The sequence below is a fragment of the Manis javanica genome, chromosome 4 (assembly GCF_040802235.1).
Source record: "Manis javanica isolate MJ-LG chromosome 4, MJ_LKY, whole genome shotgun sequence".
In the NCBI taxonomy this organism is placed as follows: Eukaryota; Metazoa; Chordata; class Mammalia; order Pholidota; family Manidae; genus Manis; species Manis javanica.
The window spans coordinates 100,348,184-100,489,194 of NC_133159.1; the positions used below are offsets into that span (position 1 = coordinate 100,348,184).

At 47.7% G+C, this 141,011-nt stretch overlaps 4 protein-coding genes and 1 pseudogene across 19 annotated transcripts in view; 2 read left to right on the plus strand and 3 right to left on the minus strand.

Annotated features, from left to right (window-relative positions):
• The first annotated feature begins 3,472 nt into the window (after positions 1-3,472).
• Positions 3,473-17,145, plus strand: PSRC1 (proline and serine rich coiled-coil 1). 8 transcript variants are annotated; one of them, XM_073234449.1, is made up of 9 exons: positions 3,473-5,983; positions 6,658-6,833; positions 11,511-11,568; positions 11,660-11,717; positions 12,154-12,595; positions 12,954-13,068; positions 13,157-13,405; positions 13,734-13,827; positions 14,436-14,611. In XM_073234449.1, exons 3-9 carry the CDS (start codon positions 11,550-11,552, stop codon positions 14,593-14,595), a joined length of 1,137 nt encoding a protein of 378 aa, XP_073090550.1. In that variant the 5' UTR covers positions 3,473-5,983; positions 6,658-6,833; positions 11,511-11,549; the 3' UTR covers positions 14,596-14,611. The 8 variants fall into 8 exon arrangements, with proteins under 8 accessions (XP_073090550.1, XP_036857496.2, XP_073090551.1 ...); XM_037001601.2 differs by lacking the exons at positions 3,473-5,983; positions 6,658-6,833 and adding an exon at positions 10,938-11,076; XM_073234450.1 differs by lacking the exons at positions 3,473-5,983; positions 6,658-6,833; positions 14,436-14,611 and adding an exon at positions 15,117-17,145 and having other exon boundaries at positions 11,433-11,568.
• On the minus strand, positions 13,851-41,711 carry CELSR2 (cadherin EGF LAG seven-pass G-type receptor 2). 4 transcript variants are annotated; one of them, XM_073234445.1, is made up of 34 exons: positions 37,978-41,711; positions 33,007-33,654; positions 30,781-31,003; positions 30,243-30,358; positions 30,036-30,124; positions 29,503-29,660; positions 28,938-29,101; positions 28,654-28,779; positions 28,127-28,293; positions 27,595-27,882; positions 27,337-27,511; positions 26,978-27,119; positions 26,689-26,809; positions 26,078-26,261; positions 25,799-25,900; positions 25,041-25,135; positions 24,605-24,814; positions 23,940-24,123; positions 23,699-23,827; positions 23,432-23,612; positions 23,108-23,275; positions 22,884-23,010; positions 22,572-22,772; positions 22,105-22,279; positions 21,668-21,780; positions 21,439-21,518; positions 21,221-21,347; positions 20,988-21,110; positions 20,258-20,385; positions 19,937-20,025; positions 19,642-19,836; positions 19,330-19,500; positions 18,957-19,191; positions 13,851-13,902 (listed from the first exon to the last, which is right to left on the minus strand). In XM_073234445.1, the coding sequence occupies exons 1-34, from the start codon at positions 41,267-41,269 to the stop codon at positions 13,890-13,892; spliced, it is 8,739 nt and encodes a 2,912-aa protein (XP_073090546.1). In that variant the 5' UTR covers positions 41,270-41,711; the 3' UTR covers positions 13,851-13,889. The 4 variants fall into 4 exon arrangements, with proteins under 4 accessions (XP_073090546.1, XP_036857474.2, XP_036857473.2 ...); XM_037001579.2 differs by lacking the exon at positions 13,851-13,902 and adding an exon at positions 17,029-18,230; XM_037001578.2 differs by lacking the exon at positions 13,851-13,902 and adding an exon at positions 17,029-18,490.
• Positions 41,712-51,720: 10,009 nt separating this feature from the next.
• SARS1 (seryl-tRNA synthetase 1) lies at positions 51,721-70,718 on the minus strand. 5 transcript variants are annotated; one of them, XM_037001581.2, is made up of 12 exons: positions 70,500-70,718; positions 63,480-63,550; positions 60,414-60,494; positions 59,317-59,502; positions 58,208-58,351; positions 57,290-57,445; positions 54,693-54,914; positions 53,983-54,112; positions 53,561-53,718; positions 53,232-53,273; positions 52,724-52,853; positions 51,721-52,144 (listed from the first exon to the last, which is right to left on the minus strand). In XM_037001581.2, exons 1-12 carry the CDS (start codon positions 70,633-70,635, stop codon positions 51,987-51,989), a joined length of 1,614 nt encoding a protein of 537 aa, XP_036857476.1. In that variant the 5' UTR covers positions 70,636-70,718; the 3' UTR covers positions 51,721-51,986. The 5 variants fall into 5 exon arrangements, with proteins under 5 accessions (XP_036857476.1, XP_036857475.1, XP_017513440.1 ...); XM_037001580.2 differs by having other exon boundaries at positions 53,232-53,303; XM_017657951.3 differs by having other exon boundaries at positions 53,232-53,303; positions 59,317-59,475; positions 70,500-70,716.
• LOC118968957 (small ribosomal subunit protein eS1-like) lies at positions 64,360-67,544 on the plus strand (annotated as a pseudogene).
• Positions 70,719-77,367: 6,649 nt separating the features above from the next.
• ELAPOR1 (endosome-lysosome associated apoptosis and autophagy regulator 1) overlaps positions 77,368-141,011 on the minus strand; it is a 76,273-nt gene continuing 12,629 nt past the window's right edge. Inside the window, exons 2-22 of one of the 2 annotated variants that reach the window (XM_017657955.3) lie at positions 110,310-110,430; positions 108,068-108,251; positions 102,545-102,692; positions 102,000-102,080; positions 101,304-101,409; positions 101,027-101,176; positions 93,696-93,784; positions 90,063-90,240; positions 89,247-89,375; positions 88,747-88,837; positions 86,970-87,075; positions 86,568-86,705; positions 85,562-85,825; positions 84,109-84,282; positions 81,968-82,148; positions 81,574-81,670; positions 80,982-81,083; positions 79,696-79,822; positions 79,440-79,618; positions 78,765-78,930; positions 77,368-77,689 (exon numbers count right to left, since the gene is read on the minus strand). In XM_017657955.3, coding sequence (XP_017513444.1) covers positions 77,639-77,689; positions 78,765-78,930; positions 79,440-79,618; positions 79,696-79,822; positions 80,982-81,083; positions 81,574-81,670; positions 81,968-82,148; positions 84,109-84,282; positions 85,562-85,825; positions 86,568-86,705; positions 86,970-87,075; positions 88,747-88,837; positions 89,247-89,375; positions 90,063-90,240; positions 93,696-93,784; positions 101,027-101,176; positions 101,304-101,409; positions 102,000-102,080; positions 102,545-102,692; positions 108,068-108,251; positions 110,310-110,430 — 2,862 coding nt within the window. In that variant the 3' untranslated portion in view covers positions 77,368-77,638. The remainder of the gene's footprint in view (positions 77,690-78,764; positions 78,931-79,439; positions 79,619-79,695; positions 79,823-80,981; positions 81,084-81,573; positions 81,671-81,967; positions 82,149-84,108; positions 84,283-85,561; positions 85,826-86,567; positions 86,706-86,969; positions 87,076-88,746; positions 88,838-89,246; positions 89,376-90,062; positions 90,241-93,695; positions 93,785-101,026; positions 101,177-101,303; positions 101,410-101,999; positions 102,081-102,544; positions 102,693-108,067; positions 108,252-110,309; positions 110,431-141,011) is intronic. The other variant, XM_017657954.3, reaches the window with a different exon arrangement.

Consider the following 141,011-nt stretch of genomic DNA (forward strand, 5'->3'; position numbering starts at 1 on the left):
ATTTCCCATGAGCAAGAATAAGGAAATGGTGTAAACCTCACCAGAATGAAATCAGGGTAGAATTAGGAGGAATTTTCTAATCAAGAGGAGTTGAGATCTTTGGACTTTAAGTAGTCTCCTTTACTGGTTTTTCAGAAAGAATTAGACAGCATTCTGAAAGAAATACAGTACTAAGATACATAGCTCAGAAGCCAGTGGCTCTCAAAGGACTTTCCAAAATGCCTTCTCCCCAAGACTCTGTGAAGGAAGAAAATCAAACTGAGGCTCTCAAACCTGGCCTTTGAAAACCCACAAGCTTTAGGGATCTAGTCTTTTGTTCACGTCCCTCTTGGCATCTGAGGAGGAAACAGACCTTGAGCCTCAGGGAAAGTCATGTTTCTCCAAGGTCGGTACAATTACTCCCTTGTTTTGAATGTGTGAAAAGAGATGCTCCAGATGAACTCTCCTGTTAAAATTCTTAGCAAAAGGTCAGATTGCTACTTGCTCACGCAGACAAGAAGACCTGGGTTGAGCTGGGAAAGAGCTTGCTGCTGCCTGTTCACCGGGGCTGCCAGACAGCCCTCTGCCACCTGGCTCATTTTGTCAGCCACTTTAGCCTCAAGCCCATCTTCTGCCCTCCCACGGGGGTCTGGTTGCAGGCAGAAAACAGAACCCTCGCCCACTAATCCTCAGAGTTGGAGTATTCTAGTAAGGTAAGTTGGCCCCGATCCATTCATCATCTTATCAGGGAATTCCGCTTAAGCAATTTCTGGCACAGGAGCCCTCCAGGGAGGAAGATTGCACCGTCCGGGCTTGTCACCCTTCATCTTCAGCTCCATCCCCTGCAGGGATCCCTTCTGACTCTCGGGGCTGTTCTGCTCATGCTTCTTCTGATTCCCCCATCTCAGCCTGTGTGCCACTTATTTCTTTAATTTTTCTCTTTAGTTCAGGTGAAACAATGCTATATTTTCCAAGGTATTCTAAGAAACAAAACAAACATAAAGTGGGGAAAACACATTCATCAGCATGCACCTATCTATAGAAACCCATTTCCCACCCAAGGTCTAAGCAGCACAGGGCTCAGTTGGCACATCTTCCCGGCATGATGGCCTGGGCTCCTTTCCTCACCTCAGTCTTTCAGTTCTTAAGGGTGTCTCTCTGCTCCCTTTTTTGCCTCCTCCCTGCAAGGATGAGATCACTGTCAGAGCCCTGCCTGTGGCACTGGAAAGAAAGTAAGCAGGCAGACACGCCGTGCTCAGAGGATGCACCCTTCAGATGCCATTCCTGGAGGCTGAGGCCCACACAACCTCTCAGCCAGCCCTGAGAACCTCAGCAGGGCTGTCTCCTTCTCCAAGCCCTTCCCTTCCCGCGTTCTTGCTCTGGGTGCTCATCAAGGTCCTTCCTGACTCCAGTGCTCCGCAGGCAGGGCCGCTTCTCCCCGGCCCTCTCCTCCATAAGCATGAAGGGTCACTTCCTCACCCAACACTAGGGAACCGAGCCCAACAAGATGAGACTTTGACCCTCTTTTTCAATTGCTGCCCTCTTTTGTTCAGAAAACCCTTAAGTCATATCTGCCTGTTCTCAACTGCTTGGTTGCCTGCCAAGATGGCCACAGGAGAGGAACACATCACACAGCCACTTCTGTTTCTCGTGCCCCACCCCCTCCCAAACCGCCAAAGTCGAATGGAGGGTGACCAGAACAGGGCCATCCAGCTGCCCGGCTCCATCACTGTCGCTTTCTTACTGAGGCGGTCAGGTCCTGAGCCACACAGGCAGGAGGGGCTCTCAGGGCACTGTAGGTCCTCGGGTCCCTTGGTTCCTGTTCCGTCAGGGCAGGGGTGAGGTCCATCCTAAGACAGCACAACCCAAATGAACACAGAAGCCACATAGCAAAGAGGGAAAGTAGATAAATCAAATGGACAGCTTGTGCTGAGTACTTGTGCTTATTTCATTTACAAAGGCCTGGTGATCTCCAGATGATAATGTGGGAGTGAAGCTCCTGGTCTCTGAACAGTGGTCTGCAAACTGAGCTGTAGGAGGAATATCTTAGAACTGCTATTTATTTTAAGTTTCACCATTCAAAATTTTGCATTATGTAATGTATATATTTAAACAGTTCAGTTTACAAGTAAACATACATATGCCAGGGTGAATGCTCAGGAATATATTTACAGGGAAATGTATCAAAGCATTATCAAAAGCTCTGGAATCCACTACCCAGCAGCTGTGGGGCTTGCCACAGTGGGGTGGTATCTTTCCAGCTGCTTGGGTGCATTATGGGGGGCGCCCAGGAAGTTGGTGGGAACTCAGGTGCTGTCACGTTCTACTTACGACAACAGCAACAAGGGACAGTCTCTGCCTGAGAAAATGGTGTCGGTCTCAGCCAGGTCCCCAAGGGACCCCTGGTGGGATGTGTGCACTTTCTCAGCCAAGGCAGCCTGAGGCATCCCAGGAGAGAGAGTACACCTGGTCATTCTCCAAACCTTACACGCGGCATTTCCTGAGCATCTCCTGTCTTCATTCTGGAAACAATAAACACAATCTAATCTCTCTTCTCCCTGCAACACGCCTGGGAGATCAAGGGGAAGTGAGTATGGACCTAATCTTTCCCAGATTCTGTTTGTACAAAATGACCCTCCACAGACTGGAAGAGCATGATGCAGGAGCCCATCCGGGTGGCCACGCAGACGAAGCCAGCCGCCAGCACCCTCTGCAATGATGTCCATGCTGTCCTAGTCCAGGGGGTTGACTCTGCCTGCAGAATGGAAAGCTTTCTCCTCGAGTCTGGCCCCTAACTGGGGAGCAGGGCTGACACTTGGAGGTCAGGATGAAAAGTAGCCTGATAAAGGGTGTTGTTATTAAGAACAAATGCAGGAAAGGGGTAATACACAAACCACACAGACTGGACTGCTCTGTGCACAAACAGAAAAAAGAAACTTCAGTTCGTGACAAGTCAGTTGAGAGCTATAAAGTAAAAGAAGTGTCAGGCTTGAACTCCAGGCCCTCTTTCTGCCAAGACTTTCATGCTTTTGAGAGGATCCTTCTGCCAGTGGCTCATCCTAAATCCCACAAGGCGATGGGAGCAATCTTCCCATTCCTAGGAGAGGGCTTAGTTTGCTGGGTGATGCCTGGTCACCTGCCGAGGGAGTGCAGCTGGACGCAGTCTCCACTTGCTCTGAGCCCTGCTCTTCCCACCACGGGAGGCTCACTACCCACCCTGTTCTCTCTCTCTATCACTCTGAATGTTCCAAGATCTGGCTACCTAGGGCCCTGAGGCAGACCTACATCAGAAGGTTGGTGACACTCTGAACCTATTAATCCCATTCCAGGTGGCCATGCCGGTCCCATGCTGGCTCCTGGCTGGGACGAGGCCCGGGTTTTGATTTGGAAGCAGATACCCAGAGTCCTGCCAGCACTGGCCCAGTCGTCCTGGCCTTAAATGGAGGGGGACATGTCACCAGAAGTCTGAGGCTGATAACCCTTCCCTCTGTGCTCCTGAGGGTGGGTTCGCCTTGGGGTGGACATGCCCCCTGTGACAAGGTGAGGCTAAGCCATGCCCTTCAGCATGCCCTGTCAGTAGAGGCCTGGAAGCTCTCAGTTTGGAGGCCTTACGGGAGCTTGGCAGCTATTGTCATTCCCAACTGCCCTGGGTGTCTGTGACCTAAACTCTCAGGGCAGGAGACTCAAAGCCATCCCCCTTTCTCATGATCCTTAGGCTGTTGCTGAAACAGAAGTCCCTGGGAGAGTCCACTGACTTCCAACTCAAGGAATTTGCAGCTGCGAGTCAAGTCACCACAGGACCCTGAGCTGGATCTGATCCCGCCGCAGCAGGGAGGGCCAGCAGGTCTCACAGGGCTGCTCACAGCCTTATTCCCATTTCTCAGGGCAAACCCAGACCTCCAGCCTCCTGGACATGTGACAGCTGCACCTTGGATGCTAGCGAGTGAACGTGTAGAATGGAGAGCGGGACTCCATCCTCTTCCTCTGAGAAGCCTAATATGCTGACCGAAGTCACTTCCAGCTCGGGGTGCAGCTGAGCAGGCTGGAGGCCACTGACACCATTGGCATCCTGGTGATCGATATGGTGGGAACAGGGAGATGGGGTGGTCCGCAGGGGCCCCCTCCCCAGGCTGAAGACGAGCCATCAGTGAGAGTTGGGGAGCTGGGGTGACTGCCCCTAACACAATGCAGAGGCAGTGGTGGGTGGAGGGAGGGGAGCTAAGCAGAAAGGGGAAGGAGAATCCTGATGTGATTCCCAGGCATAGGGGTGTACCATGCCCATCACCATGCATGGCCCTTTTGGAGAGGCCAGGCCCTCTTGGGAGTATCAAGCTGGTGGACGTTCAGGGCTCCAGTGCTGTGCTGGGTGGACATCTCCGCAAGACATGGGCAGTGTGGTGCTCCTAGGCTACACAGTGTGGAAGGCCCACACAAATCTGGGGTGAGGCCCAGCTGGGAGGGAGGAATAGCACGTTCCAGAATGGGGCTCTGTTAGCCCCACATGGAAGCGGGGGTGAGGTGGAGCGAGCTCACAGAACAGGTGTCTCGTGTACAGCAGCTTCTTGGGCCTGGAGCTGTGGTTTCAGATTGTTATCACCCCACCTGCTTCACAGTCTCCGACCTCCTCATCGACAGCTCCTTTGCATTTCAAGTCTGGTGAGAACCACCACGGGCTCAGGGAGACAGCCCCCACCACTGCCCACCTTGCCCACATCCAGAACGCAGGCAAGGCACAGGGACCCTGAGCTGGGAAGAGTTAGGATAAAGTGAAAGAGGGATGGGGGTCTCAAGCACTACAGCCCAGCCCTCCTTGGCCCCCTAGGCTGTTACAAAGCCCAAAGTTCACCCAGCTCTTCTGGGGAGTCGGCACCTCTCCCAGGGTGAGGGGCGGGTTCTGTGGGGGTGACCGTGCCATGCTGCTGCCTTATCCTGCCCTAACCAGAACCTTTGTGCCCATCACATCCTCCTGCACCACAGCTGTCGTGCAGGAACAGCCGGGCACCTGGAGTCCAAGACAGGCTGAAGAGGATGTTTCCAGTTTTCCTTTTAGCGTTTGTTTCGCATGCATGAAGATGTCACTGACCTGCTGGCACAGGGCAGGAGCTTCAAGTTGCCCCTTTGGCTGTGGTAGACGGAGGCCCACTGGTTCTCCTCACTCACCCCTGACACGTCACCTGATCACGGCCGCCCCCGGGCCAGCTGTCTGGTGTTGAGCCCTTGGCACAGCCCTCAGCAAGGCTCTCTGCTTGTTCACAGCCAACTGACTGGGCTCCCTGCCCGGCATAGAGCATGGCTAACCCCCTCATCAGTACCTTCCATGATGAGTCCTGGGGTAGCGTCTCAGAAAGAAAACATCAGTAAGCCCACTCTAGTTACTACTTCCTAACCAGAGGAGACAGGTGAAACTCCCAAACCAACGGTGGGAATGGAATATGAGTGATTCAACAGTGAACATACAAAAAGGAGGAGGTCCTGCTGCCCAGTGCTTAGGATCCCTTTTCAAGGGCAGCTTCAGCAGGGTGGAGCACGTGTTACTACCTTTCTTCCAGTCAGGAGTACTGGATGGACAAGATGAGCTTTCAGGGTCTCTTTTCAACCAAGAGAAGGACCCCAGGAGGCTGTTGAGGATGTGGAAGGGGACCTCTGCCCCCATGTGAGGGATGGGGGGCTTTCCAGAAGCTTTCTTCAAGATCCTTACGCCCCCTGCTCCTCTTGCTCAGTTTTCCCAGGCCTCTTAGGCAAAGAGTCCCAGCGACTGAGCACAGAAAGAACAATTGGTTCTCCCCATGCTTTGTGGCCCCCTCATCTTTATCTTCCAGCCATATCATCTGGCTGAAGAACCAGATGGACATCCAAGGCAACCCCACACACAGAGCCCTGTCTCACCTGGGAATCTGCTCCCTAGAGATCCGCAAGCCTGGTCCCTTTGACGGGGGAGCCCCCCGGGAGGCATTGTTGGGCTGCCAGAGGATATGAAAGACAAGGGCAGAACTTGTGCCTTGAGGTGAGTCATTTCTCTCCACGGCTGGGAGAGTCGGGGGTAGACACAGCCTGGACAAGAAGAGCTCGCTGTGCTTTCCCCTTAAGGCCTTCTCAGCACTGTCATCATCAGGATGTGTTTGAGGAGCCATTTTTGTTATCCACTATCTCATTTCTCTCCATCATAATTCTATACTATGGGAAGAATAGCTAGCTATTTCGATTTTGCAAAGGAGAAATCTGAAGCACAGGGAGGCAATTGGTTAACCTGAGATTTCCAGCGTTGGTTAGTTGAGGTGTTGGCATGAAGATGGAAAGAGCCCAATTCTCCCCGTCCTCACCCAGATTGTTTTTCTTTAAATTATACCATCTGCTGAATCAGTCCAGGAAAGCTTCTGCTGTTCATTGGGGGCTTTTGAACAAACCAGAAGACTTTCCCCTCTGGCTTGTTAAAAGAGAGTATCGCACATCCTCTCTGCCTCTTTTCGAGTATTCATTCATTTATCTATGTCCTGTCACCCTGTGAGATGTCCATCACATTACTGATCTGCTTTGCCATCAGGAAGGATTGGACAGTCATTTCCTTTGCCCCTGCAGGGTCAAGCCAAGCCCAGTCTCTAACCCACAGTGGACACTCTCTAAGTGTACATACTGTGAGTCAGGGATGAGTGGGCTGCCATTCGTGCTGTTCTTCCCTAGGTGCAGACTGCTTGCTAACTGCCACCGTGGACACTCCCAAACCGGAGAAGTATACCCCTTTCCAGTGCTCCAGAAGAAGGGTTCTGAGAGATTTCTGAGATGTTAACATTGAGAAATGTCTGAATTCTTGCAGCTCCTCAGTGAGGCTCCCCAAGGAAATGGCAACTCTGACAAAGGTGAGGAAAGAGGGACAGAGCCTCTGAATGAAATATTTCATATTTATGGCTATTTTCAAGTCTGGGACAGATATGTATTCCTGAGCATTTCAACCATGCTCTCACTGGTGACCACTTTTATTTTAACCACTTTTTTTGGTAAGCTAATACTCTCATCCTCGTGGAGGGAATTGACCATAGATAAAGTCTACATTTGTCCTGAAGACAGGAATTAAACCTTGAAGAAGAGTGATAGCATCAGCCTAATTGTAAAGGGGTTCTGGGGGAGGGGGGACAGTACTGTACGAAAAGGTGGCAGGGGGGCAGTCAGCAGTGGGGGATGGACGAGGGTCATCACCGCCATGACAGCAGCGTGGGAAAGGAGAGGAAGCTGTTCCTGTCAGTCAAGGGTCTCCATCTCAATATCATCAGTGCTGAGAAAAAGATTAGTCTTCTTGGTTTTTACTTTGAATTTTATGGATTCCTTCATTTTAAGGAATTATTATATATCAATAATAATTGAATATGAGGGTATGTGGTCCCAAGCAGCACATTGGCAAAGGGCAACTCTGATCATCATTTAGAATTGGCTAGCTCCTTCAGATGCTAAATCACTCACAGGAGAAAGTGTACAAACTGATAAGTGAGGTGAAGAAGTAGCTCATGAGAGAATTAAAAAGAACTGGTTCCCTGTTTCTCCTCTGACTTGCAGCTCCTGGCTGATGAAAATTGAGCATGAATTCCATTCCAGAAGCCATTTATTTAAGCCTATCATTGATATATAGCAAATGAAAACCCTAAGGGATGCATTAAAAGTGCAGACTTCTCTGGAGATCTCTCTCTGACAGTTGGCTTGCAAAGATAGGTCTCTTGCCACTGCTTAGTGCCCACTCTGTGCTAATGTTTCTGCTCATGTTGTGTTGTGTTGTGTTGGTGTTAGCCTTATTAGTGTTGGTTGCCCTTTGACCTATCTCCCAGCCAGCGCCCAGCAATGAAGCAGGCTAAGTAGATGATTCACAGGACCCAGAGACTGCCTCAGCCACCTGGATGTGCTCAGGCTGTCTGCTGTTATGGCCACATATTACCCTCTTTACTGTGCCCCCAGGAAGCCTGACTATGGCGATAATGTGTTCTTAAGGAGCTCCAGCACAGTATCCAGTGTGGCCTAATCTAGATAAATGTGTGGATCCTTAGTGCATAAGTGTCCATCTGTTTGAGATTTTCTAGATGGGGAAAATTTAGAAAGTTGGAATTCTTTAGCCAGACTGTATGGAATCTGCAGGTCCTCAGACTCCTCTTTCTCTTCCCATATCTACATTGTCTTCTACAGAAGTTTCTAACATACTCCTTTTCTCTAGACAGTCTGTGACAGAGCTGAGTTTAACTTTATACAGTACTGGGTGCTGAAAGAAATACAGGAAATGGCTTGCTCTCTCCTTCTCTGCGTTTTCCAGTGTAAGCTGGAAGGCAGGATGCACATCTGTCACAGAGACAGAGATCACAGACACATAAACACATACATTGCTAACTAAAGACAGAGCACTAGGACCTGAGGGCTGGGAGACACTGAAGCAACTGGAGCCCAGCCTTAGTCAGCCCTGGGGAAATAGCAGAGGGGAGGGGCCCTTGCTGTACATGTTTTTATTCTTATTATAAGATATCGAAGGCATTCAGTGATGGAATCCACAGAGGATAGTGACAATTCCTCCTCTTCTAGGATGGGCGTGGTACTCTTCCCATCAAAGGTTGGAGTCTGTTTCTCCTCTCTTCAAATTTGGGCTGACACTGTGACCTGCTTTGTCCAAAAGAATGTGGTGGAGGTGAGGCTGTGCCAGGTCTGGGCCTAGATCTTGGGAGATCCAGTGGTTACTGCTTTTACTTTTGGAATCAGCTCCCACATATCTCAGGATAGATTATTAAATTATGAGAGGCCACTTGGAGGACCACCAAGCCTCCCACCTGACAGCTAGCACCACCAGCCTACACGTGTGTGCCCCCCTTGAACACTTCTGCCCTAGTCAAGCCCAGTCTACTCCTTGTGGGTAGAGACTGGTTGTCCTTGCATAGCGCTATCCAAGTTCTAAAATTATGAGCAGATTAATGGTTGCTGTTATTTCAAGCCACTAAATGTTTAGGTGGTTTGTTATACAGTAACATATAACTGAGACTGCCTTCTCTGCATCAGACACTGAAGGTCAGGCTTTATCTCCTTTTATCTTCATTTTACAAATGAGGAATTGAAACTTATAAATTTCTCCAAGTCATGCTGGTAAGATTTGAACAAGGCCTGTTTAACTCCATGCCTTCCCTATTTCTTCTCCTCTCTCTCACTCAGTGACTGCCAGGGTAATGGGTCTGGGTTGGAATCAGTTCATATATTCTCAGCATGCATGGTGAAGGAATAAAATATTCACACTGAAGACCACCTCCAGTCACAGTTAATCTTTCTGCATTCAAGGAGAACTGTACTAGAATCCTTAATTTTGTCATTTATGCATTTAGCACTGTGGTGTACCCTCTGAGCTAAGGCCTACGATGTGCCTGGGAGGGGGTGTAGCTTCTTCATTCATTCATATTTATCCAAAATCTTAAACACCTGTATCATTTTGGGGTTGAGCTGAGGGGGACAAATATTTCCCAGATTAGTGGCCTTGTGCTGAGTAAAGAATTCTTGTACCTGAGATCTATATTTTCTGGCTTTGCTGCCATTCTGATGGAGGAAAGAATTGTTCTATAGCTTTTTTTCTAGTACCAGAAACAACTTCCAAAATCTAGCTTTTCAAAATAATTGGGTGATAGAAAATTGGAGATATGTTTCCTTAGGAGAAACTAACTTCCAGGTCGCTAAATCTTCCTCCTCCATTCACCTGAAGGTGGGTGAAGTAGTAAATGCAGGGTCTCCCTAGTCAGGCTGCTCCAAGGGGAAGAAGGCATGCAGTTTATTAGCAACTTCTTACCCTCTGATCTCCACTTTACCACTACCTGCCTGGAGAGAGGGAAGCTACTGGCTCTGGTTTTCCCACCTCCATAGAACTTGAATCCTACAAGCAACTAAAATTCCACCTTTACCAGCAAGCTGTGGAAAAAGAGGCAGTCCTCTTCTCTCAGCTCTTCTTCACATAAGCTTGCAAGTTCTGGGCCTCCTCACCCTTTCCCTTATCACCCACTAAATCCCTCTGCTTCCTGTGGGATTTATTACAGTAACATCTCGCTCCTGCAAACCACCCCATCTCAAATTCACAGCTAACAACTAGGAAGTAAACAAGCCTATAGATGCCCCCAAATAATGGCCATAAACTCTGGAAACTAAAGCTCTTCAGCAATCTCTCAGAGACCTTTTACTGTAAGATTTTAGAACATTTCTAAGAAGCTCTATTAATTGGTGGAGGCATTTTACAAACACAGCTTCTAGTTTAGAGGTAGTTACAAACAACCCTCAATAGCCTGTAAGGCACACAGTATAAAACTTGATATTCATCATCACCCCTCTTAACCATGTAACTGTGATTACAGGTCGCGATCCTCGCTTCAGATAAGCAAGGGGTCAAATATAAGCGTAGAGAGGTCAAATACATTCAAGCCTCTGGAGTTTGTAAACAGAGCCACGGTGGAATTCGAACCCATATCTCCCTGTCCGAAAAACCCCTTGTTTTCTTTACACGTTGGCTGGCTCAGGTTCCAAATTTTCTCGCTTAAAAAACTGATAGGTGTATTTCCTTAGAGAACCTCGATTTACTTAACATATAAATGTAAGGGCGTTTCTGTAATTTGAAAAATCACAACCTAGGAACTCTGGCAAATGCGGCGCGTGCATCTGGAATGAGCCCAAGGAAACCAATTTCCTCAGAGTTTTAGGGCCGATGGCTGCGAGGGACCTTAGGTAACCAAGCCAGTCCCCCCCAGTCGGCGCGAGTGCACAGAAGCCGGGGCCGGCGAACCCCGCCGCGACAAGCACGAGAAGGAGGGGGCGGACGGGGTAGGCAGGGCGCGAAACACACGGGCCTCGGTCCTTTGCAAGGACGGTCTCCCGGGCGTGCGCGCGTGCGTACCTTCCCCGCTTCAGCCCGGATGGAGTCTTTTGGAACAGTTCGCCACCAGCCGACTTCCGGCCGCATGCCCGCCGGAGCCCCGGCCCCTAGGGCTCCGCCAATCATTGCCCGCATGTGGTAGTTGTAGGTGGGGCCTTAGAGATTCGAAAGGAGCCCCGCCCCCTCGGTGCTGATTCCCGGGACTAGCTTAGGGAAGACAGCACCTTCCACGGGAGGTGAGGCATAGTGGGAAGGGAAAACTAAGGGTGGGCTGGAGGTGTGCTGTGGCTGTGGTGCCGTGGGGTATGGAAAGGTGGCTTGGGGAGCGGGAGAAGCCTGTGGCTGTGGTGCCGTGGGTGTATGGAAAGGTGGCTTGGGGAGCGGGAGAAGCCAAAGGATGGCGGCGGGGAGGAAGATGGGGCATTCAGATCGCCCCCAGTGAGGAGAGGCCAGATCGTCAGGCGACGGGAGGGCGGGCTGCGCAGAGGGATGGGTGCAGGGAGCTCTCTGCACCTTCCCGGGAGGTAGCAGGGGTAGTTAAGGTCATTTGCTACTTCTGGGACATTTGCTTTCTCTCCAAAATGACCCCAGACCCCTGGCTTGCACCTTGAGTCCAGCTGGGAGCCTTGGGCAGGATGGAGACTTGAAGAAAGGTATGTTGTCTCTCCAGTAAAGGTCTCAGCTGACTCTTGATCCTGCTGGCTGGAACATGGAAGGTTTGGAGGAAGGTAAGGAAACCCTGGAGGGTAGAATGAGGCGCCCGCGATTGAGAGCTGTGGTAGGGACCTAAGGCTGGCATTCATTCTTTACTCCATACAGATGTAAAGTTCATAGTGGATGAGACTTTGGACTTTGGAGGACTGTCACCATCTGACAGGTACCAGCCTCTTTATGCTACTTACTTTCCTCCAACTGCCTCTTCGTCTCTAACCCTTACGGATGAATTATTGGCCTCTGAGGTTGGGTTATCAAGGTCGGGTGTGCTGGGGCTGCTAGGTGGCTGGATGACTTGGGCCTCTATGACACTACTGGGGAAGGGGAGAAGGGATAAGCTGGAATGGGATTTCAGGGTGTTAAGAAGAGGGGTAAGTGGATTTGCAGCATCTTCATGGCGGCATAATTTCCAATGTCATTAAATGCTAAGGGCCCATCAGGCCTCACAGAACCAGGTGTCTCATCACTCAGAAGCCGTATCTGACAGCCAGCATGTGCACCAGGACTTGGGGGTTGTCCCTGGCTCTGCTGTGAGGGGTTTTGCCAGTTTCCTACTCTCTTTCATGTGGGCATGGTGCCTGGTTTGGTTTCTGTCTCAGTCATGAGGAGGAAGACATGGCAGTGTTGATGACTCCAGAGAAACCCATCCGAAGAGGCCTCTCCCACCGAAGTGACCCAAATGCAGTGGCCCCCGCCCCACAGGGTCTGAAGCTCAGCTTAGGCCCTCTCAGCCCAGAGAAGCTGGAGGAGATCCTTGACGAGGCCAACCGGCTGGCAGCTCACCTGGAGCGCTGTGCCCTGCAGGAGCGGGGGAGCGCAGGTGAGGGCTCCGGGCCTCGCAAGGTGAAGCCCAGCCCCCGGCGGGAGACCTTTGTGCTGAAGGACAGTCCTGTCCGAGACTTGCTGCCTACTGTGAGCTCTTTGGCATGGAGCACGCCCTCCCCAAGCAGCCTGACACCTCGGCTCCGGAGCAGTAATAGGAAGGGGTCAGTCAAGGCTCTCCGGGCAGCAGGTGGAAAGAGGCCCTCCGGCATGAAGAGGGTGAGTTTAGGGTTCAGGGTTGGATGTGCGCCCCAGACACAGTGCCTGCCTCTGTTGGTACAGGCACAGTGTGGTTTCCTCATTGGTAAAATGAGGATAGCAGAATTCTACCTCAGAACTGTTAGAATTGAATGAGACACCGTAAGCAAAGCACTCAGCACAGTGTCTGTGCACAGCTCTATAACGTCTATAGTAAGCTCTCAGTAAATGGTATTGGTGGTGGTGGTGGTGATGTCGGCAGCTACCTTCTGCCCTTCCTTTCTGGGACCCAGGCAGCTCTACAACTCCATCCCTGAACCAGGCAGCAGAACAGATTCTTTTCCCATTTTAGTCCTTTTTCTCTCTCTTCTTGTTTCAGGAGTCACCCACTTGCAATCTGTTCCCCACATCCAAAAGCCCAGCATCTACTCCTCTCGCCCGATCAACTCCTCCAATCCGGGGCAAAGCTGGGCCCTATGGGAGAGCACCAGCAAGTGAGAAGGCCTGGCAGCCAAGCTGGGGTGACTGGGAACAGGGAAGGTGTGGTGCTCACCCTAAAATTCCTTTCCCCCTCTCCACCAGGCCCACTTAACCCTGTCAGACCAGTCTCGGTCCCACAGCCTCCTACCAGCAGCTCTCAGCACCTGTCTCGAACACCGGGAGCAGCTGCTAAGCCTTCCAGTCGACTCCCTGTTCCCTCAGCCATCCCAAGACCTGCCAGCCGAATGCCACTCACCAGCCGGAGTGTACCACCCAGCAAAGGTGCTCCACCTCCAGATTCTCTGTCAACCCGGAAAGGACTTCCAAGACCAAGTGCTGCAGGGCACAGAGGTGAGGAAGAACGGATATAAGGGAAAGAAGTAAGGGGGGGAATACCTACCCTTGCCCAACTTGACCACACCCTCCCAGAGCTGCTAACAGTGACCACTTTCTCCATCTTCCTTACCAATGGACTTGGAGATGGGGAGACTGAGTTAAGGACGGGGGGGTGGGTCTGGGCAAAGAGTTTGAGGCTTGGTTTTCAAATACCTTATTTTTTTGGCCTTAGGTGAGAGGAAAGGCACTAATCCCAAACTCACTCCACCTCTTTGGGTATTTCTTTTTGAGACGGTCACTTGAACTTTCTGCTAACTCATATCTTTTGTTAACCCCTATCAAGTTCCTGTTTCCCAGCGACCAAATCTCCCAGTTGCTGGTGCTGCTCGCAGCAATCTGCAGGCCCCCAGGAAAGTTGCAGTCCCAGGACCTACCAGGTAAAACTGGTTGAGACGTCTCTCTCCCCCCTGTCATCTGTGCTTCCAAGCTTTTATGTACATCAGCCCTGAATCCTGTGTGGCAAGATAGGGATGAGAAAGGGGAGCTTGGTGGGGCAGAGAGTCCCATTTCTTCCTACTCTGAGAAACTTGAATTCAGTTGGGTGACAAATGGGTTTGAGGAAGGGCAGTTTAAAGCAGTTTCACCTTCTGTCTCTTTAGGTAAAGAGATCAGGACAGCAAACAAAAATTCAGTAGCAAACCACTACAGTCGCTGCCTGGACTCACCTTTACTTGGCCTCCCAAAGCCTCTCATTGGCCCAGGAACAGGAGGAAGAGAAGCCACTTGAGTAGAGACCATGAGAGCTGGGGTGGATTAGGACTGAGCTGGAGGAGAATTGAACTCTTTGGGTTGAAAGATAATTAGGAAAAAGAAGTCACCTCCCAGCAGTGAAACTGAACAGAAATGAGAGATGCAGGAGAGAGGTTTGTCCTCATCCAGCCTCACTTTCACGTTCAGCCCCAGAGTTTGATCTTCTTCCCAGGCATTGGTTCACTGGACGTGTACATGTGAATGACCTCTGTAGCTAAACTCCCTGCTTCCCTAGGAGCCGTTCTTCCAAACCACATCCTCTACTGGACTCAGCTTATTTAGAGAGACAGATGCAGACACCTGGTCTTCAGAACTTGTTTCCTGTGAATTCTGTGACTCACAACAGGCCAGTTTATGATAAGCTTACTCCATTAGTCTGTGTTTTTCTAAAATAAAATGAATATATTTTTATATTCTCTCTGTATGTGAAAGTAAATGCCACTTCCAATTTCTCATAAATTTGGAGTACTCTTTTGTGTAATTACAGTGAGGGAGCCAGGATTGGCTTCCCGACAAGGGGCCTGAATATGCCCTAATCTATGAGATTACAGCAAATCGGGTTGTCACTAATCCTGTTGTTCACATTATGTGGTAACAGGCTGCCCTTTCCCAGGATTCGTATGTTACTAGTAGGTCCAGATCAAGTTAAGTATAGCTTAATTCATAGTATGTGAGTCTGTCAAGCCAGGGTCTTGGTAAAATTGTTACTTATATCCTCAACCTGGGTGTACTTCCTGGCAAGAGAACAGAGCCTCCAAGGAACTCCTCAGCATCTTGTCTGCTGTACTTGTGGGCTGAGGGAGCCCTTTGGGGACCACCCTGGAATTTAGTATCACTGATTACCTGATGCAGAAGATAGTGGTCACATTCTACCTTACATCACTAGAACTGTTGGTGTTCTGTTCTCACCTCCTAGGCTTCAAGGCTGGCACCAAGACTTACAAACCTGTGTGATGCCTAGTGCTGTGATTTTATGTGGCAGAGACTTTTATTCATTTGTTGAAAGAATATTTGAGTGCAAAGAGGTGGGTGTTTGTTTATGAATGACAAAGACTCATTTAGCAGATTTAAATAAGGGTCTCCTTTTCTCATGGCCTTTGACTCCTGTAATCAGAACCAATTCAATTCCTTGTGAGTTTTGAGAGAACTTCCCTCCTTGAAGGCCTGGGCAGGACTTAAGGAAGCCAGCAGAAAACTTGTCAAAGGAGTGGGTACCAGTTGGTGCCCCTTCCCGCATGCTTACGTGCCCAGAAGCCCCCTAGTAAAGCACCTTCCCCTGCTCCAGCGTCCAGAGCCCTCCACTACTTTCTTTTCCTTTTTATGGCTGATCTTAAGGTTCATTTAACACATTCCGCTATATCACAGTGACAGCTGCCCAGATAGTCACCTATCCCCTGAGCCTCTCAGAGCAACTCCTACAGCCTCTAGGATTCCAAGAATTGACCTGGAGATTGAGGGGATGTGGAGACAAATACTATTTAGCTCTGGAGAAATTCTGCAGAAGCAAGAAAATCTCAGGTGCTTTCCAGCCCTGGTGGCTAGTGAGCAGGGCCTGTTGGTGATGACTTGCTCTGGCAGAAGCACTGGAAGGTGTGGAGTGCAGGCGCGCACGTAGGTGTGGCCAGCAGGTGGCATGTTTGTGTGGCCTGGGAGGCAATGTAAGATGCAGACCCATTGCTGTTGCCATCTGGTGGCTGGAGAGGACAAGACATTCTTCTCACTCTTGGTCAGCCTTGAGTTTTGGTCTCCTCCACCCCTGGCCCAAACCCACTTAAGCAACATTCAGTAGGCAGTGCCAGCTAGGGAGGAGGCCTACTTGCCACAGCTGCCTTTCTTGTTCAACTACCTGCTTCCTTCCCTTTTAGTCTGGCTTTCTATTTTTTCTCTTTCTTTCTGCACTCTACTTCCACCCCCACCCAGTAGTGACAACAAAGAAAGCCAACATTTATTGGCCTCTTACTATGCACTGTCAACTGTTTAAGCACTTTACATGTGTTAACTCATTTAATTCTCATAAAAGCTCTATTAGACAGATGTTATTATCCTCATTTTGCAGGCAGAGAAACTAAGGCTGGGAGAGATTAAGTCACTCAGTCTGGTTCCAGGGTTTGTGTTCTTAATCACTACCCTCTCTTGCCCCCATGTTGACTCCCTATCTAATTTGTTGAATAGACCTTCAAAAACACAAAACTTGGGAATGGAAGTAATGCTGTAGAACACATAGTTGGCTAGAGTATGGAGTAGCTGCTTCATTTCCAATGGGAAAAAAAAACCAAAGTGGCCCAGAGAAGTAGAGTTAAGAGGTGCCTAGTCATGAAGCACCTTTAAATTCCCACTAACCTCTCAACTCAGCCCACCCCACCTCCTGAATTCTGCCCCCAGGACTCAACAGGGCTTGAAACCTGCCTGTTCTGTGCAGCCTCTCCAGCCGTACAAGTCCCTCCTGGCCTGGTGAAAAGGATACTTTCCTGCCATCTGCCACGTCTTCCTTGGGAATGCCAGGACCTGAGCACTTGTGCTGATGAGGCCTTCTGGGGACTTCTGCTGGAGTGTCAGTAGAGGGACTAGCTCATCAGCCACTTAGTATCTGAGTCCCCTGACCTCCTGGCCCTTCCAGGGCCCTACCTACTCTTGTTTTCCAGGGACCAGGTCCTTCCCTCCCTCTGAAAGGACAGGGCACCACACAGAAGCACATTATTGACAGTGCTCAGCCCGCACAGAACTAGTTTATTCAGTAGTATGGGGAAATGAAAAAACAAACACAAAACCCTACCATATTTACAGTAACAATCAACCTGTACAATGTGATGGTTAGTATCAAGTTAGCATCCAGCATCTTTGTATTTTTTTAAGTCAAGTCATCAGTAGTAAAAACCAGTTAAATTTTTAACCCTTTGCAGGAATTGCTGAGGGGAGGTATCAGGGAGAGAACTGACAGCAGAAAAGTCAAAGACCAGCCTTACAAATGAGAAACAGGGACATTTTTTTCCACCCATAGCCTTTTTCTGGCTACCTGCTCCAGAGGATACGCAATGACAAGTCTGGAATACATGCTTGCGTAAATGGTGACTCAAATGAATAGCAGTCGGCAAAATTGAGGGTGGGGGTAGGGGGAGGCGGGGAGATGGCAGCTTGGAGCAAGGGGAAAGGCCTCAGGCCCCCACACCAGGACTGCTGGGCACTCACCCAATTTGTCATGGCCACATCAGACCCCTTGGGACCAGACTCGAACCCATCCCAACGCAAAAAGCAAATAAATAAAAAATATATATTAACTCTCTCTTCACAGGGAGCTGGGTATGTAGGGGAGGGGGAAAAAGAGGAATGGGACCTGGTCCTTGGAAGAGGAGAGCCAATTTCCACAAGGGGTTAAAAATAGAACATGTCTCAGAGGCCACAGCAGGTCAGGCAGAGTGGGGTTGTCTGACCTTGGGTGGGCAAGCAGACCCCGGAACCCAGACTGACACCTGTGCCTGGGACAGCCCGAGGGCAGCGGGCCAGCACTGTGCTCACCTTCCCACCCCACCCAGGCCACGGCAAAGAAGCGCAACTGAACACATGACTGGCCTTCCCCAGTGGGGGTCAGGCAGGAAAATGAAGCACTTTTGGGTCAGCAAACTGAGCAAATGCCTGGGCTGCAGCACATGGCTGGAGTCCAGGGAAAGGAGAGGGGCTGGGGTGGCCCGGCCGTCACCCCGGGGCACGGGTTCCCCTCAAAATGTGTTCATGCAGCATTTGGGGGGCCGGGGCGCTGAGTCCTTCTGCCCCCTCGCCAGAAAGGGCTTTTTCAGTTCCTGGGAGGGTCGGCACAGGCTGGCCGAGGAGGGCCCTGGCCCCGGCTCCCTTGCCGCATGGAGGCCCGCCCAGCTGCAGCCTGCAGGGCCCGACGCCCCGGGTGCGTGTGGCTTCGTCCTTTGCTTTTGGTGATGGCAAGTGAGGGGCAGGCCCCCCAAAAGTCCCTCTCCTCCCAGAGGCACAGCAGATGGGAAACTGAGGAGAGGCTGGGAAGCATCCTGGGAGGTCCTATCCTCTTTGGGAAGGGAAAGGGGAGTCAGTTTCCAGCATATAAAAAAAATGAATCCCTGAAGTCATGAAGAGTGGAGATCCTTTTTAAAATTCATTTTTCCTCTTTTCTGAAAACTTTGTCTTGGAGATGTTGGCCCCAGGGGTCCAAAGTACAGTGGGGGGATGGCGGGGGGGAGGGAGTTGGCACTAGGTGGCCTTGGGAGGGGAGGGTGGGGTGGGGCCCTTCCAAGCAAGGCCCAGGCTCCTCAGATGGATGTTTCGTCGCTGCGGCAGGCAGGCGGTGGGGAGCAGGGGCAGGATAAAGCACAAGACAGGAGTGGGGTCATAAGTGCAGCAGGGGAAGATAAGGGAGCCTCAGGGTGTAGGACACCGGCCCAAGATTAATGCAGGAAGTTAAAGAAGAGAAATCTGGAGAAGCAGGAAAGGAAAGTGACAGAAAAGCCAGACAGAAGATTAGTTGGAGCAGAGAAGATGGTGAGAAGCTTTCACCAGAAGAAGAAAACAGAAAAGCATCCCCAGCCCCAACCCTCCCTCTCTTTGCCTGATGCTAGGCGGGGCTGACGCAATAGGGCACCATGGTTTGCAGGCTGTCACAATAAGGGAACTGGGCCACCCTCAGCCCCTTTGTCCACTGGATGCCAACCTGCACAGCCTGGGAGGCCCGGAGGTGGCTCAGCCCGACCAGGGCCTCCGGGGCCGCACCCTGTCCCGCCCTCCTGGCCACACTCACTCGGAGCCTGATGAGTCCTCATCCACTGTGCCTGCCTTGATGCTCATGGCGATGGGCATGACCCCATTCAGTTGCTCCTGGAGACTCTGCCGCAGTGGAGGGCGGGGAGGGGGCATGCCCCGGCTGCCCTCGCTGACTGAGGAGCCCCGAGAAGACCCGGTGCCCTGCTCCAGGGGTAGTCGCAGCAGGCTGCTCTTCTCACTGACGGTGGGCAGACACTTCTTCTTGAGGATGCCTGTGGCAGGGAGGGCAGGGAGCATGAGCAACAGGCAACAGCAGCATGGCACTGCCCCAGACGGCTCCACTAGCTGCAGGGAAATGTGAGGCGTGAGGTGGTTGGCAGGGAGCAGAACAGCGGGCAGAGTCCACTCACTTTTGTGGGGTTGGGCGGAGGGGCCGGGAAGGGGCCCCAAGGACCCCTCCCGAGGCAGGGCATCTCCATTCTCCCACAGCCGCTCTTCAGAGGCCCCATTGCCACCACTCTCCTTTGCTGTGGTCCCAAAGTCTCCTGGCCAGGGGGCCTTCCCGGGCCCTGGGGCCCCATCTGGCGGACAAAGGAAACAGGTGAAGCCCAGAAAAGACGGACAGCTAGGAGTCAACCCTAGTCTTGCTTCTCAGGAATGCCAGGCCCTTTGCCCTCCCATTGTCCCCCGAAGGAAAGGCCATAGCCCTGGCGCTGGCCCACCCTTGGGGGTACTGTGCAGGGGCAATCTCTCGGTGCCAGGTCCCAGCAGGCTGTCCCAGGCCAGCTCTCCAGGAAATGCAGCTGCCACCTCCTCCTCCTCTTCCTCCTCTTCACTGTCTGATGAGTGAGTAGAGGCATAGGAGCCGCTTCGGTCATCTTCCAGGGACAGGTCACTGTCAGAGTCTGTGTCAGGGTCTGGAAGGTGGAGGAGAGATCACTGCTGGCCCACCTGCCTCCACCCAGCCCCAGCAAAACCAGGCACCTGCCCCCACCCGCACCAGGCATCTGCCCTCACCATGTTGCTGGTCTTGACCTTCCAGGAATAGGCTGCCTGGGTCACCAAGGCCAGGGGGTCCTTGGCCAGGGTTCATTGTAGACTCCTCCCTAAGACAAGACCACGCTGGAGGGGTCAGCCTGGCCCTTTCCCAGCATCCCATTCTCTTTTCTCTCCCGGGTTGCCCACTTTGTACCCTGTGTCTGTCCTGCTTCTAATTCAAGCTGCTATCCGTGCAGCCATGGTGTGTGCTACTCACCTCCCAGCACTGACTGGCCTGGCTTCTGGCATGCACAGTGCTCTCCCCTCCCCACCCCCAGCCCTCCTATGGCCAGGGCTCACCTGAGCAAGAAGGGGATGTAGCTGGGCTGACTCTTGCCTGAGCGGCTGGCGCTGTGCAGAGAACCAGCTGAATCTCCATAGGGCTGATACAGCCGCCCATCTGCGTAGGGGCTGGGGCAGTTGTAGGACTAGGCAGGGAAAAGGAGACAGGTAAGCAGGGAGCAGGCTGCAGTGGCTGCAGGCTGCAGTGGAATTGCTGAAGGGACTTGCCCTAAGTTCTACCTTCCACATGCCCAGGTCTGGGAGAGAGAGGCCCTGCATCTCTGCTGCCCCCATATCAGGGCCTGGTAGTGGCTGTAGCTCTGCCATAGCTGTGCCAGCCCTGTGTAGCCCAAGCACCCTGGACTCGGCTGTACAAGGGCTTGCTAAAGAAGATGGCTCCAGGAACTATCTCCTGTGTGGCCTGGGAGACATCGAAAATTTACCAAGAATCGAGAGATTCTCAGGCGTTGGGCATTCATGACCTGGTTATGTGTCTTGACCACTTCGTCATCCTATTCTTTCAAGCTCCGCTCCCACCTCTCCCAAGTTGAAGTAGTCCTCTCCACCCACCATGACTCCCTCCCTCCAGGCCACATACTCCGTTTCACCACCCCTTCCTCCTTTCAGGAAAGGATGTAAGGATGGAGAAAAAGTGGAGCCAAAAGCACAGAGAATCAGCTCCTTGGGCCTCCTGCCTCCTCCTCCCCTGCCAAGGCCCCTCCACCTCCCTGACTCCTGGACCCCTCACCGAGGTCAGGGTGGACTTGGTGGTCAGAGCAGGGTCAGGACTGGGCTTGCGGCTGCAGGCAAACTTGAGTGCTTTCCGGACCTCCTTGCTAAGCACCACGTAGGAGAGGAAGATGAAGGGGCCCTGGCAGGCAAGAGGCAGTAACTGTCTAAGTGCTTATTCAGGCACCCTAGAGCCAAGCTTCCACTTCTTTCTCCACAAGGTTCCCACAAGGCACGGGCCTGGCCAGGTACCTGGATACAATTGCAGGCAGCAAAGAGGTAGTGGAAGAGGAGGGTGTCACTGTTGACAGAGAGCAGAGCCAGCAGCCACGTGGCACTCAGAAGCAAGAGGACCGCAAAGGAGGGCCGCAGGCCTGAGCTGGGGAGAAGGGCAGGCCTTGAGTCTGGCCATGAGGCCTCCCACACTGTGATGCCTGTCCCTTGTCCGAGCACCCATGCCCCATACTCACACAGGGCCTTTCTTCTCAAAGCCCTGCCTCTGGGCAGCACAGGAGGCCCGGGCTGCCAGGATGTACAGGAAGACACTCATCTAGCAGGAGAGGGGAGGTGTGAGGGGATCATAGGGAACAGACAGCTTCCACCCAGCCCCTTAGTGGTTCAGAAGCTTTAGCCACCCCTAAAGGGGATGGTGGGGACACACTCAGCCTGCTCACCCCCAGCCCAATTTCAAGCACTTACCGAGACAGCGAAGGCCACAGGGCCAGCAAAACTCCAGATGAGTGTATCATAGATGGAGAGCCAGCAAAAGTCGGGGTTCCCATAGCCCTCAGGGTCCAGGCCCACAGCTAGACCTGGGAGTACAGTGACAGCAGCAGGGGGAGGGATGACAGTGGCTTGGGGATCAGGCAGGTGGTCAAGTGTGCTTGCAGGGCCAGGTGCAGAGGAAGGGTTCTGCCCACAGCCTGTCCCTGCCCACCTCTCTAAGATGAGGAACCCAGCCCTGGGCAGGGGCTTGGGCTGGGTTAAATCAGAGGGATACTTTTGGAGAACTTGGCCTGGGACACAGAGACATGGGGACTTTGGGCCTGGGATGTGAGTAGGGAGAATATGGTGTGAAAGTGGACCAAGGGCCTAGGAACATAGAACCTCAAGGACCGGGGTGGGGTGGGGGATACCTGTGATGAAGGCGGGCACGCCCCAGCCCAGCATGTAGTAGAAGCGCATGGGGCCAGCATTGACATCTCGCACCTCCGTGAGCGCCCGGTACAGGTGCAAGGCCTCCAACAGAGCCCAGGAAAATGTGCAGAGGTACAGGAAGTGCAGCAGGATGGCGATGACCGTGCAAGCAAACTGAAGGCCCAGGCCACGCTAGGTCAGAGCCCAGGGCCCGCCCAGAGCATGGGCTCCTCTTGTCAGGCAGAGGGGTGGGGCTGGGGGTTGGGAGGTGCTTCAGGGGAAGTCTGGGCCACAGAATGGTGCTTCCAGTGTGCTAGGGAGGTGTGGAGCAGCTAGAGAGGAGGAAGCTGTGGGCCAGGCACTGGGCTGGGCTCTTTCTCAGTTACTGCCACAGGGGACAGGGGTGCCTGGGAGGATTTATAAGGGAGCTAGAGGGAAGGTTTTTGAGTGAGGAGGAACATCTTACAGGGAGGTCGGCCTGGTTGATTCCCAGGAGGAAGACCACCTGAGCCAGGCCCAGGGCTGCAGTCAGGTTCCGTCGGATACCATGCTGGTTGGAGTGCAGGGCACGCAGGATAGCGAGGAAGAGGAAAGTGAGCAGCAGGGCAGCCAAGGTGACCCCTAGGGCCACGTATGTCAGTGTCTTCAGTGGTAGAATCTCCCCATTCTGCAGGTGAGTGGCAGGGAGCCAGGGAATTAGGAAGGGCAGGGCCTGAGCACCCAGCCCAGTGCCCTGGGCTCCCCCACCAGCCCAGCGGCTGCCTCTTATAGGTCCAACCTCCCGGCGGGACACGTCCATGAGCACAGCGAAGCTCGTCATGTGGTTGCACTGGCAGCTGACATGGCTCTCGTTGCGGAAGACAACTTCACAGCCTCGGGCAGACCAGCCACCAGTGCCGCTGACCCTGTATGAGGGAGGCAGGTCAGGAGACAAAGTCGGTAGGGCGTCCAGGGGCCTGGGCTCCCCACCCAAAGCTTGAGGGTAGGGCAATTCAGGCTCACAGGATTGAATGGTTCCAAAAGACACAGATGGGTTTGGTCCGCTCCTCTGTCTCCAGCAGCCGGAACTGCACTGTGACTGGCTTGTCCAAGGCCCGGGGCGGAAGCTCCTCATCATCATGGACACTGATGCTCACCACTGGTGTGTTGATGACAGGGCGTTTGGGAACTCTGACAGGGGCAGGCAGGTACACAGTCACCATGGAGTTGTGTCTGGCAGTCCCCCTTCATCACTCTGAGATGCTCCCAATCCCTGCCCTTCTGTGCCTCAGCGCTCACCCACCCACCCTGCACCCTCACCCACCCCCTGCCTCCCCAGCCACTCACCTCAGGCTGCGCTTGTCTGGGTCATAGTTATGGGGCAGCAGCCCAGCCAGCGTGCGGTAGATGATGACACTGGCCACAGCCTCACCCTGGCTCAGCTCTGGGTGCCTCCGCTGCCGCCGCGCCAGCTCCTCTGGCTCCTGGGCCTCTCCAGGGCCAGCGGGCCTGACCACGGGGGATGTTTCTGGGATGGAGACACTATCCATTCAGATGGGGACTTCACAGAAGCTGCAGCTAGGCCCTTGCCCCACCCCCTAGTCCCCCACTGACCTCTGAAAACAGAGTCAGGAAGAATGACTGTGGTCTCAAGATCGGGGGGCCGCTCCCCACGCAGTGCCTCGTAATGGGGCAGCTTGGCCCCAGCGAAGTTCCCCTTGTCCAAGCGAACTACAGAGATGACTAGGGAGAGGGTCACAGGTCAGCTGCCGGGTGGGGTGGGCAGCCCCCCGGCACAGGCACCCTTGCTGGGACCCTCCACAAAGCCGTCTGCGGCCCGGGGCACCAGGCTCACCAATGTTGGGTGTGACGATGGTGAAGGGGCTCAGGTAGGTGTGCCGCATATTCTGAGCCAGGGCGCTGGCGTAGGCCTCGTAGTGCTGCAGCAGCCAGGCGGTACCACCCTCCGTCTGCTGGATCAGCTCCCAGTGCCGCTTGTTGGCCGCGTCCAAGAGGGCGCTGCCCACCCGCAGCAGATTCTGGGGGCAGGCACAGGTGTGGGCTGTGCCTGCAGACCCACACCTTCTCATCCTGCCAGCCTCAGCCCCTCCCCCAGCTGCCTCCACCACACCGCTCCCTCTAATCCTTCCTGCTCACTGAGAGCTTCCCAGGCCCTGTGCCTGGACCCACACAGGTGTACCAGATCCTGACTCCTCCTTGCCCTGGCACAGTGGGAGGGCAGCACCTCTCATCTCTGCACCCAGGAGCCTGACCAGAACAGGCCCCAATACAAACAGGATTGTCTACGGGCACTTTGCTTTGAAAAGGGTTGGGAAAGGGTGCTCTGACTTTCTCAAGAGCTGGGCCATGGGTCAGGGGATCTCATGGAGGCCTCATGCCAGCTGGGAGCTCCCTAAAGGCAAGCATAGGGAGTGCCACTAGGCCCCTACGTTGCCAGGAGTAGGCTCACTCACCGTGATCCCCACCTAATCAGCCAGCCCTGCCCCTTCCAAGCCCCACCTCAGTGAAGTGCACATCCTGTGTGGCAGACAGCCCAAAGCCCCGCTGGGCGCTCTCATGGGCCAGCAGTCTCGTTGCCAGCTGGTAGGCCACCTTGACGTCACTGCCAAAGTAGCCAGCTGTGTGCTGTGTGGCATTGCGCAGAAGCAGGGCCAGCCGCTGGGAACGCCCCGAGTCTAGGCCTGACTCATTCCGCTGTAGCCGTTCAGCCTAGGACAAAGCCAGACACAACAGTGACATGGGGGCAGGGCATGAGGTGCCCAACGGACAGAACTGAAACTCTGGAGTAAATGGACCTTAGGAAAGGCAAGAAATAGCAGCTCCAGGAACAGGGACAGGGACCAGAAGGCAGGGGCTAGAATTCGAGTCCCTTTTCTCAAAACTGGGGAGAGGGTGTGGGCAAGTGAGGTTGGGCAAGGGGAGGAGGTTCACTTACAAAACCTTTCAGCTCTGAGAAGGTGACTGATGTGCAGTTGAAGAGGCTGGGGGGGAGCCACCCTCTGTGCTCGTCACAGTGGCGCACAGCAGTCCCTGAGGGGAGGCAGCCAAGAGGGCAGACCTCAGGGAGAGGCTCAGGAGGCTGCTGAGACCTAGCTGAGGGCCAGGACCTCACAGGCCAGAAGACAAGCAAACAAGGGCCCTGCCCTCCTGGAGCCCACGTGAAACAGGAGGACAGGTATGGAGAACACTAGAGCCCAAACCTCTGTGAGATGCCCCCAAACAAGGGCCACAGGAGCACAAGGTATGGGGCTGCCTGGAGGCCCTGACATCACTGCCCTCTCCAGGCACCCTTGTGCTCTCTGCCACTCTCTGCTTAGGAACTGTGCTCATTGTCCTTCCCAGGACCAGTGCCATCCCCCACCCCAGGGTTGCACCCCCTGGGAAAATACTTGCCATGCCCTTCTCCCCAGACTGCCTTCCTAGTAGTGTAACTCTAGTTCCAGGTGGTGAGCTGAGCATGGGATCCCTGGGTGATTAAGTTTGAATCTCTAGTACTCAGCCCTGTGCTGGGCACCCTGCACGCTTTTCAGCACCTCGGTTAAGAGTGTGAGGTGTAGATGCCTTTCATCTGGGCAACCTTGAGAGCAGAGAACAGTGAGCCAAGGAAGGAGGGACATGGAGTCTCCAGAACTGCATAAAGTGGGGTCTCAACCAGGGGCTTTCCGCCCACACCCCACTGATGATGGCACCTACCAAAGGAGCCTTTGGGGCAAGGAGCAGCAGCAGGCAGCCCAAAGCGGGTTCGGGGCCACCAGATCCCAGCCTCGATGGCCCGGGGGCAGCTGTCGTAATTCACTGCAGGGAAGCACAGAGTCACCCAGGAGCAGCTGTCCACCCACAGCAATGTCCAGGGTCCCCAGCGCTCCCTCAGCAACCTCAGGCCTGCAGCAGGCCCTGTTCCTGGCCTCCCAGGAACACTGAGAGCAGCACACAGAGGGCAAGGCCCCGCCCATCATAGGAGCCCCACCTCACCTTCACAGCCATTGGTGGTGACCTCGGCAAAAGGGTTGTCACAGCGGTCGCACTGGCGCCCAATGACACCTGGCTTACATGGACACTGGCCATCCTCAGGGTCACAGACTCGGGACAAAGAGCCTGTAGGGTAGCAGTCACACAGGAGGCAGGTAGGGCTGCCAGGGGGCCGGTAGTGGTTCTCCTGGGAGGGAGAGGGGAGGGCAGGGGTCACTGGTTCAAGTTCTCTGCCCTGAACGCTCATGGATCTTTTCAGCGAGGGTCCCTGGGAGAGAGGCTCCCTGACTTCAGGTGTCCCCAAGAGTGCTATTTAAAATATGTAACAACTGGTCACGATTTGGAGTCTAACCCATCAGTGAGATGCCAGCTGCTCAGAATAGGCTGCAAACAAACATACAGCTGGCCCAGAGCTCACTGGTTCAATATCGGGCCTGGGTCTCCCCACATCCCAGTACAGGAGAACAAACAGCCGGGTGCCGGCCCTGTCAGAACAAAGGTGCGCAGCTGGCAGCATTCTGCAGGAAGGCTTTCTCCGCTGCCTCCTGAGGACCCAGGAGGTGCAGAGCAGAGACCAAGGACGCTGCTGTGGAGGCTGAGGTTGGGGCTATTACCTTGCAGTGGCACTCGCCACTTGTCTTGTTGCAGTCTGGGTCAAAGCCTTTGATGACATCACAGTTGCACGGGCCACATGTGGGGTGTCCCCACCAGCCTCGGGGACAAGGCTGGTCAATCCTAGAGAGAAGGACCCAGGCAGCCGTGAGCTCCCTCTGACACTCCCATGTGGGATAGCCATTGTGGCCCTTCTCACCCTGGCTGCAACTCAGCCAAGTGTTCTGAGGGCCATGCTAGAAATAGGCAGTGGCCACTTGGACCTGCTGCTACATGCCCTGGTCCACTCACCTGGTCTCACAGTATGGCCCAAGGTAATTTTGGAGGCACTCGCAGATGTAGCCGTAGGAGGCACTGAGCTTTCGGGAACACACGGACTGATGCTCACATGGGTTCAGATCACACACATTAGTACAGTTGTCACCATAGTAACCTGGGATCAGACGGATGGGAGAGGCTCAATCCCCACCCTCCCCTGCACATTCTTCAAACCTGCATTCGCCCAGCTCCTTCCACTCTTGAGCTACAGCTTTGTAGTGCAGGAGACAAGGCTCAGAGAGGTGACGTGACTGGCCCCAAGTCACATAGCAGAGCCAGATGGGCCCTGGGCACCCGCGGACCTAGCGCATTGCCCTGGACTCCTGGCATACCTGGGTCACAGCGGCAGGAATAGCTGTCCCAGTCATCGCTGCAGTAGCTGTTGGCAGGACATGGGTTTGAGTCACAGGGGTCAGGCAGGCTACAGCCTGGCTCCACGTTGATGCTTTCCCCACGGCTGGCATCCAGACTGCTAACACCCTCAGGTGTCTCGCTTACCCGCACACCCTGGGAAGGACGAGGGCAGTGCTGACCCTCCATGAAGCGGGCCTCCAAGGGGTGGGGACGGGAAGGCAAGGGAGGATGCTCACCTGCAAACAGCCCCGGAAGCCTCGGGCCACACCACTGGCTGGCCCAGGTACTCCCCCCACCGTGATGTTGCTCAGATGCAGTCCATGCAGTCGGGGGCCTAGGTTGCCCTCTGCCTGCTGCTGCCCATAGTCAAAGGACAGGATGGCATGGCCGGGGCCCCCTCTGGCTCCCAGTGCCAGCTGTGCATGGTGCCAGTCACCATCATTGGCCCGGCCTGACTCTAGCCGGAGAGATGAGGCCTGGAGCCCTGTGCCCTCCACGCTTAGAACCACATGGCCCCCTTGCAGCTGGCACAGAGAGGAGAGAAAAGAGGGTCAGACAACTGCCCTAATCAGCTCTTCTTCCAGCCCTCTGGACCACCAAACCCATCCTGTGGCCCAGCTGACACCAGAGAAAAGGTATTTCCATTGGTCCCAATAGATGGCAGTAGTGATCCATCAAACAAATCCAGCTACTTCCCCATTCACCCAAAAGAAAAGACCCTGTGCTGCCCGCCAGGGCCCTCCTCCGAGCAACCCGTCCCTGAATCACCTGCAGGGTGATGGTACTGCGCCCTCTGGTGATGGCCTGCAGCAGGACGCCATCGGCCTGGCGGGAGCGGAACATCAGGCTGAGGTGCCAGGGCTGGGAGATGGGCAGTGAGAGGCCGTGCCAGGCCACAAGGCTGCTGCCCAGGAAGCGCTGTGGGTTGGCCATTTCTGGGGAGGCAGATAAAGGCAGTCTCTGAGGGGTGGGCCAGCTGGGTGCCCCAGGAACATGGTGCTCAGAGTGGCGGCTCCATGCAAGGCAGGGCACTGTCCTTCCTGGGCCCACTCCCCTTGCCAGCCCCTCCTTCTAGAGCACTTACCTGCGCTAGGCCCACCCCACACTGTGCCCAGGCCTGCCTCTGTCTGGGCCCTTTGTCTCCGGTGTTACCCTCTCAGGGCTCTGCCCAGACATGCTTTTCCACCCACAGCCCAGCTTGCCTGGGCCATGCCCAGTGCCTGTCCCAACCCCACCAGTGTTCCCAGCACAGCTGACAGCTCCCAGGCGCTGGCCTCTGATGGCTGCCCTCCTACCCTGGGCACAGCTCTTGCCCCCGAAGCCTAGAGGGCACTCGCAACTGAAGGCGTCCCACTGGTTCACACATGTGCCCCCATTGTGGCAAGTGTTGCTGTCACACACATTCTTCTTGGCAGAGCAGCCTAGAACAGAGGGGAAAGGGCTCAGGCAGGGGCTCCAAGCATAAAGCATGGAGCTGGAGGGGGTTTTGAGAACCCCACATGTAAGTCTCCCCACCCCAGGCCCAAAACCCGTCTGCACACCGGGTTCCCGGCCCTGCCCACACTGCAGGCTTCCATACCAGGCACAGTGCCATTGTTGGCAATGAAGTCGGCCATGTCCACGTGCTGGCTGTCCACCTGCAGGTTCCTCATGCAGCCCACGAAGTGCCTCGTTTGGATGGGGAAGCTCTCGGGCAGGTCAGGTACCCCACCCAGCAGCAGGGGCCCTGTCAGATCCAGAGACCTGGGGGAGCAAAGATGAGGGCCACGTGAGGCCGTGCAGGGCCGCTTCTGGCTCTTCCTTCCGCCCTAGCCCTGCCAGGCTAGGGGGGAAGGGCCGAGGCAGGAGTCCAAGGGGCCCTGCAGAGCAGCCCCAGGGAATGGGGAGGCACCCCAACTGGGAGCTGCTCTCATCTCTTCCCCACCCCATCCCAGATGCCCCACAAGGCCCTGCTGTAATCCCCTGATCTTGCCCACTCCCACCTCTCACCCCAGCCCCCACAGAGGGCCAAGCAGGTGCTAAGGGAAGCAAGGTGAGGAAAGTCTCCTGTCTGGATTGGCTGCCATTTCAGGAACCCCTGAGCTCACCCTTATCCCTGCCTGACCCTGCACCTCATCTCATCTCCAGGCCCCTCCCCTGCTCACTTCTTGCTGCCACCCTGGGTGCCCTGGGCAGCACAGGAGTAGTTGCCCAGCACAGCTCCAAAGCGCAGGGCCACCCCTGTGTCACAGCCATCCACCGTCACCACGGCCACCTTCTGCTCGGATGGGCCCTGCGGGAGCCCTGTCTGGCCCAACAGTGGCTGCGGACAGGGAAGGGCAGAGAAGAGAAACAGTGGGTAAGGAGTCCACCAGGTTCATGGCCAGGCACGAAGACACTGGCAAACACTGACACCCCTTGGAGTACACACACACACACACACGTGTACACATGTACACACACGTGTGCTCACATGACTCTTTCCATGTCCCTTTGAGGCTGTGCCTGCCTAATGGAACGGGGAGCATCGAGCATTACCCAGGGGAAGGGGGTGCCCCAGTAAGATACAAAGTACCTACCCTCCTCCCTCTCAACCACAAGAGTCATGATCAGCCCCCTTGGCTGCAGCGCCACCTAGCTCTGTGTGGGCTCCTGAGCCAAGCGCAGAACCCTCCAACCTTGACCCCCCCACACCCACCTTGTTGTAGTACTTCAGCTGCACTGTGTGCCACTGGCCGTCACTGACCCCTCCGGGCACAAATGGGGACACAGTGGTGGTCGACTCCCCTGGGGAAAGGACCCAGGTGAGCTGCGACACCAGGGGAGGACTGGGAATGGGGAGGGTGTGCCCTGGCGTCGGGGGTCCAGAGAGACACGGGGCCTTTGGGAGCTGGGCAAGGGTCACCTGCAGAGAAGGTGAGCTGGATCTGCTCCTGGATCACCTCAAGGGCCACAAAGTCATGCTTCTCGTTGAAGCGCCCGTTGTATAGCAGCAGCCCATCACGCGCCTTGGTGGCAAACCTGAGCAGGAGTTGGGAGCAGGGCTAGGGAATGGGGCACCCATCTAGATGCCAGAACCCTAGCTGCCTAGCTAATCCCTGATCCTACTTGGGACCCTCTGGAAAGCTGACACCTGGGCTCAGGCTCTGGGCTGTGGAGCTAGAATGTAGAAGATAAACCCAAACTAGAACTAGCAACAGAACCCTGGCATCCTGGCTCCCCACCCTCAAGGGTGAGGGCGGGAAGTATGATAACTGGACCCTGAGGGTGAGGACTGTCTGCTGGCAAAGTGCACAGGCAACTCCAAGTTCAGACCTGGCTCTGCCCACACCTGCTCTCCACACTTTTGCTGCCTGGCTCTCACCTTGTCTGTAGAACAGGGGTTGGGGGGGCACCCCTGGATCCCAGCACATTCCCTCATCCCCCAGCACCCAGCCACTCACGAGAGGGCCAGGGTGAAGTGGAAGCGCTGGCGCAGACCACGGAAGGTGATGAAGGAGCGGGCGGGGAAGCTGCGCGTGGTCACCCGGCAGTAGGGCTTCTCAAAGTCTCCAGATGGGCAGTCGCACTTGAAGCCACCCACCAGCAGGTTGACACAGGTGCCCCCATTCTTGCAGACACCTGGGGTGCAGCGGCCTGAGCGGGCACTCACCTCACAGTGCTCACCTGGGCCAGAGGAGAGACAGGGTGAGTACCACATGCCTCAGGAGGAGGAGGAGGAGAACTGGGACTCCTCCCCACCCAGTGACAGCTCTCCCATGACACTCCCAAACTTTCCCAGGCATCTCCACTTCCTCTCATGTGTCCATAGTTCTGAGAATTCCGGGTGCTATGCCTGGGCCCATGGTGACACTGTCACAATCCCATACACTGCTCCTTGCAAGGTCCTTGAAGCTCCCAGTGCCTTCCATACCCCAGCTTGGGCCTCTAGAGCACAGGCCTGCTGGGGTCCCTTGTCTTGAGGCCCAGGTCCTAGTACGGGGATGTTCTGGCCCCTCAGAGGTGAATGTGCATGGAGTGAAGGGCCTGCAGGACAGCACGAGAGCTGGTGTGCCAAACTCCCTTACCCCCCACCTTCCACTGGGGCTTTTGTCCCTGTCAGGCACCAAGATCAGTTTCCCTCCCTGGGAACAAGACCAGGCTTCCACTTGGATTTGTCCAAGTTATGGGGATTTGGATGGAGGAAGCTAGGGACTCCCCAGGATAGGGCAAGGAACTCCCACGCTGGGCTCTGGGATCCAGGCGGAGGACCTCTGTGCACTTGGGAGATGCTGACAGGTCAGGGAACTGATTCCTAGGAGCAGACTGGGATTCAGTGGAGGAGCTGAAAATTCCAACATTAGATGGGAAAAATCCACGCCTTTCTCTCCCTCCCCATTCCCAGATTCTAGAGATAGGTTCTCAGCTCCTGTGCTTAGTGACTGGCTCTTGTTTCCATGGAAACTGTTGTTCGCCTACTCTAAGCGCCCCTTCCCCATCCTCCTGGACAAAGACTCCTCTCCCCTCCCCCAAGCCCTGTCCTCCCCTCTATCCCCACCCACAGCAGCAGCTGAGAGGAGTCAAGTCTGGAAAGTTCTGGGCAGGAAGATGCAGCAGAGTGGGCAGTGGGACCTGCCTGCTACTGCTGGCAGAGCTGGTGGGGGGCACAGCTCCGGAGGAAAGGGAGGGGGATTAGGGCATCTGGGCTAAGGGGAAGGGATGTCCTAAGGAGAAGCTTGGGCCTGCAGGGAGGGCTCAAAAGCACAAAGCAGAAGCAGTGCGCGTCCCAGGGAGAGGCTTGGGGACAGGATGTGTAAGACCACATGTCACAGGCCAACAGGGAGGCCTCCTGATCACAAGTGACCCTCTTTTACCAGCACCTGGGCAGGACTGGGGCTAGAAGCCTCTTCAGTAGCTGCCCATCTGCCCTCCAGCCTCCTTGCTTGAGACTGACAAGGCCCACCTGCTCTCGCCAGCACACAGCAAGCCTGCTTGCCATCACCCACTTCTGCTCCACCCACTCTGGCCTCACAGCTACAGAACAGGTGCAATGATCTAAAACACCCCTACCCCACCACCAAACCCCTCCGGTTTCCCCAGCTCTACTGCGCCTGCCCCTCAACGCCTGAGAAGGTAAGCACTTGCTGCGGCTCAGAAAGGGAGTCACTCGGCTGTGCAGGGAGATCAGGTTCCAGGCCCAGCCTCACCAGTAGTCAAGAGGTAGGAGGAGAGTTGGAGCAAGTCACCTGATCTCAGCATTTCCTTAAATCACCGCCGCCGACACTGCAGGCTAGCTCTCCACAGGTACTGAATTAATTAAATTCACCCTCACAACAATCCTGTTAGTAGATCCATTATCCCCACTTTAAAATACTGAGGAACAGAGAGATTAAGTCATTTGTCCAAGGTCACACATCTACCAGGGGCAGAGCTAGTATATAAACCCACGCAGACTGGTTAAAGAGCTAGTGCTAACCTCGCCCGCAACACCTGGTGTGGGAGAGTGGGAAGTAGTGGAGAAGAAGGGCTCCCCTCTCTGCCCTCTTCAATAGGTTGTTGTAAAATGAGCCAGTGGGATTTGTGGATGAGAAGCAGGGCGGAGGCAGCCCCAGTCCTTGGGCTGATTTGTACCTGCACCATAGCGTTAGCTCTCCAGGGCCGCCCCCACGGGCCCCCCTCCCTTGGCACACCTGTGTAGCCATCGCGGCAGAGGCAGGTGTAGCCGCCTTCGCGGCTGCGGCAGCGGCCATGGGGGCTGCAAGGCCTCGAGTAGCAGAGGTCCACCTCAGTCTCGCAGTAGTCGCCGGTGAAGCCCGGCGGGCAGCGGCACCGCAGCCCCCCGACTGGGTGGATGGGCCGGAAGAGCACCGAGGAGGAGGCGATGAAGGGCGCGGAGGAGTCGAAGCGCAGCACCGACACGCAGCGCATGTAGTTCTCGCAGGGCTCGCGCAGGCAGATGTTGTCGTCAAAGGGCAGCACGCGCTGCGCCGAGATAGCCGTCAGCAGGCTGCGGTTGAGGTACAGGCGCTCCTGCAGGTCCTCGGAGGGCAGGAAGGGCGGCCCACCCCCGGGCCCCGGCGGCTGGCCCACTGACAGGCTCACGTTGAGGATGTGGCCACCCGGCGCATCGGTGTCGCGCTGCACGTTGAAGACCACCACGTGGTTAGGGGGTGTGGCCAGCGTGGCCGCCACCGCCTGAATGAAGAGACCCAGCAGGGGCGACAAGAAGCGCTCAGGGGACATGTCCTCCAGGCGCAGCGTGATGCTGTGCGTGAGCATCTCGTCAGTGATGATGATGACACGCAATGCACACTGGGCAGTCACGCTGTGCACACCGTCTGCAGAGAGATGACATTGGTCAGGACCTGGCCTGGGGCTGGGAAGAGCAGGGAGGGGTGCCAAGCTGTAGACCTGGCCTTGAGCAGGTGTGCCAGGAGCAGTGAGTGAGTGTGGCTGCAATCCAGCCAGCATAGTTCTGCATGGCTCAGTTGCCTAGAAGGGATTTTTTCTAACTGGCATAAGGTGCCCAACACAGTATGTGTGTGCCTCCTGTGAGCAAGTCCCTCCATGAGGGATCAGCCTCCACAAGCACTTACGGGGATGGGATTTTCAGAAATTCTCTTTGCATACTTACCCCAAACCCTCTGTTGTGAAGCATGGCATATTTTTTAACGTTTGTGTACCTTCCTTGCCGGAGCCATGAGTTCTGCCCCTTATATCAGATTAAGGGCTTCTGAGCCCAAGAACCCTATTTTGCCTTTCTCTTTCCTTCTACAGAGCCCAGAGCACCAAGAGAAACCTACAAAAATTATCCTTCTGCCCCCTCAGCCTCTATGTCTCAACACTCCCATAACCCTGACCCTGGCTATGCTCCCTCCTCCCTTACCACAGCATAGAGTGGGGGGGTGAACTGGGTCAGTGGGGCACCCAGTCACCCTCCCACTGAGCCCCTTGGCTGCCTGGGCTCAAGCCTGCTATCTCCATGGCAACACCCCACACAAAGCATTTCTTCCCGCCCAACTCTCTGAGCTGCTGAGGGTAGCCTGGGGGGCCCCACCCCAGGAAATCCAGCTGAGCCACCATACCAGAGGCAGTACCACCCATGGCCCTGATGTGTGGGCATCTTGGGGGCAGAGATGAAGGGCCTGGACAGCTTCCAACCTGAGACTTTAGACAGAGTCCCGCTGACCTCTCCTCTGGCCACAGGGCCTCTGACTGCTTATCACCCACTTGGCTCACCACATTACAGCCGAATGCCTGCCACACACTCACTAATAAATAGTTAGATCGTAACGCACTCAGTGTCTCAGTTCACCCCACACCCTAAGCCCATTAATACCATACACATCTGAATGCATACACACCAGCAATGGGTTTTATTTAGCTCAAAATTGAAAGCTGGATGCCAAGGGGAGGGGAAAATGGCTTGAAGGGCTATAGGGATATATATTTTTTTAATTTACCACAATGTTCTACACATAGTAGGTGTTCAATAAATATTAAGATATTGATGAGAATATACTCAGTTTCCAGAGCAAAAAAAAGGTCTTTAAAACACATCAGGAGGGGCTCTGTGTAGATACTGAAAAGGACACTGGCAGGAATGGGGCAGGAGCTGGTGTTTCTGGGGTGGGGTGGGAGTAGGAAGGGAATAGTCTATGCTTCTATGTCATACCTACTTGAAGTGGCTGACTACACCAGGTGACTCAGTTGAGCCTGGGAAGGGTAAAAGCAAACACCCGTCTCAGCCATGTCCTCGGCCCGCCACCCACCTGCCCTCCAGCCTCCTTGCTTGAGACTGCCAGGGCCCGCCTGTTCCCGCCAGCACATGGCAAGTCTGCTTGCCATCACCCACTTCTGCTCTGCCCACTCTGGCTTCACAGCTACCAAACAGCCTGTTCCTTCCCACCTGGCCTATCCAGATACCAGCCCACAGTCCTCTAGTTTTCTAACCTGCCCTAAACTCACCTACTCCAGGAAGCCTGCCCAGATTTATGGCCTCAGGCTTTACTTTCCTCCCTCTTTCAGAGCTCCCTGGACTCGGGTATGGAGCTGGCACAGGCCTCTGGCTTCTCTGGGGCCTCTGCCCGATGATTCCTTAGTGGGACAGGGTGCAGCCCAAGAATCCACACAGAGTGCTCCTAAGTGATTAGAGAGGGGAGGCAGCAACCAAGGCCAACAAGCTAGAGAAACCTCACCACAACTCAGCCCTGGAACACACCCTTCTCCCCGGTTTCCTGTCCACCACCATCCCAGGCCCCACCTGTGCTCCTCACCCAATGTGTCTCTGTTGCTTCCCATCTGGTCCGCCATCTGTGGCCACCTGTCCCCTCTGCTATTGTCTCCCATCCCAGCAGTCAACCTACTGCTGTCCCCTTCCTCTTTGTTCCTCTTCCCTGCCTTGACCTGGGTCACCCCTAAGGCACAAAGGCAGCAGTGAGTACAGGAGTCATAATTGGACTCCACACCTCATTTCCCCTGGCAGATATGCCAGTGGAGACTGTAGACCTGCAGGGGGTCTGCTAGTCTAGGGACTGACCAGATCATGGACAGGAGCTCCTGTGTGTCCTAGCAGAGTAAGACAGGGGCAGGGAGAATTTAGGCTTCAGGAGAGCCATCCAGCCCAAGCTGGGGCAGCTGCAGGCACAGGGAACAAGAGGCAGGGAAGTCAGAGAGGCATATTATAGTACATAGGATATATTATGTTAAATAGTACATTAATGATTAAGGAAGACAAAAGCCCAGGAAAAGAACCAGCAATGGAGAAAGGGGGAAAGGAGGAGAGAGCCACCCAGGGGATGGGGAGAGAGCAATGGACTGGGGCAGTGCAGAAGAGCCACCACAGGCAGGGGCGGGAAAGAAAGAAGAGCCAAAGAACAAGAGAAGGAAAACAAAGGGGGGCGGTGGGAGTCAATTTCCCCTAACCCCAGCCTCCCTGAACTTTGGGTTGCCATGGTGACTGCCTCCAAGGGTCAGGGCTGAGGGAACAGGGTAGGGATAGGGCTGGAGGGCCAGCCAAGGCCTTTCCCTGTATCCCAGCAGAGCCAAAGTCTGGGGCTCTGCTCTGGTAAGAGCCTGAGAGCTGGGTAGAGTCGCTTCAGTCCCCAATCCTCAGGGTCCTGTCACTCTCACCTAGGGCAGGCTTGGGGAGGACAGAGGGAGAAGCCCCTTCTTCCTACACCTCCCACTGCCTTGCTTCTCTTAGCAGAGGATATGGGCTATAGGAACTCCAGCTTCTCACTATCTCCTCCCAGAGGAGAAACAGAAGCTTCAAGGACACAGAGCCTTGTCCATGACCTCTGAAAGCTCACACACCCTGGCTCCCATGGCCACCTGAGGAGTGGGGCAGGGGAGGTGGCTGTCCAAGGACCATGAGCACAAAGGGGGCCGAAGCCACCGCATGCATGTCACCCTGCTCCAGGCCTAGACTCCCTGGAGTGGCCATGGAGGACTGCCAGGCTCGTCTCCTCCTCCCCTCCCTGGTGTGTCTGGAGTTGGGGGTGCCCTGGCCCATCCATCCCCAGGGTGCTGCTAACAAGGGCCCTCATGAGCATCCTGGTTGTTCACAGGCTTAGGGAAGGGACTCAGAAACCTAGAGCCAGCCCTCTCCTTGCTGATGCACTCATTCCCCACAGCTGACAGAAAAGACAGACTGGCACCCCCACCACACTCTCCTCCCCCAGCCCTTCTGTCCAGGTAGTCTGCAGGCTGAGCGCTTGGCCAAGCAGCAGGAATGCCCAGCCTGGGTCCTGGCCAGGCTCCCATGCCCCAAGACTCCGTTCTCTCCTCATGAGATCAGGGGGCTCTGCCCTCAAAGGCTACCAGTGGACTGGCCCATCCTGGTCTCCACACCCCATTCCCTGAGACCAGGCTGGTCACAGCCAGCAGGGAAAGCCTAGAGTCCTAAGAACAGCCCATTGGGTAGCAAAGGGGCCCAGGAAGCCTCAGCCTGCCCCTGGCTTCACTGCAGCCCTTCCCCCAAGCTGGACCCCGAATCATGGCCTCTGACAGTGGGGTCTGTTTGGACAGCGACAATGAGCCCTGCCCTCACTTCCTGCGAGAGCTTTGAAGGGGGAGCCAGGCCAGCCTCTTTCTGCCTGGAGGGAAAAGAATGCACTAGACAAAGTCCCCCTCAGCCTGGTCTACGGCTCAGCCTGGAGCCAGAGGGGCCAGAAGAGGCCCAACTGCAGTGTCCTGACCCTGTGGTGGCAACCCTGTGCCCCCAAAGCCCTCAATTCTGTCAGAAGGCTGTATGAGATCACAGGAATCTCCTGCCGGGCGTGAAGGGGTGCTGAGGGGGCTGGCTCGCCTCTCCCAGCCACTGTCCTCTCCACCCCTCCCCCAGCTCTCTTGGTCCCCCAGTCTTCCACATGCCTTTTTTCACAATTCTTGGCAGCCACAGCCAGGGCAGCCTCACAGTACTTCCCCCACCGCGTCACAGGCTGGCAGGCAGGGGGCAGCCAACCGAAGCAGCCCAGCCCAGCCTGGGGTGGCAGGCGGGGCCTGCACCAGCTGCCAGGATTCCAAGGGCTCCTTCCCAAGCTGCTTCTCACCCCTCAACCTCAGCACCAGGCACCAGGCAGAGAGGCAGTCAGTGGTTCCTCCTTAGAAGGCTGCCCAGGCTCTCCCCCAAAGGCCACCTCCACCTCAGTGTCGCTTACCTGACACCAGTACACTCATGATGGCCTCCAGAGGCCGGTTGTTGTTCAGTGCCCGGCTCAGCCGCAGCTCACCCGTGGAGGCATTGAGCAGGACCACACTGAGTTCATTTCCCCGCTCAAAGCTGTAGGTCAAGCTGTCTGAGATGTCAGGGTCATGGGCAGGCACACGGCCAATGGCGCCCCCAGGGAAGCTGCTGGAGCGGTTGGTGACATAGTTGTTGAAGAGGATCTCAAAATTGCCCAGCACTGGGGGGTTGTCATTGCGGTCGAGCAGGCGGACATGGACTGTGGCCCGGCTCACCAGTGGAGCCGATGTGGCCTGGATGACCAGGATGTATTCAGGCCGGTCCTCATAATCCAAGTCCACCAGAGCAGTCAGCTCCCCAGAGAAGATGTCCAGCTGGAAGACCTCAGGGATGTTGCCTTCAACGATCTGGTACATGATCTGGGCATTGGTGCCTTCATCAGGGTCTGTGGCTGTGACGCGGGCCACAGCCAGCCCAATGGGGCTGTTCTCTTCCACAAACACATCAAACTCGTCCTGCTCAAAAACAGGTGGATTGTCATTCACATCCAACACAGTGACTGTCACTTCCATGGGTGTGCGGGCTGGAGGCATCCCTTTGTCCACTGCATATGCCTGCAAGATGTACTGGGCCGCATTCTCACGATCCAGCCTCCGCAGTGTTCGCACAATGCCTGATGTGGACTCTATGATGAAGTCTCCATCTCCATCATTGCCCCCTTGAAAGGTGTAAAAGACCCTGCCATTTAGGCCAGAGTCACGGTCAGTGGCTGATATCTGCAGGACACTGGTGAAGGGTGGCACATCCTCATAGACACTGCCCTGGTAGGAGGCCCGCAGGAACTGAGGGGCATTATCATTCACATCATTCACCAGGATCTCCAAGTAGGTGGTGTCAGACTTCTGGGGAATGCCATTGTCACGGGCAGTGATGGCCAGGGTGTAGGACACTTGGTCCTCATAGTCCAGCTCAGCCTGGGTGGTGACAGCCCCGGTATCTGCATCAATTCGGAACTGGGGGATGCTGTCCTCCATAAAGTAGGTGATGCGGGCATTCTCACCTGTGTCCTCATCTGTGGCACTGATCAGCACCACTGTGGTGCCTGCTGGCCGGTCCTCATTAACATTCACTGTATAATGGGAGCTCTGAAAGACGGGACGATGAGTGTTGGCATCAGTGACATTCACCACCACCTGTGCTGTGTCCTGCCGCGTGCCGTCAGAGGCAGTGACGGCCAGTACATACTGCCGCTCAAGTTTGTAGTCCAATGGCAAGGCGAGGGACACCAGCCCCCCCCCACTCTGGCTGGTGATGGAGAAGCGATTCCGGGTGTTACCACTGGTGATCTGGTAGGTGATGACGCTGTGGGCATCACGATCCACAGCTGACACTGTCACCACGCTGGTACCCACAGCTGCGTCCTCATTGAGCCTCACCGTATACTCTGGTTGGGTAAAGGTTGGGTTGTTGTCATTGACATCCAGGATGGTCACACTGACACTGGCTGAGGCAGTGAGCACTGGGGTGCCATGGTCTCGGGCTTCAACCCCAAAACTGTAGAAATCAACCTCCTCTCGGTCCAGCTCAGCAGCCACGGAAATCCAGCCTGTGCCATTGTTGATGGTGAAGGGGAAGTCATGCCCAACCCCAGCAAGGCGGTATTCTAGGCGGGCATTGTCACCAGCATCAGCATCGATGGCCTGGACGTGGAGAACCAAGTATCCTAAAGGGACACTCTCCAGGACGGTAGCCTGGAAGGGAGTGCTGACAAAGATGGGGGCATTGTCATTGATATCCAGGACTTGCACTGTCACCAGGCCTGAGACATTGGAGAGTGGGGGGCGGCCACCATCCTGGGCCCGAACTCGGAGGGTATACTCCTTGGTCGTCTCATAGTCAAGAGGGCTTACCACATCCAGAGCCCCTGTCTGGGCATCCAGGTAAAACTGTCCCCGAGCATTGCCACTCATTATGCTGTAATGCACCAGGGCATTGCTGCCCTTGTCTCGATCTGAGGCTGTGACCCGGAGTACTGAGGCCCCTGGGGTCACATCCTCCTGGACCTGCACCACATAGCGCTTCTCGCTGAACTGAGGGGCATTGTCATTATCATCCTCCACTGACAGGAAGACAGCGGCTGTGGCACTCCGAGGACTGGGGTCCCGACCCTGGTCACTTGCCTCCACTGTCAACTGGTAGGATTCCACCTCTTCCCGATCCACAGGGCCACGGGTTCGGATCACCCCAGAGCGTGGGTCAATCTCAAAGACTTCAGAGGGGCTGCCCCCCAGCCCCTCCAGCAGGCGATACAGAATATTGGCATTGGGAGGGGCGTCACCATCTGTGGCTCTGACAGTGAGCACCTCATAGCCAACCTCCAGGTTCTCCCTGAGGCTCTCCTTATACTCCTGCTGCTCAAAAACAGGGTCATGATCATTGGTGTCAGTCACCAAGATGGTGAGCGTGGCCAGGGCACTGCGTCGGGGCATGCCATGATCCTGTGCTGTGACCCTGAAGACATGGGTGCTCTTGGTCTCACGATCCAGCTCCTCAGCGGTGGTTACAGCACCAGTGGTTGGGTCCAGGGAGAAGAAATGGTTGGAGCGGCTGTCAAAGAGGGCATCCATGGTGTACTCAAGGCGACCCGCCTCACCCGCATCTGGGTCGATGGCCCGCAAGGATGCCACAGGGGTACCTGCTGGCTGGTTCTCAGGCACTGTGGCCTGGTAGCTGGGGGGCTGGAACTGGGGGGCTGTATTCACATTCCTCTTCCGACGCCCACCCAGGGTCTCTCCTGCTGACCTTTCCCCTGCCCTGGGCCCCAGGGTCTGCACCAGCTTGCAGGACTGGCATCTCAGTTGTGGGGCCTTTAAGCATGGGTATTCGTGGGGCAAGGTGAGCTTGCCCTGTGGGGAAAGGTGGCCTCCAATGCCCAAGAGGCGACAGCTCCAGGGACAGCCTTCAGGGGCTGGTGGCAGGGGGATGTGGGCCCCTGGTTCCGGACACCAGACCCTCAGACCATCGTGGTGCGGCACTAGGTGGCCAGTCAGCTCGGTGCCCGCATCCCTGCAGCGGCTGGTGTACAGCCAGAGGTTTGACGCTGAGGCTGGGCAGAGCCAGCCCACGGGGGCGCAGGCGCCCGAGGAGCCGCGTCCCCCGGGGCCCAGGGAACGGCAAGGCCCCACTTGGTTTGCCAGTAACGGCGGTAGGAGCTGCAGTATCAGCAGCGGCGTTGCAAAGGCGGCGCGGGCTGCGCGTATCCGCATCGCTCCTGCTCCTGGCCGGCCGGGTCAGCGGCGGTGGCGGCTCCTCCTCCGGCTTCTGCCCACGCCGCCGCGCCTCATGCCGGGCCGGGGCGCCGGGCCCCGGGGGCCACCCGTGCACCCCGCGGGGCCTGCGCCCGACGACGCGTCCGGGCTCGCACTGCTGCCCGATCCAGGCCCGCGCCCGGGTCGCCGCGAGCACCGCGCCCTGGGGCCGCGCCTCCACTTACGCGCCCGGCTCTCGCCACCTGCGCCCGCGCACCCCTGGCCCTGCCGGCCCCCAAAGCCCCTGGGTGTCCCCCTCAGCCCCTGCGGGATCGCCCACCTGCGCCTCCGGAGCCGCACACCCGGCCCCTGGCCCGGCCCCAGCCTCCCCCAATGGCCCTGTGCCCCGTGTCCCCACCGCGGCTGCTGCGGTCTCCGCGGCCCCGGGCCCAGCCACACACTCCCTGGTCTCCCGGGCGGGCGGGCGAGCTCTGCAGAGCGGCGGCGGCTGAGGCTCATTACCATAGACCTGCTCGCGCCGCCGCCGTCTTAAAGCGGCGACGCCAGCGGTACCGAGGGAGGCGGGCCCCACCCAGCGCCCTGCCCCGCACCGCTGTTCTGGGATTCTCCCTGGCGCGCCTTCCCATCCCAGGCCCTCCCCAGGACTGCTCCTGGGCGGGTGCCAGATCCCTACCATATCCGAGAGGGGAATTAGCAGTTACAAGTCAGACACCGAATGTTAATAACGGTGACAGTACCCTATGTATGCTTAGAGGTTTTCAAAACATTTTGAAGCCAAGGGCTCATCTCACACACAACCTATGAAGGCTAGGAGAGTCACTGATGCGGGCCCTCATTGCTGTCCCCTCCCTTAGTTCCTGGGTCAGACTGCAGTGCTAACAGGACGCTGCTCAGCAGTATAAAGTATCTTTCATATCCCAGAGAGACATGGCACAGTGAGGTCCTCAGTCCCCATCCCCACCCCTCAGAGAGGTGGTAGTCCAACCAGGATGCCCCTTGGGGGCCAGCTGCTGGGCAGAATGACCCCAGCTTCATCTAACTCACCGCTTGGGCTTTTTAGGGGGAGGTAAGCTTAGACTGTCAGAGCAGAAGCCAGCTGGTATAAACATGTTAATATTACCAGGTTCTGAGGCCCAGAGAGGGCAAAACTTGTACATGGTCACAAGGCTGGTTAGGGGTGGAGCCCAGCTTTTACACCTGCTTCTGGAGTCCTAGACTGGTGGCTTTCACTGACAGATGGTACCGCCTGTCTGGAGAGAGAACCTCTTGCCCCCTCCCTCCTTCCCCATCAACATCCAGCCAGCGGGCCCTCCTTCCACCCACAGCTCTGTGATCAGCGAACAGCTCTGCACAGTGCACAGGGCTCCTAAGCCTCTTCACAGTGTTGGCCGCCAGACTTGACCTTCCACTTGCAAGGGGTGTGCAAGATGCCAGGATTCCTGGGAGTGGCCCACAGGCATGGAAGCTGGGCCGTGAAGCAGAGCCAGGCGGGGAGGTGGAGGGTGATCCGGAGGAAGCTGCCTTCTCTCATACTCCAACCAGAGGCCACCATCCAGGTACTGCAGGGCCAGCTGGGAGTGCAGTGAGGGGCCTGGTCAGGTGGTATAAGGGCTGGCCTGGGGAGGAAGCCAGGGCTTCAGTCCCAGCCCTACCACCCTCCAGCTGGGTGACCTTGGTCAAATTCCTGTGCCTCAATTTCTCTTCTGTAAAATGAGAGGACTGAATAAGGTGCATGGTTTTCAAAAGTTGATTTAGCAGTAGAATTCTTTTTTCAAATGAAATCTGAAGTAGAAGCCCAAAACATAAAGCAGATACAAGTAGTGCTACTGGGTTGAAGATGGGGATCATCATCTGCACTGCTCTCCCAACCAAGAAACCCCTGGACCTCCCTGGGGAGCTGGAGGGTCTGGAGGAACCCGTTTGAAAAGCACCGAACAAAAATCTCCCTTCCAACACTGCACAGCAGTGTCACTCTCAGCAGGTCACAGCAGAGGGCCTGTGAATATCCTCTGAGGGGCCCCAGGCCCAGGGAACTTCTGTGTGGCCACACAGTGATGTCAAGGATTATTAATCAGCTTTTCTCTTTCTTCCCAGGAGAAAGGAAAGATGAGCCTTGGGGACACCACCAGGGATTAGGGTTAGACTACATTCCTGGCAATGGTGATGGACAGGATGGGGGAAGGAAGTAGGCAGAGGACCCATGGCTCAAGGGAATGCCCTCCCCTTGACTGAAGATGAGCTTTCTTACTCTGGACAAGGTCAAGGGCTACTCCAGAGACAGAGGGGTGGCTGAAGCAGCCTCCACATGGCTCTGTCTCCCTGGACTTCCTTTGACTCTGGTTTGGGAGGATCTAGGGCTGCGTGGGCATTTTGCTTTTCACCTAATAGCCATGTGGCATGGAAAATGCTTGGAAATTATACCATCTGTTAATTATCCTTTGAATCAGAGTTGGGTAATGAGACTCTCATTTCTGTTGAAGGCCCAATTGAACACATGGTGAAACTGCAGTTCTCCATTCACGTCTCTCTTCGTACTAAAATAAGCTTTCTGGGTGGGAGAGCTGTGGCCTTGGTTCTGGAGCCTGGCACCGAGACTGGAGTTGCCAGGGAAGGCCTGGGCATAGGAAGTGCCCCTCCAGGTGAGTTTCTGCCCAAGGGTAGACAGGTTGGGGGATGTAAGGAACCCCTCCCTGCCTCTCCACGCACCTTTGGAAAATAGTCCTTAATCCTCCCCCCCCCCCCCCACAGGGGCACAGGACAGAGCTGCCTACCTGGTCCACGTCACCTCTTCAGCTATTTCTACCTCCCAAAAGCAAGAAGGAAACTTCCAAGTCTTCTGTGCATCACAGGAGTCCCAGACAAGGGCTTGCCCTGGTAGTGTCCTCCTTGACCCCCAGGGGAAGGGCTGTCTACTTCACTGTAAGGAACCTTTAGACCTCCCTCTTACTGGAAGAAAATCAATGTGCAGCAAGATCTAGGCATCTGTCCAAAGGGAAAACCTCCCGGCCAAGCCTCCTACCTTCAGTGGAGGCTCAGGGAGGAAAGTGACCAGCTGGGATGGCCCTGGGCCTCCCTCTCAGCTCTAAGGGGTCTTTCTCACCCATGCACACTTGCAGAAGGCATGGTCCCAGCTCTAAACAGAACAGGATAGAATGGGTGATGTGCTCCAGGAGTAAATAAGACAGAAAAAGCTAAAGGAAGAGGAGAGAGCAGTGAGGGTTAAGGAAATCCCACAGGGCCTGCTGAAGGAAGTGGGACTTGGGTTGCTTCTTCAAGAATCAGGAGAAGCATTCCTAGCAAAAGGAAGGAACTCATCAGCAAATTCATTTAACCTAGTTAAGGGGCTTCTCCAAGGTTACACAACTAGTAAATGGCAGACCTGGATGTGAACCCAGGCAATCTGGCTCAAGATTCCATGTTCTTAAGCATTAAGCTATGAATGAATGAGATATGAGTGTTACCCTAGCTAACGCCAAGACTGGGGTGGGTGTTTTGTGGCCTAGCACACTGAAAGACAGACGGGGCACACTGGGAAGAACCAGGTGACCCCTGTCATGGGCAAATCCTGATGGGCTGAAATCTGTACCAATGGCCTGCTTGGAAGGAGGGGCATGGGGGGAGGCTGCAGGCAGGAAGGTCATGGTGACCTTCGGTGGGTGCACAGGACGGTTTCTCTGGCATGAGAAAGAGGTAGGGAGATCCTGATTTCCATGCAGCCTTATCCTGTTTCTGGGCTCAGCGTTGTTTCATAAAGGGCACAGATACAGATAGGGGGAGAGGGGAGAGGCTGGCCATGGGGAGGTCCAGACACTGCCGTCCTGGGACTGTGGGGTGGGTTGGGATGGAAGAGACCAGGAGGCAGCAGTCCAGGGAGGGACAGGACCTGCTTGTGCTCCTGTCCACACTTGCCTCACATGCCTGGTTTGCTTTTGCTTCACAGCTGGAGGGTTGGCACTGTTATTTCTCAGCCCCCTACTCCATGCAGACATAGAGGGGTTACTCAGAGTTGTGTGGATTTTTCCTATAGTTACTGCACCTTCAAACCAGTCTTCACTCAGCAGTCCAAGTCATCTCTTTTTTAGATTAATAATAATTATTTTTAGATATAAAGGGAACTCTCCCAATTCTTTATTTTGAAAAATGTTAAGCACTAAGAAAAATTGCCACAATGGTACAATGCATCCCCAGATACCCTCCACCTAATGGCCTTATATTTTTCAATAATAATTGTGATGACTGTTGACACTGTTTTCTGTCATGATTTTTGGAGAACAAAATGAGAGTGAGACGCAGACATCCCGGCACCTCATGCCCGTGCCCCTCAGTCTGCATCTCCCGAGTTAAGAGCCTTTCCCACATTCCCACAGGACCACTGCCACCCGCAGAACACGAACACTGACTCCTGGGAGCATCTGATATCCAGTCTGCAAATTCCATATTGCCCCTCAAAGGTCTTTGATAGCTGCTACTTTCAAACTAGAAGTTCATGCATTACATTTGGTTATAGGTTGTGTTAGGTTTCTTTCTTTCTTCCTTCCTTTCTTGTGATATTGACTGTTTGAAGAGCCCAGGCCAATTTTCTTGAGGGATGTGCCACATTCTGGATTTACCTGATTAAAGGACCCCTCATGGTGTCCTTCACAGAGTAATATTACAAAGCCTCAATCTGAGAATGTTGCTCCCTTCCTGAAAACCTTGCACGAGCTTTTCAGCTGTGACTTGACTAAAAGCCAACGTCCTCATGTTGGTCCACAAAGCTGTGTGTGCAGGGCCCTGGCTTCTTACTCCTCTGCTTCACTCAGTTCTGGGCACCTTGGCTTCCTTCCTGCTCTTGAATATGGCAGTCTTAAACGTTCCCCTCCATCATGGCCCTTATTGCAACTTGTAATTACAACTGACCCTTGAACAACACAGGAGTTAAAGGTGCCATGCCCTCACCCTGCTGTGCAGTTGAAAATCCGTGTATAGCTTTTGACTCCCCAGGAACTTAACCACTAATAGCCTACTATTGACCGAAGCCTTACCAATAATATAAACAGTTGATTAACACATATTTTGCATGATATATGTAGTATATACTGTATTCTTATAATAAAGTAAGCTAGAGAAAAGAAAATGCTTTTTCAAACTGTTCCAAAAAATTTTTCTAATATATTTATTGAAAAAAATCTAAGTGGACCCATGCAGTTCAAGCTCATTTTGTTCAAGGGTCAACTGTACATAAAATATTTGTTTATTTACTTGGTTAACATCTGCGCCAGCAGTAAGGCCCAGGAGTAGGGAGAACATGTGTCTTGAACACCTAGCACCTAGTATGGTACATGACACATACTGGCCCTTTGTAAATATTGGCTCAATGAATGAATGGATGGACAGATAGATGGATGGCATAGAGGAGTGACCAGGTGTCCCTCCTAGAGCCAGCATCTGGGAGGCCAGCTGAGTCTCTAGGCTCCTCTGTAGGCAGCCCTAAACCCATTCACTTTATCCACAAAATTGCACTCCTAATGCAGCCAGGAGTTATAGGCCTGATTTCCCAGCCATGTTTGATAGACTTTCTTTGAGGCTCATTAAAAGATGGTTTTGGATGCCTTAACCCAATGATAGGTTCTAGTCACAGGGCTAGTACTGTTTGCTCAGGGTGGCTCAATAGACCCAGCATTCCATACTGATGTACATAGTCAGTCTAAGATCCAGCTGAGATCATTTTGGGCTCCTAAACACAGAGGGGAAGAGATGGAGACTGGGGTAGGCTGTGAGCAGCAAATCCACAGCAACATATGCAATAACTGAATTGTTGCATATCAGAACAGACACGGAGAGAGAGAGAGCCCTGTCTGGATGCCCTAGCCATGCTTCAGACACCAGCCAGGGTGGGAGAGGTACACAGACGAAAGGACTACAGCTCTGGCTTCAAGGAGGAGTTAGGGAAGGCTTTGTAAAGGAGGCGGCATCTGAACCACCTTGAAGCAGAAGGAGGAATTCCCCAGCGGAAGCCGGGGCAGAGGAAACAACCGAAAAACCAAACCGGGAGGATGTGCTGCAAGGCCAGAGCTCGAGGAGGCAGGTAGTCGGGCAGGGCTGGAGCTCAAAGCTCCTGGAGCGGTGGACAAGAAGAGCAGAAAAGCCTGCCAGTCTGAACTGTGGCCACCTTTTGACTAATCTGGACTCTGGCTGAGCAGTGTGGACTTTTTTGGAGAAGCTGAGGGAGCCATATGAAGCATTTCGACAGGGAGAGGCCTGATGGTGGCTGTAACATACACAGATTCCTCCACATGGTGAGCAGTCCCACTGGAGGAAGAGCAGGGGTCCCACAGACCAGCAAGATCCAGGAGGAGGAGGACCTGTGCTCCAGCTGAGGGGGCAGATCCGAGTGATGAAGGGAATCAGTGGAAATGGAACTGTGTGAGGCTGGTTGTTGGGGATGAGGAGGGGGCCGTCCAGGGCGACTCCGGGTGCCTGACTGTCCAGAGAGGGGTGTGGATAGAGGATCAGATAGGGAGTTAGACTTACGGCTTTGAGATCTTGGTGGAGATGTTCAGTGCATTTGTTGCGGGCAGGGAAGGCTGGAACTGCAAATGCATGATGAGACACCTTGGGTTGGGGATGCAGAGGTAGCAGAGCACATAGAGAAAGAGCAGGGAGAGGCCAGAACCCCAGGGAACCCGCGTTTAGGGACAGGCACTATTTCCTTATCCCACCAGCTTCTAGTCTAGCTTCAACTCAGCATTCCCCTTACTCGGCTCTCCAGCTATTCAGGCCTCGTTCCTGCTCCTTCGTGCTGTTCCCTCTAGAACATTCCACCTTCGCTCCAGGTGGGTGGGGGCAGGAGGGCCCGGAGTGTCGAGGAGGTAGCGGAGCCTCCCAGTATCCACTGTTCATTAATCTTTGAGGGAAAGGAGCCAGACAGATGATAATTAGACAGCAGAGGCAGGACGCAGGAAGGCTGTTTGAGATGGGGACAGTAGGCAGGGTGGTTACTGAGGGGACTGGGGGGAGGCAGAGGGAGAGGGAGCTCCGGGAGAGGGCTGGCTGAGGACAGGGCTCGCGGGATGGCGCTGGGACCTAGGGTACAAGTAAACAAGGGCTGATTTGTGGAGAAAGTAGAGAAAAAATAATTTTTTTTCTCCCGGAGACAAGATGGAAGGAGAAAAGGATGAAAGCTATTCTAAATGGGAGTTTAATTCTTCCCTTTCTTCAGGGTTTAAAAAACAAGTCTCCCTCAAGGGTCACACTATCTTATCAGCAATTTACACCTCAATGAAAATAATTTTCCAGACCATTTCTGACAGCAGGTTTGTGTAGGGGGAGGGAAGTCCAACTCCTAAGGAGAAATCCCACTGCTCTACAAAATGCAGGGTTTGTTTGCCAACCAATTAGAGCAAGCAGAGAGAGGAACTTCCCTTTCCCTTCCAGAAAAGGGGGCTTTCTCCGAATCGGAGATGGCTGGGGCTCCTCATCACTACCCCGCAGGCCCAGGGACCTAGAGGTTGAGAACTGGCAAGGCAGGCGTCCCGGGCTCCTTTCTCTCAGGCGGGTCGTTGGGGTGCTGCCTGGTGCTGGGTTTCAGGGACCAGAACTTGCCCGCAGTCCTCCTCACCCCCACCCCCACCGTGGGGGTGCTCTTAAACGGGCAATGTCAGAGGTGTCCGCTCCACCAGGCTCACTGCCCATTGGATACGCAGGGTTGCACCTTTTGTATCTGGGCGGAGCTTTTGGGGAACCCCATGCTGGGACGTGACTGGGGGAGTGGGGCAGGCCCCTCACCCTGGCACAGGCTTTGACATGCAGCATCTCTGGGGGCCCATCCCTGCTCTGCCTGTCAGACTCATCCTGGGAGTGCAGCCAGAGCTGCCCCCAGGCCTCCAGTGGGAGGTACTGGAAGGCCGGATGCGGGGAGGTATTCTCAGGACCACCGGTAAACCAGAAAAGCTTCAGGGCAGGAATAGCTGGACGCTCACAGGCAGTGTCAGTTCCCAGGAATAGTTCCACTGCTGGTGGTGGTTAGGCTCCTCAGTGGCCAGGAGCTCAGAGTCCTCGTTCTCACGCTGGGTTCCCATGCACTCGCGTAAGTCTTTGGGATTTCTCTGGCAGTCTCCCTTCTAGTCGTCCCTATCTCTTGGTAGAGTGGCCTGTTGCCTCAAGCACCGAGCCCTGCATCTTGGGCTCTGAATTCCCGGGTGTGGGAACCAAAGGCTGGTGAGGGACCCAGGGCTCTGACTCACACTACTGGGCTTGTGGGGGTTGTTTGCTGAGGTAACCTGGGTAGCTGAGGTTGGAGATGGGGCAGGTCAAGGTGCCAGGGATGAGGGCATTAGCCATGGGTTGCGGAGGCAACTGCTAGGGTGGAGTCAAGGTTATCTGGGCCCATTCCCAAGTGCTTCTAGGCCAGTGGCCCATCTTAAAAGAGGCTTGCATCAGCCCCATCCCACTGCTGCCGGAAGGGAAGGAGTCTGGTTTTCAACTCACTCGGGAGGAAGGTAAGCCACACCTTTCCCAGTAACTGAGTTCTCTGAGAGAAGGGACTGTGTTCCATCCTGTGACCCCTGCTCCTAGAGGTGCCAGCACAGGGCACTCAGTAAGCATGTGTGCCTATGTGCGCCCACCTGCAGGGAAGGCCCTCAGCCACAAGGCCATCCTTTCCTTAACAGCTGTTTTTCTCCTCTGGCTTCAGGACGAAGGTGCTATAGACTTTCTGCTAAGACTAGTTGGTGCACACAGCAACTATTTTATGGGCCTCACTCACTCCTTTTCACCAGGCAGGCTCCCAGGCCAGTCCACACAATGACTCAGCCACAGGGCAGGAAAGGAAAGTGGGGGGCTGGGCTGCAAGCAGCACAGGGCTGTCTCTACATAAAGCTGCAGGGAGGACAGGCTCCGGGTGCAACCAGCTCCAGAAGACTGGTCAGGTGAGAAGTCAGCTGGCAGTGTGGAGGGGCTGGGTGAGAGGTGTAGCCAGGAACCAGGCCTGGCCCCCAGGGGCTTAAAGCCCCAGTTCTGCCCTCCTACAGTGCTTTTAGGGCCATGGAGTAGTAAAGCAGTGCCTCCTGGTGGAAGGGCACAAGCACTAGAAGCCTAAGGGTAGAAGTAGGGAGCTGACAAGGTAGCTGTCCTGACCTCTAAGGCTAGATGGGGCTGTTCAGAGCCATTTCAGTTTCCAGCCAAGCCCAAAGGGCTGGCTATTCAAATGTGGAAGAGGTGTGTGTGGTGGTGACCAAAACCAGCCTCTTGCTGTGTAAACTGACTTTCTTCAAACCAAACAGTTGAGGCTATAGGAATGTGAGTTCCTGGTTGTTCTGAGTAAACGGGAACAGCCTGCTCTTTTGTCCTCTTGTTCCAGCTTTGTTATTCCACAGCAGAAGGCAGCTTCAGTAGAGGCAGACTGGTTGAGACTGCCTGAGGCAAGAGGGCCTTTTAGATCCCCTAATTCTGACAAGGTTTCCAGTAGCAGGATGAACAGGACCAGTCCCAAGTCCAGTGGAAAACCAAGCACCTGGCCTCTTTCTTGGGAGTCAGACCTCAGCAGACTCTGGGAAGTTGCTGCTGAGGTACTGAGGAAGCTGAGATGACGTAAGTCTCCTAAGTGACAGGCCAGGTCAGGGTCCTGCTCTCACCCTTCCAAAGAAACACAACATCAAGCAATGCCGAGGAGCCAGGCCTCCTGGCTGCCACCTGGCCATGTTCTCACCATCCATAGCCACTTGTACTTGGTCTTTCATATGATGGAAGAAGTATAATCAGGTCCCCACTCTCCCATCTGGGACTGTCATAAAGATGAAAGAGATCATCTACAGGAAGTATTATAGGCTCCTAAGGGAGAAGAACGAAGTGAACATGAGGTGTTATTAAAGCAGAGTTTTTAGATTGCAGATGAAAGGCAGCAGGTAAATAAAGACCCTAAACATCAGAGAAAGGGTGAACTGGCTACTAGGGCAACAGTGGGAGCTTCAGAAAAGGGATGAAAACATTCTTCCTCACTACCTCTCTGCCTTGCTGGCTGCATCAATCCCTTGGATGGCTGCGATGCGGCTGGTCTCCCATTTGGGATGACTGAGGACAAAAGCAGCTGTTAACAAGGCCTGTGCTCTTGACTCTGGGGGCTTTTTGGATTGAATATAGCCGCATCTACCCTGAGGTCTCACAGCCTCCCTCTATCCATGGAGCCCTCTCAAGGGAACAGAAGTGCTATGAGGCTTCCTCTATCAAAAGGCTTGCTCTCTCAGCTAGCCCTACCTAACTACTTTTAGGTAAAAGCAAATTTACAAAGGAGGACCCTGGCTCTGCAAGCCTGTGTGTCTATGACTCAAAGTTTTCACCTTCCCTCTGAGCCTTTACTGAATCTACCCCTGCCTTCACCTACCTTAAAGATTCTCTGACTTGCTAAAGGGAACAGTCTTATTTAGAAGGAAAAGTAGAAGTGAGTATGTTCCAGAGAGAACTGTCAGAGACAGGGTTCAAACCCCAGGCAGAAGACTGAGGTCTTAGCCTCCCCCAGGGATGCTTTATTACATGGTTTCATCAGTCATCAGCGATTGGATCCTATGCCCATGTGAGAGACAGGAACATCACATTGTACGTGGCAGATGGTTCCCCTCGCAGCAATGCAGTCAGATGGGGTGGGTGATGAATGGGTGCTTGGCTTCCCTGCCCTGGGCAGGACCTAAGATCCCAGCTGACAGAAACGACAGCCTGGTGAGCCAGGAGGAAGGAATGTTCAGGAATCGGTGACCTCCATGTTCTGTAGCCGACTCTCCAGGGCAACATCTCCTGCTGCCCCTTTCTTTTTGCTGCCCTCATGCTGCTTCTTCTGCTTCTTTGATGGCTCCTGGTCAATGGGTGCAGGCTTCACAAAGGGGATCAGTTCTTGGAGATCTGGAAGGGAAGAGCCAGGCAAGTGACCTACCAAGCCAGGTATAGTTTAAGTATTTTACACATGTTAACTAACTTAATCCTCACAGAAAGCCCTATGAAGTAGGTGGTATCATCCTCTTTTCACAGGGGAGGAACTGAGCACAGAGAGGTTAAGCAACTTGTTCAAGATTACACAGCTCCTAAGTGGTGGAGTTGGCATTTGGACTCAGGTAGTCTGATGCTAGAGTCTGGGCTCACAGCCACTCCACCATGTGCTTCTCAGGCTCTCTGCCAGGAGTTGAAACCCAAGGACCTCTGGGTAAGAATTGTAAATAACAGCAATTCCTTTGGGGCACCCACAATGGGAACTGGTTCCGTTTATTCTTTTCTTCCCTAGTCTGAACTTTACATGCACTTAAATAGATTATCATACCTGTACGGGCTACTTTCTCAAACTTGCCCCCTCCAACGCCCCACACTAGAGGACAGGCAGAGTTTTGGAGAGTCTAAACAAGAAAACCTGGTACATTCTGAAAGGGGCTTGCTAGTCAAAAGGATGTGAAGACAGGGAAGAGCGGGAAGATGGGCTGGGAGTCTTACCAGGCGGCATGAACTCTTTCAATTTCTCAGGTACCATAATGCCCTCCTCCGTCTGGTGGTTTTCCAAGATGGCGCAGATGGTGCGAGTAGTGGCACACATTGTTGCATTGAGCATATGGACAAACTCCACCTGGGAAGATTGGTCCCCAGAGAAGGCAGTTAAGCTCAACCCTCAGCCAGTCTCATTGATGTCCAGAAACCACCCACTCAGCCAGACCCCCCAGTTTGCTACCATGCAAATCACAATCATGGGTTCTATCCACTATCACTTATTCTGAACTTGAATTATTTGGTATTTATTTGCTATCAGGTAACTCCAGGAAGATTCCTCATGTCTCCATAAGTGAGATAAGTGGTAGGTTCCAGTATTTAGAGGAGAGTTGGGCCCTTTGAGGGAAGGGAAAAACTACCATGGTAGCCTCTTCTTTTAACCCCCTTCTAAGTGCCTGACTTGGGAAAAATTAGGGCCTGAAAATTGGGTTTGAAGAGATAAGTTTACAACCCAGACCTTCTTGGGTGAGAAGTGGGAAGACACTGCCTCCAACTTGTTCTGTGTAGACAAATGGGGATTATTCCTCATCTGGAGTTACAGAAAACAAAGCCAAAAAGAGAAAAGCTAGAATTACCTTGTAGAATAGAGCTAGATTCAGGTTTCTAGATTGAAAGGACTCAGTTCTGATTAGATAGAGGTCATTTTCAGATTCCTTTTTTGGTTTAGACTGAAAAGCTCAGATTTTCCCATCATGCTGGAAAATAATGTACTCTGAGGACTGAGAAATAAGGCAGATCTACTTTGCATTGAAAGTTCTGCTTCCCACCTCCCCAGGGGCCATCTACCTTGTCCATCATCTTCTTGGTCTGCCCGTATCGAATCCGGAGCCGGCGAGCCTGGTAGTCCGTGCAGTTAGAACAGGAGACTAACTCACGGAAGGCTCCAGAGCCGGGAAACCAGGCCTCCAGGTCAAGCTTCTTACTGGCAGCATGATTCAAAGAACCTGCAAGGAAAAACCCCTGGAATTCATGAAGGAGGGATGGTATTTCAGAAGGCTAAACTTTAGTGGACCCGAAGAATTTAATTCACATCCTATCTCTAGAAGTGAAATCACTCCTAGATATTCTTATCACCAAACATTCCCAAGTGACAAGGGTGTGATATTTTAATTAATGTGGACAATGAATTGGACTGTGAGCTATTTCTTTGTGTGGAAGCTCCTTTCATGAAGGTAGTGTTTGTGGAATGTAGGAAAGGCGGCCGATACCTGAGACAATATTCACAATGTGGTAAGGGATCTCCAAAGACTGGTAGAACTCCTCTGCGGTGGTGATCATCTCTTCAAACATCTCCCATGAACTGTTGTCATGTGGTGATGAGTAGACAAACTGTTCAATCTGCAAAGAGGGACCCAAGGAGACAGTGACCATGGGACAGGGTGAATAAACTAAAGCACTGAAGTGAAGACCAATCCTTGCAGTGAAGACCTATTCCTACACCACCAGGAGTGAGGCAGGGCTGAGGCCTGGCAAGAGATCAGCGCTGATCTGGACTGCAATGGCAGCAAGAAATGTGAGGCAGAAATCTGTCCGCATATGCACCAGGTAGAGTCCAAAGTATTCTACATGCACTAGTGAGTTTCATCCTCACAGAAGGCCTAATGAGGTAGGTGGTATCATTATCCTCTTTTTACAGCAGAGGAACTGAGCGCAGAGGTTAAGCAATTTGTCCAAGCTTACACAGCTCCTAAGTGGTGGAGGTGGCATCTGGACTCAGGCTGCCTGGTTCCAGAGTCTGGGCTCACAGACACTCCACCATGTGCTTCTCAGGCTCTTCCCCAGAAACACAGATGGAGGTGACAAGAGGAAAGATGGGCCAGGGTGGGCCTGAGCTACACCAATTCTGTCTCTCCTCTACCCACCCTGGAGAAATGGATAGAAGGGTCCTATTCCTTACCCTGACTCACCACCTACTCACCTTCTCAAACTGATGGACTCGAAAGATGCCACGGGTGTCACGGCCATGGGAGCCCACCTCTTGGCGAAAGCAGGTGGAGAGGCCGGCGTATTTGATAGGCAAATCCTCTGGCCGTAGCCACTCGTCCCGGTGTAGAGCAGCAATGGGCTGCTCTGAGGTGGCAATCAGGTATTTTTCATCATAGGAATTGTCATCAGACTTTTCGCTGCCTTTGCCAATCACCTGGAGGAGGAGGAGGGGCCTTTACTAGATAAGAGTAAAGGAGGAGGCCCTCAGCTAGTACTACAGGGCAGATTCAAGTGACAGGACAGGAGAAATTTTCTTTAATCCCTTCCTAGGAGTTGACAAGGGGATGCTAAAAAGACAAGAGAGGGAATGGGTCAGTCCAAAATGGGGCTCCCTATAGAGATCAAAGAAATGCAAACAGAAAGATAAAATATTCTGGTAATGTTTTTTACTTACCTAATAATAAACATTCATAAAGTATGTATAATGGCAGGGATGCAATAAAACCTGAACTGGTAGCAATATAAATTAATCGACTCAACAAATGTTTGTGAGGCATTTACTAAGTGCCAAGTCCTTTTCACCAACGCGAGACAAAAGGAGACACAGTCTCTCTGCTTTCTTGGTGCTCACGCGTTAGTCTAGGGTTGTGATCCTTAAAGAACCACTCTGGTGTTCATCTGAAGAAAGAAATACAAAAGCAGAAAAGGTATAGGCAGGATGAAGTTCATTGTAAGATTACTTACTGACAGCAAAAAAGGAAGCCCTCTAAATACTCAACGGTTAGAACTGGCTACCCTACATCTGGGCCATGTACTATCATATAACCACTAAGAAATGGTGGTAATGAAGACCATGTAGTAACACTGGGAAATGCTTTTGATATGCTAAGTAAAAAGGCAATCTATATACATTGTGGTTAGAAGTGTAAGCAAACGATGTATATATGAAAAAAGTTGCCAAAACAATATTAAAAATGACAATTGTATTAAGTCATGGGAAAAAAGATGATTTCTCCCTGCCATATAATTATAAATTTTCTGTCATATGGTACTTTAATTTTTTAAAAAGTTGGGGGAAGAAGCTATACCAGTGTTTGGGGACCTGGAAAACTACCTTGTTAATGACAGTGGGAACTGAGCTCCTTGTGGGCTATTCATATACAACTCAGAAAAACTATAGAGCTGTGCACTCCAATACAATATAGCCACTAGCCATGTAATGACTACTTAAATTAAATTAAAATTTAGTTCTTTGGTGTGCACAAGCCATATTTCAAGTGTTTAACAGCCACATATGACTGGTGCCTACCATACTGGATGGAACACATACAGAACATTTCTATAACTGCAGAAACATTTATTGGACAGTGCTGCTCCAGAGAATTAATAAACTTAGGTTATTAGGCAAGAAGTGTCAGCCAAAATTCCTTACTTTTGAGCACTCTGATGCTACCTGCCTATGGTTCCAAGAAGCATTTAGGTAAGAGATGGAGAAAGCGGGAAACCCCGGGAGCACCTGCTACCTAGGATGTCTCATAATCCTCTGCATAAGCTTCTCCCAGGTGTTACCTGCAGGGCATCCTTCTCAGATTCTGTTAGTGATTATTCAAACTTGGGGCTGAGATGAGAAAAAAAGAGGTAAGATAAAACAGGTTTCAGATGATACATGAACAGAGTCCTCTCCTCTTTAGGAGAGAGAAAGGAAGAGAGAGAGAGAATCAAGGTTATACTAACATTAGCTCAGGGTTTAGAGATATTGTTGTTTCCCTCTGCGCCTTGAATGAAAACATAACTTTGAACTCATCAAAAGGACCCAGTGGGAAGAAGGTTCCAATTATTGAACTCATTTATCTACATAAGATAAATCACATGGTCCCAGGAGCTGTTGTTTTAACTCCTCCCCTATATGGGTCTTAAAAGTTAATAACCAGTAAGAACAAACTTGTTCCTTTCTGACAGAACAGTCCTGATGGGGAGGGATAAGTGAGAAGTGGACTCTGCTGTGATGGGCAGAGACACTCTAGAAACTCTTTGAGTGCTGGGTACAGACTGGGTGCTTCAGATGGTGTTACAGCCAGCTGATCAGAATGACCTTGTGAACCTCAATTTGAATCCCATGGCTCTTCCTGAGATGATCACTGTTGAGAAAAGAGCCACAAACTGGAAGCCACATCCACCCTGAGGAAGCATGGAAGTGTGCCCTACAGAAGCTTCCAGTCTAAGGTCAGGAGCAGCAGGATGTCATCACATCTATAATTTCCTTTTGCCCAAGCACTCAGTAAATGTGCTTCTTTCTAAGCTTGTGGTGTTAAAGTATGCTCAATTCAGACACATCCTATGGATTATGTGGGAAAGATAAAGGAGCCTCCAGGTCTGTACTCTATGTCTGCACATGTGGTTATTTAAATTTAAATTAATAGAAATTTTACTTCCTCAGTTATACTAGACACATTTTAAGTGCTCAACAGCCAAGATACAGAACACTTCCACAATTGCAGGAAGTTTTACTGGATAGCACTGATTTGTATCTTTGAAGTTAAACTTTGTGATTTAGGAAATTACTGTGCTACACTGCCCCAGGCTACTCACCTTATAAAGTTCTTCATCAAACTGGCTGAGCTGGGCCACTTCCTGCATGACCTCCTTCCTCATGAAAAAGGGAGTGTAAATGGGGGTATAGCCCCGACTTCCCAAGGTGCGAAGGGCATACTGGATGAGCGCCTGCTCCAGGAATACCAGGACCCCCTAGAGGAGCAGAGATGCAACACTGTGATTGGGCTCTGTTACCATCACGGCCAGCTGCTGGAATTTACTCAGGCAACTGGGGGCACAAAGGAGGCCAGCAAAGACTGTGAACCCTAACACTGACTCAGGAGGTTCTTTCTTAACACCAATGCTCAGCATATTATCTTGGCACTCTGTAAAGAGAATTCTCTTTAAGATACCGAAGCAAGAGAAAAGGATTTTTCACCCAGGGTATATAGGAGAGTTTTCCTGTACTAATTCTTAAAACACTGGACTCATTTGTATGTGTACAGCATACCTATATATATGTACATATGTATACTATTTCCAAGATTACTTTACCAGGCCCTTCTGGAAGCCTTCCCTGAATTTATCTGCCCTCTGCCCCAGCTACTCTTGCCAACCATTCTCATAGCACTCTCGGCCCACTCACACCACAACACTTATCACAGTGGGTTCCGACTCTGTTACTTGTCCGACCGTTCAATTACACCAAGCTGCTTAAAGGCAGAGACTGTTCAGATTCAGTCAGCAAAACATATATACATTATGGAGGATTACTTGGTGGCTTTTGTTCTAGGGACTCCTGATGAGCAATCTCCTGCTTTAGAAAGAGAATTGCATCTAATTGCCATTAAGTCTGCAGTAGAAAGGCAAGTTCAAGTGGTGGATTTGTGGGCCTCTTAAGTAGGTTATATTTTCTGCACATATTTTTTTAGTTGCTTTTTTATAATCCCATCCCCACTGATTCCTGTTTCTTACCTTGAGGAAGTACCCTCGACTCCCAGCCACCACGGCCCCCTTTTCGCCTTCAAAGCCATCTACCATCACCACCAGGTCCACATGAGAGTACTTCTTCCTGACTGTACAATCACCCCAAATCCTCTCTACTTTGTTGTCTGCATCCTAAGGAGGCAAGACCAGAAGAGAAAGATGTACGATCTCTGAATTTTACAACGTCTATCATTCTAAATCCTATTCTAGAGCTTTGTGAAGCCATTGCTTAAGTCAAACACCAGGTTTTTATCACTGTGTATAGAGATTACAGAGAAGGGAATTTGCTAGAGGATTTGTGCTCATTAGAGAAATAATAATTTACAAATTCCCACAGGTGATTCTAGCCATGGAACTGAAATCAGAATTTTCTAAAAAACCTGCCATAATCATTTGTTTTACCCTTTTAAATGACTCCTTGAAAATCCTACACAAGGACCACCCTCCCCGGGACAATCAACATCTCCTGGGGTGCAGAGGAGAATGTAATTTTTTTTTCCCAGGCTCTCATTGGTGGTGGTGGGGGGCGGTGCACAGGAGGGAGGGTTCAGGGCCCTGACCTCCTGAGTCTGTCACCCCAGCCTACAGTGAGTTTAACGTTGTTCACCAGGGCATGAATGAGAGAGGCACAGATGGGCCCAGCCATGGCTGGGGTGTCAAGGAACAAAGGCTGGGCTCTGAGGCAGCTTTGTGCAGGGGAAGCTCCCACTCAGCAGGGAACTTTTATCATGCAGATTTCCCTTCAACCTGCAGCTTCTCCACAGGGTGTGGGTGAGGGGGAAGGTTGATTTAGCAGACCCCTCCCACAAGACTGCTGCTACCCTGGGCAACAGGCAGTGGAGGACAGCAGCCCAATTTAGAAGAGATTTCTGTGCCAGTCGTCTCCTCCTACCTGCTGTCTCCGGTACTTCCCAATCAGGCAAAGATCTGACTCTTTAAATTCTCAACTGATGGACACAGCGAATATACAAAGAGCCTACTTCTGCCACAAGACCTATTCCTCAGAGAGTTCCAGTGTTCCACTGCCCTCTTCCCACCCTGACCCTTTGCAACCAGGAGCCAAGCCTGGTGGCCACCTGCCATGCACCAGCGCCTACCTCATCATTACTGATGGGCACAGAGGGGTGCAGAAGGTTCCCTATCTCTCGGAGGTGCTCAAACCGCTCTGCTTCCAGCTTTACCCGCTCGGCATCACACTTTAGGATGGCTTCATCGATGAGGAGTCGGACTTTTTTGATTTGTGAGACTTTCAGGTTCTGCAGATGAACAGGCCAGGCCCACACCTGGGTCACAGCGAGTTCAGGACAGCGAGTTCTCTTCCTCTAACCCTGTGAGAACATCTTAAAAACTGACAATGAAGGCTTTCAAAGAACTGAGATGGCTTTCACACAGGGATATATATAGACTTGCCCTTCAAATCTATTGGTATTTTCTTTTGGAGTACCTAAGACAGAGATGGACCAATTCTGGCCGCTCTTCTCTTCCTATATGTGTATCTCAGGAGCTTTAATACTGTAACTCTGAGAGAGCTCTTTCCCTTAACTGGCACTTTTTTATCTTCCTGATTAAACCAATTTTGCTCTCTGTTATATGCTACATTTAACTGTTCTCTAGGAAGATTGTAAGTTTATTAGGAGCAAGAGACCTTGTCTTAAGCTTTTTTTGTATTCCTTATTGCAGGTGTTTCAAACTATACTCTGATTTCCTGGGGGAACCCTCAGCAGTCAGGGGTGGACAGGCATAGTACCCCAAACCTCCAGGCATAGCAACTTTGCTTTTTTTTGCATTTATGCTCTTGCTATGCTTTTGTGTTTATGGGTTTTAAGAAAGGGTTTGGCGACTAAAAAATTTGAAAACTACTGGTCTATGCCCATTGTAGTGAATATTTACTGAATTTCAGTAAATTGAAAAATTCCTTGACTTTGTGAAAATGGAGTTCTCAACAACATAGTTCAGTTCCTTCTTTCTCTTCTTCCTACCCGTGACTTTTCCACTCCATCTGTCTCTCTCTCTCTGCTGTCTAATAACTACTCAAGTACAGAGTATAACAAGAGTGGATGGGGACATTTCCCAGCTGCAGATATTTAAGGATGTCACAACGCTGCGTGGAGCAGAGAATCAACACTTGCTTGTCTAGGAATCAAATTAAGATAAAAGAGCTGAAGCCCCAACCCAGAAAAGGACAATAACTTACAGCTAAAGTGTTTATAGTGAGGTCATCAAGATTTAATACATCCTCTGGAATGGACTCATCATTCCCCACTGGCTCTTTTTTCTGCAGGAAAAAAACACACACCAGTAAAGAAAATTTCTGACATAGTTTTATAAGTGAGTGCACACCAAATTAATGTATCATAAACTAATCACAGAACTTTCTACATAACTGTCTCTAAAAGATGTAACACATGGGAGAAAAACTAAAAAATTGCAAGTGAGAAGTCAAAGTTTCAAGCCCCTGTCCCACTGCTTTCTAGTTTTTTGATCCCAGGCAGATCATTAACCCATCAGGACCACAGGGCTGACATCATCCAGAACTTGAAAAGAAGAATGTCTTCCCTGGAGGCAGAATAATTCTGGGCACCTAGAATGTGTGAAAATGCTCAGGCCTGCTCAGGAGCCAGTGCTGGGCAGAAGCCTATGTGTGAATTTGTGACTTCCCACCTACCTGCTAGAACAATCCAGCACTGAGCACACAGGTCAAGGGGAAAAAATGGATGGGATGAGAGAATATTAGGGAGCAGAGAAAACAAACTTTTTTAGGACAAAAGTCTCAAAATCTGGAACTAAGTTTAGATCAATCAATGCAACTTGGCAAAATGGCAGGGGTGTACCCAGGCCTAATTTTTTTCTCCTTCATTTTCTCTCCTCACTCTTCTATATCATATTCTGCCAAATCAACATTGCTCATCTTTGCCCAGAGCCATAGGGAAGATAATTTTAAAAGTCATATTCCTCCTAAGTTAAAAGGAGTTAAAAAAAATTATCAAAGGCCATTATAACAAGATATATACAAGACATATAAGACCCCAGCAAAACTCATACAAAAATAAGTTGAGAAGATTCAGGCTCTGCTTTACAAGTATAAATAAAATGTGTAGAAATGGGCAATATCCTAAAGATCTTTTAAAAGTCTACACTTATAACAACAGGCCATTATGTTTATACAAGCTCCCAGCCCACATCATCATGAGAAAGGGCTAAATCTTCCTCTAAGGGTAAAGTATAGACATCGGTTAGGCTCTCTACAGTCTCAAACACCAAAGTGAGAAGTCAGGAGTCTAACTATAACCCAACTCACACCCTTTAGTGACTCAAGCACAACCATCTTTAGAAGCTGAACAAGTCTGAAAACATTAGAATGTGTCTTGATAAGAACAAGGATATACTACAGAGATAGAAAAAAAAAAGCCTAAATCTCAAGATTCATTCGGGAGACAAGATAGCTGGGGCCCCCTTCCTATCTGATAATCCCCCAGGGCAGCAAATTCAAATTCTGAGTTCAAGTTCTGGCTCTGCAGCTAACTTACAGCATCATTTTAGTCAAGCCCCTTAATTTCCTAAGCATATTCCTTTACCCTTTTAAAAGGGCTGACAGACTACTATCTACACTCCAGGTTTGCAACAAAAACAAAATGAGATGTGTAAGAAAGGCTTCTGAATACTTTCAAGTGCTGAACAGATGAAAGCCCAGCCACTTCATTACAATGGACAGCAAGAGAGGACACTCCTCACAGGGCTGGCAGTACAGGGCTCTGCGAAGGCTGCTGCAGAGGAACACTTGCTCCCATCTTTTTGCTATGAAAAACACTTGGCTGGCACTGTCTGTATATATGCCCCAAAGAACACACAAGTAGAAGTATACATGGGAATTACCTAATTATGGGGCCTCTGACACACAAATGATTACAAATGAGTCCATAGGAAGAAAGCCATATGGTTATCAATATCAATTTCTACAGTAAGTCACAAGCTAAAAGTGTTAACAAAATACTACTAAAGAGAAGGATACAGTTAATGATGAAGTTTAAGGTGCTGGAATCTCAAGGGAATCTTTTTGTTAGGCTCTTTACTGACTCAGGTTCCAAAATCTTGTATTTTTTTGGTTTAGTTTACAGGTTTACGATTTAAAAATGAGATAGACTGTAGGGTGGATTTAATATATATTTTTTAAAAGTGATTAAGGGGCCAAAAGGGTATTTTTGAAGCAAGAGTAAAAACATGAACTATTCTGGATATCAAAGCAAGGCCCAGCTGAAACTTAATATTCTTCAAGCATAGGAGCAATTTTTTGGATGAAGGCCAGTAACGACTTGCCATCTGTTGTTAACTTGCAATTGCTGAGTAGCTATGATGTTCTAAGCATTGTGCCAAGTTCTCTACTTTAAAAAAAATTAATCTCACAATTCTGTTGTATAGGTGACCATCATAGGACTATTTTGTTCTACAAATGACCATTCTGGTCATTTCACAGACCAGAAAACTGAAACTCAAAGGTTAACCTGATAGCCAACAGGGCCAGCACGACGACACTAGGACAAAGAATCTGAAATCTGCCATACCAAAGCTTTTCTGCCACTGTAGGTTGAGCTCAAGAAAAAACTGGGAAAGATTACTGGTGGAATTTATATTATTATTATTATAAGAACAGAATAGACAATGAATGACTAGTGTGGCAAGAATCTTACGACAGACTGAATGTCTGTCTTTCCCCAAAATCTGTATTTTGAAGCCCTCACCCCCGTTGTGATGGTACTTGCAGGTGGGGCCTTTCAGAGTGGGTTAGGTCATGCAGGCAGAGTCCTCATCAATGGGAGAAGCGCCCTTATGAAAGACCCAGGAGAGCTCCCTTGTCCCTCTGCCATGTGAGGATACAAGGAGAAGACGGCTGTCTATGCACCAGGAAGTGGGCCCTCACCAAACACAGACTCTGATGGCACCCTGACCTTGGACTTTCCAGCCTCCAGAACCATGAGAAATAAATTCCTCTCATCATATAAGGCACCCAGTCTATGGTACATGGTTAGAGCAGCCTGAAAGGACTAAGGCATATATGAAGACATATGATAGGCTCACCAATCCCTGAAAGTGCCTCTTAGTCCCTGTTTCCCCCTCCTTCATTTCTTCTTACAGTAATTTCCCTCTTTGGTAAGAAATTCAGTATCCCAGAGAATTGGACACTAAGTTAGGAATTATGTATTAACTAAGAATAAAATTAAATACCTCTGTTCAAGCTCTTAAGGCTGTTACTCAGTTCTCTTACCTTCATTTTCTCTCCAATTGTCTTGCTGCATAGGTTCTTCAGCTTGTTCAAGTTGTCTGCCCGAAATCTGCCTGAAGAATAAGGAACCCAAGAATATACCAAATATGAGCACCTGGGTATACCCCTCTCCTAATCACGGCTCCTTAGGACTGATCTCAGTCCAAGGGTAAAATGCTGGCAGCTAAAGGATGTGCTTCGTGAATTTTATAGCTTCAGAGCCCCAAATTTATGGCATACAATAGTGACTATAATAGGTTTCCCCAGTATTTGGTGATAAGGAAAAGAGACTGAAATTTAACAGTAGCATAAACTGCATTGTGCCACTGTAGAGTGAGACATCTGAGAAAGCTGGGAAAATACTCAAGTTAACTATAACCTGCTCAATTATCTTAAAATTCATTTACAGAAACTATTGAATTATCTTAAAATTCATTCATAGAAGCTATGTGGTATGTACCAGAATCTAGAAAGAGGGCAGTCATGTTTCTGTTTCCATGAACCTGGTTGCTACATCCCTATGCTAGGAATGGTTAACGTTATTGCCTTTGCTCTTACACAGTGCTCATCTGGCAGTCTTGAAAATAATTTAGTTTCTTAAACTTCTGTTTCTTTTGGGGAAGACAGTGCACTAATCGGCCTACATAGGTATTCTGGTCTAAATTAACATAATGATACGGTTCATCAGTCTAACTGGATTAGCGCAAGCTGGACCTCTTGAATCTAAGCTTTTAGGAGCCATATAGTAAAAATCAAGCTTTTGACAGATGATGACTAGAAATGAGATAGCACCTAGACAAAGCTATTTTTTAGCATTTTGCTAAACTTTAACTTAACTAAATTTAAACTAAACTTAAGCACAATGATACATTTATTTTCCCATTCATTTATTCCTATTGATTGCAGAGATGGAGAGCAGATTAGTGGGTGCCAGCGGGTAGAGAAGAGAAGGGAAAGGGACTAGACTACCAAGGGATCACTGTGGTGGTGAAATAGCTCTGTACCTTGAGGGTGGCAAGGGTTACATGAATACACACACACACACACACACACAGAGTGCAGATAAAACTGATAAAATCTAAACAAGGTTTGTGGATTGTAGCAATGCCAATTTCTTGGTTCTGATATTGCACCAGTAATGTTGAACTGTTATCGTTGGGTAAGATTGAGTGAAGGGTACAACTACTCCTTGTACTATTTTTGCAACTTTCTGTATATTTGTAGCTATTTTGAAATAGAAAGTTTTCAAGAAATTTTATTTAGTTCCTCCTGTTTGCAAGGCCCTGTGCTAAGTGTTGGGAATATAAAAGAAAATACCATGCTAGATGCTAGGACACAAAAGAAGATAAGACAGTTAAAAAACAATATATGCCGAATGCTTCAGTCAATGAATACAGCATATCCCCTCACTATCTTTAATTTTTCTCAGCATTATTATGTAGTTTCCAGTATGGGGATTTTGAACATCATGTATTATATATATTCTAGGTATTAGATGCTTTTTGTTACTTATATACAGAAATATCATTGATTCTGCATGTTACACACAGCGATCTTGCTAAACTTACTTAATTTTAATAGTTCAGATTCTGCATATACAATTATCTGCAAATAGTGACAGTACTTGCTTCAATCTTTTTTTTATTATTGAGGTATAATTAACATATCCCCCACAGTGTTTTTCACAATGTGAAGCCTTACTAAAAAAAAATCACATTATATTGTCTTCAGATGTACAAAATAATGATTTGATATTTGTATGTATAGTGAAATGATCACCACAGTAAGTCTGTGGTTACCGTTCATTACCATACTCTGCTTCAATCTTTTAATTCTATTTCTTGCCTTATATCATACTGTCTAGAACCTCTAGCATGATGTGGATCAGAAGTGGTGAAAGACATCCTAGTCTTGTTCCCAACCTCAGGGGGAAGGCATTCATTACTTCATCATTAAGAATAATGTTAGCTATGGGTTTTTTTAAATAAATAGTGATGATCAGATTAAGGAAGTTCCCTTCTATTTTATTCTATTTCATCATGAACAATTGGGTTTCCACATGAGAAAAAAAAGAACTTGGATCCCTTTCTCATATTACATACCACAATCAATGTGAGATGAATTATCTACCTAAATGTGAAAGGTAATGTAAGAAAACTTCTAGAAAAAAACTAGAGAATCTCTTCAGGACTTTGGAATATTAAAAGATCTCCCAAACAGAACACAGGAAGCACAAATCACAAAGAAAAGATCAATAAACTAGATTCATTAAAATGAAGAACTTCTGTTCCTTCAAAGACTGAAAGAGTGAAGAGGCAAGTCACCAGCTGGGAGAAAATACCTGCAATTTATGTACCTGACAAGAGCTTGTGTTCAGAATGGATAAAGAATTCCTACATATGAATAAGAAGAAGGCAATAATAAAAAAAACTGGTCAACAGGCTTGAATAGACACATCTCAAAACAGGCTAGCCAAACGCTAACAAACATATGAAAAGATGCTCAAAATCTTTAGTCATCAGGAAAATGGAAATTAAAACCACAATGACATACCACTGTATATCCACCAGAATGGCTAAAATTAAAAGGACTGCCAATATCAAGGACAAAGATTTAGAGCAACTGGAATTCTTGTATTGCCAGTGGGAGTATCAATTGCTACAGCCACTTTGGAAAACTGGTCCTATCTACTAAATCTAAACATTTTCTTACCCTATGACCCAGCCATTTCACTCCTGATAGACCCAACAGAAATGGTGCTTATAGCTACCAAAAGACACACACACATGTAACAATGTTCATGGCAACTTGTTCATAAACCCAACTGGTAACAATCCAAATATCCAGCAATAGAAATGATTGGCAGATTTACATAATGGGGTACTAGACAGCAAGGAAAAAAAGAGCCAAGATAGAAGTTCCTTACAGATGTAATTTTAAGAGAAGAAAGCCACATACAAAAGTACATACTATACAAGTCCATTTACCTGAAGTTCAAAATCAGGCCAAAGTAATTTATGGTGATAGAAGGTAGAATACTGTTATTTTTGGAGGGGGAAAGTGACTGGGAAGGGGTATGAAAGAGCCAGCTGGCGTACTGCAAATGTCATAGATCTTGATCTGGGTGGTGGTTACGGGGGTGTGTAGATTTGTAAAATTCATCAAACTGCACATTAAGATTTGTGCACTTTACTGAATACAGTAAAAAATAAGTTTTAAAATGTTGTATACAAAAATGGCCTTTTGGCTTTCTGAGCAGCACCATGACAGTCAGTAAGAACAAGTGCCTTATGAAAAATGGCAAAAAGGGAGCCAAGAAGAAAGTGATTGATCCATATTCTAAGCAAGACTGGTATGATGTGAAAGCATCAGCCATGTTCAATACAATATTAGAAAAACACTAGTTACAAGAAATTCAAGGAATCAAAATTGCATTTGATGGCCTCAAGCGTTGTCTTTTTGAAGTGAGTCTTGCTGATCTGCAGAATGATGAAGTTGCCATTAGAAAATTCAAGCTAATTACTGAGGATTTTCAGGGTAAAAACTGCCTAATTTCCATGGCATAGACCTGACCCATGACAAAATGTGCTCCATGGTCAGAAAATGGCAGACCGTGATTGAAGCTTATGTTGATGTCAAGACTACTAATGATTATTTGCTTCATCTATTCTATGTTGGTTTTACTAAAAACTATAGTGATTGAATCCGAAGACCTCTCATGCTCAGCATCAACAGGTCCACCAAATCCAGAAGATGACGGAAATCATGGCCCAAGAAGTACAGACAAATGACTTGAAAGAAGTGGTCAATAAACTGATTCCAGACAGCGTGGAAGAAGACACAGAAAAGGCTTGCCAAGTTATTTATCTGCTCCATGTTAAAAAAGTAAAAAAGTCTTTGTTAAAAAAGTAAAAATGGGGAAGAAGCCCAAGTTTGAGCTGGGAAAACTCATGGAGCTTCATGGTGAAGGCAGTAGGTCTGGAAAAGCTACTGGGGATGAGACAGGTGCTAAAGCTGAACAAGCTGATGGATATGAGCCACCACTCCAAGAATCTGTTTAAAATTCAGGCTTTAATGGTGTGAAATTAAAAAAATGTATTTGTAAAAAAAAAAAGTATGAATGCCACAACAGAAATATATGAGATAATTTATGGAGAGCGCTCAACAGATGAGGTAGTGCTACGGCTGCGGAGCTGGTTTAGCAAAGGGGGCTGGTGGGAGTGGGAACAGCACCCTGATAAGGAATATTTCAAGAGGCAACAGTCATGGACATGTGCAAGTGTATACAAGCAATGTAACAAGCGTAGAATAAAGAGTGAAAGGTATATGTGGGAGAGTGGTAGAAGACGAGGCAAGGAAAGCATGTGGGACTTTACAAAGTGTGCTAAGAAATTTGGATTTTCATGCTTTCAGGCTACACTGTCTGATTTGGTAGCCATTAGCCTCATGTGGCTTTTGAGCAGTTGAAACATGGTGAACCCAAATCAAGATGTCCTGTAAGTATAAAATACACACTGGATTTCAAAGACTTGAAAAAAAGAAAAATAATGTAAAATATACATGTTGAAAATAAAATCTTTGGATATTCTGGGTGAAATAAAATATCTTACTAAAATTAATTTCCTCTCTTTCTTTCCTTTTTAAAGTGGCTACCACAAAATTGACAGTTTCATATGGGCTCACATTGTATTTCTCTCAGTTAAAGCAGGAACGTCACTGCAAGACAAGCCTGAAGTAAAATGATGAGATCTGCATTCCAAAAAGAGCACACATCCTGGGTGTGGCCCAGGACTAGGTGAGATTGGGATGAAATTGAAAGCCTTTAGAAAGTATCCCAATGATAAAGGCCTGGTTTAGGCGTCTGCAGTAAAGGTTAAGAGAAAATAACTTCTACTGATAGTAAAAAGAAATCTCATTCAGGATGGCACTTCTGGGGAGAGGACAGAATTCCTATCATTAGCAGCAGATTTCACGATGTGTGGAAATCTAGTGATTTTGGAAGTAGTTGAGACAAATTTTTATGATATGCCCAAGTGTATTCTTATTACTCTGATTTTAAAAAAAGAAATCTTTTCTTGGAGTTATAAGAGTTGTGGTAAACTCCAATGTGGTGCTATGACTCCAAGTTATATCTGACTCCTGTGTTCCATGTAGAGCCCTGGTGGCACCGTGGAAGTCTACAGGCAGACAGATAGGTATAGGTGTAATGGGAGGCCTTGTGGAACCTGCTCCTCAGTTAGGGAACATATCTAAGCTCATAGTAAAGCTCTGGGTTACAAATTCTAGTTGCAGCCAATGACAGAAGAACCCTAACCTCTGATCTGAGGTTCAGATGTAAAAGAACCCTGATACAAGATCTGTCAAGGTCCATCTTGGACAACCAATGACTTGGTAAAAATCATTAAGTCATTTTGGTTGCAAAGAGAATATTCATAGGGATGTCAGGTAGAAGAGAATCAAATCAATAGATGTGTTGAAAACAAACTATACAAAACTGCTTTTCATACAGAAGGGCAAACTGCCTTGAACACAGAAGATATTCATGAATTCAACAAAGCTTTGTCAAGCCCTTACCAAGGACAAGGTGCAGTGCTAGGTACTGGGGTTACATGTATACATGTGTATATGTATATAGTGTACATATATGTATGCTCTGGCTACTGGGTCATGTAGACAAATAAAACACAACCTTGTCCCTGAAGAAATCATCCCCTCACCATATATCCACTCATCAAGTAAGGGACAGAACTTCCTGTGGATGTGTACATTATACACAAGAGACTAGCTAACACATTCAAAGTCATTTGGCAGCTGGAGATTGGCTAGACTGATACAAAAATCTTCTGATACAAAAAAAAAATCTTGTGATACTTCTGACTTCTGTTCAGGAAAACCGTGTCCAGTCTAGTTTTTTCTTTCCATTTAATTCAATTCCATTGCAATTCAAAACTTCAGAATGAGAATCAGATTGTAGGATCTCACAAACTATCACATTAGAGTGACTGAGACTATAGAATCAGCAGACAACCTGAAACAAATATCCTCTTGATATCTAATACCCCTATAAATTTAGGAAAATAAAAATTTTCTAATAGAAATCCACCAGTTTTGGACAGCGACTGCTATTGCAGTGTGCTGTCATACACCTGGCTCTTGGCTGGTTGCAGGCTTATTGCATCAGACAAAATGAATCACGTGTGTTTGACAGCATCCTGCCAGCCAGTGACTACTACAGTTAATCGAGGCAGAGGTTGATAGGCAGAAGGTTCTACAGTTTTATTTAGCTTTATGAAAGATGCCAAGGTCAGTTCCAAGTTTAGCCCAACTCCTCCAGTGTCTTTTCCGGAAAGCTTCCACAAATCACAATTAAACAAGCCTCAATAATTACAAGTTTTTTTCTTGCCTGACCGCACCCCTGTTCCCCTGTCTCTTTTACCAGATAAGCCTTTTCTTCTTAAGGGTACGCCCGCAGGTCGGGGGGTGGCCTTCCCCAAAGCTCTGGGGCCACTGTTTTTAGCCAGGAGCGGCCTCCAAGTCCCAAAATGCTTCCAATACGGGTGGAGTGAATCTACTGCAATGCAGATTGACTCGGTCTCCGGCTTGAGCCTTTGATCCTATCAAAATAGAGGGAGACCCCTCTGGCTTTGCTGAGGATGAGAAAAAGACTGGAGGCGACCAAAGATAAGCGTTGAGAAAGGGAAATCCCCCCCCCAAACCTCCTGCTACGGCATTCCTCCGGCTACCCTTGAGGTAGGCTTGACAGCTCATGGTGCGCATGCGCCATGCCGAAGGGCGTGCGCGCCGCTCGGGCGGAGGGAAAAAGCAGGACGGTTCCGGCTCGCAGGGTGTTCGGGAAGACAGAGCGGGCCTGAGACACCGCAACCGGGAGGGAGAGGGGGCGCTCTGACTGGCGGGGGGAGCTCTGACGATGGGTGGGAGCTGTGGCGTGAGAAGCAGTAACGCTATCTGAGAGGTGAAGTTGGGATTAAGACCGAGGGATATCCCGCGCGTCCGAGTACTTACATCGTCGCCACTCGCCATCTGTCTTCACCAGCTGATCCACTAGTCCCGGATCCTTAAAGCGCTTCTTCTGCGTCTCTCGAATGAGGGCTGGATCCCCTCCTTTATCCACACGAAACAAATCCAGATCCAGCACCATCTTTCCTTCTCCCAGGCCAAGACCAAATGGAAGTGAGGACCTTAACCACAGCAGCCTGTGACCGACGCACTGCGCCTGCGCTACGCCCTGACCCGCCTTCCTCGCGCAGGCGCAGCCCGAGCGCGCAAGCGCCCCCTCTCGGCTGGAAGCAGCTGTGCTGGAGGCGGGGCCGCGGGGAGGAGAGTGGAGTGGGTAGGCGTGGGCTTCTCAGCCTGGGTCCAGGTCTGGCCCTCTTGGCCGACATTGTTCCCCTTTTGTGCTGTTTCCCCAACTCTGACCTCCTTCTGTAGGGGCTCCGATTGCCCCATAAAAATGAGTGTCTAGGTTTCCGCCGTATGTCAAAGGGCATATTTCAAGTTAGGTGAGGCCTGCCAATATGATGCCCACCAGCTTGGAAGCTGGCACCTCCAAAAGATGCTAGTTTCCATCTTACAAGCATGGATCCTAAGACTGGATCCTCTCCCTGACCCTCCGCTCTCTTCTGCATCTTGAGACAAGAATATGGCTACACAATGTAGCCCCCTGGGTTACCTCCACTGAAGATTCCTGCTCTCCTTAGAGCTGGGATATGGTGAGGATTCTCATAGAGCTAGGGTTGATGTGAGGAGACTCTCCCAAGGGGAAAATAGCAGATCTGAAGGCAGTACAAGGTATTGAGGTCTTGTCTTAGGTCTATTTGAAACTCCTTGAACAAATATTTCATCAGATTTTCATTTTATAACGTTCAGGCTTTTACAGAGAAATATTCTGGCTGCTGATTGGAGCCAAAATTATCAAAGAATCTCCCTGAAAACAAGTATTATTTGGAACATTTGGGAATAGGCATTCTGTTCCCCTCATCCTTCCACCTTACAGAGCCTTTGGGACCCCACTCCCAGTGCCCCAAAGGTAGCTGTCCAAGACCTCGGTCTTATGCCACTTGCATGGGCTTCTATGATGAAAATATGACATTGCTGTCCTTACTCCTTAAAAAGCCTCTGCCGAACCAACTCTCAGTTGTAGGACAGGTTTAATGACTTGTGAAGCTGACAAATAGAGATCCAGAGGGAGGCTTAGAAAAGGGGGTTGTCTGGGTTTGCTGCACTAAGTTCAGCTTGCCTAGGATGCTGAATTTAAAATCATTAGAGAGGAAGTGTAGGGAGCTGCAGTCTCTAAAGGAAACATGTAAGAAGACTATATTCAAAGCTTTGGGTTCCCTGAAACTTTCTGAGGGCAAGGTCTGTGATGGGTGCTGACTGCTTTCATGTCAGTGTACTACCTGCTACAGATGGGTGCTCCTGTGGCTGCACTGGAGCCCAGGCCTAGGGGAGGAAGGCCACTAGGCCAATCATTTAAGGAGGTCGCCAGTATGATTAGAAGGAAGACCTTAAAATTCAGGCCTCTCCAAATTTCCTTAGGAATTTCCACCATTAGTCTTATCATAGATTAGGAACATCTTCCTTTAAAATGCTTGTGTTATTTAATAAGTATAACAAATTAACATAATAGCCTACTTCATTCATTAGCTTAGAATCATAAGATTTTTAGAGCTGGAGATGAATCTTAGCTACCTGCTAGCCTAATAATTCCTAATCTTCTCATCCCTGTCCTCTGTGTACTGGAATATTTTTGTCTAACAAACATGATTTTTTTAAAACTTCACTTTCCCTTCTTATTAATCAGATATTTATGGCTGCCAATTAGAATTTATGATCAGCAGGAAATAACTAGCATTACTACACTGAGTAACTCCTACCAGAAGTTAATGCAAATCAATATAATACTTAAGTTATGGAGTGATGGTATGAAGCCATATAACTTTTGGATGTGTGATTTCTGTTAGCTTTTAATACTGAGAATAGTTTTGCATGCTGCGTATGAGGACTCAGGGGCTCAAGAACCCCCAACTGAAAAAGCAGCTAGGCCAGCCCCTTTATCTTCTGTATGAGAAAATGGAGGCCCAGGGAAGTTAAGCAATGGAGCAGAAACCTGAATACTGGTTAGAATCTAAGAGAGTCTGATGTTTGCGCATGTCACTTTGTTAGCATTCCTTAGCAAAAAATAGGACCTTAAGGACTCGACTAGAAAATATGGCTTTTTCTTATAGCAGAGACCATTTTTTTGCATCTTTATTTCCAAGGGAGCCAGCACACTTGACAGGTGCTTATTACATCCCCATTGGGTGAGGGAGTTGCTGGGAGTAGGCTGAGGGCTTAGAAGCTTGTTGCAGGTTCAGGGAGCAGAGCCCTAGATGAGATACTGCCTTGGGGTCCTGGGCACCTAGTGTGCAGCCAGAGGAAATGAGTTCCTGCAGGGAGGGAGCAAGAGGGCAGGGCATCCAGCCGGAGATGCCTTCCTGTTTTTGCCACTGCAGAGCTGGCTTATGTGGGAGGGCTCCCCTGGGCCTTGTTTTAGTGCTTCCTTGTTTTGGATTTGGTCTAGGATTTCTCTGTTTGTCAAGCAAGCCCTGTCCTCTCACTCCCTTGCTAGAAGCCTTAAGTGGATACTACAGTCCTCAGGAAAATGTCCAAACACAGCTTTCAAAGCCCTCCATGACCTGCCTCCTACCAGTGTCTCTAACATGTCCCCTTCTAGGCATTCTCCCTTCACATTCCCCACACGCAGCTACTTGTGGCCTTTCTTGTCTCTGAGCCTTTATACAAGCTTCTACCTGGAACTCTCTTTCCCGCCTCTGTTCCTCCAAACTGGCTCGTTTTCCTTCCTCCAGGAAGCCTTCTTTGATACCTCCTCTTCACCGCTTCCTCCAGATTGGTTCAGCACCCTGCTACATTTATCATCAGTAATAGCATTTATCACCCCAACCTCCAACTTGAGGCTCCTCATTCCCTTCTATCAAAAAGGCACAGTAACAAAAGAAGTCAACTTTGCTCTACTTGAGCAACCAAGGAGTAACCATTTAAAAATAGTATGGGGTGGGCTGGGTTGGGGGGTGTTAGAATTAGAATGGGATGCCAGTTCTCCTACCACACTGTATTATAAGGGGGACTATATTTATTTTATGTGGGATTGTTAACTTCACCACTAAAATGGAATTAGTTAATGTTCTAAATTCTCCTTGAAACAACTCTTCATTATCCATTAAGTTTTATATATGCAACCCTACATCAGCTTCTCTGTCTCAATAGACATTGTTGCTCTAATTAAGGCCTAAGGTTTAGACCCGACCATTAGTATCTTTTTGCCTGGTGACCTGACACCGTGTGTTTCACTTCATTTTCAGTGATTGGAAAACCCTTAAAATCATTCATACATTTCCTTCCACAGTTTCAAGCTTAGTCATGGCTGTTGCTCATTTGATGTGTTGGGACACAGCACAGTTTAAGGCTGAATTCATGTAAGTTAACTGTGGTACTCCCATGTAATCGTTTCTTCTATTGTATCCCCAGTGGGCAAGCCAGGGAAAGTTTTACTGTGGGATGACTTTGAAAGATGGGTGAGGGTGTGTCAGGTGAAAGGAAGGGGATGGGCAAAGGCAGAGGCCTATGCCCAGGCAGGGAGGTGTGAAAGAGTTTAGGATTGAGGGGCAGTCAAAAGTTCAGAGTGGTTAGAGCTCTAGGCAATGCGGGGAGAGCTGGGCAAGGCAGGCTGTTAGGGATCTGTTGCCGCATTACTAAATCTGTTGGAGATGCAGTTTCTCCATCTATTATAATGGGGCGTAGTACCTGCCTCTAATCTGGACTTCATAAGCAGGGGGGATATTTAAAATATTTAACCACAATTACAACCCAGGTACCACCAGGCTGAACAGATGTGGCTCATAATGACCAGTTGAGGGAATCTTTCCTTTGGAGGTTAAGTGCCCTAAGCTAAAGTGAAGGCAAGTACTAAAGCAGGAAATTCCAGCTACCCTGGAAATGACAGGCCCTGACGCCTCTAGGATTTTACCCACATCTAGTCTGTGACAATGCACCTCATATCTGAAGAAGCTAATTTTACTTGTCTTTGTAGGTACATTGTTATGTGACTGGCCTTGATGCCCCCAAGAGAAGAGTGAACTGGAAGGGAAAGGAGCTGCATGCTAAGTGTTTTATGTGTTCTCTTTGACTCCTCACTCAATATCCTAGGCAAGGCAACATTAGATACATTTTATTACTGTGGAAACAGGCTCTCCTTGTTGGCTGATTCCTCAACAGGTGGTGAGAGGCTAGCCTAAGTCCATTTTGCTCCAAAGTTCGGTGTTTTCTCTGCCACTCTGAGATTCCAGAATCCTGCTCATCTTCAGTTTAAGCTTAAAGGACACTTGCCGTTTCTCACTCTCCCATCCATCCACCCAACCCATGTTCAAGAAAAACAACTTGAAAGGTATGCTTTTATTTCACATACAAAACATGTGATGTGGAATACCCAACCCTTAACAAACTACAAACTCTTAGAATACAGAATAAAAAGGAAAACCAGCCAATCTTGAGACAAAAATTTGGTTTCACAAAGCTGAAAAATCTGTTACAAAGCCTCTGTTATATAAATATAGTCAGTCTTATCTTTAGTGTAGAATCAGACAATTAAAAAAGAAAAAAAAGAAAAGAAGTTTGTTGGCATAACAAATGCCCTGGTCCTTGAATACACCACAATCTTCATTTGTATTCCCAGCCAAATATGAGTGACGCCTGTATGATGAGAGTCACTAGGACTCTAGGCAACCAAATGGAATTTAAATGTTATCTCCTAAGCCCACACTCCCTCCCCCAGTAGTATGCATAAACCATGATAGCCTTAGTTTAAGAGCGAATATATTTTTCCATAAAAAACTAACATGTGTCTACTCTAAAACTGATTATGGTGATGAATTCACAATTCTGTGAACATACTAAAATCCACTGAATTGCACATTTTAGATGAGTGAATTCTGTGGTATGTGAACTCTACCTCAATAGAACTGTTGAAAAATATATAATATGTGTATAAGTTGCTAGGGGAGCAACAGGTGGCCCTAATAGCATAACTCAGGAGTTCCTGGTAGGACACAGGGATGATCCATACCCATCAGTGCACTAAGGGTATAGTAAAAAGGGGATCCTTAAGGTATTATGACTAAACCAGGGGAGTTTGCAGGTGCTCTAGGGACACTCAAGATGTCCAAACAAAGAAGGTAATGGGGTATGTACCTTTTCCAACTGCTTCTAGAGTAGTCTAAGAACCTTCTGTGGCCTTTGTCACAGAAGGTCATTCAGTGGGAAGGCAAGTACCCAGAATACTGTTGAGGCCACAGAAAACTTCAGACTGGAGCTCAGGAGCTAGGTCTCTGCCCCTGTTTGGAAAAATCCCAGCATGGCCACAACCTGGTCCTGAGAGCCTGACTTCCCAAGAGGAGGATACCCAACGGAAATATTTATTCTAGATTTACTGAGCCAAAGGGCCTGCCTGCCTTCAGTTATGTTGTTGATGACTGGAAGTCACAGCAGGGCCCTGTTTTATAAGATCACTGCCAGGGCAGCAATGGTCAATCAGATCCACTGACCATTTTGTGACAGACAAATCACTTAGAAATGCCATCTCCATTCTATACCTACTGTCTAGTCACCAAATGGCCACTAGAGAAAGGAAACAGGCATAAACTGTGGGCAACTGGGCCCTTGACTGAGGGATGGTCATGCTAGCCTGATAGTGAAGGAGGGAGAATTGCCAGTGGTTGAAAGAAGGGGATTTAAAAGCTTGCTCTGGTTTTGCCATTCTGGTTACTTGAAGTTCATCAGTTATACCTGATGTAAAACTGGAGGAAAGAGGACACTAACTTTACTTACCTTTCAAAGGGATGCTGGCAGAAAGTCTTTTTAGTGGTTTAGCACACAAAGGAAATGTGAATTGGAAGAAGGAAGGATAAGGGCTTCAAAGTGCAAAGTGTCCCACCCTGCTGAACATCTTGTTCAACTCCACTAGACTTTCTTCCTTGAAGATTGATCTGGTTCTGCTGCTGGGGTGTGGGCTGTGAATCAATTCCTTTTTTGGCCAGCCTAGGAGGTGTTTATTTTGTGACTGAGCAGGTGAGCTAAGCTTAGAAGCAGACATCACAGCCCTCAGGTCCATCCCCTTGTATGGCCCCCTGAAAACCTTGGTCTCTGTGTTCATTCAAAATAAGATACCTCTGTTCCCTGATGTGATTCAAGACCACAACTGGGGCACCCAAAGACAAGGAATTTTGATTTGATGTCTCTCTGGGTAAAAGCAGGTAGAAAATAAAGCTAGAATAACAGGTTTGGACTTTTTCTGGTTCCCTTCCGTGTCATAGGGAGATGGTGGGGGGTTAAAGAAATGGCTAGAATAGATCCACCAGGCCTTTGGGCATGTTTTCAACGAACTTTTTCCTTTGGCTCCAGTAAGAACATTTATCACTCAAGAAAAAGGAATGAAACACTTAGTTTAAAAACACAAAACTCCTAACCAAACTTTCCTTACTGCCTTTTTTGTGCTTAGGAAGCCTTTTCTTCCCTAGGCCTTGCTCACCTCACCCTCAGCCTACCATCACACTCAGTTTGAACTGGTTCTGCAGGCCACCCCGAAGGTGGCCCGTCACCTTCCTCACGCAGCCTCTCTCCTAAAGCGCTCATGAGCTGAGGGCATTTGATCAGGAAAACTCCCAGCCCCTTCTGCCCTTGAATAAGAGGACAGAGGAAGCACTTCCTATACTGAAGAAGAGAGAAATGTTTTCATTTCAGAGCTATAAGAGTTATGAACAGGTGAAGCTATGGCTCTCGTAGCTGGACCATTTTGGGAAACAAGATACAAGAAAGGAAGTAATATACAAAGTGTGGGTGTATTTGGCAGGTTTGGGACAAACAGAAAGAAAGGTTTGGGTAATCTATAAAAAAACAAAGTTCTGAAATTCAAACTTCTGATAAGGCCACAATGAAGAGGTTTTTCCAGCAGTGGGTGTTGCAGGAAGCTGGCACCCAAATTGCCACAGTCTTGCAAGGTGATGTGCCTGGGCGAGGCTGCAGGTGAGGCAGGCAGGCCCTCTCACAGGTCCATGTCTGGGCCTCCCGAGGATGTCTTCAGGGGCACTGAGTCAAATCCATCTGGAGTCCTCTGAAAGAGAGATGGTGACAGGAGCTGGCTGCTGTACAGGGCCAAGTTTGGGGAGCAAAGGAGAGAAATGGAACATAGGTGACAGAAGGAACCCTATGGCACGCCTGTTTCAGTGGCTTTGCGGAAACAGACATAAGATACCCTCTATTCTTCTTGCTCCTTTCAGTCACTTAGAGGATATGAAAAAATCTTTAAAATCCCCTGTACTGCATCTTTGCAGAATTCTAGAAGTTCCAGAAAGACTAAAGGGTCCCAGGGTGAATTATTCTTCCACTGGTAAAAAAAAAAGAATTTCTATAGAGGCCAAGGGAGTCACCCTAGTAGGCCAGCACAAAGGGAGTAAGATTCAGCAGTCTAAACACCTACCCACCTTCCTTTCCTCTCGCCATCCCTCCAGCCCTCTCCTCTCCTCTTGCCGGCCTCCCTACCCTCACCTGTTCTGTAAACTGGTTCCAGGTGGCATTGAGGTGTGGGTGCTGGCGGAATGGGGCTCGAAGGAGTTGCTTGGATGCTCTCTGCTGGTCCCATGCCCAGTGACAGTGTTGTCTGTATTGCATTTATGAGCTTCAAATGCTCACCCACCCACACAAAGTCAACTCTCCCAGATCGGAATTGCTCAGCAGTGAACAGCCTAGACTTAGCTATGACTCAGACCTCAAAGGACAGGGCCCAGACGTTGGGGGACAGCACCCTCCACTGGTCAGAGGAGAGCTTCGCTTCTATCGGAAGTTGATCATAGAGATCGCTTCTTCCTCCTCCCTCCTCCAAAAAGAAGGGAAATGATTCTTACAATGCAGATGATTCAATACTCCTGGAAGTTAAAAGGCCCAAACAGTCCATCAACTGGGGTGCATGTTGGGAGAGAAGGGGCCTGGTCAAGAGCAGCCTTAGGCGGCAACAGAAAGAGTTTGGTGTGGAAATACGGATGGCAGAAGCCAGGGTTTTCAGGATGGTGGGGACAGTATAGTCTGGAGGGTGGGGACAGTAGTGGCAGAGTAGTGGTTCCTCAGCACATGTCACTGAATAGCTGAAGTGACCAGTGTCTTAAGGCTAGTGTCTTCTCCAGCTCTCCAGGCCGACCTCAGTGCATTGACCAGGCTCCCTACCTTGGAGGTAAATGATTTGATCTTCCAAAAGAGTGACTTCTTGCTGGTAAAGATGAGGTCATCCTCCACGTCCTCGCCTTCCATGATGGCACAGCTGTCGGCTGCTGGCAGGTCACAGTCTTTGAGGGTAGCGTTCATCACCAGCTTGGAGTACTTGTACTCCAGTCTATCGGACAGAAGGATGGGAAAGACAAGACACCAAGAAGTGGAACATCGGAGAAAGGAGGGAGAGAGGTTGGGCTCTAAGCAGATATTCCCATTCCATGAGTAAGTAAACTGAAGCATGGCAAAATGGTGTTAGGGCGGGGCACATGGCTAAAGACTCTTGGCTCCCAGTTCAGGGGTCTTTTTCCCTTAAGACTGGCTGTTTCTGTGTTCTCTCAAATCTTAATAGAAATATTGGAACCATGAAGTTATTATTTTTAATATTAATAATAGCAAACTAAGCATACTCTTTGCTTAACGTTTGAGGATCTAACAGCCATCTATAGGCTACTCCATGGCACCATTCCTGTTCAGGAGTGAGGATAGCCAAGGTTCAACAGTCACTGGCCAGAGTTACAGGGTCTGTAGCCCGAGGCAGAGAAAAGCCCCACAAATTCATAGTCTCAGATGTTCTCCTGGCTCAACGATACACCCCTGTCCATCCCCAAACTCCAATACCCCATCATGTACTTTTGATTTTTTTTCCAAAAGTAACAGGTCAAAACAGTGAGCAGGATGGCAGTACAGGTGCCTGCAGAGATGCCCACTTTCAGCCAGAAATCTATTGTTTTGCAGATGGTGACTTTCTGCTCAGGCAGGGAGATGCCACCTGTGCATAGCTTTGGTTCTCGCCACACGTAAGTAGTCTTCTGTTGGAGAGAAAAACAAGGAATTCAGATGTCACATTCCCTTCTCTCCTGATAAGTCTCCAGGCAGAGAAACCTACCTGGATCCCAGCCACACAGCTGCTGACGATAGTGTGGTAGTCAGCAGCAGAGCAGAGTGGGCAAGCAGCCATGCTCTCCCACAGGAAGTGGAAGTTACAGCCGTCACAGGTCCCATCAGAGCACGTGCTGGCAAAGCAGAAAGGAGACTTGAATGCTCACTCGCTGGACGGTGTGGAAGACCTGGTTAGAGTCCTGTCATCTCATAGCTTGCCTGATCCATCCTCTCCTTGCCAAACCATTAGCCCCACTGGGATCCTTCCAATTAGTCCTTAACACAGGTTTTTGCTCTCAGATTTTCCTAATAAGAGGTCTTCCTGGCCTCCACGGGGCTCTCCACCCTCTGCCTGTTTGCTTCTGCTGACATCGGATGAGAGCTAATGGATGGTGTCTGAGCTCCAGCACCACGGCCCAGCCAACCTCTCAGAAACTCCCGTTCTCCCCATGGACATACTACATTTTGCAAAAATTGCTTTGTTGCAGCTTCCTGGGGTTGAGGTTCAGGAATGGACTTGAGGTCATGAAAAATCTGTTATGTACCTCACTCTGATGTTTACAACAAGAACAGTGATCTTACTTTTGACACCACTGCTGGGTCAAACTAGCGTGTCTTGCTGCCCATCTCCCTGATGAGTTGTTTAGGAGCAGCATTTCCCAAACCATTTTCCTCAAGACACTAGTGCCCCTCAAGATGTTAACTGGTGTTATGTGAACAAAAAAGGAGGTGGTGGGGAGAGGTACTGTAATCAAATTAGTTTGGGGAATTCTTGAGTTAGTGCACTCAGCTATTAAACTCAGAAAGTGGGTCTTTTAGTTGTGGAGAGATTACCAGGATTCCTTAAACCTTTACTCACCCTAATAATAGCAAGTACATGCCAGACACCATAAAAAGTCGTCAAGTCTCATTGTCTCATTTAATCCTCACAACAACCCTGAGAGAATGGATTTTTATCCTCATTTTATAGATAAGGGAAAAGAGGCCTAGAGAAGGTAAGAAATGTATCTATGATAACACAGCTACAAAGTGGAGGAGGTAAATCAAATCTGGCTCTGAGCCCTGCTATTAGCCACTTTGCTGTGCAGCTGTCCCCATAATGGTTTGGGAATGTGAGGGTAGCTTGACGCTTCCTTCTGCCCCATTCTGGACATCTGAAAGTTGAGGGTTTGAAGCCGAGGCTGGGTCCCCAAGAGCCCATTGACAGATCTCAGACTGTTTTCCCTGTTTCTCTTTTTCAGTAATCTTTGGCTCTTGGAATGAGTCCAGGAAGACTTTGTTACATCCCTTTACCTTGGCAGTGACAGACTTCCAGGGGCAGGTTTCAGTGGACTGCATCTGACCCGAATGGTGGTTGATCTTCCAGAACTACAGGACTGGGTCACATCACTGGACCTGCAGGGAAAGCCAGCCCCATGGGGGAATGAGTTGCACATCTGTTCCAAAGGAGCGTCACTCAGTCAAGTCGACATGGAACAGTTTCCTTGCTGGGAATGTCAGGGTCTGTGCTAGCTAGCCTAACACCCAGAAAGGGACAGGCCTTGGTTTATCCCCAGAGAGCGGGGATCAGGAGACCTCATCAAGGGGAATGAGCACTGGTCTAGGAAAGGTTTGCTTATGCATAACACTGGAATCTCCTCTGATGGAAAGGAAGTCAGCCACAGATCATCTCATATTTTGCCTGCTGTCAGCACAGACCTGCCCCAGGAATACCCAAGAAGCTAGGTTTAGGGAACTCCCAGCCTTTAGCTATCATTGTTGGGTGGATATGCTAGACCTGGGACATGTTCTGGCTTGATAAGTAGTAGGTGGCTGGAGAGAGGGATGCACCAGAAATTGTGGAGGGGCCCGAGGTTTCACGTGCATTAGCCTGGCTTATCTTCACCTATAAAAGAAGATCACGTCCGGTATTCCCAAAGACTCCGGGTGGAAAAGTTCAGCGGGGGAGGTGATTCCATCCAGAGTTATATCTGTTGTCACCCCTGCCAAATTAGAGCTCCTAATTAGTCCTCACTAGCAGCATTAGCTGGCAACCACTTTAATTCTTTCAGGACCCATCCACACACAACCTTCCTTCCTCTCCTCACACCCCTGCGTGGCTCATGAAAGGGTGAACCAAAGGTTTGTCAGAGGCCCTGGGGCACCTGGCACCCCAGGACAGAACAGAAAACAAAAGTCAGGAGGTTGGGTTCCTCTTTGGGGCCTTTTACCCTGAGCCTGGCAGTCTCATTCTCTCCTACACATGTACGTGCTCTAACAGGCTGGAGCAGCTTACTCACCAAGAAGTCGATCAGCCAGGCTGACAGGCTGCGAGGACACTGCGGCCTTGTAGCCTGTCACCTCTGGGGGGATGATGACCGCCTGGCAGACGTAGGCTGTGATGGATTTGGAGAAACCTGACTCACCCTCAGGGATCCGGAGGTCAGTGACATTGTCAGTACACACGGACATCTTCTTACCCTTGGTTGGGGATGTGGGGAGGGACAAGTGGGAAGCAGTGACTGGTCACAGAACTCCCAAAAGGGAGAAGGAAACAGTTTTCTCACATCTAAAATTTCAGCCTTCCAATGGTGTATTGCAGTGGAATGACTCATCCCAGACCTAATTAAAAGACAGATATATATTTTTTAAGCTAAAAATGGGGCCTAGGTGTCCTATTCCTGGGACTCTGGTCCAGCGGTCCCCAGTCTTTTTGTTTCCTTGGAGTCACATGGACGCCCCCACGAGCCGTGCTGTGATGGTGGTGACTGATTTGGAGATCTACTCTACCAGCACCCCACTGTAGGGTCTGCCTTATCCTACTCGGTCTTCTAGCCAGATACTGAAACATACAACTGATCCCATGGAATTTTCTGACTGTCTAGCCTGGCTCACATTCCCTCTCTGTGTCTCCCTTTGTGCTATGATTCCACCGTGCTTATCCTGGAAGCACTTTCCACACAGAATGCCAGGAGTTAAAACAGTCCCCATAACTAGTAGCTTCCCTACCTTGACGTAGAACATCTTAGCAACAATTGGAATGTGATCCATTAAAAAAATGCATCTAGAAAAGAAAGTTTTCTTCTTCTCCAGTCTTAAATGACCCTTGCTGTATTAAACTCTGGAAAACAGTAGGAACTGAGACTTTTTCCTGGAGATTGTGTAAGAGAGGAAATATTGTTCCTTCAAAGATGTTATCTTTATGGAATATCAATATATAACTTGCTTGCTTATAAAAACCATTTGTTCAATATTGTAAAGTCAAGTGGACTAAGCATGTAGGATGTAAGATTTTCAATATTGTACATTTTATTACAAATGGAGCTGTGTAAATTGCTAAATCTGGCATCTCTTAGTTTATTTTCTAGATCATAAAAAATAAGAACATGAAACAGAAAGAAACCTTTACATTATGATAAAACAAAGAGTTATTTTCTCTTTGAGCTGACAGTCTATAGTGTGACAATACATAGTAAGCATTTCTGAAAAGAATAAAGGAGCAAAGAAAAAAAAAGACATAATCTCTCTCCCAACCCACTGAATGAAAGTTTTACTACATGGGTCTTGCTTTAATCAGTCTCAATTCCTGGGTTATTAACTGTCACTTCTGAAGCTTCATTTTAACTTCTTCAAAGATGGCAACTATAGCTCTAATCTTTCAGAGATTAGTTTCTTCCTTTTTAAAAGTAAGGTATAATTGACATATACCATTGATCAGTTTATTTCTTGCCATGTACTTTATATAAGCACACATCAACTTTTCTGCCTGCTATAGGAGATGGACAGAGCTGTGTGGTGTAAAGGCCTTCCTACCACACAGAGTCATAGATTAAATGCTCAGGATCCTCTTTATCTTGTGACATTTGAAACCAACTTTCCAACTGCTTGTTTGTAATTTAGTCCATGCTACAGTGGTGTGATTACCCTTTACATTTCTGCCTTTGAATTTTGGATCGAAAATATTTGCAGCAGAATGAAGGGCTGAAGGTAACATTCTTTCCTTATCTTAGAAAACCTTTCACATTACTTTCTTACGTACTGTCAGCAAAGATACTTGTAGATGAACTAACAACAATTTTATCCAGCCTCTAGAAAACAAATGACAAAGTGCCATGATTAGTGAAGACTGCTTTTTAAAGGGGGAAAAAATCTTCCTCCTGCACAGTCTTTATATACTTATTTTGAAGGAATAAAGCTCAGGTAGGAGTAAGTGAATACCCTATTTTTAACACTTTTTTCCTAAATAAATATAAACCAAATGATTTTATTTTAGAGGAAAAAGCCCTCAGGGAGAATAATAATCATTTTAAAACCTTCGAATCGCCTCAATCCCCAGCTGCCTGAAGGTTTTCTAGCTTTTCTCCTTCATCTCTATCTCTCTCTGGCCTCTGATCTCCTGGTGTCCCCTTCCAGTGTCACGCTGTTAGCATTTGCACATTACCTGGTTTCCACAGAGACTGAGGATAAAGTGATGGAAATATTTCAGGCCTTTGGAAGTGAAGCTTGGCCCTCCAGCCAGAGAGACGGTGTTTTCCAAGGCCAAGAAGTTGTAGTCTGACGTCCTGCCGGGAGTGCTGATGGAGAAGGTACAGTCGTTGTAGCACAGGGAGTGGATCTGAGGGGAAAGAGTCCGTCAGGCCCACTGCTGGGTTGGGGCCGTGGGGAGACCAGCAGAGGGTGGCATTTATTCTGCCCAGCTGGACTAGCCCACTGGGTCAAAGAGGAGGGGATGGGTAGTGGGCATTAAAAGAAGGGCCACAGGGGCTGGTGGCATTTATGTACATCTCACTGTTCAGTCATTAGCACACATATGATGTACAAACCCAAACCTATTATTTCACAGTAAGCAGTTCAGTCAGTGCGATAGCCTTGCCCTGTTTTTAGATTACAGAACTCTCTCAAGATGCAAGATAGCTTTTCTCTTTTTTCAAGCAGAAGAGAATGAGGTGATACCTGAAAGGAGGATGGCAGAAGAGAAACCACAAGTCTTGCCCCTTCCCCTCCAATTTAAAACTCACTGAACCCTGTTTCCTCTTTCCTAGGTGCTCACTAGGAAATGGGACTGCAAAAGGGGCTTTATTTCCCATAACCCCCTTTCTTGCTCCATTTTAGGGTCCCTATTCAGCAGCAGCCTGACACAACTGTCATCCCCTCCCATAGCAGCAGAGGGAGCCCCAGGGGAGGAAGCTTGTGGCCAAAGTCCAGGGAGCACAAAAGAGGTTGCCGGGGCTCTGTGGAATTGTTGCACTTACTGCAAAGCTAACCTGAACAACGTTTGCAGACTGTGTACGGTATATGTCCATGTGGTTGTGATCAGTAAAATACAAGTTCACTCAAGAGCATTAATGAATACCTAAGAGCTGTTAGTCATAGTACTTCCTTAGATTCAGAAAGTATGCAACAGGGGCTGGGGGCAAGAACAGTTTTTCCACTTTAGAAGAATCCACTGGGATAAAAGACAGTGATGTCAATTAACTGTATGTCCCAGCAAAGGTAGGCTGCCTTCCCAAAGAAGTGGGGGCAAATTCCCATGATAATAGCCTGGACTGAAGTAGGCTGGATTTGAGCCACAGGTCCTACTGTTCCCTCCCTTGAGTCTCTGCACAGATGTCAAATAACCCTCTGGACCAGATGGTCACTGATTGCCCTTACCCATCTTGAAGATGAGACTTGTCCGTGACTGAAGCCTAGACCCTGAAAAGCAATTGCTATAGCTAAGAAGTTGCCATCCACGGCCACAGCCTGGATAAGTGTCCTCCAGGACTCCAACCTGGGAGTAAGCCATAAGCAGTGCATGGGTATCAGCTCTGCAAGAACCCCACCCAGGGCCTGGAATCCTTGTAGGTGCTCCATGCAGAAGGCCAAGCTTAGGATGCACAACCCGCCTCTGGCACCTTGTTGCTCTTGGTCCCTGGACCGCAGGGCATGCAGGCCTGGATGCCATAAGGCTGATGGGCTTTCAGGATTGTGTTAGGGGGGCAGGAGTGACAGGCCCCTGAATCCCGATCAATGTAGTAGCCAGCAGGACAGGAGGTGCAGGAGGAGCCCATGTCAGAGGCTTCCAGGGCACAGGGACGGCAGAAGGAGGCCACCCCGTCCATGACATTGGTAACATTAATGGAGTAGATCTTGGCGACATCATTGGTGTACTTTCTGCCCTGAAAACCAAGAAACAAGACAAAAGAGGGCAGATGCCTTGGACGCCGGCAGCAATTGAGTTATCTGGAAATGGTAAATTACTGCTTAATCTTTTTTATCCTCTAATAGTTGAGAAAACCTTAGAATTATCCTATTCTTTTTACTCACTTAACAGTAGGTTTTTATGTATATGTTGTGTTATTTTAAAACAAGACTGATCCATTTTAAGTGATGCATAAAAAATACCAAGTGCCATGCGGGAAGTATGGCCTTTTCCTTGTGAAAGGAAAAAAAAATGTGTTTGTAGAATATCTGCTGCACTGGAGATACTCCAGATGTTAACAGGGCTATCACTGGGCAGTAGTAGGATTTGGGTGATGTTATTTCTTTTTGCGTATTTCTGTCTTCTGAGTATTCTGCAAGGAATCTTCATTACTTTTAGAAAATTAAACTGGAGTTGTTATTGTTAAAAACAACAACAGGGCTGAACAAGGGCAGCACACATGTCCTCGGGGCAGGGGCCGCTGATGCTGAGGAGGGCAGGTAATTTAAGGAGCTTACAGTGTCAGCTTTTCTGGAAGTCATGCAGGCAAGGCTAGATGCTTCTCAGGGGGCTGAAACAGGCCTGACTCCATAAGGGTCACTTCCGTTCTAACCCGTAGATTCTGAACCTCACACTCCTACTTAGGCTAATGCTAGGATCCTTCCAGGGTTCAGAAGTCTCTTCTGGAAGCCAGGGGTCTGAGAAGGGGAGGAGCTTACTGTGTCATGAAAAGTGGTCCTCTGGAAGGCCCAGGTGAAGCTCATGGTGGCGTTCTCCTCAATGATGTAGGTATAGGACTGTTTGCCTTTGGTACCTTTCCATGTCTCCACGGGTGTGTTGGTTCTAGAATTCACACCCTGAATCCAAGACAGACAAGTGAAGAAGGCAAGGTGGGCTGGATGGCTGGTACTGAGAGGGGAGAGGGTGCCATCCCAAGGGCCGTCACAGTCAGGCCTGTGTTAAACTGTGAAGTCCCTGATGGACATTCTGGGCCCTTTCTCTGTGAAATCACTACAAGCAGAGGCATCAGTTATGTTGATTGTTGCACCAGTGGGGCAGAGGGGGCAACCCTCCCAATAGTCCCTGGAGGCCCCACAGTGGGCAGGGAAAGGAAAACATACCACCATGAAGTAGAGCTCGCAATTCACAGAGCAGATGGTCTCAAACACAAATGTGACCCTGGCCACCTCTTTATTCTCTGTGTCTGCCGTCACTGACTGTGGAGATCTGTGGGCGTAGAAATTCCAGTCAGTCCCAGAGGCCAGGCAGTGCCTACTGAAGAGCCCAAACAGCAGTGAAGGGTCTTCAGGAGGACAGGACTGAGTTCTGAGTATGTGGGGAAGAGCATGGACCGAGTCCACTTCTGCTGCCGTAGCTATGTGACCATGACCTAGCCAGACTGTAGTTTCCTCTTCTGTAAGGTGGGGGTGGCAATGTCCTTCTCATTTACCTGCCATCATCGTGGTGAGAGCCAAAGGCCTAACTGATGTGAAAGTGCTTTGGGAAATGCTATGTGGCCTCACTAGCAGAGTGTGGTCCCCAGACCTGCAGCACTGCCATTGCCCAGGGCCCAGTGGACACACAGGACCTCTGGCCCCTCCCCAGACCCACTGAGTCAGAATCTGCAGGTCAGTGTGATGCCCAAGTGATGCAGATGCACATTCAAGTTTGAGAAGCACCACTTTCTTAAGATGTTAAATACCTACATCCACTCAGCAGCTCACTCTGGTGTAGTGAGCGCTTTACCTGGGTGGAATGAACAGATATGTCAATTTGTAATCCTTTAGCAAAGTTCTCAAGTTGGTCCTTCTTTTAGGAAGGAGAGAGACATGCCAAAAGGGGCAGGGATGGGTAGGGGCTGGGGAAGTGGGTGGGTGGGGTTAGGAAGCACTTTACTACTGGCCATCAGATTTGCAAATTGAAAAGTACTTTTGGGAATGTTACCCTAAAAGGTGTGCTCAGCTTGCGAACTTGGGATGTAGCTGCTCAGCTTCGAGTGATGTAAGGAAAACTACTACCTTTTGGGCAAGTACAGTGGAGGAGTGCTGGCCTGGGATGGAAAGGAGGTACTTGATGGAGGGAATGTTGAAGCCACAGCACCACTAGGGAAGGGCATCAGCGCGCTCCTTTCTAAAGTGCACGTGGGCAAAAGAGTTCACTTGGGCTTTGAAAACCCTTTATGGCTTTTCTTTTGGCTTTGGCCATTTGCTTGAATTCTGAGGACCTGTGGTTTTCAGCTCCTATCTACACAGCTGTGCTAAACAATGGGTGGAAGAATCATCTCAACCTGAGTTAGTCCAAAATCAGTCAATTCCCCTTGTTTTACAGATGAAGAGGATGACACCGATAGGGACATGGTGACTTTGCCAAGTTCAGAAACCCAGTGAGTAGCAAAGTTCAAGTGCCCTGTCTTCCAGTCTGGTGCTCTTCCCACCGTACCACATTGCCTGTGGTATTTTTTTTAATGGCAAATGACTTGCTTATTGTCCTAGATCTTCTTGGGATATGGGGATAAACATGACAATAAGAACAATACCTCCCAGTTTTCTTGCCCCAAAATAAGAGGAACTGTCTATGGGTACTTCTGGTCCTGTTTTTTTAAATTTTTCTCTTTTTTTTAACCCCATCTGCTATTGTAAGGAGAAAGATTTTGAGTAGCGTATGGCCAGTTGATGGGAGAAGCTAGAATGGGACAAGAGAGAAGTAGGCACATCAGCAGGGGCAGCAGCGAAGTACCTGCATCAGCATTCAGGTGAACCTCACAGCCCATTAGTGCCTCTCCTGCGCTCTGAACTGACATGCCGGATGCTGGAAGCCCTCTTGTCTACATTCCAAGCTACGTGGAATTTGAATGTGGCCAAGGTGGTGTGCGTTTCCCTTTAGCTTTGTATTGCTCACCTAAATCCTGGTACGACCAGAGTGAGAATCATGAAGTCACTGTCTGAGGCTCCAACAGCTGTATAAATGTTATCACCAGCCACCTCCCAGCCTGCAACAGGAGAGGGGAGAGTTAATGCTCCAGTGATCTTGGGTGCAGGGCAAATATGCACCCAGATGACACTGGGAGAGAGAGAGAGAGAGAACACTGTCCTTTTAGGCATCCAGAATTAACACTGAACACAAACCATATTATTATCCTGCTATTTTGGTGAGAGACTCTGTGACTCTCAGAGTTAGCCCTTTGGAGCATGTGCACATTGTTTCTAGTTCTGTTTCTGTCCCTAAAAGGAAGGTTTGGTGGAATGAATGTCCAAGAAGAGTGGAACTGTCAAAGGAATATGTAGCATGATTGGCTCACTTTTCTCCAGACAACATTACTATTAAGAACTGCGAAGTTGGAAGAGCCCCTGGGGGAGCGCAGGGACCTGACAGCTCATGGTAAGGTGAAAGGCAATTACCTGTCATGCCCTTGTACTCAAAGTTGATCCCACTGAGAACGGTTGTTTCCATGTTTGCAGGCAATGTGTTCCACCATTTGTACTCGAATCCCACAGCAGGTTCAGTCCCAGCTAGGCAGTGGCTACAGTCTGGGGAAGCAAGGTCCAAGCATTCAGTGGGAAGGCTGCAGCCACCTGACCAGAGCTGCTGTCACACAGACCAGTGGGCAGCCAAACAAGGGTGGTGCTGAGCACCACTGCACCGTTATATCAACTGACTCACAAACATTCTGACAATGCAGTCAACAAAGTCACGATGTAGTAAACACTGACCCTTCATTCCAATATTCCAGTCATCCTACTTGCCCACCAAATTTTTCATTTCAAAACTTAAATGTATCTTCTATTCTGATACAGATAGTTGGTATTATTTGTCACATTATATCAGGAAATCTATTCACAATAGGTACACAGATCCCCCCAAGTCCTTTTTGCTGCATGGCATACAGGTTCTCATTGCATCAAGCTGGTCACCCCAGCTCCCCAAACTTTCTAGTAGCATCCCTGCCACATGCTGGAGGAAGCTTCCACTGTAAGGATTGGGTACCTTTGGGCCTCAATCCTGTTCATGGTTGGGATGAGGAGGAAGGCAGGACTCTGACCTACAGACAGGATCCACCCTGACTCTTCTCCTGAACTTAGTCCTCAGAGGTAGCCTGGCTCTTCCTGCCTCCCTTGGAAGGACAGAGTCCATACAGATGGCCCCTCTGAGCAGCTGCATGGCCTGCCCCGGCGGGAATGGATGTGATGCAGAGGATAGGGCAATAATGGGGTTACCAGAGCCGTTGGAGTATGAACCATAAGGGCAGGGCTCGCAGGTGCTGCTGTTGGTTTTGAAGAAGCCTGGGTTGCAGGGTGGACAGCGGGTCTTCACACCAGAGGCGGGCAGCTTCACTGCCCCCTCGAGGTCCTCGCCACAGATTTTCGGCTGGGCCCACTTGTACATGAGCTGCGTCTGCAGAAATGGGTAAAGAATGGCTCCACCTGTTTGGGACTTAGCACATCTTTAGTAATTTATCTTGAGGATGGAGGTGGGATGTTCCTGGGCTATAATGAAAAGCCCACCAGGGTTTTGATCACCAGTGTATCCCAAGCACCTAACCCAGCACCATGGTTGGTCAGGATAACTATCTGCTGAATGAATGTTTGACTGGATCAAGAGGGAGATACCTAATGAAGACTTGTGTGACAGAGGGAAAGGGGGGAGCAGTTGTCTCTACAGAAAGCTCTAATTCTGATGTAGAATCTTACTACTACCAAAGCCAGAGAAACAGCAGCTGGCAAAAGTCCCAGAACACACAAAAAGGCATGGAATAGAGGTGGCTCACATAACCCTTGGGGAAAGATAGCGTGGCTGAGGTGTCCCAGTCTGTCTTCCAAGTGTTTCCTTTGCTTTTTTATTTATTCAGTAGCCATTTATAGAAAACCTAATGCAACTGTGTGCCAGACCTGGTGACTCAGAGATGGGTGAGGCATGTCCCCTGTCCTCAAGGAGCTTACCACCTAGCAAGGGCAACAATCACATAACAGTCAGCTGTGTGGGGTTCGGACAGGGTGTTCTCTGGGACATCAAGGCAAGAGGAGCAACACTGGTCAAAGAGTACAAGGTCCCAGTTATAAGACCAATAAGTTCTGGGGATCTAAGGTACAGCATGGTGATTATGGTTAATAATACTGTATTATATACTTGAGAGTTGCCAAGAGAGTAGCTTTTAAACATTCTTACCACAGAAAAGAAATGGTAATTATGTGACATGATGGAGGTATATGCTAACAGTATGGTGGTCATTATTTTGCAATATATAAGTATATCAAATCAACATGCAGTATACCTTAAACTTACACAGAAGTTGTATGCTGATTACATCTCAATAAACCTAGGTGAAAAAAAGGGACGAGGAATGGTCAGCCATCAATTAGTGGATGAGAGAAATACTGTGTCTGTCACTCACTAGGACAGTCCCTACTTTTTTGATGGAGGCATTGAATATGGAAGAGGAGATGACCTGCAGGAGGCCCCTGGCTGGGCAGCTCCAAGCTTCCTGGGTGGCCCTGGGGTCAAGTCAGAGACAAAAGGTGCTCTTGTGGATAGCACTGAAGTGCTGATGAGAATGGTCTGTGCTGTATTCCATATGTGTGAAAAGGTGGGTGAATAAGGCATCTGTCCATTTTATTCAGGATAAGAAATGACAAGGCCTGGAAAGAGGCCTTTTTGCGTTCATTGATGGTGAGCCCTGGGGCTCCTCCTCCCTGTGCTCAACTCAGTCTTCCTCCCTGTGAAGAGTAGCCAGGGGCCAGAGCCCCAAGCTTGTGCTCTAATCTTATCCCACTTGGCCTGTCTCCTGAGTCTCATGGAGAGAAGGTTCTAGGGGGAAGGGAGACTGACTTGGGCCATGTCTTGGAGCACATTCAGAAACCCTGGTGGATTAACCATCTGGCCCCTTAGAAAGCAGTGAAGCACAGCAAAGATCACAGGAGCAATAATAAGAGTTGGTTGGAGGTGTGTCCCTTGGTTTGAAAATATGGTTTAGAAGACAGTGAATCATGAGACTGAACAGAACCAGTGCAGGCATGAGGCATAAAGCAAGAGACTTCTGTAAAGTGTTCCTGATGAATGCATATTCATGGACACTGCTTCAGGGCCCCTCTCCTGAGCTGTGGCTGGGCTGCAAGCAGAGCACTGGCTCTGGCCCAACCTAGCATCTAAAGGCCCCATGGTGGTCAGGTGAGGGCAGACACCCAGGCTCACAGGCAGCAGAGCACACTACAGATCTAGAAGGCCTTGGCCCGAGCCTGGAGGAAAGAGAATGCAGAAGGAAGCAAAGACAGCCACATACAACCACATGTTTTGCCTATGGGGAGAAGTAGCGCAGGACTAATTGTTTCACGTAAAATATTAGAGAGTCAACTGAGGCCAAGAAAATGAAAATAATTTTTACAAGGTCATACAGAACAGGAGGCATTACAGAGCTGAGTCTAAGGCTCAACGGACAAGCTCTGTAGCCGTTCTTTCATGGCTGCTAGAGAAGCAGATGATGCTCCAAACACGAGGGCAGGGTGGGGTGCAGAGTAAGAGATGACTCTGAAAAAATGATCACTGTTAAGGACCAGACTTTATCCCAAGCTTAACTGGCAAAAGGAAAATTCATCCAGTTGCTCAGCCAGCAGATATGTGTGCATCCTAATAGCCAAGCATATGCTCTGTGCTGAATGCAGATTTCCAGACTCCTAATTCTATTTTCTTGAGAGGATCTAGTTTACGACACAGACAGCTCCTCCAGAATGTCCAGTCTAAGACAGATCTCACCGCTTGTGCCCCTGAGCCATCCCTGCTCACTTACTGCTGTTCCTCGAACTCACCAGGCTCATGCCTGCCTCCTCTACACCTGCTGCGCCCTCTGCCCAGAAAGCCCTCCGGCTCACCCTTATCTCAGAGAGGTCATACCAACCTTCTCTAAAATAGCATCTCCACCCAAAGTCATTCTCTATCTCTTAATCCTCTTTTATTTTTCCCTTCGTACCACTTATTACCATCTGATAGCATCCACATCCATTTGTTGTTTATCTGTTGTCTCCTTCTCCGCTTGCTCTGAGAGTTAAGCCCCGTAGGAGTAGCCGTCCCCTCGGTTTGGTTCACTGCTGAACCCTAGTGCCTAGCACAGTGACTGACTGTTGAAATGAACAAACGACCTCCTCCGAGAGGCCTTCCCAGTCCCCCAGTCCTGGCCACTCCTCTTCCTGGTCCCCCAGAGCCTTGCACAGCCTTCTTGTTGCCTTGGCAGGCTTCTCCTTCTCTCTCCACCGTCCCTCCCAGGACCGTGGGCTCCCTGAGGGCAGGAGCCTGTCAGTCACCTCTGAAACCCAGTGGAGCTGTGGCCCTGCAAGGCAGTGAACATGCACAAAGCACCTGCTGTCTGGCTGCCAGTGCAAAGTACAAAGGCAGCTCTTCCTGAGGCAGAAAGCCCTGGGGGCCAAGGTACCCAGCAGGGGCTGAACAAGCCATTCTCCAGTGAGTCAGGAAGGAGGAATCAATTCCCTTTGCCAACCCACAAAAGCCACGCTGAGGGGACAAGTCTGATGAGTTCCATGAAGAAACAGTGTGCATGGACAGGCAGTCTTTGCCCAGAGGAGCTAAGCAAATGGAAGAAACCAAACAACAGAAAATGAGATGGCTTTCTGACACCGAGTATATGTGAATACGTAGTGGAACAAGTGAGGCAAAAGCAGTTTCTGGCCTGAAAAGGAATGAGGCCATCTTGTTTTGCCTCCCACTAGCATCGGGGTCACTGCAGAGGTCTGGGGGTTTTCTCTGGTGCCAGCTACACTGGCCACTAGAACTCTAAATGTGGTAAAGCAAGGAGCAGGCAAAGGAAATAACCAGGGCAAAGGGGCCCCGAGACGGCCACGCACCTCTCCATTGGCATCACAAGCTGTGTGGGTGTAAAAGTAATCTTTGTCCGTGCAGGCTGGGCGCACTTTGCAGGAGGACGATCCTTCTTCTAAATTGCAAAAGTAAGCACAAATATTTGAAGTGACATAATACAGCAGAGCTCTTGACCCTGCGAGAGCTCAAAACTCTGTGAGCCCCAGGACCCTGGGGTACAGCACAACACGGATATTGTGTAAGTAGAAAATCCGCAAAGCCACCCTTCCCCTTGCTTCAGCGGCATCATTTCCAGTCCCTACAGCCCTGCTCAGGGACCCACTTTGACCCTCTCCCTGGTGCTGAGGAGGAACCAGGGGCCTGCACTGTGGAGCAGGGCGTGGAGACCTCCTGGAGCACCAGCAAGGAGGGCGCGAAGCTGGGTGGAGCATCCTGCAGGCTCACCGCCACCAATACAATAGTAGTACTATTCCAATACAAGTTCCCTGAAAGCTGCCAGTCTTCAGGTGCCTCAGAACCCTGACTATGCGCGTGTTTTTTCCACTCCTGAAGGGCTGAAGCAAAACATATGACAGCTTAGGGCAGTGCCTTCGTCCTCCTATTCCAATTCTTTCTCTGAAATTCCTCTTAATGTGTGCTTAGGATGCAGGTCTTCCCCCTTTGATTTCCCTGTCTGTGCAGTCACCCTACACGAACGAGGTGACCTTTCCCCCAACTCCCCTTAAGACATGAAGTTCCTTCCACCCTCTCCAGCCCCAAGCATCCCTGTTCTATCTGTAACCCTTGGCCTGTACTTAAGGAAAAAGGTTATAACTATCATTTTATTTATTCTGCTCTCTGTATGTTCTCCTTCCATCTGTTAGCTCTGCTTTAACCCTATGAAACCCTGGCTAGCAATAACTATTTCAATGAATCCCTCTTTAAAGCTATGGATTTCACCTTTTTTGAATTACAAACCCTTTTGAGAATTTGAAAAAAAGACCTGTTTCTTCTACCCAGAAAAAAATACATAATCCATGCAAATAAATTTTTCTCAATTTCCAGGTAATTTACTTTTTGAGAATAATACCCACTACTTTATAGATTTCCAGTATATACGACTACTAGTACTGTCACCATGATTTTTTATATGACCGCTGTGATAATGGTGAGACCGCCCCTCTCTCTATATTGCCTGACAGGCAGTGCGGTGGAATGGAATGAGATTTTAAGTTATGCAGAACTGGGTTTGGCTCCCTTTTAATTATTTAGTAGCTGTGCCACTTTGGGCAAGTTACTTAACCTCTCTGAGCCTTAGTGCTTTCGTCTATAGAGCAGGAATAATATCTATCTTACAGAAGCCAGCACATACCTGGCTCATTGTAAGTAAGGACTCACTAAATGCTAGTAACTGTTACCTGGGTTTGTAAACATTATTTTTATTTGGTAACTATCACAGTATTTTCAATAAGGATTAAAAGTCTCTCTTCCAGTTAAGGCTTACTTCTCAACTGATCCCCTCTTCTTCCCAAGGCACCAAATAAGTTCCTAGATCAAAGAATCTCCTAATTTCAGCCTTGTTAGCCTGCACTGGGGAGTTCCCTCAACTACACACCTCTTCTGTCCCCATCTTATTAGCCTGAGCAAGAGGGAACCAGTGGCTGAGAAACATCTGGGGTCTTTTCAGCTCATTTATTTGGTTAACAAGCAGGCCTAATTCAGCATAGAGGGATTCAGGGACTCATGCTTCTGGTAGACTTGGACAGGAGAAGTTTGTGGGGAGATGCTGAAAACATACCAATTCCCAGAACCTTGCATATTGTGTCTAGCAAATTGCAAGTTACATTAGAAAGTGTGTTTTGCATAAATACCTTTTCTGCTTAGCAGATATTTGCTCAGCCTGACCCCCTAGCTCCAGGTTCCAAGAAAAATGGTCAGGCTGTTTACACATTGACAACTGTTAAGATGGTTTCAATAAATGATTAACTTCCATACTTATACCTCACTTTCCTAGCTCAGGTTTCATCAAGGTGTTTGAGTTGGGTACGAGTCAAGTTTGAAAGGTCTGCCTAGTTGTTTGGTGAGGGAGTGAAAAGTGAGTCCTGGTGAATCGGCCCTGGGCAAAACTGTAGGAAGATAAAGTTTATCTTGGGGGCTGCATCTCCCCTTTCTTTCCCTTCCTCCTCCTTTCCCCACCTCCAGGAGTACAGTGTTCTCTCATTCTGATCCATTTTACCAAAGGAAACATTTCCCCTGAGTATTTAAGCACTTGATAAACCCAAGGCCAAGGTCAGATACCACCTCAGACACTGGGCCAATCCCTTAACCCTTTGAGCTGCTCTTTATTCATTTGCAAACAGAGAAATCACTCCTGCACTGTGCTATGAGTATATATGGGGTAATGTTTTGTACATTGTTAAGTCCTAGACAAATTACTTCTTATTGTTACCAATGTTCGGAGTATTTTCATATTGAAGACTACTGCTGGGCCAGGCCTCACTGTAAATGAATTAATAAGATTTGTGCTTAACATGTCAGGCACTATTATAAATCCTTTACCTGTATTTATCAGTTGATGCACACAATAACACTATGAGGTTGATATGATTATCACCATTCCCATTTTATAGATGAGGAAACTGAGGCGCAGACAAGTGACTTGTCCAAGGCGGCCTAGGTAGTAAGTGGAGCAAGGATTTGAACCATAGTAATTTAGTTCTGGAGCCCATGCACTTAAACCCTATGCTATTCTGTTAGGAAATGAATCCCTAATATTAAATGCAACATGAAGGAATTAATCCTCATGATCAAATTTCAGGAATCAGTAAGAAAGATGCTTTTAGCCAAGCCTTTTGTCCTTAACATCTCCACCCCCTTTAGCTCTGCCTTAGTCTAGATCCTGGGCACCAGCAATGGTGCCTGTTGGGAAATCTTCCAACTGTGGCCTCTGCCTTCAGCCATTCCTTTCCTTATCTTCAAATGGTAGCCAGAGTGGCCTTTCAAAAGCAGAAGCCAAATCATATCCCTTCCCAGATTAAAATTCTTTAATGGCCTCCACTGTTGATAGAAGAAAATCCCAATTTGTTTATATTATACTCTAGCCAATTAGGTTTGCAGTAGCATTATGTTTAAAAAATGTACATGCCTTAATTAAATACTTCCTTGCTAAGAAATGCTGTCACCAGAGTTCTCAGCAAGTTGTGATCTTTTTGCTGGTGGAGGGTCTGACCTCAGTGCTGATGACTGCTGACTGATCAGGGTGCTGGTTACTTAAGGGTGGGGTGGATGTGACAATTTCTTAAAATAAGACAACAGTGGAGTTTGGGGCATCGTTCAACTCTTCCTTTCATAAATGACTTATTTCTCCACAGCATATGATGCTGTTTGATAGCGTTTTACCCACAGTAGAACTTTTTCCAAAATTGGGAGTCAGTCCTCTTAAACTCTGCATGCTGCCTCATCAACTAAGTGTGTGTAATATTCTAAGTCCTTTGTTGTCATTTCAACAATCTTCACAGCATCTTTACTAGCAGTAGACTCCATCTCAAGAAACCACTTTCTTTGTACATCCCATAAGAAGCAACTCCTCATGCATTCAAGTTTTATCATGAGATTTCAGCAATTCAGTAGTATCTTTAGACTCTACTTCTAATTCTCCTACTATTTCTCCACATCTGCAGTTACTTCCTCCAGTGAAATTGTGAACCCCTCAAAGTCATCCATGAGGGCTGAAATCAACTTCTTCCAAGCTCCTGTTAATGTTGATATTTCAGTCTCTTCCCATGAATCACAAATATTCTTAATGGCATCTAGAACAGTGGATCCTTTCCAGAAGGTTCTCAGTTGACTGCCCAGCTTTGTCAGTGGAATCACTATGGCAACTACAGCCTTAGAAAACATATTTAATAAGAAGATTGAAAGTTGAAATTACTCCTTGATACATTGGCTACAGAATGGATGTTGTGTTAGCAGGCATGAAAACATAATCTCATCAGAGCTTCTCATCAGAGCATAATCCACCAGAGCTCTTGGGTGACCAGGTACATTGTCAGTGAGCAGTAATCTTTTGAAAGGAATCATTTTTTTCTGAGCAGTAGCTCTCAACAGTAGGCTTCAAATATTCAGTAAACCATGTTGTAAACAGATGTGTTGTCATCCAGGCTTTGTTGTTCCATTTATAAAGCAAAGGCAGAGCGGATTTAACATAATTCTTAAGGGCCCTGGGATTTTCAGTGTAGTGAATGAGCATTGGCTTCAACTTTAAGTCATCAGCTGCACAGCCCCTAACAAGACAGTCAGCCTGTTATTTGAAACTTTATAGCCAGGCATTGACTTCTCTCTAGCTATGAAAATCCTAGACGGCATCTTTTTCCAAGATAAGGCTATTGAAAATCTGTTCTTTAGTGTAGCCACCTTCATTATGTTAGCTAGATCTTCTGGATAAGGTGCAGCTTCTGCATCAGCACTCACTGCTCCACTTTGCACTTTTCTGTTATGGAGACGGCTTCTTTCCATAAACCTCATGAACCAACCTCTGCTAACTTCAAACTTTTCTTCTGCAGCTGCTCACCTCTCTCAGCCTTCAGAGAATTGAAGAGAGTTAGGGTCCTGCTCTGGATTAGGCTTTGGTTTAAGGGAATGTTGTGACTGGTGTGATCTTCTACCAAGGCCACTAAAACTTTCTCCATATCACCAATAAGGCTGTTTCACTTCCTTATCATTCATGTGTTCACTGGAGTAGCACTTTTAATTCCCCTTCAGAACTTCTTTCCATTCACAGCTTGGCTCTCATTGGTACAAGAAGCCCAGATTTCAGCCTGTCTCAGCTTTCAACTTGCCTTCCTCACTAAACTTGATCATTTCTAGCTTTTGATTTAAAGTGAGAGACATGCCACCCTTTCTTTTACTTGAATGCCTAGAGGCCATTGTAGGGTTATTAGTAGCCTGATTTTAATATTGTTGTGTCTCAGGGAAAACAGGGAGGCCGGAGGAGAGGGAGATGGGAACAGCTGCTCGATGGAACAGTCAGAGCACACACAGCATTTATTCACTGATTAAGGTCATCGTTTTATACGGGTTCAGTTTGCAACACCCAAGAACAATTCCAACAGCAACATCAAAAATTACTGATCACTGATCATCATAACAAATACAGTAATAATGAAAAATTTGAAATATTGCCATATTTACCAAAATGTGACATGGAGACATAAAGTGAGCAAATGCTGTTGGAAAACTAGCACAGATACACTTGCTCAATGCAGGATTGCCAATAAAACAAGAAGCGTAATAAAACAAGATATGCCTGTACTTCTTCCAGAACATCCTGCCCTCATCAAATTGCCAACTCATCTCTCAACATTCAGCTCATCTTTCAAGACCACAGCTAGTGAAGCCTTTCCTCCCTCCCCAGAGAGGGCTGACCACTGCCCTTTTGTGCCTCTACTGCACCCTACACTCAGTGCTCCTATCCCAGTGCCTACTGAACCATGGAGTTACTCCACTTAGGGGTTTCTATAACCTCCTTCCCACTTTTTGACATAAGCTGGAGGGCAAGGCACCAACCCTAACCCTAGCATCAAGCCCAAGCCCTGCAACTATCAGGCACTCAGAATTTATGGGTAAATGGATGCCTAAATGGCCACAGGGTCTTCTGTGCCTTCATGCACAATCATGGGCTCTGATCAGACTCTGAATTTTCCCAGCATCGCACTGACTCTGTATTCTGGAAGAGTCAAGTTACAAAGAAATGTGACTCTCTTTGTACCCCAAGCTGGTGAGCTGGTCAACAAACTGACCATGTTCTTTGTAGTAAAAACTCACTTTCCAATCAAAGGGGTAGATTGAGAAATTGGTGGCAAAAGGAGAACAGACTCCAAGAATTCAGACTCCCAACCTAACACAATCATAACAGCAATCTGGATAAAAATCACCTTCTATAGAACTGGGCAAAACACTCCAAGGCAGTTTTTTTGAAACCACCTTGCCTTTCAAACCCTTGTACCACTGCTGGGCTGGAAAGGGAGCGAGAGACTAAGACTGACAAAGGCTGCCATTGTTAGAGCAGGGAAGTAGAAAAAGAAATTCAAGTGGAAAAACAGGAATTTAGACTTATAGATAAAAACTTCCCTTAAAATCTAAACATTCCTGTTCTTGCTGAAAACTATACTCTTTTGGCAAGATCTGTGGAGATAAACAGGACTTTTGTTTTAGGAACAGTGTAAAAAATAAGCCTTTCACAAGGTCAATGGCTGGTCTTGACTGAGCAAACACATGCTGTAACACCTGTGTGAGGGGTGGGTGTGTCTGTGTAAGGACACCAGGATCTGCTTGAATGCCTGGAGGTGGGTTTATATATGATTCTGTGTAAGAAAGGAAAAATTGAATAGTTATGAGTGTTTGCAAGGGAAGAGAAGGGACTCTTTCTCTCTCTCTACTTGTTTACTTAGAACCTGTCTTGGAGATTGGCCCCTGTGCCAACCACTGAACTGCCTGAGCAGAGAGCCCTCTGGAGGTGCTGCCCATCTTACATCAGAGGCTGCTCCCAAGACTCCCTCACATAACCAAGTCCTGTTTCTTAAGTTGGAATGCTTTAGGAAAGCTACTCAGGTCTGTAAGCTGAAATAGGCTGCTTCCCACTGTCCTCTTATTTTCCCTTAGAACAGTGTTTTTTAACGTGTTTTCCAAGGAACCCTGGGTTTCCTGAAAAAGGCTGCTTTGCATTCAATGGATGCTCAGGCTGGTAAAATATTGTAACTTCCATCTTTAACCCTTGCTCTCAAAATGTTTTGCTCATCAGTACAGCCGTATGGCTCTTCTAAATTAACTTTGATGATAATGGTTAAGTATAAATGTCTTATCTACTGCATGTGTTATTTATAAGTATAATCTTATATAAGGTTTCATTTTTTTAAATTTTCACTTAGGAAGAAAACCAGATTGCTACGCCTTTCCCTAGCTTTCTTCATCCCTCTAATGGGCTGATTTTTCTTTTTTGCCACAGCACCCTGACTTTACTTCCTAACAGACTATATAACTTATTACATATTTGTTAACTGCCATTATAGTTTATTGTCTGTCTTCCCCACAGCAGAATGTAGATTCCATGAAGACAGGGAGCTTTGCCTATTTTGCTTGCTGATGTGTTCCAAGCACCTAGAATAGGGCCTGGCAGACAGCAGAGGCTCAATAAATACATATTGAGTGATGCCATTTTTGTTCCCAGAGTGACTGATGGAGTGTGAACTGGCAGAGCTCTTCCAGTGTCCAGAAAGTAAGGGACCAGGAATTATCAGCTTAGCCAGAGGATGGCTCTACTTCCTGTTCCTCCCTGTGTTTGCTGGTGCCCCCACCGGCCTCCTGCCCTCAGAAACATCACCTGAGTATTTGTCAGGGTCACACTGGTGGCAAGAAGTTTCTCCCTTATTGGAGTAAGAGTTGGCTGGGCAGAGTTTGCAGAAAGAGGAGCCCTGATTGGCTGCGTATGTCCCCGGCTTGCAGGGGAAGCATTCTGAAGTGTAGGCCACCCCTATGGAGGAAGAACAATCAGGAAAAGCAAGGATTAGCCCTAGAGACTGGGCAGCCTGGGGACTGACCCTCACCCTTCCCACAGAATCACCAGGCCAGAAAGTCAGCCCCAGTCCCTCTCTCAGTACCTGTTATGGCGATGTTTCTCACTAGCACAGGCTTGGAAACTTTGGACCACACTGAGAAGGCTGTGGTTCTCCAGTAGAGGACATTGTTGCCTCGGCTGAGCTCGACCTAAAAGCCACAAGCAGGAGGCGTTAGTTCAGGTGCAGAGACAGATGTCCCTAAGGCACCGGGTCAGCCTCTGACTGGAACCCTTCCTCTTACAGCCTGCATGGCGGTGCCTATTCTGATCCTCTTCCTCAGCTTGCTCTGCTTTGTCCCTCCTCCCATCTTGGCCTAGCTCCTCCCCTTCTAAGTCTCCTCCCACTACCCTCCTCTTCTCCCTTAATCACATGTGCCATGGGCATCTTGAAAGTGAAGCCAATGAAGGGACCTGAGGGTACTGGCAACAGGTGACTGGGACTCTCTCATTCTTCTCTGGTTCTATTTATCCATGCCCCATTCCCAGATGACCTGGCCTTGAAAGCTGGAAAGCTGCTAGCCCTGGGGTCAAAGCCATAGTGGGAGGAAGTCAGCCCCCGCCCATATACTGTCAACTCAAGAGCAGAGAAACTGTAGCATCTTCATCATGTCAGACCCCTGCCTTTTAGGGACAGAGCCCAGACTGCAGGGAAACACTCTGTGGAGGAAAGGCCCTTGGGCCCTTTTCTGAGATTTCTAGAAAAGGTTAGTATCTCCAGGAAAGCTGGTATGGTACTCACACTGTGGAGTTCCCATCCTTTCTCCGTGGTTTTCATCCACCTGGAGTCATCTGCATTCGGCTGGCACTGATCATTCTGAACCTGAGGCAGCAGGAGTTTGGGATCGGAGTCTCAGCTTTCTAGGAAAGTGGCTTCCTCAGCCCACCCAGCACCAGCCCTCCAGCAGACCCCTCTCATGGGAGGAGAGTCGTCCATTTCCTTTAGGGACTGAGCTCAGAACGCACAGGCCTTGAAGTGGGAGCTGGTTATACACACAGAACTTCAGGGAACTCATACCAAAGAAATAACCTGTAACTCAGAAGCCATTATGTGCTGCCTTCCTGTGTGAGCAGGGTGGAAACACCTAGGGCCTCCGGACTGCTCTCTGCCTCAGCGTACCTTGACTTCTGCCTCTCTAGCCTCTTGAAGCCTCAGCCCATTTTGCCCACAGTTTTCACCTCGGGGAATCAACTGTGGCAATTTCCTAAGCAGGACTGTGCTTGTGATGCCTGTAACTGACCTGAGCCTTAAAGAATCCTTACCTCCCACCCTCCCCCTTGGCTTACAAAAAACTCAAAGATGATGCTGGGGTCCGGGTAGTAGTATTCAAAGTTAACAGTCCCCGACTGCTTCAGGTTGACAGCATACATCAGCGTGGCAGTGCATTCATCCGTGTTGGAGGAGATGTAGTCGCCCAGGGGCTCCCATTTGGACCTGCGAGGGGAACGAGAGCCAAGTTCAGTGGCAGGGGCCCAGCCCACCAGGCTTTGTGCGATGTGGAGGTCTCAAGTTCTGCAAGGTCTCTGAGAACTTCCAGCCTTGTGATTCATACGTGGAAGCTTAAATATGACAACGCTCCGTGAAGAAGGATCTCTAGATCAAAGAGCCTGGGGGGACAGCCGACAAGAGGAAGCTGGTAAGTGTGCCCCTCATTATGCAGAACTACCCAGAAGACAGATGGCAGGTGAGGTGAGGGGGAGGATAACATTTATTGGTTGCTTACTATCTCCCAGGTATTGACTTAGATGTTTTATACTCATTTCTTTTCATCAGTAAGAGGAAGTGCTACCCTTTCCCATTTAATGGATGAGGAAACTGAGGCTTGGCGAGTTCCTTGCCCAGTATCCCACAGCCAGCAAGTGCCAGGGTTGAGATTCAAACCCAGGTCTGCCTAACTCCAAAGCTGTCAAAGAAAGTCAGCATATACAGCTATTCTTTCTTTCTTTCTTTTTTCTTTTTTTAAATTTTATTTTGGTATCATTAATCTACAATTACATGAAGAACATTATGCTTACTAGGCTACCCCCTTCACCAAGTCCCCCCCACATACCCCTTCACAGTCACTGTCCATCAGCGTAGTAAGATGTACAGCTATTCTTTAGAACTCAGAAGCCCATCCATCTAGTCTGCCTGTTTTTCTGGCAATATTCACTTTTAGATGCTACATGTACCTGGTTTTTGTGGGAACGGAGAAGGCCAGAGAACCTCACAGACAATCAGTCTAGTCATGTTGACTTTATTTTCTAAATATCTCTCAGCTCTGTCCGCCCTGCACCAAGAACTCTCTTTTATCGCTCCCCAGCACTATGCCCACAGCGCTGGACCAGCCTCCCTGCATCCAGGCCCTCTTCCTCCAACCCCTTCTCCACTCGGTGGCTGGAGAGACCCTTCAGAACAAAACCTGAGCAGGCCACTTCCCGGCCTCAGGCCCTGTGGCTGCCTGTGGCCCTGAGGGTAGGGCACAAATCCTCACCCACTCTCTGTGCCCCAGCATGCAGAATTTCAATCCTCTGCCCAACCTTGTCTCCCCCTGGGTCTTTCCAGGGCTGTTCTCTCTTCCTGGAACAAACTTCCTCCTCCCTCCCTTGGCTTAGCTCCTGTTGTCACCTGCTCTGAGAAGTCCTTCTGGACTGTTACCTGCCTCTGTGACAGCATGCCCTGGTTCCCACCATTTCCCTTCTCATAACCACATTTCTCTTCTATTCCACTTCAAGATATTACGAAATATTCAAGACTTACTACCTTGCTTAAGAAATCCAGTACAGCAGAAGCCTTGGTTTCCCTTAGCCAATCTCCACCCCTCCTATCACATATTCCAAACAACCTAAGATGAGCTCGTCCAAGACACCCCAGCTAACCTAATAATATTGATTTCTCCTGTTAAAAAAGGTATCACTTAGTGCTGATATGCTTGACAGCCCAGTAACCACTTTTCTGAATTTGGTGCTTAACATCCCATGTAGTTTTCTTTTCTTTACTCATTATGCATGTATCCCTAAACAATATGCTGCAGCCTAGTGCTTTGCATGTTTTTAAAACTTATATAAATGGTATCATACTTATGAAACTTGGGCTTTTTTTCTTGTTTGCTTCAATATCATTGTGGGAGTCATCCATACTCATACATGAAGCTCTTCTTTCATTTTTCTGCTATATAATATTGTCCTGTATGGTTCTACCACGTTTCTGTATGTGTTACTTGTTAGGGGGCATTTAGATTGTTTCCAGTTTTCTGCTCCTGTACATGCTCTGTTCAGAACATTCCTGTTCCTGTCTTCTTATTCACATGTCTGAGTGGAATGCCTGGAAGTGGAATTGCTGGGTTAGAGGGCATGGGAACCTCCCATTTTACCAGCTAGTGCCACATTGTTCTCAAGAGTGGCTGTTATCTATTTACACCCACCAGCAGTGTATGAGAGTTCCTATTGCTCCATATCCTTCCCTAGTTTCGAGTGGTCAGACTTTAAAATCATTGCCAGTACAGTATGGTAAGAGGTAATGTCTTGTTGGACTTTAAATCTTATTTTCTTGATTATTAGTGAAGTTGAGCATCTTTTCTTAGTGTATTTGCAATTTAAGTTTCCTCTTCTGATCATACCTTAATGCTTTGTTCAATTTATCTTTAACTATCTGTCTTCCTGGATGGCTTGTAGATGCTATGAGAGCAGAAACCAAATTTCTCTTGCTCACTATTGTATCCCCAGTACCAAGCCCTGGGCTCAGCACATAGGAGGGACTTGGGACCAACCAGATGAGGGTAGGAAATGGCAGTCAGAGACAATCCCCCTAGTTCACTGTTTTGCTTGAGACCAGCACAATTCTCTAATTATTAAAATGGCCAGTTAAGAGGACCTCAAATAAGTCCACTGGTTTCCCTTCTATTTGTCTGAATAACATGGCACTTACCAGCTCTTCAGAGTTAGTATTATTCTCAAATAGAAGCATATCAAACAACCTAAGATGAGCTCGTCCAAGACACCCCAGCTAACCTAATAATATTGATTTCTCCTGTTAAAAAAGGCATCACTTAGTGCTGATATGCTTGACAGCATCAGCTATAAATAACTCCTGCAGTTGGATGAATAATTAAAAGGATGCCATAAGTGGGTTACATTGCAAAATGCATTACAATTCTGATTTTTGTCAGAGCTGTCCCTGGTGAAGATCATTTCATGTTCAGTAATAACAGTATGTCTTGATTTATTTCTAGTGCCAGGCATTGCTCCAAATTCTTTATATGTATCATTTCATTTAACCCTTCCCACGACCTATAAGAAAGGTACTGTTTTAATCACCATTTTTAAATGAGGAAACTGAGGCACAGAAGTGATTAGGAAACCTGCCCACAATCATTGAGCTGTGATCTGCTTATACCTGCTGTTTTATCATGGCCCTGGGAAAAAGGGAGGCAAGTCTTCAAAGAGGAATCCTTGCATGGTGGCCCTCCAGACACCTCACGTAGCTCATGCTTTGTGGCACTTGTTCATAAGTTCAGTTTAGAAAGAAGAAACTGTACAGGAAGACTTAGAAGCTTCCAACATTTGAGACCCTTTTTAATGTTTACATGTATCTTTCTCTTATTCTGGTTTCACCATCACAGTGTTTGGGCTTCTGTTGTCTCTTCTCCACTAAGATGCAACATCCTTTCTGTGACTCCCTCTTAATTTCTGTTCCATCTGGCTTATCCCAGTCTTGGATCTGAGGACTGTTTCCAGAACCTTAGTCCTGGGACATTTATCCAGGATCCAAAGATGATTGCCTGAAGGTTCATGATCCTGCTATTGAAACTTGGTTTAATTGGCCTATTTTGTTATGAATCATTTATTTTGTGTCTACTTTATGCCAGATATTAGATGCTGGAGTAAAGAACGAAGATAGACTTGAGCCCTTCAAGTCTGAAGCTTGCATTCTATTTCTAGTTGAGGAGACAGAAACTTAACTAAGCACACAATTAATCACATAGTAATAACTCTGGTAAGTGTCATAAGGAAAAATACAAGATAATGCAAGACTGGAACTCTATGGGGCCAGGGAGGGTGTCTTTGAGAAAGTGACAGTCAGGCAGAGACCTGAGGGTGAAGCAGGAGTCAGCTAGCAGAGTGTGTTCAAAGGCCCTGCAGGGAAGGGGCATAGTGGCCAGTGTGACTGAAGCATAGGAAGCAAGAGGGAAGCTACTTGAGAGAAGCTGGAGAAATGGGCAGAGAGCAGAGTCCTGACTGGGCAGGGCTGAATATTGGCAAAGTATTGCATTGTATTCCAAGAACAACAGAAATTCATAAAATCTAGAGTTTTGAGCAGGAAAGGACTGTGATTAGATTTGTGTCTTACAATCAATCTGGCTGCTGGTGGACAGAGGCCTGGAAGAGGCTCGAAGTGGAAGCAGAGACTAGCTGGGAGGTGGAGCTGTTCAGGTTAGACTGGGGGCAGGGTCCATAAGCAGTTGAGCAGCAAAGCCAGACACTTGGCATCTTGGTACCAGCTCAATTACTGCCTTTCTGAGAGCAGTGAAGAAATCACAAAACCTATCTAGGTGGCCATTTGCTCTCCATTCCCACAGAGGAGAAACCTCATTTACCCCTTCCCATTTATCCCCTGCTTAAGATGCGGGCCTGAAGCTGTCTGTGCTATGGAAACACAAGTTGTTATTAACGGGCCCACATAGGGAGAATGATTTCTGGACTCTCTAAGTCCTGAGAGAGAGAAACCCTTTCTTCACACTGGTAGGAATGAGTGAGCGAGCCAGGCCCACACCTTGTCCAGGGTCAATCACATTCCCTATAGAATTCAAACGGGGGTTGGCTGTCTTAACCCACACATTGTCTCTCCTTGCAGCTTTAATCCTTTGTAGCTTTAACTCTGCTGCCAATGTTGTCATACTGATGATTTTGAAATGCAATATTAAACTCTAAAATAACATTAAAACTGGACTATTTAATGCCTGCTGCCTGGCTCAGACATCGGTATTTCTAGGAGATTTAAGTATAGGAATGGGAGACATTGCTTCCAGTTTTAGAAATCCAAAGGTAATACAATTATTAATGTTTTATCTTTTTTATTGCCTTGGGTATAAAAGAAACTTTCATGTACTTTCTCCCATATTTTCATCAATATGTAACAAGAGCAGTGAAGGACTGTCTTTTACATCTATTCATTACCACCCACCCACCTCCCACACTTCCCCACATCATTTAATTCCTATCCCTGGAATTAAATCATCAAAGTTACGATAAGGACAGCTCATCAGTGCTCCAAGCTTTTTCAATCGAGCTTTCCAATTACTGAAAAGATCTTTTTTTGAGCTGGAAAATTTTCTGGTCACCAGCATCCCAAAGGATTTGGAAGATCCCAGCCACCACTGACCAAAGTCTGGTCCTACTCTATTACCCCCATACCTATAAATACAGGCTCAGCAGACCAGTTTTTTAAAAGTTAGCACCCAAGACAAGAAGATACCTTTGCACATTGTGTTGCAATCAAGCTGAGGAATTTTATTGGCTGGTCTGAACCATGGTGGAAATCCAATTAGGTTTTGTTTCCAATGGACTGGGCCATTTAGCTCTTGTCCACCTTATCCTCCTCTATTTCCCCATCTTTTCCTCTCCCAAATGCCTGTCAGTCACTGGTAGGCTTAGCTCAGTAAGAATGGGCTGAGGTGGATGTCATGTGGGGCCTGCTCCAGCCCTCACCCCGGCAGCTTAGTTCCGTCCTCTCCATCGTCCCTTCCCAGCCTGAAGAGCAGGAGAGCAGGCTGTCGGGTGCTCCATGCAGGCCCTTTCCCAGCAAGGGAGCAGGGTTGGGGGAGGACTCACGAGGTGCAGTTGTCTGTGGTGCCGCTGTCAATCTCCATGTTGGTTGAGAGGCTGGCAAAGCCATGGGGCAGCTCGTCCCACTCATCAAACCGGATCCCCGTGCCCAGAGAGTAGCGGCCCTCAGCACACGGCTTACATGACTGATCCTTCATATCCAGAAACTCCCCAGCTTTGCAAGAGAAGGCTGGAACACAGCAGGGACAAGGGCGGGATGGTGAGGCCACTGCCACCAGGAAAAGGCAGGTTGTGGGCATCCTAGAGGGAGGAGCAGAGGATCGAGCTCCAGGAGTTTGACCCTCTAAGATTCAGAGCCACAGCACATCTTGTATGATTCCATGTATACGGAATGTCCAGAAAGGGCAAATCCTCAGAGACAGAAAGTAGATTTGTGGTGCCAGAGACTTCGGGGAGGAGGCATTAGGAGAGACTGCTAATGGATATGATGCTTCTTTTGGGGGTGGTGAAAATGTTGTAAAATTAGCAGTCGTACAACTCTGTGAATATTCTAAAACCACTGAATTTTACATCTTGGGTGAGCTTTTTGACATGTAATTATAAATTATATCTTAATAAAACTGATATTAAAAAAAGACTTTGGGTTGCAGCAGCTCTGCTTTACTGCAAGATATTGGGCTTATCCCTGATGGTCTCATTTCCTAAGGGGGTGGCCTTGGTCATTCTGAGAGCTCCCTAGTCAAAAGGATACTATGATTTCTTGTGCCAACCCCTCTGCACGGTGCCCAGCCCTTCAGCCTTGAATTCTCCCTTGAGTCTCTGGCCTAGGTCTCCTTTCTGGTTCCACTGCCACCATGCTGGCTGGGATTCTCAACCCCTGCAATTTCTCCTGACTAGTTTCTTGTTTCTTGTCTTTGCTCATTCTGTGGTCAGAGGTAACTTTCTAAACCCTGATATGTACTGTTATTCCCATTATATAATAAATAACCAGGCACTCCCCTTTAGCTATAGAATCAAGGTCTCAGCCTGGCACTCGGAGTCTTGCACAACTTTCCGTGACCTACCTTTCCAGCCTGGTCTCCCACTACAGACTTTTCTCCTCCCCAACTCCCTCTATCATCTTCCTGTGTGGCCCCTCCCCAGACACATGTTCTTCCCCAAATATTTCTGAGGTTCTTTCACCTCCAAACTTTTGCTCAAGTGTTTCCTCTACTGCTTCTGATCCCTAAGCATCCATAACCCCCATTCCTTTTCACCTTGTATGAACACATCATGTTGATGTGTGCCTCGTATGGGGTTCTGAGCTCTTCCAGGGATGGTGGCTCAGTGATTGGCACAGAATTGGCAGGAGCTCTATAAAGCTTTGCTGAAAAAAATGAGTGGATGAATGAGTGACTGCTCCTTCCACCAGACTGTAAGCTTCTGAGAGGAGAGACTGCCTCATTCACCTTAGTGGTTCACATGGCATGGTGCACAAGAGGAGCCCAGTAAAGCTGGCAGGTTAACTGAAGATGGCTCATTGGTTTCTGTTAGTCACACCACAGTTCTGCTCAGATCATAGCAATATCCATTCATGAATTTAACATACTTTATTTGCTCACCTACTGAATCAGGTACTTTGCTAACCTTATTTTAGAATTTAAGTGCCCTCAATCTCCTTCCCAAAACTTCCTTGATTCTGTTATTATGCTCTGATTTCTATTATTATGCTCTTTGCATTTCTGGGGGAAAACACCACCACCAGTGCAGGGGAAAGAGCTGCCAGTATAGAATAGTTGTGACTACAGAGTCACAGAGGCGGGGATGGGAGCTGCATGTAAGCAGCTGCCTTGCTGACAATCCTGTTGGTTAAAAGTTGGGAGGGTCTCCTTCCCTGGAGGGATGCTTGGTGCACCCGAAAGGTCTGTCTCTGCAGAAATTCATCTTCTCTGGCTTCCTTTTCAAGAATGAAAGCAAATTAGTCTTTCCTAATGACTGATTGAGGCTGGGGAGTGTAGACTGGAGACAAATGCACAGGCAAAAAAGAAAATGTATGCAAAAAAGTTATCTGAGTGGGACGTGGTTGGAATTGCTTATACTTTATCCCTTGATGGGATTTAAATTTAAAAACAAAAGCAAATTCAGATACCCCGTTAACGTTTCTTCACCAAATATCAAAGGGGCCGGGTTTAGGGACTTGCTGGGGGAGGGATCTGATTCCTTAAGATAGCTGCACTGTTGGGGGGGCCTAGCTTGGATGACAGGGGGCTGGGGGCCGAGGCCAAAGTTGAGCGGCTGGGCTGCTTACAGCACTCGGTGCCCTTGACGGGGTCAGGAAGGCTGGTGCACAGGCCAGGGCTGTGCGGCACGGCAACCCTCCACCTGGATCCTGTGCTGTCACATGCGGTGTACTCGTAGTGGTATTCAGACTGCAGGGGAGAGAACAGTGGGCAAAATGCGCATTAGCAGTGATCAAACATTAACAGCTTCTTACCCACTTCCTCCTCAGCACATGGCTACTGACAGTCATCAACCCAGGGCCAGGCCCTGGGACCCTACAGGGAGCAAGACATCACGGTGCTGAAATGATTGTTATCCAGCACATACAGGAGCCGCAATAACTGAGACCATTCCTCTCCACCAGCTGTGGTCTATTCCTTAGAAATCCTTTTTTTTTTGCATGACTTCTTTGTTGTGTATAAATAATAACCTGACAGACCAGGAGAATGTAGGAAGGTAACTAAAGAACATGCTAGAAGCAAATGGAGGTTTTTTTGTCCCAAAGTGTAGAATTATGAGCAAGAATTGGTCCATGAAATATCTGCAAGGCACTGTCACAGAAGCTGTATTTCTACTTCCATTTGTTCTTCATGCTCCCTTCTGCCCTGAAAGACTATGAATTCCCACCTTGCATTTTATGAAAATGTCATATTTAGCCCAGGCTTGTGTGTGCCCCCATCACATGGGCCTATCATGCCTAATTGTTTCATACAATGAGAAACTCACACTTCAGTTGCTTTACCTGAACTAAGAATAACTGAATAATAACAGTGCAACAGCCAAATCAGACAATAAATAGAATAGCAGCAGCAACAAGGAAAATAATAAAAAGCACTACTTGGGAGAAAGGAAACACAACAGATGTGCCAAGTACCCTTAAACACGCCTTACTCTTTTAAATCTTGTAATAAACAACAGACCACAGAATTAATGTGATTTTGGCTCTGACAAATATTTTACCATCCGCCCTTTGCTAAAACCATATCTAAATATAGAAGTACTTTGTATTCTTGTGTCCATCAGAAAAATAGATTTTGTGTCCCCCTTCAATCCATTTGAAAGCATGACGATTGTATAACATGTATAAATGCAAGGAGCTGAGACTAAAAACAAGACAGTTTTGAAGTCTGTTGATCTAAGAATAGATCAGAATCAAAAGGAGAAAATCTCACCTCTGGAAAGAAGGAGACATACTGCATGTCATCCAAGCTAAACTGCACATTTCTTCCACATTTTAACATCTGTGAAATCAAGATGTGGCTTATAACTAGCAAAATAAGGAAGCATTCTTTGTGTTATATTTTAACCAATAAAGCTTTTTCTTTTTTTGCAGTGCATAAAAAGTGGTGTGTCTTAGAAGCTACGGCATCTCAGTTTTGTGAAAATTTGGTAAACATGTTGTTTCTCGGTCTGCAGTTTCAGAAACTTAGGAGAGCAATTTTAGAGTCCCCTTTTTATTTTTCTCTATTATAAATATTTACCAGATGCATACTGTGTGCCCAACAGGTAGAAGTATTAGGTGCTGTGCCTGGTAGGGCTCAGGACAGCAAAGCATACATTCAGCACTTTTATCCAGAGTGAGAAGATATAGAGAACGGGAAAATTAGGGGAACTGTGAGCCTAACTTTTGATGAGAATCTTTGGCTTTGGGGTTAGATGTCAGCATCACCTGGGAGAGAAAGAACATCAGGCTGAGAACTCTTTGTGCCCGTGGGCTCCCATCACTCTCAGGCTGCTTTTCCGCATAATTCCAGTCTGTTGTCTTATCTCTGAGGATTCTGGGATACATTCAGGCAACTACACGTCTATCAGTTCCAGGTCTAAAAAGGATAGTCTGCAAAGGGTTTTGCTGCAAGAATGAGGGGTAAGTCCACAGTATATAAATTAAACTGACGAGTGAGGGAACCAGGCAGAAGGGATTCCATGACCTGCCTGTGAAGTAATTATGCTGGTCATTTGCATAGTGCTTTTACAGTTCCCAAATGCCATCTCGTCTGATCTTCAAACTCCCCACAAGGCACACAGAGCAGGGCTTGTTTCCTTCCTTGTACAGATGGGAAAACACTCTTAACGGGATAACATGGCTTGTCCAAGGTCACACAGCTGGTGAGTTACAGAGCTAGACCCCAGGCCTGCCCACCAGGGCTCCTCCAGCCTCGTACATCTATCAAATCAAACACAAACTCACACTAGGCCAAATTCACAGAGAAATCTGAAAATTGAGTAAGACAGTGTTGACTGTCTGCCAGCATCCAGGCTCACTTCTGAGGCCCAAAAATTGGTGTTAAAATATCTAATCTGTTCGAGCAGATAATTTCAGTTCACTCTGACTGCGTTTGGCCTTTTGGAAACACTTGGGCCAAGCCCATTTCTTTTCATCATCTTTCATTTGGTGTCCCCTGGGTCTCACGCGGGTGGGAGCTTTGCTGGGAAAATGGTGGTTCCAAGCCTTAGAAAATTTTCCTTTGAATATGTGCTAATTACTTCATGTCACTTGGGGATGTTTACACCATCCAAGGTGGCTGGCTGTGCTGCAGCTGTTTCAGATCTGAACTATGCTTTGCTATCTCACCATTCAAGACATCAGCTTAGACAGACACTTAAATCATAGATGTAACTGGCAGTACTCCTCAGTTATATTCAGCATTCTGTGAACACATCAATTCCCCAACAGTACCTCAGTTTACCCAGTGATCTGTCTTTCAAAGCACATAGTCTGCATAATATACAGATTCACAAAGGAGATGCACAAATATATTCAGTATATATGTCCAGCACACAATTCCTCGCTCCCCTGATACACAATGATATGACACATACCCAAATCATAATTTCAAATGGGGCATAGGAGGCAGTGCCTACTGCCTGGATGTAAACCAGGGAAGTAGGAAAGGGTTTGGAAATGTGAGGTGAGCACCTTCGTTAAACTGCCCTCTCTAAATCACTCAGCCACATATAATGCTCCTGAGGCACGTGAGAAAGAAGAGGAAAAAAACCACTGGGATCTGCTTTGCAAATATTGAGCTGTCAGTTGGTTACACTGATCTTTCAGCTCCAGAAGAAAAAGGATTCACTCAGACCCACAATGTTTTTAGTCCCCGCTGTCTAGGTACTGAGTGGATTGCTGAAGTGATAACATAATTACTAAGTCAGAAGATGGTACCTGGAGAGAACTGTGTCCTTCCTTCCAGCTTTCTCCCACATTCTTTCAAAATAACGTGTCCTAGTTTTTTAAATGATACCAAAGTGAAGGATTAGAGATTGGAGAAAGGTTACCACATAACGTATAGATCACGTGCTACAGAGGCATTTGGTTGTCATTCCCTGTGGAAGACGAGTAAGGTGTAAGCTGACGAGGCGGTGACAGGTGGCAGGTAGCCTCTTTGGCGAGCCCTGCACAAACAGACAAGCCAGGCTTGATTCTGCCACCCCATTACCGCACAGTGCTCAATTTCTCTAAGCCACAGTTGCCTCATGTGGAAAATGGGGAAATAGAAACATCTGCCTCATGGGCAGGGCTGCCATGTGCCGCTATGCAGGTCTCCCACAGGGCTGCCCAGTTTGGGGTGTGAGTGGATATTGGAATCTGGCCTGAGCTCTGTGTGTAGGTTCTGTGTCCTCTTGTGGCTTTGATCTGCCCAGAAAGGCGGTAACTTTTACCCACGGGTAATAGGTCAATTGTGAGCATAAGTAGGATGATATAGGTCAAATGCTCAGCACAGTGGGTTTTTGTTTTTTTTTTACCATTTTACAGATGGGAAAGCGGAGGCATCAAGAGGTAAAAAATTACTTGCTCAAGGTGACACTGCCAGGAGATTGCCAAGCTAGGACCGAACCCAGGCAATCTGAGTCCAGAGCTGTGTTCCAGCCTGCTGGTGCTCGTGGGCAGCCCACACAGGTGCCACTCACACTCACAGTGTGTGTCTGGTGCCCAGCAGTGGCTTCCAAGATGATGAAAACTTTGCTATGAAAGCCAAGGGTTATAAAAAATACTTAGCAAACAGGGCCCAAAGGGCATAGAGTCAAGCCCAGAGTTGTGTGGACTGGGAAGGCTGAAAGGCACTTTAAACCTCACCGAAGGGCCTCCTGTGCTGTGGACATGTGTGTTTTTGCCCGCCCTCTTGTCTGGCAACAGACTGTCTTTGAGAGGATACCTCCCCTCCTTATTACTGTCAGTCTTGGCGGGACTCTTGGACAGGATGGCCTCTGCCCACGCACAACACAGACTCACACAAGGCCAAGCAGATGCTCTCCCTGGGTATGTGGAGCTGGGGTGGGGGGCGGGGTAGGGCACTTAGCCCTGAGTAGGGACCTGAGTGGGGTGGACCCTGACAGGGCAGGAATGTGTGGGGTAGCGGGGGATAAGCCCCCTCCTCACTTCTCTACCTACGGCTAGCCTTGGTGCTACCCCCAACCAAATCCACAGTAGTAACAAAAATGAAAATTATGCCAAGCATCACAAATGGACAAATACTGTGTGAGTCCACTTATATGAAGCACCCAGAGTAGTCAAATTCATAGAGACAAAAAATAGAATAGCGGTTGCTAGGGGCAGGCCCTGAGTACAGTTTTGGTTTTTCAAGATGAAAAGATTTCTGTCAATAGGTGGCGGTGATGGTAGCACAACAGTTTGAATGCACTTAATGCCTGAACTATACACTTAAAAATGGTCAAGATGGTACATTTTTATGTTGTGTATACATTACCACAACTTTTTTGGGAATAAGTTATGATACTATATCAAACTAAAAAGGTTCTGTACAGCAAAGGAAACTGTCAACAAAACAAAATGGCAAACTATGGCAGAATATTTTCGCAAATGATACATCCCTCTATGTTTATTGCCACATTAACAACAGCCAAGATATGCAAGCAACCAAAATGTCCTCAATAGATGAATGGATAAAGAAGATGTGATACATTTTTGGATATACAATGGAATATTATTTGGCCATGAAAAGAAGGAACTCCTGCCATTTGAGGCAACATGGATGGACCTAGAGGGTATCATGATAAGTGAAATAAGCCAGGCAGAGAAAGACAAATACCATATGATTTCACTTATATGTGGAATCTAAAAACAAAACAAAACAAAATGGGCAAAATAGCAATAGACTTGTAGATACTGAGAAATGACTGGTAGTTACCATGGGAAGGGGTTTGGGTGAGTGTGTGAAATAGGTGAAGGGGATAAAAAGGCACACAATGTCATTCATAATATAAATTAGTCATGGGGCTGAAAGTACAGCATAAAGAATAAAGTAAATAGTTCTGTAACATCTTTCTGTGTTGACAGTAACTACACTAGTTGGGGTGAGCATTTAATGTATATAACAGTTGAATCAATATGTTGTATTTGTGAAATCAATATAATATTGTATATCAACTATACTTCAATTATTTAAAAAATTATGGCACAGGCACATGCCCAGCCTCTAACTTACCCTATTAAGTACCCTGGAGAGAAGAAGCCTGATGATCTGGAAGTGTAAATTTAAGAAATGTCTCCCAAATAAAATTATATGTACAAATATATTTTTAAAAATTACTATTAAATTGGTTGGTCAAATTCAAGAGACCTTCAAAAGGGAGGCGTGGAGGGCAACAGAGTGGATGTCATGACAGTCTCATTGGTTATGCTATGGTAGTTCCCTGACTTTATTTTTTTTGCTCTTGATGACTAGTGAAAGCATTGCATTACAGTTCTACCAGTAAATATTAAGTGCTAAAAAATATTTTTTAAACATTCTGCTCTTTTGGAATTAAAATGTTTAAACTCTGGAAATATTGTTAGCTTGGAACGTGCCAAGTCTTTTATGGTCTAGGAAAATTATGTTCACTCATTCCATATTCAACAAGTACTTATTGAGGTCCTATTATGTGCTAGGTTCTGTTGAAGCACTGGGTCTGAGACAAAGTCACGCTCTGACAGAGCACAGATGTGAATGTGGTGGGAAGTGTGCTGGCTGGGAGGGGGTGGGGAGGAGACAGACTATAAACTCTTACACAAATAGGCTAACTTCCGGTTTTCCGCTGCTTTCTGCAGTTAATTCATGCAAGCTCTTGCCTGGTCCCACTTTTTTCCAGAGAAGGTCTTGATGTCTGTTATGAACTACATGTTTGTGTCCCCCTAAAATTCATATGTTGAAGCCCTAAAATGATAGTATTTAGAAATGAGGCCTTTGGGAGGTTATTAGGTCATGAGGCTGGAGCCCCCATGAAGGGACTAGTGTCTTCTAAGAGGAACAGAGCCAGCCCTCTCTCTCAGTCATGTGAGGTTACAGTGAGCAGACGGCTGTCCACAAACCAGAAAGAAGGCTCTCACCAGACACTGGATCTCCTGGCACCTAGATCTTGGACTTCCCAGCCTCCAAAACCATGAGAAATGAATGTTTGCCTTTTAAACCACCCAGTTTATGGTATTCTGTTATAGCAGCCCAAACAGACTAAGACAATGTGTAAGGACTCTGGCTGAGGGTAACACATCTCTGACTCCAACTTGACACTAACCACTGAACCAAAATGTTTCTTTTTCAACTCACGATGGTTTGAAAGCCATGCTAGGCCAGACCCCACAAACACTGAGTCTAGCTACTTTGATGTAACCTCTGCTCTGCAACAGCATTGCTGAGAAGACAGAGATGGCCTGCCTAGGACAGTTAGAGGGAGGAGCTGGGTGGCTGGGGAGCAGTGAGGTCTAATTGCTCCACTGGCCTTCTTCCTGCCAGGGCACTGCTCAGCCCAGCTGGCCAACGATGCTGGCAACGGGTGGCCCAGACTGGCTGAGAAGTCAAGGGGCTGCTCCCCAAATGGGGCCTTCAGAGGCTAACATGGATACACTCCAGGCTGCAAAGCTCCTCAGGGAAGGGAGGGCTCAGAGGAGTGCCCAAAGCAAGCCGTCTGAGAGACCGAGAACAAATGGCCCAGGTGGCCATTCCCCATTCTGGTCTTTCGTCTCCTGGTTTGTTAAATGAGAAAGTTGGATTTAGACAATTTATAATTTCTAAGATTCCTTTCGGTTTCAAAACCTTGTTATTTTATGGCTGGTACCTGCATGGAAATCTGTTCTTCCTTCCACCTTTTACCCCTTCCTGTAAAATGGCATTTCTCAGTTGTTATTTATTTTATGTTTTTTTTGCCTTTTTAAAAAATTGAAGTACAGTTGGTGTACAAGTTTATATTAGTTTCAGGTATACAACATAGTGATTTGACAAGTACATATCTTACAAATGCTCACCACAATAAAGGTAGTTATCACATGCCTCCATACAAAGTTATTACAATATTATTGATTACATTCCCTATGCTGTAATCTTCATCCCCATGACTTACTTATTTTATAACTGGAACTTTGTATCTCTCAATTTCCTTTATCTGTTTTGTCCATCCCCCAGCCTCTCTCCTGTTAATCACCAGTTTGTTTTCTGTATTTATGAGTCTGATTTGTTGTTGTTATTTGTTTGTTCATTTGTTTTGTTTTTTTAGATTCCAGATGTAAGTGAAATTGTATGGTATTTGTCTTTCTCATCTGATTTATTTCACTTAGTATAATACCTTCTAAGTCCATCCATGCTGTCATGAATGGCAAGATTTCATTATATTTTATGGCTGAGTAATATTCCATTGTATATATGTGCCACATCTTCTTTATTCATCTATTGATAGACACTTAGTTTGCTACCATATCTTGGCTATTGTAAATAATGCTGCAATAAATACAGAGGTGCAGATATCTTTTTGAATTTATGGTTTTGTTTTCTTTGGATAAATACCCAGAAGTGGAATTACTGGATTGTATGGCATTTCTGGTATTTCTCAGTTTAAAAAAAAAAAGTGTCTAAATAATAAATGTTAATTATAGGCAAGATGAAAATACAGGCTAGAATTTAAAAGAAAATAAAAATCTTCCATAAGCCTACCACGTAGAAATCACTACTTTTAACTACTTTTAACATTTTCTTGTATTTCTTTCCAGATTGTTTTTCTATATATGCAAATGCATTTTTAAAAACAAAATGAAGATCAGATGGTACATAGTTTTGTATTCTGACGGTTACTTATATTTTAGGTCACAAGAACTTTCCCATGTTTTTACTGGTTGCGCCAGTTACTTGAACCAGTCTCCTATTGTTGGACATTGACTTTTGTCCAATTTTTCCTTATTTTAAACAGCACTACAATGAAGTTTTCTGTGTATCTCTCATTATTTCTTTTGCATAGACTCCCAGAGTGGAATTACTAGGGTAAATAGTATAAGTTTCTTTAAGATTCTTGATCGGGAAGGGAGATTTCTAAGAGAAAACAGACATCTCAAGTCTTTTTTAAAAACCTTTTATTATGATAAATTTCAAATACATATATTTTAAAAACAGAACATAATGACCTCCCCATCTACGTATCACAAAGTTTCAATACTTAACAATTTCTGCCATTCTTGCTCATCTACTTCCATGCACTCCCCATTTACTTCCACCCACTCCTCCCCAGTTGAAGTTTTTGCTTTTTTATAGATTTTTTTAAAGCAAAATTTATATGCTTGAACTGCACAAATATTTGGATAAATGGATACATTTGAGTGAAACACTGACAGGGCTAAGAATCACTGTAAGAGACTGCCCGGGAAGAAGGGGACACCTGCCCTCCACCAACTGCCCGCAAACAGACTAGACAGAGTGAAGCAGGGGCCTCACATCCTGAGTCTAGGATCACGCAGCCACTACTGCATAAAGTCACAACCACTCAACGCAGCAGGGGATCAACATGCCTGGAGTTTGTCTTGGCCAGGATAGGGACTGTGTCAAGAAACAGGTTCTTAAGTAAACCTGGATTTGGACTAGAGGCCTTGGCGTCTGGAGGAGGCAATTTCTTGTGCTTTTCTCACTTGTGGGCTCATCTCCTTCTCTTCTCATGGTCCCTGAAAAGCAGATCCTTTAGGGAAGAATGTCAAGAAGGGGCCAGAGTAGGCCAGGCACACCCTCTAAGCTTAGTACAGAGGGATGAGTTGGTATTTGCTGACTCATTTGCAAATGCTCCTTTGCTTGGAAAGTGCCTGACTCAGATAGGTGCAGATCCCATTAAACAATTCCAACTGTCAAGGAGGAATGATCTCCTCTTAGCACAGGACATGGAGAACCATGGAGAAATGTTAGAATTTGAAAATCAGTGCTCCAGATGAGATTTTCCCATATGCCCTGTCTTAGCTGGATGGTTTCCCAAACTCCTATTCTTTGCTGTTTTTGTGGTGGAGCAACCTCCCTCAGGTTTTGAGTGGATTGTCTGGCTAGGGACAAGCGACCTCACTCTGTCCCGCTGTGAGTGGATGCAAAAGGCGCAGGATCTTTCCTATTGTCCTCCAGCGGGTCAGACTGGGGAGGACAGCAGGCCTTCTCCTCTCTCCCTCCCTCCTTCTCATCCTCTTAGGACTGCAGACTTAGGAGCAGTGTCTCCTGGGCCCATGGCCCAGACATACCAGCTCTAGACCTCTGGTGCCTACATCTGTCTGATCATCACAACTACCTGGAGATCATGTTAAAAATATAGATTCCTGGGCTCTACCCCAAGATTCTGATACTCCTCTAGATAGTCTTCTTCCTCCCTCCTTCAAAATTCACTCTTCTATGCTTTAACACTTAATCTTATTTGGAAGCACTTCAGAAAAATTAATCTCCCACAAGACAGGCCCTTACCCACGGCCCAGGGGCCACGCCCCCACACCCGGAGGCAAACTTCAGCTGTGTGCATTTTTCTGGGCCGAGGGTCCGCAGGTTTCATTAGCTCCTCTAAGGAACCCCACCCACCCAACTCACTGACACAGAAAGCCATCAAAATCTGTCCTGATGTATTAGTAATTTTTTTATTAAGGTATTATTGATATACACTCTTATGAAGGTTTTGCATGAAAAAACAATGCTTTCACCCCTGTGACACAGAAAGCCATCAAAATCTGTCCTGATGTATTAGTAATTTTTTTATTAAGGTATTATTGATATACACTCTTATGAAGGTTTTGCATGAAAAAACAATGCTTTCACCCCTGTTCTTGTGTGCCCCCCATACCCCATAGCAGTCACTGCCCATCAGTGTAGTGAGATTCCAAGAGCATGTTTTTAACAGCAGAGTATTATTCCATCTTATGAGTGTACCTGAGCTTACTTAACCAGTCCTACTAATGGACATTTCTCATCTTTTGCTATTGACATTTAATGCTTCCTCCACTCAGAAATCATCTCGTTTGTTAATTTATTGGCTAATTGTCAGAATCTCTGATTCAAATAGAAACTCTTTGAGGGCAGCCACCTGTCTTGTTAACATTATCTCCCCACTACCTGGCATAGTTCCTAGCAGTGTATTTGGCTCCAAAAGTGTGTGTGTGTGTGTGTGTGTGTGTGTGTGTGTGTGTGTGTGTAGACGTATAATATGGAATGCATCAGAATGTAAGGATATTGATAAATTTCACCAAATTGCCAAATTCCAAATAGTTATCCTAAGTTACCCTCTCTCTGCAGTATGTGAGAGTGCCTGAATCTCTGCACCTTTGCATCTGAGGTAATTTATAAAGGAAGTGCTGTGGCTTTTTGAACTGCAGCACTTTCTGACCTGTGATGTGGTTTGGGAGTCGATGCTGACATGCCTCTCTCTGTGGCCCGTGAAAGTCCAGCCTGTTGGGTAAGGTGGTGGTGTCTGGGAGCACTGGCCTCCTGGGTCCCCTTTGTGGCCCAGTGACAGTGCATCATCTCCAGTTGTCCTTAGGCTGCTTGGTGTTCTCTGGCCACTTCCCCTGTTGCATGTGGTCATGTGAGGAGTGAGTAAAATTGGGTTGGTTGGGATGTTGGCTCCTGATTGAAGGCCTTTTGAAGTTATCAGGAGAGAGGTCACTCTGAAAGTTGCATGTCTTCAAAAATAGAAATGAAATGCTTCCAGAAGTCTAATGCAGTTGGCCTAGTTGTATTAGTAATTTTTAAATAGTTTAATATTTTACCAAACAAGGCTGTTCACTTTTTAACAGGGGGCTGAAATACTTTAATCCAGGGATTTTCAAATTATACTCCAGAGTCTAGGGGTTTAGAAAGCCAGGCCCCTCAAAGGGGAGTGGGGATTCCCCCTTTTAATGGAGCAATGTTGTTTTTAAATATCCTTTAAGTTTATTCTTCTCAGTTGAGATTCTTTTTGAACCAAAAGTTTCACACCCCAAGAAAGTTTAACACAGCAGCCATCTCTTGAAAAACAAACTGCTACAGGTGAAATGGGGGGCACTGAGGTAGACTTATAGGGTCACAGATGTCTTTTTGGCCTCTTAAATTACCCTATCTGGTCAGTTGTTTTCTCTGCCTACAAGTAACAACCTTCTCCCCAAGAGGCGTCACCAGACCCAGCAGTGGCCAGAGCAAACAGCCCCAGGCTGGCCCCGGCTGGCTGTCCTCCATCTGCTTGTGGTTGCCTGGCAACATGGTGCCTGGAGCCCTGGGGCTCCCAGTCTGGAAGTATATGGGAGACCATGGCTCACATTGTCCCTTCTACTCTTCTCTGGGCTTCTAGCTTCCTTTTTTTTTTTTTTTTTACATTCGATACATTTTTATTTGCTATGTTTTTCATTTTATTTCACTTCAAAATAAGTTTTAATTTCCCTTTAATATTTCCTCTTTGACCCATGTATGATTTTTTTTTTGAGAGGGCATCTCTCATATTTATTGATCAAATGGTTGTTAACAACAATAAAATGCTGTATAGGGGACTCAATGCTCAATGCACAATCATTAATCCACCCCAAGCCTAATTCTCATCAGTCTCCAATCTTCTGAAGCATAATGAACAAGTTCTTACATGGTGAACAAGTTCTTACATAGTGAATAAGTTCTTACATGCTGAACAGTACAAGGGCAGTTATCACAGAAACTTTCAGTTTTGATCACGCATTATGAACTATAAACAATCAGGTCAAATATGAATATTCGTTTGATTTTTATACTTGATTTATATGTGAATCCCACATTTCTCCATTATTATTATTATTATTATTTCTAGCTTCCATTTTGATTACAAACAGCAGGGACAGTGCATGGTCACCCTGGCAGAGCTTGGCCTGCTGGTTTGGCCATGGACACAACACACCAAGCAGATACTGGGTGTGCACACCTGGCTGGGGCAGTTTTGGCCACTATGCTCTGGGCTGGGCAGGACACTGACCCTGCTGTCCAACCTGTGTGTAACTTAAGCTGCCTGTCCATTTGGGGCACAGCCTTGCTCTGGGGGCTCCTGGGAGATACTCTGCAAGCTAATGAGGAAGAAGGGACTGGTGTGGCAATGACACCACCATCAGTGAGCCCATATGGGCACCCTTGCACGGGGCTCTGGGCCGGGCACCTTACATGCATCTTCCTCTTTTATTACCACAGCTCCTCCCACCCCCATCATCCTCACTGCCATGACCTCCCTGTTTATAAATATAACCTGCTTCCCTCCATCCCACTGATCCTCAAACCCTTTATGATTTATTTTTATTTATTTAAAAAAATTTTTTTTTGAGAGGGCATCTTTCATATTTATTGATCATATGATTGTTAACAACAATAAAATGCTGTATAGGGGACTCAATGCACAATCATTAATCAACCCCAAGCCTAATTCTCAACAGTCTCCAATCTTCTGAAGCAAAACAAACAAGTTTTTACATGGTGAACAAGTTCTTACATAGTGAATAAGTTCTTACATGGTGAACAGTGCAAGGGCAGTCATCACAGAAACTTTCGGTTTTGATCACGCATTATGAACTATAAAGAATCAGGTCAAATATGAATATTCGTTTGATTTTTATACTTGATTTATATGTGAATCCCACATTTCTCCCTTATTATTATTATTATTATTATTATTATTATTTTTAATAAAATGCTAAAGTGGTACGTAGATGCAAGATAAAGGTAGAAAACATAGTTTAGTGCTGTAAGAGGGCAAATGTAGATGATCAGGTGTGTGCCTATAGACTAAGTATTAATCCAAGCTAGACAAAGGCAACAAAACATCCACGGATGCAGAAGATTTGTCTCAAAACAGGGGGGGGTGAGGTTCTAAGCCTCACCTCTGTTGATCCCCAATTTCTCACCTGATGGCCCCCCTGCGATGTGCCTGTCTTAGGTTGTTCCTCCCTCTTTATGATTTATTTTTTCCAGAGTACCTACTATCTTCAAACACACTTTATAACTGAGTTATTCATGTTTATTGTCCATTTCTGCCCCTGACCCCACTCCAGATCAAATGGAAGCCCCATAATAATAGGGATCTTTATTTTTTGTTCACTGAGGTAGGCCAAATGCCCAGAACAGTGCCTGACACACAGTAGTTATCAGTAAGTATTCGCTGAGTGACTTGCATGGTGGCAAAGGGGCATAACTCTAGAGCAGCTCTGGAGCTGTGCAGGGCACTCTGGAGTAGAGCCCAGAGATGTAGACTGTCACCTTGTCCTGCCACCCTCAAACTGCATGACTGTGGACTGGTTACTAAATCTCCCCATGCCTCCATTCCCTTGCCCATAAAATGGGGATGATAACACCCTGCTAAGATGATTAAATAGATTTACCCCCAGCCCCAAACTGAATAAGATCAAACTCTCAGGACAACTAGGAGATTATGTTCAGGAAAGTTTTTGTAAACTGGTTTAAAAAAAGAAGAAGCCATCTACTGCTCTGACCCGGCCTGGAGACAGCTCGTGGAGAGGGTGCTAGCCCCTTCTCTTTTTTCTGGCAATAGGGCAAAGAGAAAGGAGCCCAGTGACATTTCTGGTCTATGGAAATGATGACAGCAACAATTAGACCCTCCTTGGTTCCCGCTGATGTTTACCACCTGCCCTGACTCACCCTCTTCTCTGATCCCAGTCTTCTCATACATATGAAACAACATCTGTCATTTTTCCACTTTTCTCTCCCAACTCCTCCCCCACAGCTAATTTCCCCAAGAGAAAGGCTGGTCGCTGACATTTAGACACTTGGTAACTGTGGCCAGTCCATCAGGGGTAGAGGACTTTTCAATATTGCTTGTAAATATCCCTAGGATTGAAATGGCTTTGTAGCCAGGAAACACAATGTCCTTTTATGAATTTCAATCCCTTTCTGATAGGTGAGAATTTGGTACACACATCTGCTCTATAAGGCAGGGCTTTATGAGATCATATTTCAAAGATGTGCTTTTCTCTGGTTTTTAATGAGATCGAAATGTTCCATTAAGTTTTTCACCTGAGTTTTAATCATACACGAAAGAAACAATCCAACTAAGTCCTGGCCTATGCAAAACTCTCCAAAGACAGCATAGTGTGTCTGTTATGTGTCACTTGTTTATGATGGAGAACTTGAAGCTGGACGATGGACTGCTAGCCTGAGAGCCAGGTCAACCGACAGGGCTTCTGTAACTCCAGGGGAGCAAATGGGTCTGAGCAGCTGCAACACCACAGTCTTCCAGAACACTGTTACTCAAACTGAGAGTTAAGAGTCCTCAAACTCTTACCCATAGCTGTCACTCCCCATTTTCTTCTCTCCCAGCCCTGGTACCACGAATCTACTTTTTGTCTCTATGGATTCACCTATTCTGGACATTTCATAGAAACGGAATCATATAATATGCAGCCTTTTGTGTCTGGCTTCTTTTGCTTAGCATAATGTTTTCAAGGTCCATCCATACTGTAGCATGCATCAGTACTTAATTGATCTTTACAGCTCAATAATAATAGTCCATTGTATGGATATACCACATTTTATTTATCCATTAACAGTCGATGGTCATTTTGGGTTGTTTCCACTTTTGGCTGCTATGAACATCTGTTTACAAGTTTTGTGTGAACATGTTTTCGGTTCTTTGGGGAATATCTAAGGAGAGGAATTGCTGGGTCATATGGTAAGTCTGTGTTTAACTTCTTGGTGAATTGCCAGACTGTCAGAGGCTGCACCATTTTATATTCTCACCAGCAATGTATGAAAGTTTCAATCTCTCCACATCCTTACCAACATTTGTTATCATCTGTCTTTATAGCACACTATTGGTTTCCTTTATCTCTTAAACATAACCTACACTGCTCCCTGACAGAATCCTCTGTTTGCATCAGGACTACATCCAGCTGTGGACTAGAGTTCACTTGTCTGAGCTCACAAGAGCTGACTGTGCTCATGGATCCCATCTCCAGGCTCAGTGACACTGAAAGCTTGAAATTGACTGTAATGGGAGTATTTACACCAGGGAAACCAGTAAATACAATAAAGGAGGGTTTCCCTTCACATCTAAAGAGCAGTTTGTTCAACATTTACCAGCACTCCACTAACAGTCTCCACTTGGTTCTAACTCCATAGCTTTCTTTGATTTGCTCTTTTCTTCAGCTTATAAATTAATCCTTTTACCTACACATCTTCTTCAATTAAAATCCTAGCCTTTTAAAGCTCAGTTCAACTCTCTTACACAACGCTATTTCCATAGTTTTCAATAGTCTTCATGGACTGATAATTCCAAGCTTGTATCTTGAACTCACTTAGTCCTGAGCTCCTGATCCTTACCTTGACCTGCCTATGGTGGGCATTTCTCAGGCACATCAGATCCAACATTTAAAAATAGTTATTGCCCTCCCCACTGGTGTTCCATACCTAACTGAATGGTACCACTATCCACTTTATGGTGGCAATATGGGTCTTCAGGGATTTTTTAAAATACTTTATTTTCATTAATTTTATTGCCTAGCAATTTATGTTAGAATGATGATAATGTTTATATTTTAATAAATGTACACTTTACTTGATGTGCTACATCTGAAGTGTCTAAATACTTACTTTCACTTATTCCTTTAAAATGTTTGATGAACTCCAAACATTTTAAATAATAAAGTACCAGTCTTGGTATTGTTCTTTTGCTCTGATATTGAAACTGCTACATTCAGCACCTCCTCAAGCCAGGAACAGTGTCCTGGACATGTCTCTCTCTTAGCTTCCCCATATAATCACCCAAACCTATTTTCTTTTTTTATTTTCATTGTCAGCATTTATTTTATTTTTATTGAAGTATAGTTGATACATAATATTATATTGGCTTAAGACTTATCTATTTCTACCTCCAAAATACTACTTGAATCAGTCTACCTTTCTCCATCCACACTGGTACCAGTGAAGTCACAATACAGTGACCTCTTGCCTGGAGGAGCCTCCTCACTCGTCTTGCAGGCAATAGCCAGAGTGACCAATCTGAATGGCAAAACAGAACGTATCACTGTACCACTGTTGTCCTCAGATTGTAAGCACAAGACTCCATGCAAGGTTTACAAGGGCCTTCACTCCCTGACCCCTGCTTACTTCTCGAACCATCTTTCTCTTTATTCTGACCCTATGCCCCAGCTATAACACTTTAAGATGTTGCTCACTTTTCTTCAAGGTAATTCAGCCAAAAATATTCACTAAATATACGGTAAGGGGATACAAATACAATCAAGGTGGTCCTAGCATATACAAGGACCCCTGTATACAGCTGTTTAGGTTGTGCACTGCATAATCCCAGGGAATGCTATTCACATAGTATACAAGGTACTATCCAATAAGTTATATGTCATAAAATAAGAATACTGTAAATATATATATAAATATAATAACAGGCAGAAAGTGACAGATGAGAAAAAACATGCTTTAAGAATTTTTTAAAAAGAAGTGATTTCTTTAATGCCTTCTAGCTTTCTTTTACCTCAATCCATAGCTATAACCTCCTGGCTTATAATATCTGGCTAAAAATTCAACTTCTCCAATCCCAAGCTGAATAATTAAAATTAATTTAGAGGAACCCCTTATAACTTGGGTGTTACACCTTGATTTTGTGACCAGCACATTTTCCCATGAGTGTTTTGCTGATACTGGTTTTGTTCTCCAAACAAAGGGAGAGAAGCCTACAGTCAGGGCTGCCATCATGTCTTCTGTGTACAGCCAGTGTCTACAGGGTACCCGGGAGTGCAAACTAACTTCAGTAGTAAGTGTGAATGCAGCAGGGGCTGCTTCCTGGCAGAGAACTCCGTGGTGGGGCACACGGGTGGGAGGAACACTTATTGTTTTATTTTGTACCCCCTTACACTTTTAAATGATCATGTGCATGAATTACTTGTTCAAAGAAATTTTTTTAATGAAATACTTTTAAAAAGTTAATGCTTCCTTTAAAGAAGTTTTTTTAAAGCAGGATTCTTGGATCTGGAGTGTGGGGAGTGCCAGGCAGGGGAAGGCTTGTAGCAGCCTTTTGCTACCCTGGACAGAATGAGCCACTGACTCTGACCTATGGGAAAATGTTCTTTAGAGGAAAAAGTAGGAAGTCAGGAATCTTAGCCTGCTAGTGGAGGGAACGTGACAGAAACGGTTTCTCTTGGTGTGTTTGAAGTCTTATCTGTGCCTCATAAAGGGTTCTTATCAACTATAGGCACTAAAAAGTGTGATGTGTGCGAGCTGCTAACCGGAAGGCTGGCAGACCCTGTTGCGGTACCTCTTGTCCTGTAAAATGAAAACTGGTCACTGGTGCAGCTGCAGATGTCTGTATTATTTGTTAAAATTTTGAATAAAAATTCCAGGCCATTCTCTGGGACAGTCTCACCCTAGGCCATTGCCAAGTGTCACCAGCTGAAACTCTGGCTCAGCCTTCTGCCATCACTGGGAAACTGGAAATGGGTGAGTGGAGAATCAACTCTAGGACTCCAGGCCTCCTCTGGTCAACCTGATCCTAAGGGCAAAAGGAAGCTGGAGTGTTGCTTAAGCAGGCTGGGCTATAGCCCAGGGCTAAGATCGGGGGAGAGAGGGGCAGGTGTGCCTGGACAGGTGGTTTGAGAAAAGACTTCAGCAGCTGGCCGAGTTTCTGCATCCGCCGAGTCCAGTCTCTGTCCCATAAGGCTGGAATCTAGTCACTCTGGGCCTTGGTTAATTTGACCTTCATCCTAGACATAGCTAAGAAATCAAAGTCTATACATTTGTGAAGGAGGAAAAGATGCAGATCTTTCTCAGGTGCCCTTTACAACTTTTGAATTGCTTACCATGGGGCTGCATTACCTGCTTGAAACAAAAAATTTTTTAATAAACATCTAAAAACTTTATCTCCTTTCCTTTATCACTTACCCCTCCAGAGTGGCTTGGGCCTACAGATGACCCTCTCAGTAGAAGGGTCAGAAGAGAGCACTGCTCCCCCTCCTTCTGCCCTGCAGAATGCCCTGCCCCGTCCTCTCCACTCCTCACATCCCACCGGTCCCAGTGAAGCACACATCCCCCGTCTTCGGGAAACCAGCCCTGATCCCTCTAGAAGGCAAGAGGCCATTGTGCACACCACTCACGGGCAATGATCATGAATGGCCTTGCTGTGTTGTTACTTGTCGTCAGTTCTTCTGGTCCCAGGGAGATGGTAAATTATCCGATTCATATTTATGTGACAACCCCTGAATGTCTAACTGTGCCTGTCTGCAGCAGACACTCCCCAGATATTTGGGAGAATTTCATATTGTTTTAGAACTGGAGGGAGGTCTTCTAATCTAAACTCTGGCCTGGCACAGACATCGTGAAAGACCTGACAGAATGTAAGAGCCGAAACAATATCTACAGGCAGAGGAGTCTGCTCTTTTCAGAGTATTTAACAGTAACTACCTACACTTAAAATTTTTTAATTGAAAATACACTTATAAAATTATTCAAATCTTTGACCTCCCTTGGTTTGTGGTGGCATCATTCAAATGTTCACACAGCATTTCCCCCTGTGTGGGTATCTGTGTCCAAATTTCCTCTTTCTACTAGGACATCAGTTATGTTGGACTAGGGCCTTAGTAACCTTATTTTGACTACATCTGCAAAGACCCCATTTCCAAATAAGGCTACATACTGAGAGGTGCTGGGGTAAAAAGGGTTACTCTAAGGTAGGCATGATTTTTTGGAGGATATAATTTAATGCAAAATAATGCCCATTCCTCAAATTTTCCATCTAGACACAGAGCACATCATAGCTATAGGTCCTTCTGTAAAATTTCAGGATGATTTTTTTGGAAAGTAAAAACTGAATCATGTTATACACAATGGAATACTATTCAGCCATAAGAAAGAAACAAAACCTACCATTTGCAACAACATGGATGGAGCTAGAGGGCATTATGCTCAGTGAAATAAGTCAGGCAGAGAAAGACAAGTACCAAATGATTTCCCTCATTTGTGGAGTATAATGACCAAGCAAAACTGAAGGAACAAAACAGCAGCAGACTCACAGACTCCAAGAAGGGACTAGTGATTACCAAAGAGGAGGGGTGTGGGAGGGAGGGAGAAGGGGATTAAGGGTTATTATGATTAGTACACACAGTGTGGGGGGTGGGTCACGGGGAAGATAGTGTAGCATAGAGAAGACAAGTAGGGACTCTGTGGCATCTTACTACACTGATGGACAGTGACTGCTATGGGTATGGGGGCACTCGATAATATGGGTGAATGTAGTAACCACACACTTATGAAACCTTCATAAGAGTGTCTATCAATGATACCTTAATAAAAAAAAGAAAAAAAACAGAATCATGTCACCTCCTAGGAAGGAGATGAAATGAGTATTTATTAGGCATATATCAGGGTCCTCAAACTTTGCAAGTTTTATTTCTCTAATTTTCACAACCACCCCAAAATCCCTGACACCATAGATTGGCTTATCCATTAGCAGGTTCCCACTGGCTAGCTTACAATCTGCAACGGTTACACAACAAACCTTTGTTGAATCAATAAACTCTGTGGGGTAGACATTACCTCCCCCATTTTAAGGATGAATAAACGGGTTCATAGATGCTCAGGCACATGTCCCAAGGTCACATGGCTGGTAAATAAGCTGCAGGGACTTAAGCCCGCCAGTCTTTTCCTTTGCATTAGACTGAAATCAGTAGTTCCCAAAGTGTGGTCGCAGGGCCAGCAGCCCCTGAGAACTTGTTAGAAGTGCAAATTCTCAGGCCCCTTCACTGACCCACTGACTCAGGACCCGTAGGGTGGGCTGGCAATCTGAGTTTCCCCAGGCCCTCCAGGTGATGCTGATAGCAGCTGCAATCTGGGAGCCCCTGAACTACACCAGGAAGCTGGCTGGGAACAATTCAAAGTGGGTGGGGACTTAGAGACCGGCTTGGTTGGTGTTTGTTTTGACTTATCTACTTATTGGCAGGATTTCCAAAAACCTCACCTCCTCCAACCATTGTTGCTATTTTTTTATGCTGAGAAATTACATTACCCCACTATTTTTTAAAAGGAGGGAGGAGTGAGAGTGCCTGTAGGTAATTATTTAAGTCTGAATTCTTTCTTCCAGGTTTCTTTCCTCTGCTGGAAATGATGTGACCTCCTGGGAGAAGCTCTGATGGAAATACCACTGAGAACTCCCAAGTTCAGCTGTAGCTTTTCCACCTAGAAGAGGCAACTGATAGACTTCTCTAGAATAGGATTGCAAGGTGCTTTGAAAGCTACCGAAGGGCAGGTACAGCAGCTGACTAAATACATCTGTCTCAGTTTCTTATCGGTGACCCAACAGGGCACAGTCATCAAAGCCAGCTGCTCACAGGACAGAGGCTGGAACTCAGGAATCATTGGCAAAAAGGACGTGGTTCTTAAAGGAAGCCACTTTTCTTCCTGAGGGTGTTGGTGGCAGAAGAGGGTGGCAGCCAGATGCCAGCTGGAGAGCTGAGGCCTGGCACCCCGTCAAGTTAAGAAGGCCTGTGCAAGGCTCAACATGGGGTTCCACTGCTGGGCTCTGCCTGGAGAGGTCATGAGGCTTTGCAGCCTAAAATCTGAAAAACTCCTGTAGCTCAAACAAGAAGAGGGAACAGTGCTGGCTGACTTGCCTGCAACGATCTCCTTTGGGAACCTGTACTATTGTCCTCTGTGAAGAAGGGAGAGGAGCCTGGGAGAAGGGTTGCTAGAAGAAAACAACAGGATAAAGCAGAAAGCTCAGCTTTAAGCCATTTGCCTAAATTCACTCTTTTGGATGGTTTCTGTTGGAAGGTAGAAAATGGTATGCTCCTTTATGTGGTACTAAACTGGTATCAGCATTCCTTGCCCCCTCCCATGTCCCCCAACCCACAGCCAGACACCTAACAGTGCCTGAGGCTCTGGCACCCACAACACACAGCTATTTCAGAAGGTTCCCCTGGGCCAGCCCGGGGCACCATCCCTGGGAACAGAGTCCACATGAGCACCTCTCTGTCTTTGCCAAGACAGAAATGGCCTGGGTCCAAGAGTGAAATCTGGTGGAAGAAATTAAGGCAGGATGCCATTTTCCCTAATTTTCAGGAAGGTTTCAGACGATCCTCCTGTTTTTTATCAGTCATAGGAGGAATGAGGACAAATCTTCCTACTTCTTTATTTTTATACCTATTGATAAACAAGCTGTCTTGTTTTCTCCCCCGACTCTGAGCAGTACCAACTTCCATAGTGGTTAATAGATACAAATTAAGCATCGTATCCCCTGCTCTTTCAATTTGAGATGAAAGGAAATAACTCTGGCTTAAAAAATAAGATATATTCCATTTCTACATCATTATGTATATATATATGTGACAAATAATAATCACTAGACCCAGAATAGTCTCCAAAAATACTGGGCGATAGCATCCACAATACTATAGTCTCAGTAACTGTGCTAACTAATCAGTGACTCTCTCTGCAATGTCTTCCTCTTTATTCTAATATCTTTATTAGCAAGAGATATTCCCAATCTTTTCCATTCTCATGCCACAGCTTGCCTATCAGTACATCTGTCTGTTGTATCTGCCTGTTAAATGACTTTCTCGGGTTTTTTCTTCATGATTTCAGAGCACTGTGTGTTCTATAATGTTTCCATTTTTTATCTTGGCTCCCAGGAAGCTTAGGGTAAAATTTCCAGTCCACTGATTTATAGAGCATTCATATATTCATTTAATTATTCTTTCTGCATTTGTCATTCTAAGTTGTAATTTCCCCCCTCCCATAATCTTTATTTTATTCGGATTTTTCTCTTCTAATGGAATATTTGTTGAGAACTGAAGTCATTGTAGGTGGAGGCACTACTAATTACTTAATTAAAGTCAGACCATCCATAGTTTGATCCTTCCCTTCTACCTCATTTCTAAGCATGTTCTCTTTCCCTCCTTTTTTTTCTCCCACTTTACTGGACTTCTTTCAGTCCTTTATACTCACCCCAGGGCCTCTGCATGTGCTGACTCCTACTCCCTCATGGTTTATTACTCACAGACATCCTTCAGGCCTGGCTGGGCTTTCACTGCCCTGAGAAGAGTTCCCTGAACTTCCTGCATAAGTCAAATCCCCCTGTGTGCTGTCATTGCACCATGTACCTTTCCTTTGTAGCACTTGTAATTTTATTTCTGTGATGATTTGATATATATATATTCCACTAGACTATAGGTCTCTATGAACAATGCCTGGCACATAGTGAGTCCGTGATAAAATTTGTTCAGTGAATAAATGAGGGAAGGCATGAATTCATACATACATTCACACTGTTTTTTCTGGTCCATTTTTCTTCTGTTCTCCAAAACACCTATCTAAGCATTCATTACCCTAACTTAAACTTCTCCAGTGTGTTTGGAATCCAGTTCAATCTTTCTCCTTAAAGTGGTCTATTCTATAAAGGCCTACAGGACCAGCCTCAATCCACCTTCCTGTTTCACTTTCTTCCCCTTCTGCAAAAGCCACCCTGGATAATTGCAGAGAACCTGAAATTCCCTCATATAAGTCCTGCACATTCCCATCTCATAGCATAGAATATCCCCCATGACTACCTGCTCAACATCTATACTGGGGGGCACGCTAAGCTTTGGATGCTGCCCTAGGGTTTATATTCACTTTTATCTCTTTATCTTCACTATCTAAGTATATTATATTTATGGGCATATTCCTACTCCCCCTCTGAACTGTAAATTCCTCAAGGGCAGGCATTGGGCCAATTTGTTCCAGCTTCAAGCACTGTGCCTGGCATATTGTGAGTGTTCAACATGATCGTTGTATTAATAAGTAATGATAACATGGAGTTTAGGAACATCAAATTTAGGAAACTAGTCCAACAGGTAAAGGAATCAATGATTTCATGATGTGGTGGTTTCAAAACATGCCCACAAATTCTTTGATGCTCCTCCCTTGAAGATCTCGCTTCCCAACTTCAAGCTCTACTACAAAGCCACAGTAATCAAGACAATTTGGTACTGGGACAAGAACAGATCCATAGACCAGTGGAACAGAATAGAGAGTCCAGATATTAACCCAAGAATATATGGTCAATTATTATATGAAAAAGGAGTTACGGATATACAGTGGGGAAATGACAGCCTATTCAACAGCTGGTATTGGCAAAGCTGGATAGCTACATCTAAAAGAATGAAACTGGATTACAGTCTAACCCCATACAAAAAAGTAAATTTGGAGGAGAACCAAGATGGTGGCATGAGTAGAGTAGCAGAAATCTCCTCCCAAAACCATACATATTTTTGAAAATACAACAAATACAACTAATTCTAAAAGAGAGACCAGAAGACACAGAACAACAGCCAGACTACATCCACACCTGCGAGAACCCAGCGCCAGGCAAAGGGGGTAAGATACAAGCCGCAGCCCGGCGGAACCCAAGCGCCCCTCCCCCCAGCTCCTGGCAGGAGGAGAGGAGTTGGAGCAGGGAGGGAGAGGGAGCCCAGGACTGCTAAACACCCAGCCCTAGCCATCCGCACCGGAGCGCTGACACACAGTGCATCCGTGGGGTGCTGGAAACTAGGGAAACAGGACAGTAAGTCCTGTGAGCAGGTCCCTGCAGCTGGCACCCCGGGGACAAAGAAAAGCGAGTGCTTTTTGAAAGTCTTAAAGGGACAGGGACCCCACAGCTGGACGGAAGTGCCCCGGGACACTTAGCTCAGCAGCTGGGAATCCCGGGGAACTCTGGGTGCCCAAACCCCCGCAGTGCAGCTCGGAGGCCCCTCACCATGATAAACAGCCTCCCGCCTGTTCCCCCTCCCACACGGCTCCGCCATATTGGAGAAGCAGCCTGAGGCAGGGCACGCTCACAGCAATTGCAGAGCTAAATAAACTCCATAGCGGCCAAGCAAGATCAGAAGCCCTGTCTGCACGCAGCTGCCTAATACAAGCTGCTAGAGGCCGCTGTTCTCCCAGGAGAGCAAGGCCACAAACTGGCAAGAAGGGACTTTCTCTTACCCAACACATGTGCCAGCTCCCCACAAATATATCTATCACCATGAAAAGGCAGAAGAAATTGATACAGACCAAGATCACAGAGGCAAACCCTGAGAAGGAGATAGACCTAACCAGTCTTCCTGAAAAAGAATTAAAAATAAAGCTCATAACCACGCTGATGGAGCTGCAGAGAAATATGCAAGAGCTAAGGGATGATGTTGAAGAACATTACAGAAATGAAACAGTCTATGGAAGGATTTATAAACAGAATGGATAAGATGCAAGAGGCCATTGATGGAATAAAAACCAGAGAACAGGAATGCATAGAAGCTGACGCAGAGAGAGATAAAAGGATCTCCACGAATGAAACAATATTAAGAGAACTGTGTGACCAATCCAAAAGGAACATATCCGCATTATAGGGGTACCAGAGGAAGAAGAGAGAGAAAAAGGGATAGAAAGTGTCTTTGAAGAAATAATTGCTGAAAACTTCCCCAAACTGGGGGAGGAAATAATCGATCAGACCACGGAAGTGTACAGAACTCCCAACAGAAAGGACCCAAGGAGGACAACACCAAGACACATAATAATTAAAATGGCAAAGATCAAGGACAAGGACAGAGTTTTAAAGGCAGCTAGAGAGAGGAAAAAGGTCACCTACAAAGTAAAACCCATCAGACTATCATCAGACTTCTCAACAGAAACCTTACAGGCCAGAAGAGAATGGCATGATATATTTAATGCAATGAAAGAGAAGGGCCTTGAACCAAGAATACTGTATCCAGCACGACTATCATTTAAATATGAAGGAGGGATTAAACAATTCCCAGACTAGCAAAAGTTGAGGGCATTTGCCTCCCACAAACCACCTGTACAGGGTATTTTAGAGGGACTGCTCTAGATGGGAGCCCTCCTAAGACTAAATAGATGTCACCAGAGAAAATAAAATCATAGCAAAGAAAGCAGACCAACCAAATACTAACTAAAGGCAAAAAATAAAATCAACTACCCACAAAAGCAGTTAAAGGAAGCACAAAAGAGCACAGAATAAAACAACCAACATATAAAGAATGGAGGAGGAGGAATAAGAAGGGAGAAAAATAAAGAATGACCAGACAATATTTAAAATAGCTCAATGAGCAAGTTAAGTTAGATAGTAAGATACTAAAGAAGCTAACCTTGAACCTTTGGTAACCACGAATCTAAAGCCTGCAATGGCAATAAGTACATATCTTTCAATAATCACCCTAAATGTAAATGGACTGAATGCACCAATCAAAAGACAGAGAATAATAGAATGGATAAAAAAGCAAGACCCATTTCTATGCTGCTTACAAGAGACTCACCTCAAACCCAAAGACTGTAGGAACAAAGAAAGACTGAAGGAACAAAACAGCAGCAGAATCATAGAACCTAAGAATGGACTAACAGTTACCAAAGGGAAAGGGACTGGGGAGAAAGGGAGGGATAAGGGTGGGGAAAAAGAAAGGGGGTATTATGATTAGCATGTATAATGTGGGGTGGGGGGCATGGGGAGGGCTGTGCAACACAGAGAAGACAAGTAATGATTCTACAGCATCTTACTACACTGATGGACAGTACTGTAATGGGGATTGTGGGGGGATTTGGTGAAGGGGGGACCCTAGTAAACATAATATTCTTCATGTAATTGTAGATTAATGACAACAAAATTAATTAATTAATTAATTGGGGAAAAAAAAGTAAATTCAAAATGGATCAAAGACCTGAATGTAAGTCATGAAACCATAAAACTCTTAGAAAAATACATAGGCAAAAAATCTCTTGGACATAAACATGAGTGACTTCTTCATGAACATATCTCCCCGGGCAAGGGAAACAAAAGCAAAAATGAGCAAGTGGGACTATATCAAGCTGAAAAGCTTCTGTACAGCAAAGGACACCATCAGTAGAACAACAAGGTATCCTACAGTATGGGAGAATATATTCCTAAATGACAGATCCAATAAAGGGTTGACATCCAAAAAATATAAAGAGCTCACACACCTCAACAAATAAAAAGCAAATAATCCAATTAAAAAATGGGCAGAGGAGCTGAACAGACACTTCTCCAAAGAAGAAATTCAGATGGCCAACAGACACATGAAAAGATGTTCCACATCACTTATCATCAGAGAAATGCAAATTAAAACCACAATGAGATATCACCTCACACCAGTAAGGATGGCCACCATCCAAAAGACAAACAACCACACATGTTGGTGAGCTTGTGGAGAAAGGGGAACCCTCCTATACTGCTGGTGGGAATGTAAATTAGTTCAACCATTGTGGAAAGCAGTATGGAGGTTCCTCAACAAGCTCAAAATAGAAATACCATTTGATCCAGGAATTCCACTCCTAGGAATTTACCCTAATAATGAAGCAGCCCAGTTTGAAAAAGACAGATGTACTCCTACATTTATTGCAGCACTATTAACAATAGCTAAGAAATGGAAGCAACCTAAGTGTCCATCAGTAGATGAATGGATAAAGAAGATGTGGTACATATACACAATGGAATATCATTCAGCCATAAGAAGAAAACAAATCCTACCATTTGCAACAACACAGATGGAGCTAGAGGGTATTATGCTCAGTGAAATAAGCCAGGCAGAGAAGGACAAGTATCAAATGATTTCACTCATCTGTGGAGTATAACAACAAAGAAAAAACTGAAGGAACAAAACAGCAGCAGAATCACAGAACCCAAGAATGGACTAACAGTTACCAAAGGGAAAGGGACTGGGGAGGGTGTGTGGAAATGGAGGGATAAGGAAAATAAGGGGCATTATGATTAGCACACATACGTAGAGGGGGGCAAGTGGAAGGCAGTATAGCACAGAGAAGACAAGTAGTGACTCTATAGCATCTCACTATTCTGATGAACAGTTACTGTAATGAGGTATGTGGTGGGGACTTGATAATGGGGAGAATCTAGTAACCACAATGTTGCTCATGTGACTGTATATTAATGATACCAAAATAAAAAAAATATTGATATGCTCTTCTCCTCACTTGATAGCCCCTGCTACATCTGCAGTTCTTATCTGAATTTTACCACCCTTTAAACCCCTGCCTGACTTTGTCACTTCTTTTATGAAGCTGTCGTTAAAACTCCAGCCAACACTGAAATATTTTTTCTCTGTTAGTTTGAATTTTGGGACTTGATAGCTATAATCACTTCCATTTACTGAGTACCTACTGTGGGCCAGTGTACTGGGATGGGTAGTGTTCCTCCGAAGTCCATATCTACCCTGCATCTCAGAATGTGTAACCCCCTGGCAACAAGGTCTTTTGCAGGGGGAACTGGTTAAGATGAAGTCACCGTGTATTAGGATGGGCCCTACATTTAATGACTGTGTCCTTATAAGAAGGCCACATGCCCACAGAGGCAAAGATTGGGGTGATGTGGCTGCAAAGCCGAGGCACAAGGATTGCCAGCACCCACCAACACCAGGAGGTGGCAAGGGAAGAGCCTCCCGAAGGCCAGCACAGAGCATGGCCCTAACAGCACTTGGCCTTCGAGCTCAGAGCCTCCAGAACTATGAGAGGATAAATCTCTGTTGTTTTAAGACACCCAGCCTGTGCTGCAGCCCTAGCAAATGAACACAACTAGTCAATGTGCATATCTTATTTCTCATTTCTAATTTTCTCAACAAGCCTTCAGATTAAATACAATTAGCTCCTTTGATAAATGAATCTCATAGCCAGTGAACTTTCCCCTGGGATATGAACCCCGTCTCCAGAGGCTGTGCTCTGCCCACTGCCCCTCCCTGTCTGGCCCCATTCCATTACACACTTGATCTCTATTTGTAACCACTTGTTTCTTTAAAGGCTGTATTGCCATCAGTGTTAGTTTCATATCATATAATTCTTCCATGTCCCTTCCAGTCCACTTTGCTCAGTAAAGACTTGGTGGATGAATTATTTTAAATTTCAGAGGACTAAAAGTTAAAAATGTAAAAGAAAAAATATTTGGTAGAGAAAACATGACAACGGCTCTTGATCCCTAGAAGAAATATGCCCTGATGTTTTCAAACTGTGAATACTCTGATGATACCTGTTCTCTAGGACCAGGTACCAATATGGGTAGTATTTTTAAGTATTCCTAAAAGGGATAAAAGAACAGAAAGGATATAGGTGGTGGAAATAAATGTCAGGAATAATGGGCCATCAGGTGACCAGTTACGTTACTTAACAATTGCAAATGTTTAAAAGAGAATACTTTTTGCTAAAATGGCATGGGTTTACTCTATAAACAGTGAGCTTCTCATCACGTGGGGTAAAGTGTATCCTCCTCAAACTGTTTGTAACTGTTAACCAACATAACCCACCTAAGGATAAGCAGCCACTCAGCTATTTTTGGGAGCTGCGATATGCCTTAGATCTGAATGACCACTGAGAGCCACCCTAACACAAACATTTTATAAGTTCACAATTTTGTATCTAAAGGACACTTTTCAGAGTGAACCAACTGGTTGATATTGGTTCTCAGTTTCTGCAAGTAGAAAATTAAGATTTTCATAAAGATGGGATGGTATCAGTGACTTTCTTAAAAACCTTAGATTTTTAGGTTATCTAGAAATTAAAAGGATGTCTCTCCTTGCAGAGAAGCTCCTGAGAATCTCCTTGCGTACTCCCAGGGGGATCAGCTGTATTTGCTTATACTCACTCATGGTGACTCCCTCGGTTATTCATCATCTGTCTAAAATGAGAATATGTAAGTAATTCCCTATTTTAAAGATAATCCAGCAGTGCATTAGCCACAATCACACATTCCTCTGAAATCTTACATGAATCTACCTCCACATGGCAAAAACTAGCTGCTGAAATATAAGAATCAGGGTAGTCTTTTAGATAATTCAGGACCAAAAGCTCTGTATGTTCTTTTTATAACCTGCCTTTTTTTCCCATGGTTCTTTGTTTTCTTCTGACTTCCTGGTAACCTGTTACTTTATATTTAGGCAAAGGCCCTTACTTCTTTCCTTTTACAGATGATTTACACAGCTGAATTAACATTTTTAAATGGAGGCTCTAGCACTAATCTTTTAAAAAAATTTTACAAGGAAAATAAGTTGACCCATTAATTCAAAATTTATACACAGCATCTAGTCTATGTATAGCACAGAGCTTGGCATGCCTGGCTTTTCCAAAGTGCTATCTTGAGCCAGAACCATCCTAATGATGATTTGAACAAAGTCAGATGCACAGATATAATTAATGCTCCTTTATCTTTTTCTTGGTTGGCTTAGACAGCTACTCTTTTATTTTCACATGACTGGCGCAGGAGGGTGAAGTAATCAATTTCAAGCAGAAAATTTGCCAATTTGAGTTTCCTTTCTAATTCAGAAATAGCCTTACTTTATTGTTTTGCATGGGGTAGAGAGAGGGATACTCCTATTAGCATGCAGTCTTGTTACATTAAGCACATTTTTTTTTGCCTTTTATTTTGTATCACTAGTAAAAATTTAGATTTAGAAAATCACAGTCTATGCCCTATGAAACTGAATTTATTTATTTTTTCACTCTGCATAGTTCTCTGGGGTTTTTTTATTGCCTTTAATAATAAATGAAAAATTGAAGAAGAAAAATAGGTGATAACACCACATTAGGCTTCTCATACTTAAAAGTGTTTGAAAAGTGCAGAGCCAGAAAGTATGAAGAACATATTTTCTTTTAGCAGCTGTCAAGCACTAATTATCTGTTCTAGGTTTTATCTGGTATGACATAGAAAAGCTTAAGAAGAAATGTGACAAATGGCACAATTTTTATCACTTACGAGAGGGACAATACAGATGGAGGAAAAGCTATAAATTTGACCAGATTACTTTCAGAACTTTGGCAAAATTTGCCATCAGCCCCATCTGCCCTGACTTGGAAAATCTGGCAGCATGATAAAGCTGACGGGCTCTCCAGCCAGGCGCTCCAGGTGTCAGTGATTACCGGGGGAGAATGAATTCCAGCAGCAGCCCTCACAGCCAAAGCCTCCCTATGCCTCCATCTAACTGCAGGTGGAGAAGACTAATGCTGTCTTTAAAAATCCGTGTTGTCAACTTGACATGCCTATCAAAATGTTAAACATTTGGACTCATTGACCCATTAATTCTACTTCTAAGAATTTATCCTACAGATAGACTCAAACAAGTACACATCAATACATGTAGGAGGATGTTCACTGCAACACTGTTACTATATAACTGACTGGAATTCACATAACTCATCAAGCTTCTGTTTCAATAAATTGTGGTACTTAGGTATAATGAATCACAATTTATTGTTAAAAATAAAGATGTGGAGCTATAATAACCAAAACAGTAAACTACAAATAGGACAAATACTCTGATCTGATTTGTACAGAAAATAAACAAGAATAGATAGATAGCTTAGCATAGGCATAAAACATTTCAAGAATATACTTAAGCAGGAGCTGACAGAGGTTAGCTTTTGGGGACTTGCAGGCAAGGTGAAACTTACTTTTCAGCTTATACCCTTTGCACAGTTTGTATTGTTAGCATGGATGGGCAGAAAATAGCATGGTGGTAAAGTTCTCAGCTGCC

Bases quoted from the DNA above. Each gene is read 5' to 3' on its own strand.
- SARS1 (XM_037001580.2), bottom strand. From the start codon at position 70,635: ATGGTGCTGGATCTGGATTTGTTTCGTGTGGATAAAGGAGGGGATCCA. The intron at 59,503-60,413 runs GTAAGTTATTGT...GCTGTGACCCAG, and splicing joins TCACTATAAACACTTTAGCT to GTGTGGGCCTGGCCTGTTCA. The intron at 52,854-53,231 runs GTCTGGGTTGTA...CAATCTTCCCAG, and splicing joins CCCACTTCTCACCCAAGAAG to GTGGAGTTTGTCCATATGCT.
- PSRC1 (XM_073234449.1), top strand. The intron at 11,718-12,153 runs GTACCAGCCTCT...TTTCTGTCTCAG, and splicing joins GGACTGTCACCATCTGACAG to TCATGAGGAGGAAGACATGG. The intron at 13,069-13,156 runs GTGAGAAGGCCT...CCTCTCCACCAG, and splicing joins CTATGGGAGAGCACCAGCAA to GCCCACTTAACCCTGTCAGA.
- CELSR2 (XM_017657950.3), bottom strand. From the start codon at position 41,269: ATGCGGATACGCGCAGCCCGCGCCGCCTTTGCAACGCCGCTGCTGATA. The intron at 31,004-33,006 runs GTGTGCCAAGGG...CCTCTGGCCCAG, and splicing joins CTGCCGCGATGGCTACACAG to GTGAGCACTGTGAGGTGAGT. The intron at 28,780-28,937 runs GTATGGAAGCCT...CCTCTGTTCTAG, and splicing joins CAACAATGGCACTGTGCCTG to GCTGCTCTGCCAAGAAGAAT.